This window comes from Bufo gargarizans, chromosome 8 (assembly GCF_014858855.1).
Source record: "Bufo gargarizans isolate SCDJY-AF-19 chromosome 8, ASM1485885v1, whole genome shotgun sequence".
Lineage (NCBI taxonomy): Eukaryota > Metazoa > Chordata > Amphibia > Anura > Bufonidae > Bufo > Bufo gargarizans.
This window is the reverse complement of record NC_058087.1, coordinates 89,809,808-89,947,937: the sequence shown is the minus strand read 5'-3', so window position 1 is coordinate 89,947,937 and position 138,130 is coordinate 89,809,808. Positions and strand designations below refer to the sequence as shown.

Genomic DNA, 138,130 nt, shown 5'->3' with positions numbered 1-138,130 from the left:
CCTAATAGAACAGCACTATCCTTGTCTGTGATGCGGACAGTAATAGGACATGTTCTATTATTTTGTGGAACTAAGATACGGAATGCACACAGAGTAACTTCCATTTTTATTTTTTGCGGCCCCATTGTGCAAAAAAAAATGGAACGGACATGGAAAGAATATGCGTTCGTGTGCACGAGGCCTTAATCCTGATAGCATCCATCCTTACTAGAAAATATCCTTCATCTGGAAATCTCGTACAGAATGACAACTGACTCAACCGGTAGATATGGTAACTGCACCTCTTGTCTATTGGGGGAGCAGCACTTAGTATGTAACCACGCCGCTGTCTAGCCAATGAACTATACACATCTGCCGTATTCAGGCAACGCCCTCCACTAGATCGTCCTGTAAAGTGGTGGCCATTTCCTTAGTTCACTGTCGTTTTTTTACTTTCCATGTGTTTTTTTTTTTCTTGAAAACTGAAAAAAAAAAAAAAAAGAAACCTAAAAAGAAAAATCCCAACACAACGGCATGATGTGAACAGGGCCTACAAGAGTTTCTAAGAGTCTCCAATGTGATTTTATGTCGTACCTGAAGTATTGCAGCTCCAGTCATTTGAAGTGTCTGTAGATACAGTGTATGTTGTCTGCTAGATCTTACTGTGACCAGGACTTGTACATCATCATCATCATCATCTCTTGCGGTAACTGTACTGTCCATTATATCATGTTTAATGTGGTGACATTTGGCCATCCCACGGACCAGGTATCATGCTGGGGCAGATGTCATGGCCGTGTATCATAGGGGTCTGTCTGGTGACAAGTGCCCTATAAACCTTGGACCTCTATACATTGTAGTGTATTTTCACATTGAAAGAAAGCTACAATCCCAGACAGTAATCTCTGGTTCTGGTATATTACTGGTAGAATCAGATTTCTTTTTTCTTACCTCCCACCAAAGCAAGCTCAGACCCAAGCACTTATTATGAAATAACTTCAGAGGGCACCGTCATCCTCCTCAATCGCAAAAGGGAACCGACAACCTGGGCACAACTTGTGTCCCCTTGTTTCATTTATGGAAAATTCTATGTATATTTTGTGCAAAGCTAAAGTTTGAAATCTATTCAAAGAAAATTGTATTAAAGACTAGTTATTTATGACGGGAGGCAGAGAATTGTCTATTTTTGTTCCACTGTTCTTAATTATTGTAGGAAAATAAACTTTTAATAAAATAATTTCATTCTGTAGCTTCTCGTCATTCTGTGATATTCTGCCACATATACTATACTATCTGAATCCGGATGTCCCAGAAATCATGGACAGATATGGTTTCTGCAGTCAGTAAAGAACACAGCCTGTCACCACAAAGAGTTACATATGACTGCGTCTGATCCTGGCAGATCCAGGCAGTCTGACCTGATTCATTTGTGACCCATCAAGAATGGGGCTTAAAGGGGTTCTCTCACTTCAGTAAATAGCATTTATTATGTAGTGTAAGTTAATACAAGGCACTTAGTAATGTATTGTGATTGTCCATATTGCCTCCTTTGCTGGCTGGATTCATTTTTCCATCACATTATACACTGCTAGTTTCCATGGTTACAGACCACCCTGCAATCCAGCAGCGGTAGCCGTGATTGCACAATATAGTAAAAAGCGCTGCTGTTATTTCTGTCGTAACCATGGAAACGAGCAGTGTATAATGTGACGTAAAAATGAATCCAGCCATCAAAGGAGACAACATGGACAATCACAATACATTAGTAAGTTCCTTGTATTAACTTTCTCTGCATAATAAATGCTGTTTGCTGAAGTGACACAACCCCTTTACCAGCAAATTACTTAACATTGGCCTCATGGGTTCTGTTTTAAAGGGACATTTCCATAAAAAAATTATGACATTAAAAGGGTTTTCAAAGATTTAATACTAATGGCCTATCCTCAGGATAGGTCATCAGTACCTGCTGAGTGGGGGTCCGACGCCCAGGACCCCCTCTGATCAGCTGTTTGAGAAGGCATCGGTGCTCCTGTGAGTGCTGCGGCCTTCTCCCTGCTTACCAAGCACAGCTATGGCGGTACAGGAGCACCGATGTCTTCTCAAACAGCTGATCGGTGGGGGTCCTGGGTGTCAGACCCCACCGATCAGATACTGATGACCTATCCTGAAGATACTGTAGGTCATCAGTATTAAAGTCTCGGAAAAAAAACCTTTAACAGTCTAATTGTTAGGGCTGTATTACACCAACAGATTACCTGACGGATTTTCTCATTGGTCAGATGGCAGTTTACACACAGAGATCTTTTGTGATACACACCAACCAGGGCCGTTTCTTGGGGCGGGTTGGCCAGACAGCCGCCCGGGGCGCTGTCAGAAGAGGGGCGCCGGCAGGGCACAGCAGGAGATGAGCGCTGCGCTTCCATTGTGGAATCGCTCACTCATCTCCAAAGTCATCTCGGGACAGCGATACAAATGTCTGTAATGCGGCAAGGCAGGGAGAGGTGTGTCCCCTCCCTGTTCCTCTGATAGGCTGCCAGCACTAGGCCAGCAGCCTATCAGAGGCCGCTGCAGGCTGCGCGATGATGTCATCGCGCCGTCTGAGCCAGCGAGGGACACAGGCCGGAAGAGGCCTGCATCGCATCCTGGAGGAGGTAAGTATAAGTTTATTTTTTATTTTTTTATATGTAAAAATGACAAGGCTGGCACAGACATAAGGGGGGCTGCTGGGCTGGCACAGACATAAGGGGGCTGCTGAGCTGGCACAGACATAAGGGGGCCTGCTGGCACATAAGGCGGGATACTGGCTACTGACACATAAGGGGGGCTGCTGGCACAGACATAAGGGGGGCTGCTGGCACAGACATAAGGGGGCTACTGGCACAGACCTAAGGGGGGCTTCTGGCAAAGACATAAGGGGGCTGATGGCACATAAGGGGGGCTTTTGGCACAGACATAAGGGGGGCTACTGGCACATGATAGGGGGGCACTCAGGCTACTGGCACATGATGGTGGGGGGCTCTTATTACTGGCACATGATTGGGGGGCACATAAGGCGGGATACTGGCTGCTGGCACAGACATAAGGGGGGCTGCTGGCACATAAGAGGGGCTACTGGCACATAAGGGGGGCTGCTGGCACAGACATAAGGGGGGCTACTGGCACAGACATAAGGGGGGCTACTGGCACAGACATAAGGGGGGCTGATGGCACATAAGGGGGGCTTTTGGCACAGACATAAGGGGGCTGCTGGCACATAAGGGGGGCTACTGGCACATGATAGGGGGGCACTCAGGCTACTGTCACATGAAGGTGGGGGCCTCTTATTACTGGCACATGATTGGGGGGCATCTATGGGGCACATCTTACTGGTACATGATTGGGGGCATCTATTGGGGCACTTATTACTGGCACATTATTGGGTGGCACTATAGGGACATCTACAGAGGCTAAAAAGAAGGGGTATTTTATATGGGTGCTCTGTATAGGGGCATTTTATACTGAGACACATTATGGTGGGTACTATGGGGAAAGGGGGAGAGGAGAACTATGGGGTCATCTACGTGGGCACTAAGAAGGGGTATTTTATATTGGCACATTATGGGAACATTAGCTCAACTGGGGGCATTACAAGGGGGTATGTTTTGCACATTATAAGGAGAATTATTACTACTGGGGGGCATTATGATGGGCTTTATTACTCCCCCATGGTATGAGCCCCCTAGTCGCAGCACCAGCCTCTCTCTGCTCTGCTATCCCTTATTATGAAATCTTACTCATTAGAATAAAACACAGCAGCTCCGCCGAGCCCCCGGACAAAGTGTTGAAGTGGTGTCCGAGATCCCCAAGGGCCAAGCCAAGTAACTGTAAGTTTTCATGTGAAATATGTTTGTTATACACATATAGCATACACTGTGCCCCACAATGTACAGTATACCTCTACACTGTGTAGGGGTTAGGCTCCATTCACACGTCCACAAAATGGGTCCGCATGCGTTCCGCAATTTTGGGCCTAATATAGGGGCTGTGGGGGGGAGTTTTTTTGACACTTGCCCTGAGAGAAATTTTACCTGGAGACTGCACTGATACCAACTATTGGCAAAGTCCAGTAGGGTGGTGATGGCATTAAAAAAATGGAGTAGGATTTCTACACCAAAATGTTAGGTTTAAAAATGAGCAAAATATAAAGGGGTTGGCCCATCTCGCATTTTGGTGGCATATCGCTAGGATATGCCACCAGTGTCTGAAAGGTGTGGCTCCCACCTTTTGAGACCTGCTCCTATCTCTAGAATAGCGCCCCCAAAAGGTAAGGAGAGCGCATCGCACTTGACCAGTTCGCTCACCATTCACACTTATGGGAGGTCCAAAAAGAGCCGAGCGAATGCACTTGCCAATTTCTGGAACTTATAGCTATGTACGGAAAAAAGAATTACATATTGTTAATAATTGAAAAATAGCTCAAAATAAGTACAATGCAATAATAATTTAAAAAAAAATGCCCCAAAGGTGAACATAGCCTTTAAAGGGGTTATCCCATAAATTAATATAAAAAAATGAAAATCAGACATGGCAATCTCTTTCTAGAACCTTACATGAATCCAGACATTCCACAATTCATTGCTCTGCTAGATTTATATCAAGCGGTAGCTCACGGGGAGTGTCCTTTCTGCTTCAACTCTATCATGACTCAAAAGTATTCAGATCCAGGTGCTGGTTTGCAAACTACAATATTTTTTTGTGGGACAACCCCTCTAAGAGGCCTTGTGCCAGGGTTAATTTGCCGCATGAGGAAGGGAACATTTTTGTATGTGCTTTTCTCCTTTTAAATAAAAGTGACAGAAAATGTTAAAAATCAAAAGAAGTATTACCTGCACCAAACCTCTTCCACTGCTGTTTGGAAGTTACTATATCTCCCTGCCAAACCTCTTTAACCCCGGGCTGTTTTTTTTTTTTTTTGTGAGGCAAGGTAACAAAAAAATGGCTGTTGTGGCATCGTTTTTATTTTTGTTTTTTTTCACGGTGTTCATCTGACATGACAGATTAGGTAGTATTTTAAAAGAGCAGGTATTTACGGCTAGATACCTAATATGTCTATTTTTTTTGTTTTGTTCAGTTTTACACAATAAAAAGATTTTTTTTTTTATCTGGTTTTCATGTCTCCATTTTCTGAAAGTCATATTTTTTTTTTCTGCCGATCGTCTTGTGCAGGGGCTCGTTTTTTGCGGGAAGAGTTGACATTTTCTATTGGTAACATTTTTGGGTACATAAGGTTTTTCGATTGTTCAATATTACACTTTTTTTGAGCAAGGCACAGTTTTTATTTTTTTATTATTTATACACACAGAGGGTAACGGCCATGGCGATATCTAATATGTATAATTTTTTTGTAAATTTTTATTTTAATTTAAAAATAACTAGATGAAGGGAAAGGGGCATTTTTTCATTTATATTTTTATTTTTTCTAAAACACTTTTTTTTCTCAGCAATGAGAGCACATATGAACATGAGACCAACACAGATGCCTTCAGCTGCCAAGTGCACATGCCACGAACGGATCCGTACAGCCCCAATGCATTCTGAGTGGATCCGCTCAGAATGCCTCAGTTTGGTACCGTTTGGCCTCCTTTCCGCTCAGCAGGCGGACACCCGAACGCAGCTTGCAGCGTTTTGGTGTCCTCCTGGCCGGACAATGCAAGTCATTGGGGACGGATCCGTTTGACGTTGACACAATATGGTGCAATTGCAAACGGATCCGCCCCCCATTGACTTTCAATGTAAAGTCAGGAGTCCCTATTAATATACCATCGGATCAGAGTTTTCTCCAATCCGATGGTATATTTTAACTTGAAGCGTCCCCATCACCATGGGAACACCTCTATGTTAGAATATACCATCGGATTTGAGTTAGATCGTGAAAACTCAGATCCGACAGTATATTCTAACACATGGTGATGGAGACGCTTCAAGTTAGAATATACTAAGAACTGTGTACATGACTGCCCCCTGCTGCCTGGCAGCACCCGATCTCTTACAGGGGGCTCTGATCAGCACAATTAACCCCTCAGGTGCCATTAATTGTGCATATCATAGCCCCTATAAGAGATCAGGTGCTGTCAGGCAGCAGGGGCAAGACCTCCCCTCCCTCCCCAGTTTTAAATTCATTGGTGGTCAGTGCGGCCCCCCCTCCCCAGTATTAAATTAATTGGTGGCCAGTGCGGCCCCCCTCCCTTCCCTGTATTAAATTCATTGGTGGTCAGTGCGGCCTCCCCTCTCCCCCCCCCCCAATTAAAATCACCCCCATCATTGGTGGCAGCTCAGAGTTCCGATCGGAGTCCCAGTTTAATTGCTGGGGCTCCGATCGGTTACCATGGCAGCCAGGACGCTACTGCAGTTCTGGCTGCCATGGTTACTTAGCAATTTTAGAAGCATTATACTTACCTGCGCTGTCTGTGGCCGGCCGGTAAGTGACAGGTCTGTGCTATAAGCAATGTGCCGCACAGACCTTTCACTTACCAGTAGGAGGAGCTCCCGGCCGGCCACAGACAGCGCAGGTAAGTATAATGCTTCTAAAATTGCTAAGTAACCATGGCAGCCAGAACTGCAGTAGCGTCCTTGCTGCCATGGTAACCGATCGAAGCCCCAGCGATTAAACTGGGACTCCGATCGGAACTCTCTGCTGCCACCAATGATGGGGGGGAGGGGTGATTTTAATTAGGGGGGAGAGACGGGAGGCCGCACTGGCCACCAATGAATTTAATACTGGGGAGGGAGGGGGGCCGCACTGGCCACCAATGAATTTAATACAGGGGAGGGAGGGGGCCGCACTGGCCACCAATGAATTTAATACCGGGGAGGGAGGGGGGGGCCCGCACTGGCCACCAATAAATTTAATACAGGGGAGGGAGGGAGGGGGGCCGCACTGGCCACCAATGAATTTAATACAGGGGAGGGAGGGAGGGGGTCCGCACTGGCCACCAATGAATTCAAAACTGGGGAGGGAGGGGGGGGGGTCTGGCCCCTGCTGCCTGGCAGCACCTGATCTCTTACAGGGGGCTATGATACGCACAATTAACCGCTCAGGTGCGGCACCTGAGGAGTTAATTGTGCGGATCACAGCCCCCTGTAAGAGATCGGGTGATGCCAGGCAGCAGGGGGCAGTCATGTACACAGTTCTTAGTATATTCTAACTTGAAGTGTCCCCATCACCATGGGAACGCCTCTGTGTTAGAATACACTGTCGGATCTGAGTTTTCACGATGTGAAAACTCAGATCTGAAAAAGCTGTTATGCAGATGGATCCGTTCTGAACGGATGCAAGCGTTTGCATTATAGGTGCGCATCCGTCTGTGCAGATACCAGACGGATCCGCACCGAACACAAGTGTGAAAGTAGCCTAAATCAATGTAATGCCAAGCACTCGTCCTGTGTAACAAAGTTCTGCCTGTGCTCCAGTACACCGCACACTGCCACCGTTTCCAGGGCCATCACCAGGAAAGTGTTTCGCTTCGTCTGGGGATCCAAGATGGACAGAGTGAAGCGAGCCACCACGTACAAAGAGCCCCGCAAGGGCGAAAAGGGCATTCCAGACCTGCCCACTTTACTGCGGATCGTCTTTGTGACAGCGTTCGCCGGACTCTGAGAACAGCCAACGGCTCTGCGGGCAAGGCTTTGTCTCACTTTTTGCTCTTGCCCCTCTGGAGGGGCCTGGGCTGGGATAAGTGGGACAGCTCCATCCCTTACAACTGGCACACTCCCTGGTATTACGGAGATGTCGTCAAGTTTGTGAGGGAACATCAGCTGCAGGGCTTCAAGTCCGACTTGTGGAAACCAACGACTATCCACAAGCTCATCAGAGAAAAGATGCGGTGGAGTCAATTCCAGGGATCCATGACGACACCGTACAGACAGTTTGGACTAATGTGTCGTCAGACAGGTTAACCAACGAGCACAAGGACTTGTCGTGGATGGCCATACAGGGAGGACTACCAATTCGGTCATTCATGCACTCCCGCAACCTGTGCAAAACCCGGTACTGCCCTAGGTGCCCCTTCGTGGAGGAAACATCGTACCACCTGTTTTGGGAGTGCCCCTTTGCGCAGGGCCTGTTTGATGCCCTGGAACATTAACTCAAAAACTCTGTGCCCAGGAACAGCCTGCAATGCACTTCGGTGCTGTATGGACTATTTCCTGGGACTCATACTGTTGGAGCCATCCAGGAGGCCTGGCACCTTATAAACTGCTTTAAGGATGCCTTATGGTTTGCCAGGAATCGGCTCATTCTGTTTTAAAATTATTTTTATTGATTTTACAACAGTAGTAAGTATAATGCTTCTAAAATTGCTAAGTAACCATGGCAGCCAGTACACTCGTTGGAATCGGCTCATTCTCAGGAGGGAGAACAAGTCCGTCCTGGACTGCCGCAGACTTATCCACAGTCTGCTGTGGAATTATAACATCTTGGACGTCGACGATGAAGAAGAGAACCCCTTCTGGAAGAAGTCCCTTGTTCTGCGGGCATTGTGTACTGTAGCGTTGTCCTGTCATGAGGAATGCTCTCTACAACATCTGGACATAGCCAGCTGCCGTTTGACGCCCCTGCACTTCCTGAAGGAAAAAGCACCCCAGACCATTATGGCGCCCCCTCCACTGTGGCGCGTAGAAAACATCTCAGGTGGGATCTGCTTGTCATGCCAGTAACGTTGGAAACCTTCAGGACCATCAAGGTTAAATTTTTTCTCATCAGAGAAGAAAACTTTCTTCCACCTTTGAATGTCCCATGTTTGGTGCTCTCTTGCAAAGTCCAAACGAGCAGTTCTGTGACGTTCAGTCTCAGATGCCGTCTGATGGTTATGGGCAGTGGCGTAGCGTGGGTTGCCAGCACCCGGGGCAGGCCAAAAATTGTGCCCCCCCCCCCCTACCCCAAGCACACCCCTTTTAACAGATACTGTAGTAACACCACAGATAACACAGTGATAACTCTAAGTACAGATAATGTAGTAGATGGGTGTAAGCCCCCAGAATTCAGAACACACACAGTGTGACCTGAAGTCTGGGGCCGGATGCGGCAGGGTGGGCCATATTCTCAATCTCCTCCCCCAACCCTACTGTGAAACAGATATGTGGATGGACATTATTATTACAGTATAATACCGCCCCATACCTGTTACATCCAGTGACGTCTCCTGTGATGTAGACTCTCCTCGACGTCTTCATTCAGAGATAAGACCGCCATGATACTTTCTTTCAGCCGCTTCTCGTCTCTGCAGAGTTTCACAGATTTTTTTTTAGGTTCCTCACTTTACTATCATCCTCTTCTTCCTGGTGTCTCAACAACTCATCCTGCTGCCCCCCAATACTGTGCTAGAGCCAGACAGATAGTCCCCCATTCCTCATAATATTATTTCCCCTGTATATTATAATGGCCCCCTCTTTGTTAATAATATAATAGCCCCCTCTTTGTTATTAATATAATGACCCCCTCTTTATTATTAATATAATGACCCCCTCTTTATTATTAATATAATGGCCCCCTCTTTATTATTAATATAATGGCCCCCCTCTTTATTATTAATATAATGACCCCCTCTTTATTATTAATATAATGACCCCCTCTTTATTATTAATATAATGGCCCCCCTCTTTATTATTAATATAATGACCCCCTCTTTGTTATTAATATAATGGCCCCCTCTTTATTATTAATGTATTGGCCCCCTCTTTATTATTAATATAATGGCCCCCTCTTTGTTATTAATATAATGACCCCCTCTTTGTTATTAATATAATGGCCCCCTCTTTGTTATTAATATAATGGCCCCCTCTTTATTATTAATATAATGGCCCCCTCTTTGTTATTATTATAATGGCCCCCTCTTTGTTATTATTATAATGGCCCCCTCTTTGTTATTAATATAATGGCCCCCCTCTTTATTATTAATATAATGACCCCCTCTTTGTTATTAATATAATAGCCCCCTCTTTGTTATTAATATAATGACCCCCTCTTTGTTATTAATATAATGGCCCCCTCTTTGTTATTAATATAATGGCCCCCTCTTTGTTATTAATATAATGGCCCCCTCTTTATTATTAATATAATGGCCCCCTCTTTATTATTAATATAATGGCCCCTCTTTGTTATTATTATAATGACCCCCTCTTTATTATTAATATAATGGCCCCCTCTTTGTTATTATTATAATGGCCCCCTCTTTGTTATTAATATAATTGCCCCCTCTTTATTATTAATATAATGGCCCCCTCTTTGTTATTAATATAATGACCCCCTCTTTGTTATTAATATAATGGCCCCCTCTTTGTTATTAATATAATGGCCCCCTCTTTATTATTAATATAATGGCCCCCTCTTTGTTATTAATATAATGGCCCCCTCTTTGTTATTAATATAATGGCCCCCTCTTTGTTATTAATATAATGACCCCCTCTTTGTTATTAATATAATGACCCCCTCTTTGTTATTAATATAATGGCCCCCTCTTTATTATTAATATAATGGCCCCTCTTTGTTATTATTATAATGACCCCCTCTTTATTATTAATATAATGGCCCCCTCTTTGTTATTATTATAATGGCCCCCTCTTTGTTATTAATATAATAGCCCCCTCTTTATTATTAATATAATGGCCCCCTCTTTGTTATTAATATAATGACCCCCTCTTTGTTATTAATATAATGGCCCCCTCTTTGTTATTAATATAATGGCCCCCTCTTTATTATTAATATAATGGCCCCCTCTTTGTTATTAATATAATGGCCCCCTCTTTGTTATTAATATAATGGCCCCCTCTTTGTTATTAATATAATGGCCCCTCTTTGTTATTATTATAATGACCCCCTCTTTATTATTAATATAATGGCCCCCTCTTTGTTATTATTATAATGGCCCCCTCTTTGTTATTAATATAATAGCCCCCTCTTTATTATTAATATAATGGCCCCCTCTTTGTTATTAAAGAGGGGGCCATTATATTAATAATAAAGAGGGGGCCAGTACATTAATAATAAAGAGGGGGCCATTACATTAATAATAAAGAGGGGCCATTACATTAATAATAAAGAGGGGGTCATTACATTAATAATAAAGAGGGGCCAGTACATTAATAATAATAAACCCGCCGGACTAAAAAGTTGGACATGCAGGACTTTTTAGTCCGGCGGCTCTCGCCGTGCACCGCCGTGCTGCGCCGGAGCTCCGCCCCGTCCCCATTATAGTTAACTTCTGTTGAAACATCATCACTAGGGATGAGTGAATCCACTTCGGATGAAACATCCGAAGTCGATTCGCATAAAACTTTGTTTCAATGTTGTACAGAGCGAGTGCTCTGTGCAGTATTAGAATGTATTGGCTCTGATGAGCCGAAGTTATTACTTCGCTAAATCTTGCAAGACTTCGCATAATAACTTCAGAAATTGATTTATACTGCAAAAAAACATCTCCAGAACTCGGGTTCGGTTCAAGTGGTACCTTGGAACCGAACCTGAGTTCGGGAAATGTTTTTTTTTACAGTAGAAATGGATTTATTGAAGTTATTATGTGAAACATCCGAAGTCGATTTACTCATCACTAATCATCACAATCAAGTATCAAAGGATAAAGAACACTTGTGGTCATGGCTACGGCCAAGAGGTATCCGAAGAACCCTAGGGAGAAAACAACAGGAACAACCTAACCCAGCTAGGCGTGTCTTAGCTGACCTGACTAAATGGCTTGTTGTGTGCCCTAAGCCATGATCGTGGGTAGGCCTATAAGTGGGCATACCCTGTGGAAATGAGAAGATAAGGGAGGGAGGGTGGGGCACCTGAAAACACACACCTGTGAGTGAGGGTGTGGCTCGTATATGAAGAGCCTCCGCCCCTCCCACAAATGCAGGCTGACTAATCAGCCTTACCAACTTACGCTACATCATCACAATGGAATACGGGGGACAAAAACTATTGTGATAGCATCATAATAGATCTCTGCTTAGGAATAATGATAAGCACTATTGTGACATCACCACAATATAATAGAGATTTAATGCGATAACTATTGTGATATCTTGATTCAATCCACATGAGGAATAAAAAGGCAAACATTATTGTGACAACAACACAACAGAATGAGTCAACAAATATGGACGTATTCTATTGTGACAACACAGCCAAAGAATAAAAAAAAAACACTATTGTGACATAATCACGACTGTACACAGCTGATGATAGGCCGTATAGCTACTAGATATAAAGCATTTCTTTGGCTGTACATGACAGCTTTCTTTTTTCTCTACTGGTCATAGGCTTCGGCCTGGTAGTAGTAATAGAACAACAGTGCTGAAATACACACTTCCCGTGTTTGTTGTTTGTTTTTTCAACCCTATAATTGGATGTGACTGCTAGTGGATCACCACGTTGTGGCCCCCAAAATAATCTTGGAGTGGAGGCAGTTGCTATGAACGATGTGGTCAGGGGTCGAGTTGGGGGTTCATCACCAGAAAGTCAGCAGGATACAACAAACAAAAGGAGAATAAAAAAATGTAATTAGAAGCAGGCTGTGGTCGGAGACCCAGGAGCAGGACTTCAAATACCAGAATGTACATCCAAGGGGCTAGACAAGAGCAAGGTCAAATACAAAACTGAGGTTGAGATCATGATCAAAGTAGAAATCAGCAATTAATCAGAGCCAGGAAAGGTTGATATCTGAACCACCAGGCAGTATCCAGCGGCAGGAATCCACTTCAGATTTGCCATCTGCTCTGGTGTTCACCCGAGATGCTGGTCACCACTGCAGCTTAACGTGGACGGCAAAGTGAACAGGTGATCTGCAGCATGGAACCATAGAGCTGCTGCAGAGAGAGAAGAGGAAGGAAAATCAGGTGCAACCAATGTGACCACAGCTGAGGAACAGGAACCTGGCTTCGGAGCAACCGTCTCGTCTCCTACTCACTTCTTAGGTCTATTTTCTGATATTTTCAGTTCTTCTGCTTAAAGGTTTTTTTTCTCAATTTATGGGAATGTATCACCAAATTGTTGCGCAAATTAAAGCCAGATACTGAAATATATGTTTTTTTCTTATACCTGCTTTTATTTTCATTATACTTTTACATTTTTTTTTAATGTAAAACGGAATACCTGTTCAGCCAGATGTTTCAGTTGTAGCGCTGCCGTATTACATGGAGACTGTTTAGATATATGTAGAAAAGTGCAGACGGTATCAGCAGCATCTCACAACGTCGACTTTATTCGGACTTCAAAGCAATAATACAAATGGCAACGTTTCGGCTGATACACAGCCTTTGTCAAGCCTACTCACATTGTGTTACATACATCAATTTATAGTAAAAACAAGTGCGCCACCCCCATCCGGATTATCCAATTGCAGGCAATGGCACAGACTGACCAAAGAGAATGCATATTTACTTAGCCTAATTCACCTATATGTCTCACCTGAATGTCTACCAATCCTCCTAGAAGTTAACCCCATCATCGCATAATGTCTGTGATTGCTAAGTATCAGATATAAAGCAAAACATCAATTGCCATGTTCGGCGTTCCTTACCGCTCAGTGCGCACTTGTTTTTACTATAAATTGATGTATGTAACACAATGTGAGTAGGCTTGACAAAGGTTGTGTATCAGCCGAAACGTTGCCACGTGTATTATTGCTTTGAAGTCCGAATAAAGCCGATAATGTGAGATGCTGCTGATACCGTCTGCACTTTTCTATATATTCTGGCCGTTGGATCCAAGGCCATCGGTGAGGCTGTTGCATCTATTTGGATACATTAACAAGGACCGAGTGGTGCTGCTTCTACACTTTGTTTATTGTTTAGATATATGTGCAGTATGCCAGTCCGGCAGGGTGAGCGATTGTGAGGTCACAGGGGCAGTTAACAGACTAAGGGTTGCTATTGGTACTCACAGTTTTTACATGTTCTGGGCAGACGTACAGCAGTGATGGATAGGCTGGCACATAGATCCTCTGGGGCACTCTCTGGGTATAGGGACCAGGCCTGGTGGTAGGTGAGGTGCCCTGGGTGTTGTAGACTTAGTTCGCTGGTGGCAAGATCCCTTATAGTTCGTGACGCCAGTGCCGGTAACGGTGGCACACCGATTTGTTGTAGGAATAATTGAGGTATACAAGGTTGTAGTGAACCAGAACTCCTTTTTACTTAAACAGTTCAACTATATACAGGCTTCAGTTAGTTCCATATGCAGGGACTTGGTAACAGGCAGGCTTCACATAAATGGTAGGCAAAGTTCTTGCAAGATACTTAGAGGGAATAACACTCACAGATCAGGCTGTACTTTCTTCAGATCCTGTCTGGCTTTCTCCAAGGCCCGTATGCCCTATTGCTGGCTTTATCCTTGGGTAGGGAAACCTTCCTCTGGCATAACTCCTCTTGCTGTAAATATCCTTCTGCCCTTCAGCTTTCTACTTGGCTGGATAAAAGTGGCTCTGCTCTGTACTTTTCAAGGTGCTAGATATCTTCAGGAGGCAACTTCTTCTCCTGGGCTAACTTCTGAGCTTCACTTGGTCAGCACTTCAGGCAGGCTAGACTGCACTACTTAGCCTCCTGGACTAGCTGTTTCCTGTCTGGGCCTAACTATATATACTAGGGGGTTCCCTAGCTCCCTCTACAGCCTAGGGGGAGGAACTACACCCCTAACAGGCCTGGTACACAGGAGATAACATGACAACATACATTAAAATGCAATACAAAATACCATGACCATGTTCCACAGGAGGTGGAGAACACTGTGACCCATTTGACCCTTGAGTAGTGCCCACATTTACATAGTGGGACACTACATATGGTTATCTCCTGTATGTCATGCCTGGACAGCTTTCCACCAGAGTGCTCTGCCTCACAGAAGGAAGTCTAAGCAGGGCATATGGACAACCTCTTAAAGGGGTTGTTTCATCGTGGACAATGGGGGCATATCGCTAGGATATGCCCCCATCGTCTTATAGGTGCGGGTCCCACCGCTGGATTAAATTAAATATTTGTTTTAAATTACTATTTGTCTTTCTGTGATAGAGAAACCGCTTTATCAGAGATACTGCAAGGACAGGTTTCCATATAGGGACGCCCCATTTAGGGAGATTACCTTATTTGTCAAGGTGGGACCAAATAGTTTGAATGATAAAGAAATCTCTCTACTGATAGCACCTCCCTCTGGTAAAGTATCCTCTGTGGAGAAACCTGTCAGACCCACAATAGGGGGGTTCAGTTCTTGCGTTTGGTTTAAAGGGTACCTAAACCTTTACTCAAAACACAGGATGTGCAGCGGCACTTCTTAGAACCCTATATACCTTCAGCTCTGCTTCTGCAGCATGTGGTGTACAGGGCCATAGAAAGTGCATAGGATTCGTACTCTGTAAACTCTGAAGGCAGAGCAGAGCCGATGTAACCCAAAAGGACAGAGCACTCAGAGATGCCACTGCTCCTTCCAAGCGTTGAGCGAAGGTTTAAGTAACCTGTAAGAAAACTTCAAACTTGCTATTTATATATTTGTCTGTGAGATTGCTGGTTGAAGAGTGCTATTGCATTTGTGCTTTTGTATATATGTATATATATATATATATATATATATATATATATATATACACACACACACACAGTATCTCACAAAAGTGAGTACACCCCTCACATTTTTGTAAATATTTTATTATATTTTTTCATGGGACAATATTGAAGATATGACACTTTGATACAATGTAAAGTAGTCTGTGTACAGTTTGTATAACAGTGTAAATTTGGTGTGCCCTCAAAATAACTCAACACAGCCATTCATGTCTAAACTGCTAGCAACAAAAGTGAGTAAACCCCTAAGTGAAAATGGACAAATTGTACCCAAAGTGTCAATATTTTGTGTGGCCACCATTATTTTCCAGGACTGCCTTAACTTTCTTGGGCATGTACACTAGAGCTTCACAGGTTGCCACTGGAATCCTCTTCCACGCCTCCATGACGACATCACTTAGGTGGTGGATGTTAGAGACCTTGGGCTCCTCCACCTTCTGTTTGAGGATGCCCCACAGATGCTCAATAAGGTTTAGGTCTGGAGACATGCTTAGCCAGTGTAGCACCTTTATCCTCAGTTTCTTTAGCAAGGCAGTGGTCATCTTGGAGGTGTGTTTGTGGTCATTATCATGTTGGAATACTGCCCTGCGGCCCAGTTGCAGAAGGGAGGTGATCATGTTCTGCTTCAGTATGTCATAGTACATGTTGGCAGGGTATTCTTTATGGTAAGAACAGTGAGACTATGGACCTCTCAGCCTAAGGAGGTGGTGATGGTGAATTCACAAAAAAAAAGAGTTCACGAGGGGCCTGGATGTATGTCTGGAGTCTAATAATATTACAGGTTATAGTTAGTAGATTTCTGGAGAAGGTTGTTGATCCAAAGAGTTATTCTGATGATAAATTGATAAAGAAAATTGGCTTCCACCTCACAGGTTTTTTTTGCCTTCACTGTATCAACTTGCAGGATAACAGGCTGAACTGGATGGATGTACAGTATGTCTTTTTTTAGCCTTATAAACTATGTTACTAGGTTAGTGTATAGAAAAATTGGCTTGTGACCTGTGCAGAGGTCATTGTACAAAGGAGAAGTAGATATGCTGTGATATCACTTGTTGTGAATGGTGGATCCTGTGTTGTCTCTACACAGAAGTGTCACGTCATTGTATTCCGGCCTGCAATGAAAGTGAGAGGACTTCTGAAAAGTGATCTGTACAGACCAAGGAGAGGCACCTATTATTAGGCTTAGCGACTGTTCTTAAACTGCAGGATTTATAATATATATATATATATATACAGTGACACGGAAAATAAAAAATAGTTTTGCCAAAAATTCTTTAAAATATGTTTAACATAAAAATGTTACGACATATTTCTGTTATCTGACCGCTGCCTGCACTGCCCTGTCCCATGAAATGTAATGCTGGCTTCAAAGAACACACTAAATAAAAGTGCCGTGTGGACAAAGATTGACTTTTCAGTGGTGGCAACAGGCATCCAATTGGGGAAATGGTCTGATGAATGTTCAGAAATGGGGCAGAGTGGTCATCAAGTATGTTAGGAAAACATTGATGCTGTGAATTTAAAGTGGACATCCCATCTCAGATATTGGGGGCATATCACTAGATATGCCTCCAAAGTCCTGGCCACCCTCCATTCATTCCTATACTTAGAATGGAGCCAGCAAAGTCCAGAAGGGCACACCGCGCATGCCAGGCCACCCTCCATTAATTCCTATAGGAGCGCCGAAAATAGCCGAGCAGCATTTTTGGAAGTCCTATTGAAATGAATGAGAAGTGCACTACGCAAGTGGAGTCACCGCTCCATTCACTTCTATGGGCCTGTTGTGGAATGGATGCGGACCCAGAAATACGGTCGTCTGAATGCACCCTTTGTGTGCACGCTGCCCTAAACATTCAGAAAAGACAGTGAGTGCTGCATTGAAACATGTAGAACGTATTCCAGTACAGCTGTATGGAGATAACATTGTGTACACTGCCCAAGTATTCGCCATCACAATGACTCATTGTGTTATCCAACATCTGTTTTCGTAGCCAGCTATCATCTGGTTCATTTCATATAACAAACTAGGCTTATTTCCCTACAGCGAAGGTGTTGGATGACTGTCAGTGTCTGGGCGTGCACAGAATAAAGGTACTGTCAAGCGAGAAAAACACGCATGATTTTGTTTGCATGATGCATTGCAGGTAAAAGCCTGCCACACTTATCAAGACATGTGGAAGACTTCTGAGGATATACTTTCTGCCTTCTATTTAAAATGAGGGAGTGGCACATTTTTTCAGGTTAAACTAGATCCTACAAGAGCAGAGGAGGACAAGCCAATCCATTAATATTTGGAGGCCAACAGAAGCTTGGAATGTATGTGCCAGAGGGAAATGACCTTGATCAGCATCTGTACACAGTTTAGGCTACTTTCACACATCAGTTTTTGCAGATCCATGACGGATCCACCCAAAACGCATCCGTTACAATAATACAACCGCATGCATCCGTCATCAACGGATCCATTTGTATTATCTGTAACATAGCCAAGACGGATCTGTCATGAACTCCATTGAAAGTCAATGGGAGACGGATCTGTTTTCTATAGTGCCAGAGAAAACTGATCCATCCCCTTTAGGGTCCATTCACACGTCCGTTTTTTCTTTCCTGATCTGTTCCGTTTTTTTGCGGAACAGATCAGGACCAGATCTGGACCCATTCATTTTCAATGGGTCCTGGAAAAAAAAAAAAAAAAATCGGACAGCACAGTTTCCGTTGTTCCGTTCCGCATGTCCGTTTAAATATAAAACATGTCCTATTCTTGTCCGCAAAATTCAGATCCTGGTACAATACAAAGTCAATAGATCCGCAAAAAACGGAAGACATTCGGATGTCATTCCGTATGTCATACGTTTTATGCGGAATCCATTCCTGGAAACACATACATTTTTTTTATTTTATTTTATTCATTTTTTTTCAAAGAAATCCAAACAACTTTATTTGATTATTGAACTTTATACATGTTTCCGTTTTTTGCGGATCCGCAAAAAACGGATGACATACGAAACATTTTCAGGAACAACGGATCCGCAAAAAACGGACCGAAAATCGGGATATAGGAAAATACTGACGTGTGAATGTAGCCTTACATTGTGTGCCAGGACAGATTGGCTCAGTTTCGCCAAGTGGACAGCAAAGCGATGCATGCAGCATTTTGGTGTCCGCCTCCAGAGCGAAATGGAGACTGATCAGAGGCAAACTGATGCATTCTGAGCGGATACTTTCCCATTCAGAATGCATTAGGGAAAAATTGATCTGTTTTGGACCGCTTTTGAGAGTGCATGACGGATCTCACAAACGGAAACCAAAACATGAGTGTGAAAGTAGCCTTACACAGACATATCTGACATTAGCCATGTGCTTTTGGAGCTGGATGCTAGTTATCAGCTCATCTCCTAATTATTGTGTTCCACTGACCGCGAATGCACATAGACATCTTGCCTGGGGGGCATCCAAATGGTGAAAGCTTAGAATCTGAAACCTCACTCTACTGCAAAATCATAGCAGAGAGAATCAGTGGAATACGTGTATAAAAAATGCTACACAACAGCAAAAAGATTTTTTTTTGCGGACCCATTTACTTTAAGGCCCATCGCAGACTCGCTGCCGGCCCGAACTCCCAGCACTGCCGGGGTCACATAGCATTATATTGATTTATGATGCTATATAACCCTTACAGTTCTGTAATGCATTAGATGACACTGACATAATGCTGTCAGTGTCATCTAATACATTCCAGAACTGTAAGGGTTACATGGCATTATAAATCAATATAATGCTATGTGACCCCGACACTCGCTCGTCTGAAAGGGGCCTAATGGGTCCATGAACCGCATTTTGCAGCTAAGTATAGGACATGTTCTATCTTTTTTTGGAATGGACATACGGATGCAGAAAGCATGTAGAAGACATCCGGGCTTTCCGCAAAGGCTAGAACATGTCCTATTCTTGTCTCCAAATGCAGACCACAGACTTATTGAAATTAATGTGTCTACAATGCAACATGTTGTGGACGTCATCCTTGTTTTGTGGACTGCAAAACACATGCGGTCGTGTAAATTCCTAGAAAGTGGATAAACCTCCTCCAGTTTTAGTAGACAACAGAGAGAACTAGTGTTGAGCGAATCGAGCTTTAGATCATAGATCTCAAGTCAATTCGGTCAAACACTTCAATTTTAATGCCGTCTCCGTACAACATTGAAATGTGTTGGCTCCGTTGAGCTAAACTTCGTTTTACCTGAAGTCGCGCGAGACTTTGGTGAATTAATTTGGTATTTATTTCTGCAGCTATAAAAACATTTAAAATTAGGAATCCGAAGTCTGGTTTGGTACCTCGGTACCAAACCCGACTTCGGATTCCTAATTTTAAGTGTTTTTAAAGATGCAGAAATTAATACCAAATCCAATCAATGAAGTCTCACGTGACTTCGGAAGAATACATTTTATTGCTGGACGGAGACTGGTCTCTGACAGCAACAAAACAAAGTGTTTGAACAAATCTACATCAGATCTCTGATACGAAGCTCGATTCGCTCAAGCCTTGATCCATATTTTCTGTGCCGGATTTCTACATGGGCTTCTAGTATTGCAGCTTCGCAGACAGTGTTACTTTTCACTAGGAAAAGCAGAGAGAAGGCTGCAGGGCCGCTGCCTTCTCAGCTTAATCGGTGGGGGGTTCCGGGTGTCGGACCCCACAGATCAGATACTGATGACCTTTTCAGAAGAAAGGTCACCAGTAAAAAAAATAAAAATAAAAATCAATCTCCGAAAACCCCTTGAATTTCTAGCACAATTCATTAATATCATAAAATCACAGACAGTTTGTTGTTTAATTAAAATATAGTTTATTATTAGCTTTTCTTTTTAATATAAACACAAGAAAGCAGAACTGCCTACAAATTTTGCATTAGTTTCAGGGGAAAAATGCCAATTTCCTGCAGGGTTCCCTGTGGTGCAGCAAGAGGGACTACGGAAAAGCTGGTTTGGGATTATACCTTTAGAGCTACTAGTATGGTCTGATCCCACTATATAAGGCTTCGTTCACGTCACTATTCAGCCTTTCCGTTCTCCTGCTCCGTTTAGGGGCAGGAAAACGGAAAGGACGGAGAAGACACATAACTGAGCGAAACGGAGCCTAAGGATCCCATAAACTAAAATGGAGTCCGTTATGTTTCCGCTCAGAAGATGATTTTGGAGTGGAGACAAAAGATGTGCACGCAGGACTTTTCTCTCCGTTTCAAAATCATCTTCTGAGTGGAAACATAACAGACTCCATTATAGTCTATGGGGTCCTAAGGGCTCCGTTATGTGCCTTCTCCGTCCTTTCCGTTCTCCTGCTCCTAAACGGAGCAGAACGGAAAGGCTGAACGGTGATGTGAACGAAGCCTAATAAAAACTATTGTTCTTTAGAACAGTTGTTCTAAAGAAAAAACGATGAAGTATTTTTAACCTAACTTAAGGGCATGTTCACACAGCGAAAATTTCATGCACACTCCGTGCCAAGATTCATGTGAAATTGGCTTGTATTCTTCATCCCATTGTTTTCAATGGGAACTTAAGCTGCTTCTGTATGATATTAGTTAGTGACAAGGAATTTGCACAAATCGGATGTGAACAGTAAGATGGGTAGTGGGTGCAAATCCGTGGCAGAAATCAGAGGATCAGTCTTGGATGGCAGAAAAATGAGCATACCCAAGTAGTCTGATGTGCTCATGACTGGTAAACCGTTGTTTAATACAATCTTAAACAGTAACACGATTTTGTTATATCGGTTTAGGGCAGATTCCCGTGCTCATTCTGGGCAAAAGAGCCAAACTGACTGCATCATAGTGTTTCACAATACAGTCAGTTCCTGTCTGATCACGGGTCTATTGTACTGCACTGATATCATGTGAGTACAGTACAAAACACCCATCAGATAGGAACGGACTATCAGAAAACACTAAGATGTAGTCAGCTTGGATCCAGGAGGTGTGGCCAACACAGGGATTGTGTTTCCCGGATCAAGTGCGATTGCCCAAATCAGCCCTTAGGGCAGAAAGTTTAAGGATTGGAGTGGAATATACTGGGTCAGTGGGATTATACAATGATGGGACATGAACTCATTAAAGTTAGGAGCATCTCTGCTTTAGGCTACATGCACACGACAGTTCTCTGCATCTGTTCTGTTTTTTTGGGCTGATCGGATGGTTACCCATGCATTTCTATGGAGCAGTTAAAATTGCGGTGGTGTAGTCAACCATTTCATTTCCGCGTCCGCTGTCCGTGTTTCCCGTCTGCAAAAAAAGTATGTCCTATTCTTGTCCGCAATAAAGGCTTTGCAGACCCATTGAAGTCAATAGGTCAGCAAAAAAAGGCGGCTGACCAATGGAAGCCATTCGTATGTCATCCGCATCAGTTTTTTTTTGCGGATGGTTGCTGGGAAAATTTCAAGAATGACAACCTTCAGGTTTTTTTTGCGGACCCAAAAAAAAAAAAAAAAATGAAGACACACGGAAACACAACCTACAAAATTTGCGTACAAATGGAACGGATGTCGATATAAAAAAAAAAAAAAAAAAAAAACACACAAAAACATGGACCCGCTATTTGCGGACCACAAAAAACAACCATCATGTGCATGTAGCCTTAGTCACATATTGCTACCATTTTATCATTGGCTAACACCCTGAAGCTGGTTAAAAATATACCTTTCCTTCTGAAAAAAAAATACCAAATTAGGACATAACACAAATAATATTACATTTCAGTAAACCTTCCTTACCAATTTAATGGGAAAGCATATTCCTCTGCAATAACCTCCAAGAGTCTCGAAATTCTACCAGTACAGCACTTAATGGTAAAATAATCTAGAAATGCACATTAACAGAAGGAAACTGCTTAGTGTGAACTTGGCATCAGAGCAGCGCTCCCTAACCAGGGTTTCCTGGGGTTTCTCATCTTAAGGGTCCATTCACACGTCCGTTTTTTCTTTCCTGATCTGTTCCGTTTTTTCAGGAACAGATCAGGACCAGATCTGGACCCATTCATTTTCAATGGGTCCTGGAAAAAATCGGACAGCACAATGTGTGCTGTCCGTTTCCGTTGTTCAGTTCCGCATGTCCGTTTAAATATAAAACATGTCCTATTCTTGTCCTGAAAAATCGGATCCTGGTACAATACAAAGTCAATGGATCCGCAAAAAACGGATGACATTCGGATGTCATTCCGTATGTCATCCGTTTTTTGCGGATTCCGTTCCTGGAAACACATAACAAATTTTTTATTTTTTTTTTTATTTTTTTTTTTCAATTTTTTTTCAAAGAAATCCAAACAACTTTATTTGATTATTGAAATGTATACATGTTTCCGTTTTTTTCGGATCCGCAAAAAACGGATGACATACGGAAACATTTTCAGGAACAACGGATCCGCAAAAAACGGACCGTTTTTCAGGATGAAAAAAAACAGGACGTGTGAATGGACCCTAATAAAAAATATTACACTTACATGTAATCGGTTTTCTTTGAACCTATGATAGCACCCCTGGAGAGACCGCCTCCACCTCCTCAGGACAGGAAACAAGAATCAGAACCGCCTTTTAAAAGGAGGATTTATCCCCTCTATCTCCAGTCCTTTTCTCAAGAACTAAGAAATACAACCTAATACACTCCTTTTCTTTTTAAATAGTGTAAATATATATATATATTTTTTTTTTACACATACATACACACACACATACATACATATAGTTGCAAGAAAAAGTATGTGAACCATTTGTAATGATATGGATTTCTGCACAAATTGGTCATAAAATGTGATCTGATCTTCATCTAAGTCGCAACAATAGACAATCACAGATCAGATGTGCACCACAGTCAGGAGTAATTCTTGACCATTCCTCTTTACAGAACTGTTTTAATTCAGCAATATTCTTGGGATGTCTGGTGTGAATCGTTTTCTTGAGGTCATGCCACAGCATCTCAATCGGGTTGAGGTCAGGACTCTGACTGGGCCAATCCAGAAGGCATATTTTCTTCTGTTTAAGCCATTCTGTTGTTGATTTACTTCTATGCTTTGGGTCGTTGTCCTGTTGCAACAACCATCTTCTGTTGAGCTTCAGCTGGTGGACAGATGGCCTTAAGTTCTCCTGCAAAATGTCTTGATAAACTTGGGAATTCATTTTTTTCTTCGATGATAGCAATCTATCCAGGCCCTGACGCAGCAAAGCAGCCCCAAACCATGATGCCCCCACCACCATACTTCACAGTTGGGATGAGGTTTTGATGTTGGTGTGTTGTGCCCATTTTTTCTCCACACATAGTGTTGTGTGTTTCTTCCAAACAACTCAACTTTGGTTTCATCTGTCCACAGAATATTTTGCCAGGACTGCTGTGGAACATCCAGGTGCTCTTGTGCAAACTGTAAACGTGCAGCAATGTTTTTTTTGAACACTGCTTCCTCTGTGGTATCCTACCATGAAATCCATTCTTGTTTAGTGTTTTACGTATCATAGATTCGCTAACAGGGATGTTAGGATATGTCAGAGACTTTTGTAAGTTGTCAGCTGACACTGTAGGATTCTTCTTCACCTCACTGAGCAGTCTGCGCTGTGCTCTTGCAGTCATCTTTACAGGACAGCCACTCCTAGGGAGAGTAGCAGCAGTGCTGAACTTTTTCCATTTATAGACAATTTGTCTTACCATGGACTGATGAACAGCAATGCTTTTGGACATACTTTTATAACCCTTTCCAGATTTATGCAAGTCAACAATTCTTAAATGGTATGTCTTCTGAGAGCTCTTTTGTATGAGGCATCATTCACATCAGGCAATGGTTCTTGTGAAAAGCAAACCCTGAACTGGTGTGTTTTTTTTATAGGGCAGAGCAGCTGTAACCAAAACCTCCAATCTCATCTCATTTATAGGACTCCAGTTGGCTGACACCTCACTCCAATTAGCTCTTAGAGATGTCATTAGTCTAGGGGTTCACATACTTTTTCCACCTGCACTGTGAATGTTTACATGGTGTGTTCAATAAAAACATGGCAACATTTAATTCTTTCTGTTATTAGTATAAGCAGACTGCGATTGTCTATTGTCTTAGCTGAAGCTCAGATCACATCTTATGACCAAATTTGTGCAAAAATCCATATCATTCCAAAGAGTTCACATGCTTTCTTGCAACTGTATATCTCTATACAAATTTTACATAGGGTTGGGAATTAACCAGGTGCTGTTATAGTTTCAAAGAAAACAGATTACCGGTAACTGTAATCCAATATTTCTTTATCACCTATGACAGCACCCCTGGAGAATAGGCAAGAATTTGTTTAGGGTGGGACCACAGCCTGAAGTACCTTACGACCAAAGGCAAGACCATTAGAAGGTAACTGTAGTCTATAGTGCCTAAAAAAATATGTATGTGGAGAGCTCCAGGTAGCTGCCTCACACATCTGCTCTATAGAGACAGAAGCTCTCTCTGCCAAAGACGTGGAAACTGATCTCGTAGAGTCGGCTCCAAACCCTGAGGGTGGATCAATCCCCTTAGAAGAGTAGGCTAAGGAAATAGCCTGTCTAATCCACCTAGCAATAGTGTGAGAAGAGGCTGCCGATCCCTTCTTCACTCCCTGGAACAAAGCCAGCGGACGTGAAGAAGATCTCCAAGGCTGGGTGACCTGCAGAAATTGCAAAATACATCTCTTAATGTCTAATGTCTAGACAGTGGTACTCCGATTCCTTTTTATTTTTAGGGGAAGCACAAAATGAAGGTAACACTATCTCCTGAGAACGGTGAAACCGTGAAAAGATCAGGAGTAATCACTACCTGATCTTCAAGAATCACCAAATAGGGAGGGTCAATAGAAAGAGCAGAAATCTCGCTAACTCTTCTAGCCAGAAGGAAAGCAAGTTTTAGGGAGAGCAACTTTGGGGAGATTTCATCAATAGGCTCGAAAGGGTCTGAAGTGAGAGGGAAGAGGACCAAAATTCTATTTTTACAGACCGGGGACAATTTAGACACTGCTGTTATTAACCTTATAATCCAAGGATGTTCCGCTAACCTAAACTCAGATAAGGCACTTAATGCAGAAATCTGGACTTTTAAAGACTTTTTGTTCCATCCTTCCTGTAGGAAATCTAAAACTAGTGGGATGTCAGGAGCTTCTAGCACATCCACATGTTTCTTGGCAAATCTGAAAAAAGCCCTCCAAACCCTAAGGTAGATCTTAGAAGTGACCTGTTTCCGACTGGCCAAGAGAGTACTAACTACATCCTCGGAGAGACCTCTTTTCTTTAAAATCTCCCTCAATAATCAGGCAGTCAGGTGCAGATTCTTCATCTCTGGGTGAAAAACTGGACCCTGGGACAGAAGCTCTTGAAACTCTGGAAGCACGCATGTTGTTGCGATCGACGTCTTGCGGAGCCAGGAAAACCACTCTTCTCAGCCAAAAGGGAGCTATAACTATTACCATGGCCTCCTCCTCTCTGATTTTCTTGAGGACTCTTGGTAGCATTTTTTTTGTGGGGGAAAGGCATACAGAAGGCCCTGCCTCCAAGATTGAGCAAGCACATCCACAGCTCTCGGATGCTCCACTGGAGAAAGGGAAAATACTTCAACCTTCCTGTTTGCCGTAGGGGCAAAAAGATCTCTCTCTGGAATACCCCATAATGCGGTCACCTGATTGAAAACCTCCTGATCTAAGGACCACTCTCCCTGGAATAGTTGATGACGACTGAGGAAGTCAGATTTCACCTTGTCCGAACCCTTTAGATGTACTGCAGAAAGAGATAATAGAGAAACTTCTGCCAGGCTGAAAATCTGATGGGAGAGAGACATTAGGACCTGAGCTCTTGTACCTCCCTGCCGGTTGATAGAGACCACTGCTGTTGTGTTGTATGAATAGACCCTTACATTCCTGCCTGTGATGGTCGGGAGACTCTGTACTAAGGCTATCCTGATTGCATCCAATTCCCTGAAATTGTACGAATGGGACAGAGATTTGCTGTCCCCAAATCCCCTGCAATAGCAGGGACCCCACATGGGCTCCCCAACCGGATGGGCTGGCATCCATGGTTAAGGGGAGAACCGCCTCCCTGGTCCAAGGAACTCCTCACTAGATTTTTTAGATCCATCCACCACCCCAAGGAATCTAAGGTCTGAGTCCAGAGAGGGGAGACATCTGTCCCAATCTCGCAGGATTTGAAGAAGCCTTGAATGGTACTGGGCCCATTCCACCCCTGGAATAGTGGCAGTCATTAGACCCAGTGCCGACATGGCCCCTCTTATAGTGACTGACGGAGGCGAGAGAAGAAGCCGAACTCTTGATCTGATTAGTAAAGCTTTTTGCAGAGGTAGCAGGCACTTCTAGGAACTGGAGTCCAAAATCATTCCTAGGAAACTGCATCTCTAGCCTAGGCATAAGCTAGATTTTTCTAGTTTTATCTCCGATCCCAGCTTCTCTCAACCAGGCTATCTGACCCGGAAGAATTTGACTTCACCGGGCCACCAGCAGAAAATAGTCTAGGTAAAATGGTGAGCTCCTTCTCCCTCACGTGGGCCATCATTTCCGAAACGATCTTTGTGAAAACCCTCGGAGCTTGAGCTACCCTTAGGAACCTCTGGTGGCTGGGATGAATGGGGACATGATAGTACGAATCCCTCAGGTCTACTGTGGCCATAAAGCAAAACAGGAAGATACTGTTCACTGCTGAGTCTATGGACTCCATATGAAATCTCTCGTACTGCAGAAATTGGTACAAAAACTTCAATTTTATTATAGTACGAAATTTGCCATTTGGTTTTTTGACCAGAAAAAGTTTAATAAAACCCCTCCGTCAATTCCTGCTCTGAGGCTCTTGCCAGCACCCTTTTTTCTATCAGGGAAAAAACTTCTGCGACAATGGCAGATTGTTTTGCGGGATTTGAACGGTAATCTGTGCAATTACAAATCTCCCTACCGAAAAACTCTGAAATTGTAATTTTAGGCCCTCCCCCATCACAGAATGTATCCAAGAGCTGTTGGAGATCTTCTGCCATTGAGATGCAAAAAGACAGACGACCTCCGACAGGTGCTCTGGCATCATTGGGACTGCTTTTTTGTGGTGTCTGACCCGGAAAAAAGAAACCCCTTACTTTTTTTTTTTTTTTTGGGACCTGCAAATTTTTTTGCTCTCTCTTTGCCCCTAAAGCTCCTCTTATTAAATCTGGGACGGAAAGACTTCCTGGGTGCCTGACAAACAGAGGGAAAGCCCTTCTTTCTGTCCGGGGCCTTCTCTAGCAATTCATCCAGGACGGGCCCAAAAACAAAAACTCTACTCGACAAGGGATAGCACAAAATTTGCCTTGGAACTAGCATCCCCATTCCAGCTTTTCAACCACATAGCCTGCCGGGCAGAGTTGGATAAGGCGGAAGCCCTAGCGGAAAATCTTAAGGTATCCACAGAAGCGTCAGCTAAGAAATCCAAGTCATTACTTATAACAGGAAAGGAATAACTGCTCCCTAGGGGTACCCCTTTAATGTGAGCCTCTAACTCCATCCACACTTTTAGTGATCTGGCAACAGACGTAGCGGCAATAGCAGGTTTAAAAGCTGCCGCAGAGGCTTCCAAATTTTACTTTAAATAAACCTCTGCTCTCCTATCCATCAGGTCATTGAGCGAACCCATGTCCTTAAAGGGGAGTGCAGCTTTATTTTTTAGACACTTTTTATACTAGGGCATCAAGCTTTGGGGCCCTATCCCAGGGGGCAGACAACTCCTCATCAAACGGATACTTCCGGTTCACTGAAGGGACAAAAAACTTCCTATCCGGCCTTTTCCATTCTCTGGCAATCACATCCTGAATGTTCTTATGCATATCAAACACCTTCCTCTTTCCTGGGAGCTAACCCTTTAAACAGAGTCCTGGACTGAATGCTATGGCCTCTGATTGTCTAACCCCTAGGTCGCCCGAACTGCCTTTAAAAGGGAATTAGTATTTTCCACATGAAAAAGTGGACTCCCTGCAGCCTCATCCTCAGAAGACTCGTCTGTTGATCCCCACTCTCCTTCTTCCAGACCAGAAAGTATCTCACTATCACTGGAGGGGTAGTCTTTTGCAGCAGCTGTGGAAGTATTGGGACGGTGCTTTCCCAGACCACTAACCGACTCCCTGACCTCTTCACGTATGATCTGTTTTATGCGTCTCATAAAAGATGGAGCTTTCCCTTCCATTAATTTGCTGATACACCCCTGACACAGGCGTTTGGCCCAGGCGGCAGGAAGCTTCTTACACACACCACATCTTCTCCTTTACTCTGAAAGTCTTCCTACAAGACTCCTTTGAAACCTAGGCAACAGAAAATGACCCCATAAGCATTAAGATAAATAATATATGCTGGGGTATAACCCCTCTTACCCCACCGTGGTACCGATGTATCATTGGTGGTCTCAGTGGGATCAACGCGCTGAGCCTGCTCCATGTTTCATACAGCAAACAGCCAGAATGGAGGAACTTCCACACTTCTTCACCCAGCATGACAATGAGCCAGCTGGGCTTTTCTCCTCAGCGCACGCTAGCTGGCATTCCTCCCCTGCCAGTCCGCAGCGTCCTCCCACCGCCACAACTCGGGAATACCCGCAGATCATCGTGCGGCCGAACATGTGAACACAGAGGTTCACAGGAGCCCAGATCCTCCCAGGAAGGAGGACGGATGGGGTAAAGACAGAGAAGGGAGCCCAGACTTATGCAGCGGCTCAAAGAGGAGACTTTCATCGCACGGGGTAACCCTCCACACACTATTTTTATAGCCGGGCCCCTGCAGCTCTTTTCTTGATATCCAGCAGATCAGATTCCCTCCTGCCCCTTAGGACAGGAAACAGAACTGGAGATAGAGGGGATGATCCCTCCTTTAAAAAGCTGTTCTGGTTCCTGTTTCCTGTCCTGAGGAGGTGGAGGCGGTCTCTCCAGTGGGGCTGTCATAGGTAATAAAACAGGGATGATGACACACATGCAGGCCCAATCCAACAACCAATAAAGTAAAGGGGTTGTCAGAGTTAAACAGAAATTCGGGCAATGGTCTAAAGCAGGCATGCTCAACCTGCAGCCCTCCAGCTGTTGCAAAACTACAACTCCCATCATTCCCAGACAGCCTACAGCAGGGCATGGTGGGAGTTGTAGTTTTACAACAGCTGGAGGGCCGCAGGTTGACCATCCCTGGTCTAAAGTAACAAGAGAACTGATACTCACCCTTTTCTCCCCTGCTTCTTCCAGTGCTGTGCTCCAGTCCTTCGCACTGCTCTTTGTTTTACAGGAAGATGACATCAGCAGAGGAGCGAACCTCCCGGCAGCAATGGAAAGCGTGGAGAACAGAGCTGGATATAGATTATTTTGTTAATTTAGTCCATTTACAGAGGTTAGCATTTTTTTTTTTTTTTTATTGAACGTGGACAATCCCTTTAACAATGGGACACTAATTAACACCCTCACTATATTGCTTTGGTCTCACAGATTGGTGGAAGTTAATGACAGTTCAATTGATTATGACTTCATTAGTAGGTTGTTAAATAGCTACACATTACACGCTCTATTCACGCTCGACAAAGATCCCTGCGTTAGTCAAAACGGTGCATGTTGGCGCTTGGGATGTGCTAATAGACATGTATCAATTTTGCTGGCAAAGATGTCAAAAACAAAACATGAAATTGGGAATTTTTGGGACAGTAAGACATTTGCATCCAAAATTGAATACTTATCTATTGAAATGCGTTACTAGCAACCACTGTTTACTTGGGGTTTCTCATCTGTCAATTTCACAGGACATATGGAAAATGAATTCAACCTGTTCAAAGATGACGGGCAAAACAATCAACACATCTTAGCCAGAATCAACTGCTAGGAACAAGTCATGTAATGCTTTACCTGCCCCTTCACTGAACAGAGGCCATATGGAAGTTGAAAAATTGTTCAGGGTTTCCCTCCTGGTAATAAGAGGTCAACTTGTGGTGCAGACTGTGCAATGTAAAATTCCACCGGCATTTATCACCATAGATCACAGAAGGTCCAATATGTGGAATCTCTCGGGTCATTGTTATGGGATCAATGGACACATCATGCAAGTATCCTCCACAGTCATTATGGTTGACCCATCACTATTATGGCCAGCCCTTTCACATGACCTTGATCATGTAGGTGTGTATAGCAATGTGGCAGTGAACCCAAACAGCAAGTGATGTTAGTGTGAGAGGTTTGTCCTGTTACCCATTATTGTGGCTCTATGAGCATTGCTGGTCTGATAGAGTTAGAACTAATTAAAAAAATATATTTAAAAAGTTTCTTTTTGCAAACAAGAGTTAGAGCATAGAGAAAGACGTATACTCAGACTTCATTAGCACAGGAATAGTATATCACGGTGGAAGGAGCTGAACCTTGAAAGTTGCTCAGTTTCTACAAAAATATACGGCTACTTGTAAGAATATGGCAGAACGGAGGACAGACGCAACCAAAGCAAGCTGATGAGTTATTCTGTAGACTTTGCATAAAAATGTATCTACAGTAGATGTTAATCCACAAAAGAGGAGTTCAATAGTAGTAGGAAATGCATGGAATACATTTTACATCACTATAAGCTGTAGTGTAGAATAGAAAAATCCCAGATTTATTTAATTTTGCAGTTCCTTATAATTCATAATTTCTGGAGGAGCACCAAGAATTACAGTAGTACAGGCCAGAACCAGATAAACTTCAAAATGCACATTCTTCTTTGGACAGTCCACATCCTAACCATCTGTAGTTGCTGTGCTGGTAGGCAATAGACTAACGAAACATTGCACTGTTCTTTCGGACCAGAGGGCATCATACAAACCCTTCTGCTCAAGCCTAGTCATTGCTCTGCTGTGGCTAGTGTGGTTAGGAAAGAACTGCTTTAACACTTGATAACCGTAGCAAACAATAAAAAAAATGGGTAAGGGGATCAAGAAGGCAATAAAATAGTAACTATAATCACGATTAGTGTTTTATATTCTAAAATGTCAAACTATATAGTGTTAAAAAGTCTGCATTCACAGCTATAGGCCTACATAGTAAGCATACAAATGTAGGTGGTAGAGGGATATCTGAGAGAAGGACTTCACTTTTGATGCACCACATTATTCTGTGTAATCCGACGGTGCTGCTCTATCACTAGAGCCTCTTCTCCGTTGTCACGATGTATGCCCCTTACTCTTCAAGATGGGCTTTTAGCGTCCCTGGATTGATAATCCCTTGCCTCCCACAGTCCTCTCATGCTGGAAGACACTGCTGGCTTGAAATAGTGTGAGAGAGTGTGTGGGAGGCTCGGTAGTGCCTGGGTATCGGTGTTGCACACTGTTCATGTTGAAGTGCCTTCTGCCGGTCTTGCCTCAGGAAATGATGGCATTAGAGCGCCTAATGCCCACTAGGTTATCCGCACTGATGGACCGGCGCATAGCAGCTTTAGAAAGGTCCTTGTACTTATCTTCACAAAGCCTGGAAATAGCCTGGGCAAAATAATACCATCATATTAAAGCAAACCACTTTTTTTTCCCAAGCATGACATAGACCAATACAAGTACACAACAGATTGTAAGCAAAGGAAAAACGTCACAACAAAACCCACCAGTGCTGCCCCCCTCTCTACTTTGTAACCATTTAGTATTCAGCAGGTATTTCAGACTCACCTCTAGTTTTTGTGCTCTTTCTTTACTAAGTGGTTCTAGCAGGAAACTCAGATTGTTGTCATCTGCTAAAGAACGAAGATCAAAGTAGTATTTGGCATATACACTGGCGGGCACATTTATGTTGAACTGCAGCAGCTCCAGGAAGTGTCTCTCCATTTCATTCCTAAAATGAGAATTAAACCTGTTAGTAATAGTATGTAAATGTATAAGACACACTAAAGCGGACCATACACACTGCTGACATCTCCACTCTCCTGACACTGGGCAAAAAGAAGATTTTTGGCTGATAATTTTGTTCTCCCAGGAGATAAACAGCTGCAAGAAGGGTTTGGTAGCAGCTTTCTCCGAGCCGAGTGTGTATGTATATGGGGTAGTCGGGAAAGATAACTGTCAGCTCAATGATTGCTAAAGACACAGCAGAGCTGAAGCGGGTTCAGAGGAGGGCAACTAAAGTAATAAAACTGGAATGGGAGGACTACAGTACCCAGAAAGATTATCAAAATTAGGGTTATTCAGTTTGGAAAAAAATACAAGAGATGATAACTATGTATAAATACATAACACTGGAATTCTAAAACACACAAAGTCATTTTTTGGTCAACTCTGAAAAATAAATTTTTTATTAACTACTAATCAATTTACCTGATGTCAGCAACTATATGTTTTATTTTTTTATTTTTAGATTATTCTAAAAATGTCCCTAACACCTTATTCACAGTCAGTGAAGGCGTTTGTATGGTTTCCTCCCACACTCCAAAGGCATACTGATAGGAAAGTAGACTTGATCGTGAGCCCCACTGTGCTGCGGAATATGTCGGTGCTATATAAAGGAGTAAAATGAATAAAAAAAACTGTCAAACTGCATGTGTGATTTCAGCCTAAAAGGTAATCTTGCTATGGGTAGAGATGAGGAAGCATTGGTGCTTAGTTCAATGTGCGGTCTGTGTTTTCCATCAGTGATTTTTGGCTCACAATCACTGACCAAAACACTGATGTGTGAATAAGGGCTCATGCACACAAAAGTGTGTACCCTGTGCCCGTATTGCGGACTAACGGGTCCACATTGCACAAGATATGGAGCGGTGTGGAGGCACGGATCGGAAGCCCATGGAAGCATTACAGGGCACTTCTGTGGGATTTCAGTCTGTGCCTCCACAACGCAAAATAAATAGGACATTTCCTATTTTTCTGCGGTGCATGAGCCCTAAGGCTTAAAGGGTACTAACAGCAGCATAAAGTAGAGACAGGCGAGTTGATTTCAGCAGTCTGTCATTTATAAAATAGCCTACTTTCACACTCGCTTTTGGTGCGGATCCGTCATGGTAATACAAACGTCTGCATCCGTTAAGAACGGATCCGTTTGTATTATCTTTAATATAGCCAAGACGGATACGTCTTCAACACCATTGAAAGTCCATGGAGGACGAATCAGTTTTCTATTGTGTCATAGAAAACGGATCCATCCCCATTGACTTACATTGTGTGTCAGAACGGACCAGGACACCTGGAAGCAGGGTTTTGGTGTTCACCTCCAAAGCGAAATGGAGACGGAACGGGGGCAAACTGATGCATTCTGAGCGGATCCTTTTCTACTCAGAATGCATTAGGGCAAAACTGATCCGTTTTGGACCGCTTGCGAAGGCCCGGAACGGATCTCACAAATGGAAAGCCAAAATGCGAGTGTGAAAGTAGTCTTAAAAGTAGTTGGTTGCCGAGAACCAAAATCATAATGATTGCAGACTGGGCCTGGAACAGAGTCCCGGCCACCTGAGAAGAGCCCTGGTTATTCATGAATTCCTGCTCTCCTGCCCACCTGCTGATGACTGACCGGCTTCTACCTAGTTTTCTCCCTTTCTCTCTAGGAGAGAACTGCCAATCATCAGCAGGTGAGTGAGAGCAGGAGATTACGAGTAACCATGACTCTTCTCAGGTAGATGTAACTCTTTACCAGGCCTGGGCTGTAATGATTATGATGCTGGTTCTCGGCAACCACTTACTTTTAGCTCATGAGTGACACACCGCTGGAATCAGCATTGCTGTCACTAATTTATTCTGCGCCCTCAGTGAGGTCAGTATAAAGTTGATGACAGGTTCCCTTTAACTCAGACAACCCCCTTTAAGGCACACCGAAGTGTCCTACCCTTTTTGTGTCATTTGTCTCAATAGATATCAGCTATCCTATTGACTCTTCCCTCTGAACCCAACTATGGGGTCTCCACACCTTTAATTTGTAATAAAGTACTAACAACTTTCCAATCAATTTCCAGGAACCACTTTTCATGATCTGTTTCCTTAATGCGAATGGCATCAGTAATGGCAGTGTCTCCAGATATGTACCCATCTGATGGCAGTGTTGTCAGGTTCAGATCACTACTCCTACAACGCCATGTCACACATTGCTGCCTGTCCCTATCCAGTGTTTGATCTCCTGACTACTAGTTAACATGAGAAGGTGTGTAGTTAATGGGACACCGATAGTTAATTCAGTCCAGCAATCTACTGCCCTCTCTGATTACAAATACATAGGTTACCATGAAAGGCATAAAACTTTCTAGGCTAGTAACAGGATAAATCAGAGTTTCAGGGACTACAGAGACACCCTTTGCAGAAACAACCCCACTTTCCTGATTTCATATATATTTTTAAAAGGTTTTTCCAGGAATACAATATCAATGACCTGTCCCGAGTACCCTGGCACCACCACAGACCAGTTGTTTGAGTGTGGTACGGTGATCGCTGCAGCCTCTTCCTAGGTCAGTGACATCACGTACATTCGTCACAAGGCCGATGTGCAGCTCAGTCCCGTTCAAGTCAATAAGCTGGGGCTGCAATTCCAAGCGATGCCACTATACAATATATGGTGCTGTGCTTGGTATGCTGTGAGGAGACCAGAGAGCTGATCAGTGGCAGCGGAGGGGCCCCACCGATTAGGTATTGATAACCTATCCCAAGGACAGATCATCAATATTTAACGCCATTCCCCCCCCGCTGATCAGCTGGTTGAAGAGAAGGCTGCTCTCCGTGCGAGCCCAGCCTTCCCTTCATTGTTTACCTGTCAATTGACATTGCAGCGGTGAGCAGGTGTCATTACAAGCTGTCCCATTCACTTCTATGGGACGGCTCTGTATTATACACTTGAATAGGAACGAGCAGTCCCATAGAAGCGAATGGGATGGCTTCTTGTAATTACACTGCTCACCGCTGCAATGTCCATAGTAAGCAGGTAAACAATGAAGGGAAGGCTGCACTTGCACAGAGAACAGCCTTTGATCAGCGGGGGTGCTGTAAGTTAGACCCCCGCTGATCTGATATTGATGACCTATCCTTAGGATAGGTCATCAATATTAAAATCCCAGAAAACCCCTTTAAGCTCTATATTGTCTGCCTCCCAGAGACCTTGCCGAGTCCTATAAATGTATTACTTGTAGCATACTGGGCAGTAATATTGATCTTGGCATCATACGTCCTAGGATTGTAATATTTGAACAGGCTTCCGGCACTGGGGCAGGCAACCTTTGGCACCCCAGCTGTTGGAAAACTACAACTCCCTGCATGCATACTTGTTCTGCTCTTCTAGGAACTCTAATTGCAGTTCTACAACAGCTGGAGTGCCAGAGGTTGCCGACCCCTGTTCTAGCATATTGGAATGGTTTCCAGTCTTCCAATACTTCCTCATATCCACCCATAACAAGATTATGAATGGAGTGAAGATACTATACCTTTAGGCTGAAATCACACAAGCAGTTTGACAGTTTTTATTCATTTTACTCACTTACATAGCACCGACATACTCCGCAGCACTGCTGTCCCCAGTGGGGCTCACAATCAAGTCTACTTTCCTATCAGTATGCCTTTGGAGTGTGGGAGGAAACCTACGCAGGGAGAACATACAAACTCCATGCAGATGTTGTCCTTGGTCGGATTCGAGCCTAGGACCCAAGCGTTGAAAGGTACCAGTGCCAACCACTGAGCCACCATGTTTTTAATGCACCCTGTCCTTGATGGAGTCCGATACCTCTGGATGTCACTTTTGTTCAGTGGTGCAGTGACCACGGTCAATCTTTAGCTATCCAAAATTGCAATTCTCCAAGTGCAGAGATTTTATACACTGCCTCTTACAGAGTAGTGTAAATGAAATCAATACGTCTGGCTGTGCGAGTTTAGTCAGAAGAAAGGAATATACAAGTGTCTGCAAACGGCCGCCCCCCTTCATCCAGTATTGCTCCTGCCCGGCTAGGAAATGTAATTTCTTACGGGACTGAGACGTGGCCCCCAGTAGCGGAGCCTTTCCTTCCTCGGCTCTCATGCAGACGCTCTACACTGGAGCAGATGAAAGGAAGAATACTTGCTGTTTATTAGCTCCGATGAACTCGACAACATTTTCACCAGATTGATAACAGGAAAGGGCTCCTTTTTATTACGACTAAAGTACAGACGTATCCACAAGAGTGGTGGGCACATCACCAAGGCAACAAATGGATCCGCGCAGAGCCGAGGTTATTATCTCAGTGAAAAAGGGCTCTTGAAGCAATGTAGACTCTTGGCATAATAAATAAATAAATGACACCATGGAACAAGGAATCCCCCTGCCCCCTCCGCAGGCTCCTCAAAGAACCGGATCAGTAAACAGCAAACATCCATGGACAATACCGCCAACATAAATAACACACCTGTCAATGACCGTTCTGGGCTCCACATTATCCATATGAGGTGTAAAAAGGTATGGAAATCTCACCTAAAATATAATGGGGTCAGACCTTACAGAACAGATCTATTCGACCCTGAGTGGTACGCATGGCTCCCCGGGGTGGCAGAAAGAATCGGGCAGGAACAGTACACGTGATCTATAGGGATTCGGCCCTTGATAAATAGCCAGCAGTGCACATAACCAAATACATTTTACACCACTAACTTAAAGGGGCGTCACAAGGTGTTCATGTGGGTCCTGCTGCTGGGATCGGAGCAATCTGCCAACACTGCAATGGGAACGGCTTCCCTGGCATTTGTCTCCCTGTAGTGGAAAACACAGCATAAGGCCTCATGAACACGACTGTATATGATTTGCAGTCTGCAAACCGTGGATCTGCAAAAAACGGATAACAGCTCATAACTGATCACTTGTATATGGATGACAAGTACTCTATAAGTGAAATGTACCATTACATTCAGCTGTGCTAGCCCTACAGGACATTGTGTCTGGTTTAACAGGGAACATTATGGCAACTTATTCCCTTTAACCTTTCTGCACCCTGGGACGTAATAGTATGTCAGCAGGGCGCAAAAGAGTGTATGGAGCGGGGTCACCAGCAAATCCTTCTCCATACACAGCAGCACCCAGCCAAAATGACCAGGATCAGGATAACTCCTATCTCGGTCATTTAACCCTGCAGATACCACCGTCTATAGTGACAGTGGCATCTCAGTGGTTAAACAGAGGGAGGAAGCTCTCCCTGCCCCAATCAGTTGCTATGACAACACGAGGCCCCAGGACTTTCAGAGTGAGCTGCCCACAGAGCTGTGCCTGAGGCACCGCCTTCACAGGCAGCCAGTGAAAATCTCATAGACTGCAATAGTATTCTATTGCAGTCCTATGGTACAAGCCATCAGAAGATCACAAGTACATCCTGCCCCTCCCCAAAAATTGGATCAGTAATCAAAAAAGTGAGCATAGCAGAATGTAACCCAAAATTGTACCAATAAAATCTAGAGCTCATCCTGGAAAAAAGAAAAGAAGAAAAAAAACTCTCTCACACAGGTCTGCAAAGTTCCAGACAGCTGAATATGGTGATGCAAAGAATCATTTAAACTTTTTTTTTTTTTAACAGTAGTACCCTGGAAATTGATTTATCATTTCGCGAAGTAACAACTTTGGTTCATCAGAGCCAATACATTCTAATACTGTACAGAGCGCTTGCTCAGTGTGGTATTCAAACGAAGTATTATGTGAATCGACTTCGGATGGGTCATCCAAAGTGGATTCGCTCATCCCTAATAATGTGCATGTATAAATGTGCGTGCAGGAGATGGGGAGGAGCAATCGCTAATGCCATCGCTCTTGCCCATACTGACTCGTCATTTGCTGGCAGGAGATTGTGTTTATACAGCATGATCTGCCGCTGGTAAACAATCATTCTTGCATAAAAACGATTGTGGTACCCAATGAGAGAGCGTTTTGCTCGTTCATCAGCGGTACATTTACACCGCCTGATCATAGATAACGAGTGTTACTATGAATGCTCATTATCGATAATCTGTGTGATTTTCGGCCCTTATGTGTGTTGTGTCATGCTTATGGAGAGTAAAAGAAAAACCTACAAAAATGATCTAGCAGAACAATCATGGCGGGACACTACAGAGCCATGGGTACATTTAATGAGGTGACCATATGCACCATTGCAGGTTGTTATAAATGGTCAGCAGATGACACACTAAGGTTAACAGGAGCTGACAAAACGTATTAACCCCCAATACCCTAGACGCCAAAGATACTCACCTTGACCCCTACACTTCATTAAACCACCAGGGAAGACTTAGCCAATCCAACCATGAATGGTTATGGGGTAAAGCTGGGATGAATATTTATGGGCTGTTGGCTGAGCACACCTAAGCCATATGTATAGCTTGCTTAAAAATTAACTGTATACATAGAAATCTACTTAGACTGTTAGAGCTGCAAGCACTGATACAACTATATAGAGCTTGCAATTTAGAAAGCAGTGTCTGATATTAGCTTTCAAGGTCTACATACTGGATATAAAGCACGCCTTATGTGCAAGAGGACGATCAGACTACCCCAACTCATGTGCAAGAGGACGATCAGACTACCCCAACTCATGTGCAAGAGGACAATCAGACTACCCCAACTCATGTGCAAGAGGACAATCAGACTACCCCAACTCATGTGCAAGAGGACAATCAGACTACCCCAACTCATGAGCAAGAGGACAATCAGACTACCCCAACTCATGAGCAAGAGGACAATCAGACTACCCCAACTCATGAGCAAGAGGACAATCAGACTACCCCAACTCATGAGCAAGAGGACGATCAGACTACCCCAACTCATGAGCAAGAGGAATATCAGACTACCCCAACTCATGAGCAAGAGGACTATCAACTACCCCAACTCATGAGCAAGAGGACGATCAGACTACCCCAACTCATGAGCAAGAGGACGATCAGACTACCCCAACTCATCAAAGAGTACAGACAACTCCCCACTGATGCAGAGGACGATCGACTACCCCAACTCATGAGCAAGAGGACGATCAGACTACCCCAAACTCATGAGCAAGAGGGACGATCAGACTACCCCAACTCATGACAGAGAGGAAGATCAGACTACCGCCAAACTATGAGCAAGAGGACGATCAGACTACCCCAACTCAATGGAGCAGAGGACCAATCAGACTACCTCCAACTCAGAGCAAAGTACTATCAGCTAACCCCAACTCATGAGCAAGAGGACGATCGAAAAAACAAGAGGACGATCAGACTACCCCAACTCATGAGCAAGAGGACGATCAGACTACCCCAACTCATGAAATTGTTTGCGGTCCATAGACATTATATTAGATGAATGGCCAAACCTGCAGATTTTGACAGGATAGGCAGAGGAGCAGCATATTGTCAGGAAGGAAGCGTTCCTTCCCAACAGTCAGCTGCTTGTTCAGTGCAGGTGAAGCACTACATTTACATGCAGCGATGACCTCCACAGTATGAGAACGAGCGGTCACTATTGCCACCCCTCGTCCTCATACAACTGCATTGTTTCTGGGCAGCAGATCGCTGTTTAGACAGCACGGTCTGTTGCCCAGTAATAATAATTTAGGTGTCTACACTAACGACAGGATCACCCGATGAATGAGTGTTTCACTCGTTTATTGGATAATTGGCTGCACCTTTACAAGAGAAGATTTTCGGGAACAAGAGTTCACAGGAACATTTATTCCCAATAATCTACCCGATTGTCTGGCTAAATCCACCTCAACTCTCCCCACCATAGCAATCCTTTTGGTTATGGGGAGAAAAGCTGCTGCCAGAGGACTACGTCAGCATATTAAACTGGCTATGCAGGTGGGCTAACTGCTGACAGTGTATGCTTGGCCGAGAATGCATATTTAGTGAATGAGGAGAAATCCACTGCCAGACAATTCTGGCAGCAGCTTTTCTCCCCGTAAACAAAAGGACTGCGGTCGGGAGAAAGTAAGGAGGCCCCATACACATTAGATGGCCTGCTGAAGCTGGTGAAACCAGAGGGTTCGGTTTACACAAAGTGTATGGCCAGCTTCATTCACTTTTTTCCATTTAAAAACACAAGGACTATTATACTGGGGGTGGGGGTTAGTAAAGACAACTATCTCTACTTCTTAAAGGGGTTGTCTGGGTTCAGAGTTGAACCTGGACATACCCAGAATTTCACCAAGGCAGCCGCCCTGACAAGAGCATGCTCTGACGCTCTACTTTGTCCTGCGCTGAATCGCTGGGTGGAAGCTTCTGCCCAGCAGTGTATTATTGTAAATAAAAATGCCCTTGCCCTGCACGATACAACAGTATTGATGTCCTCATGATATCAATACAGTTGAGTACTGGGGCAGAGCAAGCGAGCCGATAGCTCCTTGCCTCACCGTTCACCCCTCATAAGCCACTAGGCCTGAAGCCTGAGAGAGGCTGGTGCAGGGTGTGCTATGATGTACTCTCACCCATATGAGCCAGCTCAGGATACAGGCAGGAAGAGCCCTGCACCCTGCACTAATTCACCAACAGTGGTATGGAATGGGTGCGAGAGATTTTTTTCCTTTGCCAGTTTACTAGGGGCATTAATACTACAGGGCAATATGGTGACTATTACTACTGGGGGAGCACTGGGGGCATTGTTAGGCTACTTTCACACTTGCGTTCGGGGCTCCGCTTGCGAGTTCCGTTTGAAGGCTCTCACAAGCGGCCCCGAACGGATCCGTCCAGCCCTAATGCATTCTGAGTGGATGCGGATCCGCTCAGAATGCATCAGTCTGGCAGCGTTCAGCCTCCGCTCCGCTCAGCAGGTGGACACTCGAACACTGCTTGCAGCGTTCGGGTGTCCGCCTGGCCGTGTGGAGGCAAACGGATCCGTCTAGACTTACAATGTAAGTCAATGGGGACGGATCCGTTTGAAGTTGACACAGTATGGCTCAATTTTCAAACGGATCCGTCCCCCATTGACTTTCAATGTAAAGTCAAAACGGATCCGTTTGCACTATCATGAACAAAAAAAATAAAATGCATGGTAATGCAAACGGATCCGTTCTGAACGGATCTAAGCGTTTGCATTATAGGTGCGGATCCGTCTGTGCAGTCACCAGACGGATCCGCTCCGAACGCAAGTGTGAAAGTAGCCTTACTACTGCAGGGCAATATGGTGACTTACTTCTGGGGGGGCAGTACAGGGGGGTCATTAATACTACTTGGGGCAATACTGGAGGTAATAAGAACTAGTGGGAAATACTATGGGGATTTACTACTACTGGGGACACTTGGTGCACTCTATTACTATTAGTACTATAACTAGCGAGAACACTCAGGGAGCAAATTTTTAACTACCGATGGGATTATTGGGAGCACTATTACTATAAAGGATACACTGGCAATACATCAGCTTGGCACAATTATTATTGGAGGACACTGTTTGTGGAACTATTACTGTCAGTGGCAAAATTATTTTAGTTGGCACTGTATGCCAATAATTATTGAAGAGGGCACTATATTTTTTGGTACTGGTATTTTCAGGCACACTGTTTCTGCAGTAAAGTATTTGGGAGCATTAGGGAGTATAGCAGGCTCAGCACTGGGAGTAGCAGCAGGACACACTGTGGTGGGACCAGGATGGAGAGTTTGTGTGTAGAAGATGATTGAAAAGTGGGCAAGATAAGAAGTCTGTGGTAGCACCGAATGTAATTTAAAAAGTAACAGCAATCCATTATGTGTCCAAATGTGGGGTCTGTCATTTTTATAGGAAGATGCATGCTGCGCTACTCTTTACATCTAAAAAACAGAGCCACCGACACTGGAGTGACAAAAGCCGTATTTTGTTAACATTTATCATTGTTCGCTTCCTTAAGGACATGGAAAGGTTGAGAAAAAAAAAATGCTATAGGGCATTAAAAATATCATGTGTTAAATTAAATTGTGTCACAAACGGCCTCCTGTAATACCACACAATAAAATACCTGCCAGAGTAAGGTTCTTTTCTAATGTGCAGTTGGCCACAGCACATGAGAATCTCTCCTTTCTGTGTGCAGCGCACAGGCCTATAGAAGTGCAAATCAGACTTGGAACCAGGGCACTAATGAAATCACTTTTCTGCTTTTGTTCCTACCCCCCTAATACTTTTTAAATGCATAGAAACACAATGTTTCAAGGACCAACACCAAATCACTACGATGCTAAAAATGTTGCCAACATAATGCAGGTACAAACCGGCGAGTGTGGATGTCACTGGGCAAACAGAATAGAGGCAGAGAATAAAGGGAGAAGACCTGGAAAAGACCCCTTTTCTCAAGGATACAATGGCTTAGGGTTAAAATAAGTGATTTATTAAGGCGACCATTGATTTCACTGAACTTTGTAGTCCTCACAATAAACACCACCAATATATTTAGGGCTTGTTCACAACTGCGTCAGAGAAGCAGAAAAAAAAAAAAATATCTGTTAAAATAATTGTCATTTTTTTACTGAATTCAATTTAAAAAAAATTAATTACAAAAAACACACCAGGGAATTCCTGTCATGCTTCTCTGATATTTCACAGAAAAAAGAAAAAAAAAGTTCCTGCAGACAGGAATTTTTCTCTCGTCATAAAATACCTAAAACTTGACATAATGGGCACAAACTGGCAAAACGAATGCTCAAAATAACTCAACCAAATGTGGATCACTAAAAAAAAAAAAAAAAAAAAAAAAAAAAAAAAGTTCAAGAGGGGCCTGGAAGTATTTCTGGAGTGCAATAATATCACAGGCTATAGCTACTAGAGAGGGGTCGCTGATCCAGGGAGTTAGTCTGATTGGACTCGGGAAGGAATCGGAAGGTGGGAGGCAGTCGCAACCCCTTTAAACACTTCTTAGGCTACTTTCACACTAGCGTTCGGCTGTCCGCTCGTGAGCTCCGTTTGAAGGGGCTCACGAGCGGACCCGAACGCTTCCGTCCAGCCCTGATGCAGTCTGAATGGATGCGGATCCGCTCAGACTGCATCAGTCTGGCGGCGTTCAGCCTCCGCTCCGCTCAGCAGGCGGACACCTGAACACTGCTTGCAGCGTTCGGGTGTCCGCCTGGCCGTGCGGATCCGTCCAGACTTACAATGTAAGTCAATGGGGACGGATCCGTTTGAAGATGCCACAATATGGCTCAATCTTCAAGCGGATCCGTCCCCCATTGACTTTCAATGTAAAAGTCTGGACAGATCCGCTCAGGCTAATTTCACACTTAGCTTTTTTTTGCCAATTTAATGCAGACGGATCCGTTCTGAACGGAGCCTCCGTCTGCATTAATATGATCGGATCCGTTCAGAACGGATCCGATCGAACGCTAGTGTGAAAGTAGCCTTAAACATTTAATACAATAATGTCCGTGTATTCAGATTGTAAATTACAACTCTCAGGCAACTGTAAAATGCAGGTACCAAGGGAAAAATCTGTCTCTCTTCAGTGTTTCATTAGGATTCCTCACCTATAGGCCCCCATCCTGACCACCATTTTATGTTATGTTTTTAAGGAATACATTTGTTACGTTGAAAAAAAAAAACAAAACACTTTTCTTTAGGCTCTGGCAAATAATGTTGCTGTGTTAAGTGGCTATAAAACATAAGTGAGAATCACACAACTTACATGTCTTCTACGGTAATGTCCTTCAAAATCTGGCAGTAGTCCACATTCCACACAGCCTGATCATCCCATACCTTAGAGGCCAGCAGGATTGCTCCCAATACAATTCTCTTCCAGTTACTGGGGCAAATATCAATTTCAGCATAAGTCAAAAGCCTTTCGAGGTAAACCTACAAGTGTAGAAAACAAACAGCACTTAACTATGGCAAACGAGAAGAAACTAAGTAAAGAGAATGACTACAGGAACGATACAACACTGACATCTAGTGGCTACAACGTAGTAATGCCTCATTCACACGTCAGTGATTTTCAGCCAAAAACTGGGACGGCTCTAAACACAGAACAGATGCATATATTTCCCTTAGGGCTTGTTCACACGAACGTGTGAAGCCCGTTGCCGTACTGCGGATCCGCAATACACGGGCACTGGTCCATGGCCATTCTGCATCACGGATGCAGACCCATTCATTTCAACAGGTCCGCAAATCCGGAACGGAGGTGAACACTACGGAGTGCTTTCTGGGGTTCCGTTCCTTGCTTCCGCACCGCAAAAAAAAATATAGAACTTGCTGTATCTTTTTGCAGAATGGAAGGATTGCGGACCCATTCAAGTGAATTGCCTCTGCGATCCCCATGCGCCTGCCCCACAAACAGTGCCCGTGCATTGCGGACCTCAATTTGCGGTCCACAGCACGGGCTTCACAAGTTTGTGTGAACGAGCCCTTATACTTTAGTTCTGCGGAGGCTCCAATCCTGTGAGGCTTAATACGGAAATCGAAGTTTTTCTTTTTTTTTTTAGGAACGGCCAGGTATTTTAGTTTAAAACCCATACCCATAAGTTTTTTAAAGGCTTGTCAGTCAACTACCATGTTATATCTGGATGTTTCTGGATTGTACTACTTTTGAATAACCTGTGAGGCCAGTGTTGGCCATTATGTATTCCCTTGTATGGGTATTTGGACGTGCTTATTATATCACTTACTTATATGCTTCAATAAAATACTGATTGAACCGTAAAACCCATACCCATATACAACTTTAATGAAGTGGGAATACATTAGTCCTGTGTTGCTATTTCATGAAGCTACAAAAACATTAAAGGGAACGTGTCACTCATTTTGTTTTCTGCCAGTTAAAACCAGATAGCTACACATATCCTTTTTTCAAATCTGTTTTTAATTTCTGCTTACAGATATATTCCATTTCATGAATTTGGGGATGGCCATCTTGCCTGAGCTGTTCTTGGGCCATAGACACAATGGTCTGGAGCCGACTCAGACTTCTATGGAATTGTCTTGTAGACATGCTGTGCGACTTTTTCAGAAGTCGGGAGGGAGTAGATAAGCTGTGATATCACCTATTGTGAATGGTGGACCGTGTGTGTGTGTGTGTGTGTGTGTGTGTGTGTGTGTGTGTGTGTGTGTGTGTGTGTGTGTGTGTGTGTGTGTGTGTGTGTGTGTGTGTGTGTGTGTGTGTGTGTGTGTGTGTGTGTGTAAACGGACCACCATCACCAAAAATTCTTCTAAAATATGTTTAACATAAAATCATGATTTAAAGGGCATCTGTCAGCAGGTTTGTAGCTATGAAACTGGCTGACCTGCTACATTTGCACTTGGAAGCTGAAGGCGTCTGTGCTGGTCCCATGTGCCCGCATTACTGAGAAAAATTCAGCGAAAACATCACCATGCCTGGCCCTGTCAGAGGAGAGAGGATGGTAGAGAGAGCAAAGCCACTAAGTGCAAAGGCAACGCCCCAATTGCTCCTAGAGGCTCATTTGCATATATTAAAACAATTATTTTCAGCAATACGGGCACATATGAGCACGAGAACAACACAGATGCCTTCAGAGCACATGTAACAACAGGTCAGCCAGTTTCATAGGTACAAATCTGCTGACAGACCACAAAATACATATGATGGTGTGCGTGCACCCTTAAACCACATTCAACAGACTATCACAGACCTTGTGGATCTGCAGCACAAGGAATTGACTAAAAGATGCAATCAGCAAGGGCATTGCTCTGGTAAAAACCTGTATTACTGGAGTGCATGTATGGGTTAGGCTACTTTCACACTGGCGTTTAGGCTTTCCGTTTGTCAGATCCGTTTAGGGCTCTCACAAATAGTCCAAAACTGATCAGTTTTGCCCTAATGCATTCTGAATGGAAAAGGATCCGCTCAGAATTAATCAGTTTGGCTCCGTTCAGTCACCATTCCGCTTTGAAGGCGGACACCATAACGCTGCCTGCAGCGTTTTGTTGTCTGTCTGACGAAACGGAGCCAAACGGATCAGTTCTGACACACAATGTAAGTCAATGGGGACGGATCTGTATTCTATGACATAATCTGGCACAATAGAAAACGGATTCGTCCTCTATTGACTTTTAATGGTGTTGAAGACGGATCTGTCTGGCTATGTTAAAGATAATACAAACGGATCCGTTCTGAACGGACGCATGCGGTTGTATTATCGGTGGAGATCGGCGACGGATCCGCACCAAACGCGAGTGTGAAAGTAGCCTTAGCTGTCAGTCTCTACACGAAGAACAGTGCAGTAATACTGGCTCAGCACTTCTATTTGCTGCCTATTTATATGTTCGTATAGGAAAAAAAAAATTTACACTGATTGACATCGGTCCATGTAGGACAAGGTGGTGGTGTGAACAAAGCTTTTCAGCTTCCAGCAGATATTTGCATGCAGGCCTGAGAGGAAACCTAATGGACCTCATACTCTATGGCAGGGTTTCTCAACTTCGGTCCTCAGGACCCACCTACCGGTCAGGATTTGAGATTATCCCACAGAATGAATACCTGTGGTAAGTCCTGATGCATGGACACTAATTAGATCACCAGCTCAATACGAAGGAAATTCTGAAAACATGACTGGTAGGTGGGTCCAGAGGACCGGAGAAACCCTGCTCTGTGGGGTCCGTAGGCTTCGTTCGGCTCAGTTATGTGCCAAATCAGTCCTTTCCGTTCCTCTGCTTCTATAACGGAGCCGCAGAACCAAAAGGCTGAATGCTGATGTGAACTTAGCTGTCTGTTTATTTGACTTCATTAATTTTTGTCATATTTTGGGTGACATTTTGGTGCTCCGGAACAAATTACTAGTTTACTAGACTTCTGATCTCAAGTTACAATGGACATCCCAGAATGAATTACGGTAATATTATAAGTGGACAGAACAGTAAAAGTGATGTTTTACATGTCATTGGCTTTTTTTTTTTTTTTTTTAACAAGAAAATGACAGCGTGGCAGAAGCTAAATGCATAAATGCATACTTTAAGAAGTGACAATATATCTACATATCTGGAGGGGAGAAGGGCGAGGGCACCTTGGGAAGCATATACTACCACCACCTTCGCTTGTCAGAAGGTATGCACCATCAACAGTATACAGAGCTATATACTGTAGAGCAGACAAGATATTTGGCATTTCCCTGCACACTTATATTGTGGGGTTGGTAGCACTTTGCTTCCACTTTTGTGGTGCACACTAAAGGGAACAGAAAACACCTTCCCAATTGATATGGACACTAGAACCAGTAGATGGTGCCTGTGATGGACGTTCAGAGGAAATGTACTCAAATGAATCTGTCATCTACAGTACTCCATGATGTTTTCTGAGAACATAACTGATAACAGGTCAGTGAGCTGAGGTGCCGTAATTAACTACCGTATGTGAAGAGGTTAGCTTCAGTAAACTTAAACTAAACTAGTTACAGTGCAGACCATATGCCGTGACTGCTGTCAGCCCACAATCCAGTGTATTCCCCTTCCCCACAGCTCAAGAATACACCGTACGTCAGGCTCACAGCATGCACAGAAACACTAAGTGTGTGTGTCGGGGGAAGGGGGGGTGTATTATCAAAACTGGTGCAAAGGAAAACCAACTTAGCTGCACATAGCATCCAATCAGATACTTTCATTTTCCAAAAGGAGCTCTGAATAATTATAAGTGAAATCCGACTGGTTACTATGGACAGTTTTCCTTTGCACTAGTTTTGATAAATCTCCCTCCGTGTCTCATGAAAAATAAGGTTACTAAAAAAGTCATACTTGTCACGTACACACCACTACTTCTAATATACTTTGGTCAATATTTCACAATTTTCTAGATCCTTTCTTGGATATAACCAGACATTCCCATCTTGTACTTCTCAGACTTCAGGGTGTATGAAGCTCTACTCATACTTGTGCAAAGGCTTCTATTTTACAGGATTGTAATGGACACACGGACAGATCCATCAAGATCATTTTTCTTGCTTGTTCAGGTGCATAGTAAAATGTGAACAGCTTCCATGTTGGCTTCTGAAGATAAATGTCCCCCCACTTCAATACTTACTAAGGTGACAATTGCACACTCAGCTGTCAGTTGAGCTGCACTGAAAAGAGTCCGCACAAACCGGTAGATGTGCTTGTGATCTGGGTCATGTTTGCAGTAATCTTCTGTCACCTCTTCACGCTGCAAAATACAACAGGGGGTCAGGTTTCCTGAGAGACTGACCCAAGAAATGTTCTCCAAGGTTAAGAGTCTAGTAATGACATTTGCTGATGTCCAGTCATGGCATTTGTTGGCGTTTAAAAATTAGCTAAATAGTAATTGCAAGAAAATAAAAATGCAACCAATACTCTGCTGTCAATTGCTTCAGTGGTCACTGACAGTCACTGTTTACTTTGCTGGAGTACTTACCTGCAGTACAACCACATGACCTCTGTAGGCTATCACCAGCCTCAGCAGTGAAGCTTTTTACCTATGACAAGACTGCTGAGGTCAGTGACTGGCTGCAGAGGTTACATGGACCAATAACTGAGGTCATCACTGCAGGACAAGTAAAGAGCGACAGACGAAGACCAACAGAGGGCTGGCACTAGAGCTGAAGGGGATTTACCAGGTGAGGCTTTAATTTTTAAATATAACATAACAGAAGAACAATTTTCACATGAATATGAGTAAAGTACAGTTTTCGGCAGCTTTACAGGCTATACTTGGCTCTGGAATTAATAAATCTCCAACATCAGAAGAGAACTTTTAAGGCTACTTTCACACTAGCGTTCGATCGGATCCTTCTGCATTATATTTGCAAAAAAAAGCTAAGTGTGAAATTAGCCTGAGCGGATCCGTCCAGACTTTTACATTGAAAGTCAATGGGGGACGGATCCGCTTGAAGATTGAGCCATATTGTGGCATCTTCAAACGGATCCGTCCCCATTGACTTACATTGTAAGTCTGGACGGATCCGCACGCCTCCGCACGGCCAGGCGGACACCCGAACGCTGCAAGCAGCGTTCAGTTGTCCGCCTGCTGAGCGGAGGCTGAACGCCGCCAGACTGATGCAGTCTGAGCGGATCCGCATCCATTCAGACTGCATCAGGGCTGGACGGAAGCGTTCAGGTCCGCTCGTGAGCCCCTTCAAATGGAGCTCACGAGCGGACAGCCGAACGCTAGTGTGAAACTAGCCTAAGAGAGATTCAGTCTGTGCTAGAAGAACAATTTACAGCACGTTTATCCAGTGGCTGAAGTATTAAAGGGAGCTGGTCACCAGGAAAACCAGTGTTAAACCAAGCACAATGCCTGGTAGGGCTTCATCGCAGATCAAAAAATTATTTTGCTCCTTATACAAATGAGCTGTTAAAGGGGTTAAAATGGCTGCCAGTAACCTGGCAGGGCCTCACTACACTCCGGCACTTGCATATACTACATATAGTTGAGTATTCCTGTCAGGCTGCTCAGCCATAATGGCAGGCGGGATCACATCATTACTGTGACTGCTCTGCAAGGGATGGCAACCAGTCCTTCTCAGACACTAGGACAGGTGGCTGGCAGCCATTTTAAATCATTCCAGGAAAACCCCTTTAAGCTCAATGAGGGTGTGACCTGTGCACCGCTCCTTTGGTTCATTGCCCCCCTCTCAAGTCTGATTGACAGGACCAGGCTGTAGAACAGTCATTTTTCCTGGTCCTGTAAGTGCACCATTATTCCAGGCACAGTACAGTTATTTTCAGCCTGGAAGCGACTATTTGATGTAATGCACATGCTACAAGTTTATTCTCCTGTCTACTAGAGATCAGACACCATAGTGAATTTCACCCTGTTTTCTCTCTTCTGTGTTATACGATCAATACTATGATACCCCAGCACAGCATTACACGCTTTATAAATATGGTATCATCATAACCAACCCACAGAATCAAGTTAAGGTCACCAGTATCTGATCAGTGGGGGTCCGACATTGCCTTCTTGCAGCTTACCAAGCACAGTGCCATACATTGCATAGCGGCTGTGTGTGGTATCGTGCTCAGCCCATTCATTGATCGGACCCCCACCGATCAGATACTGGTCATCAGTATCAAAATATCGGAGACCCCCTTTAAAGTAGTTAAACAATATGGCAAAACAGCAAAATGAGAACCACAATTAAAAGCAGTGCCTACAAAACACAGAAACCGCTCAGAAATGTAGCTAGCTCATCTCCGTTCCATATGCGCAGTGAGGCACGTGTAGGTAATCAAGAAAAACTATCTGAGCATCCAATAGACCAAACACTAAATACAACGCGTCTCAGGCACATATACATGCCATGACTGTGGGCACCATGTGTGCCTGAAACACACAACCAATAGTTGTATTTAGTGTTGGATTTTAATAGTGACCTAGCAAAGCCTATGAACTTTTAACCCCTTAAGGACTAAGCCCATTTTCATTTTTGATTTCACATCCCCACATTCTAGTAGCCATAACGTTTATTTTTCTGTTCACATAGCTTATTTTTAGCGAGACTAGATGCATTTTTAATGGCCTCATTTAATTTACCAAGACTTGCATAGAAAAAACAAATAAAAAATTACAGGGAAATTCTTTACTGGGTAAAATTAAAAAAAAACTGCACACTTCCGCAAAGGTTTTTCGGATTTTTACATTATTGCATTCAACAAATGCTGAAAATGACATGCAGTCCTTATTCTGAAGCTCATTAGGATTACGGCGATACTAACCTTGTATAGCTTTTATTTTAAAATAAAAAAATATTTTAAAAATAAAAACCTTACAAAATGGCAATGCAAAGAATTTTTTTTTTTTTTTTTTATATATTTCAGTCTACAAAGTTGTATGAGGGCTTTTAGCAGGTCAAACTTGTTTTTATTGGTACCATTTTTGTGATACGTATGACTGATTACCGTTAGATGTATTTATTTTTTTGGGTGGGGGGGGGGGAATTAGCAGAGTGACTGAATAAATGGCAAATCGCATATTTTCCATTTTTTCTGTTACGACGTTCATCATGTAAGAATTTTTTTTAAATAGTTTTTATTTCTATACATTTAAATGTACATTTAGAAAAAGAGGGTGATCCAAAGTTATTTTTTTGTTCTATGTTCCTAACTGGGCAAATATAACAGCTTTCCAATTAACTCACTATCTCCAGTGGCTGGCTTCTCAGATTTCACTGAGGGTCACATGACCTGTGATGTCAGCTGCTCTCCCTGCTCTGATAAACTTTGTTTACAAGCCTGTAAACTAAATGTCACTGTGCTGGTCTCGCCCCCCTTCACTGCCGTCTGCTCTCTCCCCTAGGATCCTTAACCCATTCAGCTGCACACACTGGGTATCTGCAGCAGTGACAATTCTGGGCACAGGAGCTAATGGACTAGAGAGAGCATTGCACAAGAAGGTAGGGGGAAGATCCTGTGTGTATTAGCAGTGTCATTATACAGGTAGGACTTGTAGTTTTACACATACAACATGCTGCAGAGTCTCCCAGCAGGCAGACATGTCACTCAGGGCAGCTCTTGTATCCACTCCCTTAGCAGAGCAGGGGGAGGGGTAGAATGTGTTTTTATTGCATGTAAACAAAGGGCCAGAAAAGAACCAGGGAAATATATATTTTTTTTTTTCATAAAACTTGCTTAGCTTAGTTATATATTGCTGCCCATCAGATTTTCAGTGCTATATATTTTTTTTTTCATAACTCGGACAACCCCTTTAAACAATGTGTGTGTTTTTTTAAACTTTTTTTTTTTTTTTTTTTAACTAAATACCTATTAGCCCTCTTAGGGGACTAGAACCTGTGATCTTTTCATCCCTTGTACCATTCACCCTAATAGAGGTCTATTATGGTGAATGGGATTCTGACACACCCACACAGGCCTGAAAAGATTCAGCAGTTCCCAGGCTGTCATGATAACCAATAGGAGCCTTAAAGATGCCGCAATTGCTTTTGAACGCAGCATGAGGGGTTAAATAACAGGTGTTTGCGTGATCGCCATTCCCAGTCATTGCAGCTGGGTGCCTGCTGTATTATACAGCTGGCAGTCGCTGTGCATGGAGCAGGCTTCACCGCAGCAGCCCGCTCCATAGAATTCCTAGTACATAATGCCGTATATGTACGGCATTATGTGTTAAAGCGTTAATCTCCTAGATGCTGAAGTTATCGTTTTCGTAAAAACAAGAGTACTTGAAACATGATATTACAACCTTAATACACTGTGGAAAAGTAATGCAAAGATCTTACTGTCAGAGGATGCAACTTTTCATCAAATATATCCAAGGATCTGTCTGAATCTCTAGAAAACAAAGTAAGCCCATCATAAGCGATTCTGAAAAGCTTCCAGGTTTAGATTTCAATATTATTATTTTTTTAAGTTTAAGGAAAATCAGACAATTATACTTCGTAAATAAAATGGGTTACCCATACGGCACGGTTGTAAGAAGACTTGGATGAATAAGGGACACCTTTTCTTCACTATAATACTGCCCCTTTATACACCCACATTATGTACCTACTAGCAGCTACTTTGGCAAGTATCACCGCTTGTAAACCATTTTTGTAGGCAGCCAGGAGTCTTTCAGTTCTTGTTTGCGGGATTTTCATCCATTTTTCCTTGCAAAAGTCTTCCAGTTCTGAGAGATTCCTGGGCAGTCTTGCATGCACTGCTCTTTTGAGGTCTATCCACAGATATTCAATTATTACCCATTTGTACAAGCCATTCTCCTTTCAACATTTTTTATTTTTTCAATTGGTGTCACGTTTTCTTCCAGAATTTTGCTGGAATTTCATCGAATCCATTCTTGCCGCTACCTGTAAAATGTTCCTGTGCCATTGGCTGTTTCACAACACTGAAACAGGATCAATCCATCCCCACGTTCTTCTCAAGAAATTCTGTGCCTTTTATCAAAGCATACCTTTGTTCATTTTGGCCAAATAGTTCTATTTTAACCTCATCTGACTTGTTTCCAAAATGAGTCAGGCTAGTTAAAATGTTCTTTTGAAAACTTCTGGACACAAATTTTGTCGTGAGGAAGCAGGAGAGGTTTTCTTCTGATGACTCTTCCATGAAGGCCATTTATGTGCAGGTGTCGCTGAACAGTAGACCAATGACCCACAACTCCAGAGTTTGCTAAATCTTCCCGAAGGTCTTTTGCAGTCCAGCAGGCGTTCCGATTTGCCTTTCTAGCAATCCTACAAGCATCTGTCTGACATTTTTCTTGGTCTTTAAGACCTTCTCTTGACCTCCACTGTTCCTGTTAACTGCCATGTCTTAATTCCGTTTTGAACAGAGGAAAAGGCTTTGCTATCTTATAGTCTTCTCCTGCTTTGCAGACCTCAACCTTTTACATTTTAAAAGTGTCAGGTAGCTGCTTAGAGGAACTCTTGGCTGCTGTTCTTTGGGACAATGTTAGGGGAGTCTGGGAATTTATAAATCCTTTCAATTTGCATTACCTGGCCTTTCCTAACGATGATTGTGAATAAGCCCTCACCCTAATAGCTATTTAAGGTCTGAAACCTCAGTCAAAGTTTCACAATTCTATGAAGGTGCGTTTTTTTTTTGCCAATGAGCGTATACACACATATATAGACACAGATACATAATAATACTTTGATGCAGATACTTTATAGTGCATCAGAATCTATCCTGCTACATCTTTCTGCAATCAAATCATCAGTGAACACCAGTGGACCTGTCCCATGAGCAGCCATACATGCCCAAGACATAACACTGTGTCCACCATGATTCACAGATAATTTAGTACAATTGGGATTATAAGCACCTCTTTTCCGCCTTCTTAGTCCTTGTTGCCCAATGTACAGTCGTGGCCAAAAGTTTTGAGAATTACACAAATATTAGTTTTCACAAAGTTTGCTGCTAAACTGCTTTTAGATCTTTGTTTCAGTTGTTTCTGTGATGTAGTGAAATATAATTACACGCACTTCATACGTTTCAAAGGCTTTTATCGACAATTACATGACATTTATGCAAAGAGTCAGTATTTGCAGTGTTGGCCCTTCTTTTTGAGGACCTCTGCAATTCGACTGGGCATGCTCTCAATCAACTTCTGGGACAATTCCTGACTGATAGCAACCCATTCTTTCATAATCACTTCTTGGAGTTTGTCAGAATTAGTGGGTTTTTGTTTGTCCACCCACCTCTTGATGATTGACCACACGTTCTCAATGGAATTAAGATCTGGAGAGTGTCCAGGCCATGGGCCCAAAATGTCAACGTTTTGGTCCCTGAGCCACTTAGTTATCACTTTTGCCTTATGGCACGGTGCTCCATCGTGCTGGAAAATGCATTGTTCTTCACCAAACTGTTGTTGGATTGTTGGAAGAAGTTGCTGTTGGAGGGTGTTTTGGTACCATTCTTTATTCATGGCTGTGTTTTTGGGCAAAATTATGATTGAGCCCACTCCCTTGGATGAGAAACAACCCCACACATGAATGGTCTCAGGATGCTTTACTGTTGGCATGACACAGGACTGATGGTAACGCTCACCTTTTCTTCTCCGGACAAGCCTTTTTCCTGATGCCCCAAACAATCAGAAAGAGGCTTCATCGGAGAATATGACTTTGCCCCAGTCCTCAGCAGTCCATTCACCATATTTTCTGCAGAAGATCAATCTGTCCCTGATGTTTTTTTGGGAGAGAAGTGGCTTCTTTGCTGCTCTTCTTGACACCAGGCCATCTTCCAAAAGTCTTCGCCTCACTGTGCGTGCAGATGCGCTCACACCTGCCTGCTGCCATTCCTGAGCAAGCTCTGCACTGGTGGCACTCCGGCCCCGCAGCGGAATCCTCTTTAGGAGACGATCCTGGCGCTTGCTGGACTTTCTTGGACGCCCTGAAGCCTTCTTAACAAGAATTGAACCTCTTTCCTTGAAGTTCTTGATGATCCTATAAATTGTTGATTGAGGTGCAATCTTAGTAGCCACAATATCCTTGACTGTGAAGCCATTTTTATGCAACACAATGATGGCTGCACGCGTTCCTTTGCAGGTCACAATGGAGGAACAATGATTTCAAGCATCACCCTCCTTTTAACAGGTCAAGTCTGCCATTTTAACCCAATCAGCCTGACATAATGATCTCCAGCCTTGTGCTCGTCAACATTCGCACCTGAGTTAACAAGAGGATTACTGAAATGATCTCAGCAGGTCCTTTAATGACAGCAATGAAATGCAGTGGAAAGTTTTTTTTGAGATTAAGTTAATTTTCATGGCAAAGAAGGACTATGCAATTCATAGCATTCTGGAGTATATGCAAATTGCTATTATAAAAACTTAAGCATCAACTTTTCCAATATTTATGTAATTCTCAAAACTTTTGGCCACAACTGTAGTATATGTGATCCAGACAGTTTTCCATTAACCCAAGGTAATCAGTGTTATTCACTTCAGTGAAGAGAATGTTATGACTAAATCACTGTGTGTCACAGGGTGAAAAGGTAGCCCACTTCCAGCGACAGTATGACAAGATGAATGAGCAACACCACGTCTATGCATCTGTGGGAACGTCGGCTGATACTGCTAGCAGCTCTTCAGCAGTGATGCTGCAGATAGTGATTGTGATATTTTCCTTGAGTTCATCCAGGGGATGTGGATTGCTAGCATACACTTTCCGGTTTTAAATTTACCCACAAATTAAAATTGCATGTGTCTGAGGAACGTGTTGGCCATAACGCCTTGCTCACAGTTCGCTCCTCCATAAACAGTTCATAAACCAGTCTTCTGCAGCATCGCTCTTAAAGAGCTGCAAAAAGTATCAGCCAACATAATCCGATGTGCCTAAAGATGCAAAGACTCGAACGGGGACCACTTTCAGCATCTATTGTGACTTATTGTTGGCAATTAAAAAAAAATTTTTTTAAATCCCCTACAATCTACTTGCTCGTTCACCTTTTCATACTATCGCTGGAGACGGGTTACTTTTTCGTAGGCCCCCCTGTATATAGTTTTATCTTTACGTTATTGAGATGTTTATTTACAGATGTTTTGTATGTTTCTTTATTATATATTATTTATATTATTATTATTATATATTATTTCATTTAATTTCTTAGAACAGTCAAAAGGGCAACTTACGTTCTATATAACTGTATTTTAAACCATTCTAGATAGCCTACAATTCATTTTTTGAATAGAAGTTATTTATTCATTTTACTGACAAAATAGGCAACTGGGTGTCCAGTACACCGGCTGACGTGTATGCAGCGTACATGTAACCAGATTCTACTGTACTGGGGCAATAGGGGCCATAGTGAGTTCAGCACTGGCAGGAGCACACATCGCAGCTTACAACATAAACTGACCTGTACTGAAATCCGCCCATGTCAGTTTATTTAATTTGGTTTTTACTGCAGATTCATAGCAAAATCTATAGTGGACTTTTCAGGGTTCTTTTATGTCATGTGTAGACATACCCATGGGGTTCAGCCACACGTACTGGAATTTCCAGTACAGATTTAGCTGGCTTTCCGGGTAGAATTGTTGCTGCTTCTTTCTGTGGATTTCACTAAGCACTGTAAAAGTTTGAAAAAAAATAATATAAAAATCATTTTTTTTTTTCCATAACGTGGATGTGATAATTTTTGCTGAAACTGCATAACATCATGGACATGCAATGTGCATCATAACCAGTCCATGTGGACATGCCCTTATGGTGCTTAGAGACAGTGCAGCCTGGCGGAGGGACTCCTACAGATTACCACTAATTGCTGGGCTGCACCTGTACTTGCTCTAATAAGTGCAATGTAATTGTATGTTCAGGGGTAGAAAGGGGTTAATGGAGTTAATCCGTATCTATACATCTGCTAGATGAAACCAAATCAGTCCAGCTACCACACACGATGGCCTGCGGTAACATCGTGTGGACAACGGTCGCTGCGGACGACCTTTCATTTCACTGCACACGAGTGCACATGCGAGTTTTTAGGGTTTCTCACAAACCACAACATTTGGTGCACGAGACGGCTGCGAAGAAACCCCCTTCATCTGTTTTCCATGGGAGTCCATGCACATGCAAGACTGCACCTAGTTTTTCACCATGCTCATTCTTGGAGGGGTCTCTGTCGTGGAATAGGTGGCCAACATTGCCATAGGCAAAATCAACCAAGTGAACAAGCCCTTTCGGACCCCTGCACACGGTGTGGAATGTGTGTGTTTTCTGTGAGGAAAAACCACAGCGTATTACAGTACCAGCAAAGTGTAGGAGATTGCACTAATCTCATGTACACTTGGCAGATTTTTTCTGTGCAGAAATTGACCTGCATTGTGTTTTTCAAATTTCACATGTCAATTATGCTTTAACCATTTTCAATGGAAGGGTGAGATTTTTGGCAAAACTGCATCAAATCCGCATTGAATATTTTGGTGCGAATGTGCTGCAGAAACGCACATAAAAATCAAAAAACACAGATTTGTTTGGCTATTATGTGCGTTCACCCGCACCTGTTTGCAGGTGGCCTTCAGATGATTTTGATGCTTTTTACACACAAAAAAATAAATAAAAAAATCAGCATTAGTATCAGCTCTAAAAAATCTCTAAGAAAAGGGTGTAATACAGAAACTGTGTTGGATAACAGATTCTGAAGGCATATTCAGCGTCTGATTTTCCTGCCTCTATTCCTTGTAGTCAGATGATTAATCCACAGATGAGCGTTTTCCATACCTGTTCTTTATGTGGTAATATATTGCTAGGGTAACACTGAAAAACAAAAAAAAAAGAACAAAAAGGTAAAGGGAATAGTGGTAAAAGGGAGCAAAAATACCATGAATGACACAGATGGGGAGATTTACTCAAACTGCAGGAGTTCTGGAGTAATCTGCACACACAAAATGGCGTACATAAGCGGCAACACATTTATGAAGCACTATAGGAAGTTTCTTTCAGCACATCCAACAAGGGAGCTTCTGGAAAAGCAGTAATGTCATGGCCAATCAACAGTGGTCAAAATGATATGTCACTAGCAGGATATTAAAATGGCACAATTCAGAATTTTGACCAAATACTGAAGTGTGATCGAGGCATATGGCAGCTTTCAGACGGCCGTAATATGGGGCAATTTTAACTTCCACATTACTGATGGGGTGGATGGACCTCCGGCAGTGCTGCTGAACTAGGACCGCTATAGGATACATAGACAGGAGGTAAGGGCACAGGCCAAGATTAGGAGGTCTCAGGAGAGGTTCTCCCGCTCTTTCACTCACCACTTTATTGTACTTCTGAGATTAGGCTGGCTGACTGTGCTGTCATCTAAAAAGATTGTGGAGCATGAACTGTACTTCTTTGTAAGTTGCCCGGGAGAGACCTGGATAAGAAAAAAAAAATCTATTACAAAAACCTTCCCTTTGAAGCTAATTTCACACATGTGATGTTTCTGTCCGGATGCGGTCGGTTTTGGCAATGGACAGCATCTGGACCCATTCATTTCAATGGGTAGATCCACATTGTTTACCCTGACCATCTGTCCGGTTAATAAATATCTCAGCATATTCTACCTTAATCAGTCTTAAAGGGAATCTGTCACCCTGATTTTTGGCATTATCTACAGTAATACATGAGTAGTACTGCAGATAGAGTCTGGATCACTATTTTTTTTTATACTGCCCCCCCCCCAAGTATTCCAGTGCAGCTTTGAGTGCTGACAGCGGGGGAAGTAGGAAGATAAGAAATAGAGATCTGAACTCCTTATCTGCACTACTACTCATGAATTATTGTAGATAATAGTACAAAATCAGGGTGACTGATTCCCTTTAATGCAGGACTGGGCCATTAAAGTCAAGGGGACAGTGGAAAAGAAAATCCACAGCATACGGATGGCATGTGTGTGCAGTCCACTTTTTCTACTGATAGTTGCTAGCAGGTGCGGTGTGTAAAGCTTGGGGTACACGACAACAACATCCGAGAGACTTGACTGCAGCCTGCTGTCACAGCTGTAATGCTGACAAAATTCATTCAACTTGCACCTAAAGTCCTCCATTTTTCATTCAACAGACTGACACATTCTATATCGCTTGTGTGAAAGATGACATACACAAAGAATACTGGATAAAGATTCAATTTCCACAATTTAAAATATTAAAGGAATAAAATACTGGAAATCAAGTCCATGCTACAGTTTGCTGACAGATGGCGCTAGAGTACAGTACAAAGACTGGAGAAGGATCTTTCATGGCAGGATATCTTCATATAATGTGGATTCATCTCTGGATGCTGCTGGATCAGAAGCACAGGAGCCATTGAAATAAAGAAACATGGACTGAAAAAATGTAAAGATGTATCTGGCCTGCCGGATACACAGAGGCGAAAACCTCTGCTCAAGGGTGAGCGATAGAGGTCACCAGCCTACTCGGTATAGACAAATTCTAATTAACCATTATTAAAAGTGGTAAAACAAGTATCAGGCCATGAATAGGCGCTTGTACTAATTCACAGCTAATGAGAACTCCCTGGCCAAGACCCCAGCAGCTGATTTACAGCATAGTAATCCTGTAGACATAAGTACCCAATAACGCCAGAGGAAGACCACAAGCAGGCAGTTTAATGCGCAATAAATCAGCAGGCGAGGCTTACTTACATGATTTATGTGGTTACTCTTCCTCTTTTCTCTCACTATAAAAAAGAAATACATATATTACTACAGGGGAAGTTCAGCGTCCAGGACATTTATAAACTTCCAATCATTTCCTGAAATGATAAACCATAGTACAAGACAAGTAAAAGAGTGCCTTCACAGGTGGGAAGGCCTCATGCACGTGACCATGTCAGTATTACAGTCCACAAACCACATTTTTCTCCCTCCCATCACTAGAAATAACTACTCGGACAAGAATAGGACATGTTTTACAATTTACAGAAAGGACACGGATGCAGATCGCATCAGACATGGATGGGTGTGTGTGCAATCCGCCAAAAATGTGGATCAGTCGCGGATGAGGCCTAATAGGAAGCCATGGTCCAGCAATATCAGCATATCACAGGGTCCATGTGTGCAAAAATCCTGTAGTAGATATACAGAACTACAGACCTATGCAGAAGGGAAAACAAAATGTCAGCATACCATGACATAGTACACAGTGCTGTCTTAGACATTTTAAAGGGGTTGTCCAGCTGGCATAACTAAAGAAGCAATACTGACCACGACGATTCCCAGTTGCTCCTGTTCCGATGCTTCCTGGGTCACCGCTGTGGCCTGTAAATGGATCATTTTCTGTGTGTCTAGAAGGACCAGCAGGGAAGCCTCAGAACGGGGCAGTGGTTCCTTTAAAAGCTCTAAGTAGTACAATACTCAAAAACCGGTTTAGAGGTTGTATGCCCTTTAGGACTCATGAATGCGTGCAACCTGCACTGTGCAATGGGGACCACAAATTGCGGTCCCCAATGCACAGGCACCGTTAGTGTGGCCTGCGCTGACGGAAGCAGACCCATTTGACTTAAATGGGTCCAGAATCCGTCTGCACCACAAAACAAAATATTTGTTACATGTTCTATTTTTTTGTGGTGTGGAGGCACGGACCAAAATGCAATGGAAGCGCTCTACAGTACTTGTGTGGCCTTTCACTCCATATGATTGCAGACACACATGTGATACGTTGCGCACATGGCCGGTGCCCATATATTGCAGACCCACTGTTTGCAGGCCTTAATAAGGGAATGACCAGTACACATGTTCATATGCATGAGCCCTTTGAAAATTCTGCAGTAGAGACCCTATTAGCTATGCCATTTTGATCCATTATAACCAATGTATGTAATACCTGCCAGCAGGGGTGGGCTGGCCATAGACTGATGTACAGGGGGCCGCCTAAGCCCTTCTCACTGCTGCTGGCTGGGTACATAATGATCTGATGCTTTCAGTATTAACCAACGCTCTGAGCATCAGGTAGAGAGGCACCTGGCCAGCAGCTGTCCTCCTGAATTCAACGGAGTTACCATCCTCAGGATGCAGATAGGGCCGTATTTTATGCTGCAATGTGGTATTTGGTTCCGATGGCTGATATTTTGCGCTGCACTATTGTATTGCTGGCCCCGCCAACTTCTTTAGCCCCTGCCTACTTGTGTTGCCGACTCGCCTACAACATGGGCCACTTTTAGTTTTTTGCAGGGCCACTTTAAGGTCCCAGTCTGCTCTGCCTGCCAGCATTTCCATAATCACACCCAATAACGTGCAGGGCTAGCAGAACTACCCTCCTCCACCTATAGCTTCTTCCAAGCATGCCAAGAAAGTAGTCCTGGCAGGAAATGTAGTCACATTCCAACTTTGAACCAGATGACTTCCCTTGTTAGGGACTTCAGTAAGTGCAGAGTCTCTGCTACAGAATATTTCCTTCATCGACAGAGGGAAAGCCTCCAATAATGCAGTTCCCCACAATTCCACTGAAGAGGACCCTTCCCTAAACTGAGCAGGATCATCGGGCATGTTCACAGGAGTTGTGCTTCCACTTCCAGGTATCTGACATCTTCTTATATGTCAGAAGATGTGTCAAGCTACATGTTCCTTATGATGAATGTTCTGGAGAGAAAAGTACACTTTAAAATATAACAGAAAAAAGTCACGAATCCTACAGTGAACAAAGGTGTTAAAGGGGAATTCCCATCAAGGATATTTATGGAATACCCACAGGATACGCCAGATGAGGAGATGGCAGCGTTTTTTTTTATATGGGGCGTCTCCCTATCCCTAGCTGTGAGCTGTCCAATCACAGCGGACCGCGTCACAGCCAGGGAGAAGGAGACTCCCCTAAGAAAAAGATGCCATCTCCTTCTCCCTGTAATGATGCCACTGATTAGCATACAGGGCGCCAAAACAGAAAGCGGAGCACAGTGGCGCAACGGAGCAGTGGATCAGAAAAAATATATAATTTGCAATATCACATCTAGTAAACATGCCCTATAGTGTGAGGCATTGTAATGTCAGAACAGGTGAAAGGTCCTCTTTAAAAAATATTATCTGTTAATATTGTGTAATTCATTTCATATAAAGTTAGAAAAGTTTAGAAATGTTAATAATAAATATATTTTTGTTCCATCAATCTGGGGCTCTTATTAATAAAAACTGTGATAAGCAGGGTGTTCTAGTGCCGATAGATAATCAGTTTCCCCCCTCTCCTGTGTTCTTTACTTTTCCTTATACCATAACCAATGATAAGCAGGGTGTTCTAGTGGTGATAATCAGTTCTCACCTCTACTGTGTTCTTCCCTGTTCTTTTACTAGTGATAATAAGGGTGCTCTAGTGATAGGTAATGCGTTCTCGCCTCGCCTGTCCTTATACTATAACCAGTGATAAGCAGGATACGCTAGTGGTGATAGGCAATCAGTTCTCACCTCCCCTGTGTTCTTTACTGTTCCTTATACCATAACCAGTGAAAAGCAGGATGTTCTAGTGGCAACAGAAAATCAGTTCTCACCTCTCCTGTGTTCTTTACTGTTCCTTATACCATAACCAGTGAAAAGCAGGATGTTCTAGTGGCAACAGAAAATCAGTTCTCACCTCTCCTGTGTTCTTTACTGTTCCTTATACCATAACCAGTGAAAAGCAGGATGTTCTAGTGGCGACAGAAAATCAGTTCTCACCTCTCCTGTCCTTATACTATAAACCGTGATAAGTAGAGTGTTCTAGTGGCGATAGATAATCAGTTCTCACCTCTACTGTGTTCTTCCCCGTTCTTATACTAGTTATAATAAGGGTGCTCTAGTAATAGGCAATCAGTTCCCCCCTCTCATGTGTTCTTTACTGTCCCTTATACTAGGTATCTTCATGCTGCTCAAAATCCCTTAGTTACAATGCCTGAAACTGTTCTGCACATGTTTAGTAGTAAGTTCTTCCTTTAAAGACTAGAGGAGGGAGATCACTACTGGGCATGTCTGCATTAGGCTGCTTTCACACTAGCGTTCGCTGGTCCGCTCGTGAGCTCCGTTTGAAGGAGCTCACGAGCGGACCCGAACGCAGCCGTCCAGCCCTGATGCAGTCTGAATGGAGCGGATCCGCTCAGACTGCATCAGTCTGGCGGCGTTCAGCCTCCGCTCCGCTCGCCTCCGCACGGACAGGCGGACAGCTGAACGCTGCTTGCAGCGTTCGGGTGTCCGCCTGGCCGTGCGGAGGCGTGCGGATCCGTCCAGACTTTCAATGTAAGTCAATGGGGACGGATCCGTTTGAAGATGCCACAATGTGGCTCAATCTTCAGGCGGATCCGTCCCCCATTGACTTTACATTGAAAGTCTGGACGGATCCGTACTAGGCTATTTTCACACTTAGTTGTTCTATGCTAAAAATAATGCAGACGGATCCGTTCTGAACGGAGCCTCCGTCTGCATTATTATGAGCGGATCCGTTCAGAACGGATCCGCCCGAACGCTAGTGTGAAAGTAGCCTTAAAGGGGTTTCCCAGGAATAATTAACTTTTTAAACATGCCTGCAGCCTGCCTCTGCTATGGAAAGAATCATACTTGTCTACTGCCCACTTCTCTGGTCCTGAATGCCAGCTCCCGTGTGTCAATCTTCAAGATGTGTCCATTTTCAACGGCAAAAGCATAGTCCTCTTCTCTGTCTCTTGTGGACACGTCACTGCTGAATCCAGTGATTGGATGCAGAGGATCAGATAATCACACCCATGCCTGAAAGGAAACAGACCAGCTGTGGACCGGTTGGTGGACACACAGGAGCCAGTGTGAAGGACTGGAACTGCGGATAGCAAGTAAGTATGATTCTTTCTATAACCGGGGGAGGCTGCAGGCACCTGTGAAAAGTTACTTATTTCCAGACAACACATTTTAAGACAAGCACTGAATATAGCAAGTACACTTTTTACATGTTTCTTTTATTCTCATTTAGACTTGTACTCTGCATTCATTAAATTTGTCATCACTAAATTATTGGCCATTTATGAAGTTGAATGTGATAAAATGCAGGAGTCACAGCTTTGGCTTACCAACTCCACAGTGCAGACTTGACTACATCATTCCTACTCTGAGGCTGACAGCACCAATCAAGATGTCATTCCCTTCACGATTTACCTGCATTTTCCAACACCTGTAACTTTTTAATATCTCCATTTACAGAGCTGTACAAGGGCTCTTTTTGGCAGGAGAGCTGGTAATTTATCCAATTTTCTTTGGTAGGTAAAGTGACCACAGGGATTTTTCTTGTTACGGCGTTCACCATACGGGATTAATTCACTTTTTCATAGCGTGGGCATTTTCAGGTGCAGCAATACCAATTATGGTAATGTTATTTTTATTTGTAAAATGAGAAAAGGGGGCGAGTTAAATTTTGTATTTGTTTTTAAAGACCAACCATTCATCCATAGTGTATCTGAGGCAGAGCTTAAAGGGGTATTCTCATCTCAGACAATGGGGGCATATTGCTAGTACACTGAAGTGAATGAAAGCAGGGGCAGCGCAAGTGCCCTCCGATTAATTTCTTTGGGGCTGACAGAAATAGCCGACCCAGCACTTGGCTATTTTTGGTGGTCCCATAGAAATTAATGGGAGCGCACCGCACCGCACACGCGCTGCTACCACTTTCATGGAGGGCGGCTACGCATATGTGGTGCGTCCTCCTTCCCTTTCACCGGCTCAGTTTTCGAGATAGGTCCGGGTTCCACAAGGACTATCAGACAATGGGGGCATATCCTAGCCATATGCCTCCATTGTCTGAAATGGTAATACCCCTTTAAAAGGAACTTTACTATTGAAGGCCTGGGAGCTTTCACAAGGCTCCAGGCTGCCATAGCAACTGCTCATATTATGTCGCTGGTGGGGTGGCTTTGGCTGGTTGCCAGAAGCAGCCTGCTCCTGATAAATGACCTCTTAGATAACATGGCTATAACTAACCATGGAATCTGAGGAGCTAAAAGTCTGATCAGAGTTGTGTCTGATCATGGACACTGTTAGAAAATGGAGGGCTGCTGTGTAAAATGCACATAGCCTCATCTCTTTACTTCTGCTTTTTCCTCTTTGCCATGCAAAATTTTTCCCACTTTATGTCTTGCATTCTGGTTCTACATCTTTTCCCCGCCACTGCTAACAATCCTACTTTGCGCAGTTTAATAGTTATTGTAACCAATATGTTAATTTTTAGAGAGCAGTAATAAAAAAATAAAAAAAATAAAACGGATGGGGAAACAGATTCCTAAAACCCAAGCACAAGCTTACCCTAAGCAACGCAAATATGTGACACAATATAGGTTACAAAAGCAGTGCTATACGCATAACTCACCGTCGGTCTGGGATTTACTGAGGAATATTGTGCTTGCTCTTGCATGATCAGAAGGGTTAGATTCAGGGGCCAGGTCTAAAAATTAAAAATATATATATATAATTAAATGGTTGTAAACAGAAAAAGACCTTTTAGAAGTGCAAATCGGGCATCTATAACGTAACAATACACTATTACTACATGTTGCAGGCCTCTCACACCACTCAGTTCTGGGACACTAGTCCGCCATCATATTTACTTTGTGATAACATTGAACAAACTTGCACATATCAGCTGACACTGCAAACATGGCATTAAGTACATACATGCCTATGGAAAAAAACACATTGATGCATAGACCATACTGAAGAAAGACGGCAGGGGTCACGCATGATTGGAACTGGTCCTAAAATCTCTGTGCAGCCTAATCCCCTGTATTTATTCCCACTGTCAAAAACATAGCAAAAAAATAAGCTTTTAGGGAAGATCTTCCAGAATTTTCATGACCTTAATCTGAAACAGTAGGGTATTGTTCAGACATGGCAGATGGGTTATAAAATTTCAAACCAAAAAGCTCTTCCATTCAACTGTGGTTGTTTCGGAAGCAAACACATGGCTTTGTGTGTGCTCCATTCAGAAGAAAGAGACTCCTCTGTCACATGCGGATTCACATGGGCACCAGCTGTGTGCCCTCCGCATTGTGATGCGGACCCACTGACGTCAATGTGGGAAAAGATAGCCTTCTGTGTGCCCTGTTCCGGGTCCCTGCTGCAAAATATGTCCCATCTTTCGCCACATCTTGCAGATCGCGGACCCATTGAAGTCAATGGGTCTGCATCTTGATGAGGAGTGCACACAGACGGTGCCCATGTTTTGGTGGTTATGACTCCAGAATCCTTTATGATTGCCAGTGGTTGCAACTGGAGGGTGGACTTCTGACGGCGGTGATAAACACTCATGGCTGCAGACAAGTACTCTCTTGTGACTGCCATACCCTCAGTAGGTGAAGGTCCCCACCTTTTGGACATGTAGATTTGCCATTATAGCCCTTGCATGATGTCATCTATAAAAGAGGCCTGAATATGCTAGTGGGTGACTCTGCAGCTTTATGCCAGCGAGTTGGGGTTTCTGAACACCATGTTATATTCCTAGGCAATAGGAGATAGGAATAGAAACCGTCCCTTTTGCCACTTTTACTCGTCCTTCACAACAGTCATGGTGACCTTTTATTTGCTCAGAGAGGGTGGGGTGTAGGCAAGAATAGAATACATGGAATATGGATCCTGATAAGCAGATTGTTGAGAACGGCTACAGCATTCAGTGCAGTACCAGGTTATCAGATGTAGAGAACTACAAGTGGCAGCTTTGTTTCAGCAATTGCTGCAACGCTCCCCCTCATCTTAATGGCAATGGCAGAAATCCACATGCCGCTGCCAAAGCCACCACATTCAGATGAATGGAATGGATTTACAGTCCCAGCAGAAACCACTGCAACAAATCCGCCTCATGTGAATATACCCACAGTGCTGCCACAGTTATTGGGTCGGTGTGAAATCCAAAACACCTGACTTCTACATCGCTTTTTTTATTTATTTTATTTGCTAAGCATTTTTGCCCTAATTCAGGTGTTTGAGAACATGCATTTTTTCCCTATATTATTATTTTTATCTGGGAAAGTAGGTACGCCCAGAACAAAAATTGCAGAAAACTAAGGAAAGTGGGGCGGGAGGGGGGGGGTCTGATGCCCAAAACCTGGGACCAAACCCAGAAAATGCGGTATTAAAAAATAAATAAAATGTATATATACAGTACAGACCAAAAGTTTGGACACACCTTCTCATTCAAAGAGTTTTCTTTATTTTCATGACTATAAAAATTGTAGATTCACACTGAAGGCATCAAAATTATGAATTAACACGTGGAATTATATACATAACAAAAAAGTGTGAAACAACTGAAAAGGTGTCATATTTTAGGTTCTTCAAAGTAGCCACCTTTTGCTTTGATTACTGCTTTGCACACTCTTGATGAGCTTCACGAGGTAGTCAACTGAAATGGTTTTCACTTCACAGGTGTGCCCTGTAGGGCTGCAGCTAACGATTATTTGAATAATCGATTAGTTGCCGATTAATTTCTACGATTAATCGATTAATCGGGAAAAACGACAAAATTACAAAACAGAGGTTTATATGATCTTACTTGAAAAATTATGTTCAAAGGCCATATTAAAACAAATTGTGGACGACACTTATGGGGGATCTGTGGACGACACTTATGGGGGATCTGTGGACGACACTTATGGGGGATCTGTGGACGACACTTATGGGGGATCTGTGGACGACACTTATGGGGGATCTGTGGACGACACTTATGGGGGATCTGTGGACGACACTATTATGGGGGATCTGTGGACGACACTTATGGGGGATCTGTGGACGACACTTATGGGGGATCTGTGGACGACACTTATGGGGGATCTGTGGACGACATTTATGGGGGATCTGTGGACGACATTTATGGGGGGATCTGTGGACGACACTTATGGGGGGATCTGTGGACGACACTTATGGGGGGATCTGTGGACGACACTTATGGGGGGATCTGTGGACGACACTTATGGGGGGGATCTGTGGACGACACTTATGGGGGGGGGATCTGTGGACGACACTTATGGGGGGGGATCTGTGGACGACACTTATGGGGGGATCTGTGGACGACACTTATGGGGGGGATCTGTGGACGACACTTATGGGGGGATCTGTGGACGACACTTATGGGGGATCTGTGGACGACACTTATGGGGGATCTGTGGACGACACTTATGGGGGATCTGTGGACGACACTTATGGGGGATCTGTGGACGACACTTATGGGGGATCTGTGGACGACACTTATGGGGGGATCTGTGGACGACACTTATGGGGGGATCTGTGGACGGCGTTTATGGGGGATCTGTGGACGACACTATTATGGGGGATCTGTGGACGGCGTTTATGGGGGATCTGTGGACGGCGTTTATGGGGGATCTGTGGACGGCGTTTATGGGGGATCTGTGGACGGCGTTTATGGGGGATCTGTGGACGGCGTTTATGGGGGATCTGTGGACGACACTTATGGGGGATCTGTGGACGACACTATTATGGGGGATCTGTGGACGGCGTAGTTATGGAGAGGGGGATATGTGCACTGTTATGGGCATAACAGTGCACAGATCCCTTTCCTCATAACAGTGCACAGACCCCCCTTCCCATAGCAGTGCCATACACAGACCCCCCCTCCTCCCCATAGCAGTGCTATACACAGATCCTCCCCCCTCCCCATAGCAGTGCTATACACAGACCCCCCTTCCCCCTAACAGCCCCGGCGCTTGCATCTTTATTTTACCTTTTTACAATGACGCTCCCGCTCCTGTAACAGCCAGGCAGAGCGGACGGCGGCGTAACGTCACTCAATCACGTGACGCGCCTGCTCCGCCCACTTCATGAATGAAGGAGGCGGAGCAGGCGCGTCACGTGATTGAGTGACGTTACGCCGCCGTCCGCTCTGCCTGGCTGTTACAGGAGCGGGAGCGTCATTGTAAAAAGGTAAAATAAAGATGCAGCGCCCGCCCGCCCGCCCGCCCGCCCGAATAGCAACGAATCGGCGATTATTCGATAACTGGATTCGTCGACAACGAATCCAGTTATCGAATATAATCGATTACATCGATTAATCGTTGCAGCCCTAGTGCCCTGTCAGGTTTAATAAGTGGGATTTCTTGCCTTATAAATGGGGTTGGGACCATCAGTTGTGTTGTGGAGAAGTCAGGTGGATACACAGCTTATAGTCCTACTGAATAGACTGTTAGAATTTATATTATGGCAAGACAAAAGCAACTAAGTAAAGAAAAACGAGTGGCCATCATTACTTTAAGAAATGAAGGTCAGTCAGTCCGAAAAATTGGGAAAACTTTGAAAGTGTCCCCAAGTGCAGTCAAAAAAAACCATCAAGCGCTACAAAGAAACTGGCTCACATGCGGACCGCCCCAGGAAAGGAAGACCAAGAGTCACCTCTGCTGCGGAGGATAAGTTCATCCGAGTCACCAGCCTCAGAAATCGCAGGTTAACAGCAGCTCAGATTAGAGACTAGGTCAATGCCACACAGAGTTCTAGCAGCAGACACATCTCTAGAACAACTGTTAAGAGGAGACTGTGTGAATCAGGCCTTCATGGTAGAATATCTGCTAGGAAACCACTGCTAAGGACAGGCAACAAGCAGAAGAGACTTGTTTGGGCTAAAGAACACAAGGAATGGACATTAGACCAGTGGAAATCTGTGCTTTGCTCTGATGAGTCCAAATTTGAGATCTTTGGTTCCAACCACCGTGTCTTTGTGCGACGCAGAAAAGGTGAACGGACGGACTCTACATGCCTGGTTCCCACCGTAAAGCATGGAGGAGGAGGTGTGATGGTGTGGGGGTGCTTTGCTGGTGACACTGTTGGGGATTTATTCAAAATTGAAGGCATACTGAACCAGCATGGCTACCACAGCATCTTGCAGCGGCATGCTATTCCATCCGGTTTGCGTTTAGTTGGACTATCATTTATTTTTCAACAGGACAATGACCCCAAACACACCTCCAGGCTGTGTAAGGGCTATTTGACCATGAAGGAGAGTGATAGGGTGCTGCGCCAGATGACCTGGCCTCCACAGTCACCGGATCTGAACCCAATTGAGATGGTTTGGGGTGAGCTGGACCGCAGAGTGAAGGCAAAAGGGCCAACAAGTGCTAAGCATCTCTGGGAACTCCTTCAAGACTGTTGGAAGACCATTTCAGGTGACTACCTATTGAAGCTCATCAAGAGAATGCCAAGAGTGTGCAAATCAGTAATCAAAGCAAAAGGTGGCTACTTTGAAGAACCTAGAATATGACATATTTTCAGTTGTTTCACACTTTTTTGTTATGTATATAATTCCACATGTGTTAATTCATAGTTTTGATGCCTTCAGTGTGAATCTACAATTTTCATAGTCATGAAAATAAAGAAAACTCTTTGAATGAGAAGGTGTGTCCAAACTTTTGGTCTGTACTGTATATATATATATATATATATATATATATATATATATTAAAATGCTTGCGTGCCCTTTTGTCATGAATTTAATAATTCCAAAAGACACAAAATTCAATGCAACATCAGAGGGATAGCAAGCACGCATATTAAATGCAATTTCTTCTCAATTGTCCATTTTTAAATCTCAAAGACTGAAACCCCCCCAAGACACAAGTGTCCCCGGTGCAGACACTCAGTGAGGTAGGGCAGCTATCCTCTAGCATCGATACACAGAGGAGGAAATCCTGAAGATTCCAGTCTGTACACAAACATTCAGGGCCTGGGACTGCATCGGTAAGATGACTTCTACTTTCCAGAGGTTCAGGGCTGCATTAATCCAAGGTGGTTCCAAGCCTCCTCGCCCTGCTGGTGCTTCAGGCCAGTAGTTAATAGGATTAAGGCATTCCTGTAGGGATCCTGTCCTTTTCATTTCTCCCAGCACAAGCAGAAAATCAGACCATAACACTTACATTTCAGGAACTTGAACTGAAAAAAAAAAAGTAGTTTACGAATGAACTGCCAGCAGTCTACAATAAAAGGTATAACTGGGTGTCCCTGCAGTCTGCCACTGTACAAGTTAGTAACACCCAGTTGTACCTTTATTGCAGCTATCGATTATTTTTGTAATGAAGTATTCTCCAACGATTAAATCGAGTACTCTAATAAGATAAATCATGAAATAAAGATTAGTTTTTTGTTTTTTTATTATGTAGAATAAGGCTGTACGTGGACTCCCATATTGTTGAATGGATTAGGCAGTGGCTGAGGGACAGACACCAGAGGGTTGTAGTCAATGGAGTATATTCAGACCATGGTCTTGTTACCAGTGGGGTACCTCAGGGAACTGTTCTGGGACCCATATTGTTTAATATCTTTATCAGCGAAGTTGCAGAAGGCCTCAATGGTAAGGTGTGTCTTTTTTGCTGATGACACAAAGATTTGTAACAGGGTTGATGTTCCTGGAGGGATACCCCAAATGGAAAAGGACTTAGGAAAACTAGAGGAATGGTCAAAAATCTGGCAACTAATATTTAATGTTGATAAGTGCATATCTGAGGAAAGGGATTTAGGAATCATTATTTCAGAAGACTTAAAGGTAGGCAGACAATGTCATAGAGCAGCAGGAAATGCTAGCAGAATGCTTGGGTGTATAGGGAGAGGCATTACCAGTAGAAAGAGGGAGGTGCTCATGCCGCTCTACAGAGCACTAGTGAGACCTCATTTGGAGTATTGTGCTCAGTACTGGAGACCATATCTCCAGAAGGATATTGATACTTTGGAGAGAGTTCAGAGAAGAGCTACTAAACTAGTACATGGATTGCAGGATAAAACTTACCAGGAAAGATTAAAGGACCTTAATATGTATAGCTTGGAAGAAAGACGAGACAGAGGGGATATGATAGAAACTTTTAAATACATAAAAGGAATCAACAAGGTAAAAGAGAAGAGATTTAATAGAAGAAAAACTGCTACAAGAGGACATAGTTTTAAATTAGAGGGGCAAAGGTTTAAAAGTATTACTTTACTGAGAGAGTAGTGGATGCATGGAATAGCCTTCCTGCAGAAGTGGTAGCTGCAAATACAGTGGAGGAGTTTAAGCATGCATGGGATAGGCATAAGGCCAACCTTCATATAAGATAGGGCCAGGGGCTATTCATAGTATTCAGTATATTGGGCAGACTAGATGGGCCAAATGGTTCTCATCAGCCGACACATTCTATGTTTCTATATGTGTCATGTTTTGGGTAAATAAATTCCATGCATCCATTCACAATGTCATGCTCTTCCAGAGGATTATTGGGCAGTTTCTCTGCCTACAAGATCATATCACAGATGCTTGGTTTACTTTTGCAGTTCTCAAAACGGAATTTGACTCAGCAGAGATCACATGCCCAAAAATGTTATAACATGAACAGAGTTGAGAAAAAACCCTTAATCCTAACTTCTACAAACCTACGAATGCAGAATCAACCTAATCAAACTAATATGAAAAGTTGCTATTCTAAAAATCTTCATCTACTTCAGGGGTGTGGAATTCCTATCGCCCGAAGCCCGGGACATGCAGTTCCGGGCGCCGGGCAGGTAGTTTGTGCAGGCAGCTTAGCCCTGCGGGCAAGTAGCAGGGCTAGGGTTGCGCCGTGTTTTCCTCTAATACACAGCCCGTTGCAGCAAGTCCGGGCTGCTTACCGCAGTGTTATCAGCGCTCCTGTGCAGGCCGGAAGTCGGGCGCCACGAGCCGGAAGTCAGCTCCCAGCGAAGACACACACGTTAGTCAGCGGCTGTAGTAGGAGCTCCTGACATGGTGGCAGCCCGTGCCGTGATAGATAGCGTAGTAGGTAGTGTGTGTGGTGACTGCTCTGGGTCAGCTATGCTCTGCTGTCAGGCTGCCGCTCTGCTTCTTCTCCCTGGCATTGAAGTGTCAATAGGAGTGCTGCCAGGTTCCAACTTGTCATGAGGGACAAGTAGATTGAGACCCCGCTTTAGTCCTTCGACAAGTAGTTTTTTTTAAAACTTCCACACCCCTGTACTTGCATAATATAAGTTATACCAGCAAGAATTAGTCTTTATGTAGAAAACTATGATTTAAATCAAATCCACCCAAACTGTCTGTCGGATCGCCTAAACAGAGATGTGAATGCAGCCTTAAATCAATAAGTCCAGCAAAACCGCAGTATCAGCTTTTTACAAGGCAGGAGCTCGGTATTGAGCAGGAGATGACAGGTAGAACAACGCTAGTCAGTGCCAAAATACACTGCAGTCCCTTTCTTCCAAAGTACACAGGCCAGCCGATTTCTTCCTATAGTTTGCCATCTTTGTTTCCACAGGCTGGCTAAGTAAGGCTACTTTCACACTGGTGTTTTAGCTTTCCGTTTGCGAGATCCGTTCAGGGCTCTCAAATGCGGTCCAAAACGGATCAGTTTTGCCCTTACGCATCCTGAACGGAAAAGGATCCACTCAGAATGCATCAGTTTGCCTCCGATCCATCTCGATTCCACTCTGGAGGCGGACACGAAAACGCTGTGTTCTGAGCCATCACAAAATTCAGATTAACAAAACATTGAACTTAAGGCTGAAATGTAACAAAACACGGAAAAATCAAGGGGAGGGGGGTGAATACTTTTGCAAGGCACTGAATATTTGCGCCCCGGCCTCTTGGCAAAGTCTGTAACACAGGGTCTCTAATATTGCTATTGCCTTTCTCCGACACCGTTCTCAGACCCGCCGGCCTGATCCATATCCCACTTTTTACAGACTAGAAAGGTAACATGAAGGTGTGTGTCATGTGAGAGCTGCAGCCAATAACTGAGCACTAGAGACGGAGGACAGCGAATGGCTGCGGCGGTCATTTGTCATATACAGCGATCGCATAGATGCCTGTACAGGAATGTTATGCTTTAGACTTTTCCCTGCCATTCACGAGCGCAGAGCAGTGTGCATGAACAGCACAGGCGGCAAAGCGATACTGCAGGTGCCTGAAGCATCCAATAACAACGCTCCATACAACTGTCTATGGAAGATGCCCATTTGCTAGTTTCGGGCAGGCTGCTGGTCCATTTGGAGCACCGCTATGAAGCTGTGGAGGGAGACTTGTGCAGAGGCGCCATGATCTTCACCAATGCTGCTAGCGGAGTGGTGTGGCCAGCAGCCTCCTCGTGGGCAGTGGCTATTAGTGAATGTTGGTCAGGGAAGTGCCTGCCTGTGGTTTCTAAGCCCCTGGGAGGGGTGTGAAGTGAATGCGGGGAAGTATGTTGGACTGTACTTTATCACTTGGCAATAATTTTCTGCTTTGCATTCACTCCAGATACTTCCCAGCAGCTTATAAACCCCATCCTTTTATATATATATATATATATAAAAAAAAAAAGTGCTGGTATTTACATAGGACTGTATGTTAGAGGGGGGCTGAACGGAGGAGGGAGCCATTATTTAGTCCTGAACAGACTTCACTGACTATAATGGTATCTGGTCAGTTTCAGTTCTTGATCCTTCAGTGAAAATAGTTCTGCTTGCAAGGTTTCTTGTCCGATCTTTTTGACAGAATCTGCGACTGAGATCCCGAACGGAGCAATCAATGCACATGTGACCAAGCCCTTAATATTATTTCTGCCTACATATTATTTCTTTCAATTACTGCAAGTTTTGAACTCCTCCGCAACTAAAAATACGGAGTATGCTTCCTTTTCCAGAAAGAAATGTAGCGAGATCTGTGTTCGCCTGCTTGTCACTGCCGCAGTCTGTAAAACAATGCTAGAGAGCAGCAGGAGCCGGGCAGATTCATATAGATTGTTTTGTGGTGAGAAACGTCACACGGATTTCATTCATTTAAATCTCTGCTCTTTCTATGCTTAGGAGTCCGGTGGGCGGTTCTACTTAGAAAATGACAGCTATCGCTACATGTACATAGGACCACCCACTGGACTCCAAATTAAACAGCAGGGCTTTAAATCAATCAATGAAATGCAAGAATTTTGAATTAATCTTTTAAGCTATACATTAGTCTCCTCGGCTACTTCCACCACATTTCAGGCTGCCTGCAAATTGACCCAATTTTCAATATGTCAAGTGCCCTAGAAAGGGAAGCTGTCGGGAGATAGGCATCGCCCAAACCCGAGCCGGCATAAAATCCCAACAGGCGCCTTCATCGGAGACAGCCGTGCTTTATTCTACAATAAAATGTCTCTGTGAAGTTCTTGCCTCTTACGAGGCAAATGTGAACTATTCCCAGGATTGATAGAGAAGACATGACAAGCCAACATACAACTCCAGCTATAAAGTATATGACTGATAGAAACGCTTTGTGGACGTCACCCTGCAGCTGTCTGTGAGAATGAATAGCAGGGGAAGTAGCACATTCTTCATCCTCAGGACTACCTTCCTGTTTAACGCTGTTCCTGGGAAAATCTAACAAAGGGCGTGTGCTGGACACGCAGAAGCATACTGCGGCACCAAATCGGCTCCTGAACTGCAGCCTTGAAGGACAAATGAATGCGGCAATTGATAATTCAGCAGTGCACAGGGCAACACAAGGCACTAGAGTCTGATCAGATTACCTCTATTATAATGAGTCTGAACGTGATCCTGCCACCTCACTCCCAGACTCACCTACAAAGGCACATTAATGCTTGACCAGGCCGACCGTGCATCTGCTCTACTAACTTACAGAATAGTGTCAAAAACAAGAAAAATCTACCAACGTACAAGCCAGAATATAGAAGAGTATCACAACTTCCTAAATAGAGATTGGTCATAAGGGTCCACCGACATATGGCAGAACCTCTCCGAATTCGATGCAGAGGAATATGCACATAAATTGACATATGGTATGGATTTTAAATCCACTGCATATCAATTTATGCTGCAAATTGTCTGCTTTGCAATGTAGAGCGAGATGCATATCAAAATCCACATCTAACTTGTTGAGGACTTTCTGAGCCACAATATGTCCCACATAGATGTACACTGAGGGGTAAAAGCATACAAGACGACATCAAATGTTTACAAATAACTTCTACCTACCTAGGCCTATAATACCATATGTGATAGTACACACAGTAGCTGGACCAAAGTATTGGGACACCTACACATTATCCCATCGTGAATACTTCATGGACATTGTATTATCGGGTCTACAAAAACTGCACGTAAGGCCGAAAAAATCGTGAGTTCTCTACGAACTTTGCTCTATTGTGCCTATACTAAATCTTTGGCATTAGAAAGACCGCATGAATAATATATATGAACTTATGCATCATAAAATCGCGAGCACCTCATAAATACTGTCCCACTGTGTCTATATTGAAGGTTCACATAAACGCAATACGCGAACATACAATATACTTATGAATATATAAGACTGGCCGTTTAAATAAATGTGTACACTAAACTTTTGATTCAGCAAGTTTTCAAGCCACTACAACAGAATTGTGTAGCCTTTTGCAAGTTATCCAGCTACCTCCGCTTGCCTTTAAGTTCAATGGATGCAAGACTTCTGAAGCTGCTATCAAATAAGGGGTCCTATGTTAAAATGTAACGTGACCTGTTAAAATGTTTAAAAAGTTAAAATGTTGTTAAAAGTTTGATTGAAATTGCTTTTGATTTCAGTAAATCTGCTGCAAACACAACAAACGACAATGTTCAGTTCTTTACAACCTGTAAAGTGCTTTGAAACTTAGGGCTCTTTCACACCTGCGTTATGGTTTTCCGGCATAGAGTTCCGTCGTCGGGGCTCTATGCCGGAAGAATCCTGATCAGGATTATCCTAATGCATTCTGAATGGAGAGAAATCCGTTCAGGATGCATAAAGGATGTCTTCAGTTCCGGAAAGGAACGTTTTTTGGCCGGAGAAAATACCGCAGCATGCTGCGCTTTTTGCTCCAGCCAAAAAAACTGAAGACTTGCCGCAAGGCCGGATCCGGAATGAATGCCCATTGAAAGGCATTGATCCGGATCCGCCTTAAGCTAAACGTCGTTTCGGCGCATTGCCGGATACGACGTTTAGCTTTTTTAGAGTGGTTACCATGGCTGCCGGGACGCTAAAGTCCCGGCAGCCATGGTAAAGTGGAGCGGGGAGCAGTATACTTACTGTCCGTGCGGCTCCCGGGGCGCTTCAGAGTGACGTCAGGGTGCCCCAGGCGCATGGATGACGTGATCGCATGGCACGTCATCCATGCGCATGGGGCGCTCTGACGTCACTCTGGAGCGCCCCGGGAGCCGCACGGATGGTAAGTATACCGCTCCCCCGCTCCTACTATGGCAACCAGGCCTTTAATAGCGTCCTGGCTGCCATAGTAACACTGAAAGCATTTTGAAGACGGATCAGTCTTCAAATGCTTTCAGTACACTTGCGTTTTTCCGGATCCGGCGTGTAATTCCGGCAAGTGGAGTACACGCCGGATCCGGACAACGCAAGTGTGAAAGAGGCCTTACTGTGCGTAATCATTTGGAACAGTGCATTGTAAGCTTATGTTTAAAAAATACTGTTATTAGGTTTGTTCAATAAAATGTGAATTGTCCTCTTAGTTGATAACATGAGAATTATGCTGACTGTTATTTACATCAATTATTTAGGTAAATGAGAAAAATGAAGGTAAATGATGCATAATAATTTGGAACAGGGTGTAGTGTGACACTTTGAGCCTAGAATATTAAACCTTTTAACAATATACTAATTTTAAAGTTGAAAGCTGAAATAAATGAACATGATATTCTAATTTTTCGAGTTTCACCTGTATAGCAAAGTGTGGGACCTGTGGAGAGCACATGGCTGGTATCCACGTTATGCCTGGGGCCTTGTGCATAAAGCCATTGAAATTAAAGGGTCAGCATACAGTCTGGACGCTGTCCGTCCCCAAAATGGATGCATCCAGATGGGGAAACTCACTCGTGTGAAATTAGACTATGACAGATGAGTATTTTATCATTCGCACGCAATGGTTTACATAACTGTTACTTCGCCGTTCACACGATGTACATTACCACAATTCAATAACGACTTATAATTTAAATGATTTTACAAGTGCTAACATGAGTCATTAGCATTTTTAACGGTTATCTACTCATCTAAATGAGTCTTAGGCCTAGTTCACACGACCGTATGGCTTTTATTGTTTTTTGAGGTCCGTTTTTCACGGATCCGTTGTTCCGTTTTTGAGTTCCATTGTGTTTCCGTTTCCTTTCCGTTTTTCCGTATGCCATGTACAGTATACAGTAATTACATAGAAAAAATTGGGCTGGCCATAGCATTTTCAATAGATGGTTCAGAAAAAACGGAACGGAATCTAAAGACATACGGATGCATTTCCGAATGTGTTCCTTTTTTTTGCGGACCCATTGACTTTAATGGAGCCACGACCCGTGATTTACAGCCAAATATAGGACAAGCTCTATCTTTCAAAGGAAAAACGGAAATACGGAAACGGAATGCATACGGAACACATTCCGTTTTTTTGCGGAACCATTGAAATGAATAGTTCCGTATACGGAACACAAAAAACGGCCCGTACACTCGCCAAAAAAACGTTTGTGTGAACTAGGCCTAAGAAAGAGACCTCTATTTCAACCTGACATATTCAAGGGTATTTAAATCGAAACTGTCACTGTGGAAATGTCGTGTAATCTGCAGGCAGCATGTTATAGAGCAGGAGGAGCTGAGCAGAGTGATGTATACATTTAGGGGAAAATATTCAGTATAACATGTATTTTATTCATTTATATCCCTGCTCGTTCTGGGCTTTGTAGTCAAGAAGGTGGTGCTATCAGTGACTGACAGCCGTCTGTGCATACACAGTCATAGAGGGAAGGCTGTCAATCACTGATAGGACCGAGTCCTCGACTTCAAATCCCAGAATGAGAAGGGATTTAAATAAATCTTTTCCCATGAAGCTATACAGGGAGTGCAGAATTATTAGGCAAATGAGTATTTTGACCACATCATCCTCTTTATGCATGTTGTCTTACTCCAAGCTGTATAGGCTCGAAAGTCTACTACCAATTTAGCATATTAGGTGATGTGCATCTCTGTAATGAGAAGGGGTGTGGTCTAATGACATCAACACCCTATATCAGGTGTGCATAATTATTAGGCAACTTCCTTTCCTTTGGCAAAATGGGTCAAAAGGACTTGACAGGCTCAGAAAAGGCAAAAATAGTGAGATATCTTGCAGAGGGATGCAGCACTCTTAAAATTGCAAAGCTTCTGAAGCGTGATCATTGAACAATCAAGCATTTCATTCAAAATAGTCAACAGGGTCGCAAGAAGCGTGTGGAAAAACCAAGGCGCAAAATAACTGCCCATGAACTGAGAAAAGTCAAGCGTGCAGCTGCCAAGATGCCACTTGCCACCAGTTTGGCCATATTTCAGAGCTGCAACATCACTGGAGTGCCCAAAAGCACAAGGTGTGCAATACTCAGAGACATGGCCAAGGTAAGAAAGGCTGAAAGACGACCACCACTGAACAAGACACACAAGCTGAAACGTCAAGACTGGGCCAAGAAATATCTCAAGACTGATTTTTCTAAGGTTTTATGGACTGATGAAATGAGAGTGAGTCTTGATGGGCCAGATGGATGGGCCCGTGGCTGGATTGGTAAAGGGCAGAGAGCTCCAGTCCGACTCAGACGCCAGCAAGGTGGAGGTGGAGTACTGGTTTGGGCTGGTATCATCAAAGATGAGCTTGTGGGGCCTTTTCGGGTTGAGGATGGAGTCAAGCTCAACTCCCAGTCCTACTGCCAGTTTCTGGAAGACACCTTCTTCAAGCAGTGGTACAGGAAGGAGTCTGCATCCTTCAAGAAAAACATGATTTTCATGCAGGACAATGCTCCATCACACGCGTCCAAGTACTCCACAGCATGGCTGGCAAGAAAGGGTACAAAAGAAGAAAATCTAATGACATGGCTTCCTTGTTCACCTGATCTGAACCCCATTGAGAACCTGTGGTCCATAATCAAATGTGAGATTTACAAGGAGGGAAAACAGTACACCTCTCTGAACAGTGTCTGGGAGGCTGTAGTTGCTGCTGCACGCAATGTTGATGGTGAACAGATCAAAACACTGACAGAATCCATGGATGGCAGGCTTTTGAGTGTCCTTGCAAAGAAAGGTGGCTATATTGGTCACTGATTTGTTTTTGAATGTCAGAAATGTATATTTGTGAATGTTGAGATGTTATATTGGTTTCACTGGTAAAAATAAATTGAAATGGGTATATATTTGTTTTTTGTTAAGTTGCCTAATAATTATGCACAGTAATAGTCACCTGCACACACAGATATCCCCCTAAAATAGCTAAAACTAAAAACAAACTAAAAACTACTTCCAAAAATATTCAGCTTTGATATTAATGAGTTTTTTGGGTTCATTGAGAACATGGTTGTTGTTCAATAATAAAATTAATCCTCAAAAATACAACTTGCCTAATAATTCTGCACTCCCTGTATATCAAACTGCTCAGCTCCTCCCGCTCTATAACATGATGCCTGCAGATTGCACTGCATTTTCATGGCGACAGGTTCTCTTTACATCTTGCAGTCACAGTGCCCTCATGGTAAGGTCAGATTTTAGACCAGAGAGGATTATCCTTTCCCAAGTATTGTATATGGCACCGCATTCCCCGATCACACCACTGAAACGCTGCTTCTCATACAGCAGGATCCAATTACAATGCAGAATTTGGGAGCCAAGCAACACTGCTCCAGAATATGTGCATTGGCGTGAGGCCTGGAAACCGCCAAATATAAAGCCTTCAGCTATTTCCTCAACATACAACAGAGCATACTGGGAGGAGGCAGGAGGCACGATGGCGATGAGTACCGCATGGCCTCTGATTTAACTAATGAAGAGCGCACCGTTTAGTCGGTCCGTTTTATTAATGGGTGTGCAGCACCTTCAATACTGCACTCCCAATAACACTGCAGACTGTTCAGTCTTCATACACGTTCACCGTGTGCAGTCTGACATTCAGCATAAACCATTCCTGTCTTCCAAATAAGAGGACTGTTCTCTGTAGTCCAACTTGTTTATTGACAAAACAGGAGTATTGATGTGCGATCAATAGATTGGTAAAACAGATATACTAGCACAAAGATGGTGGAGTTTAAGAAGGAAAGCTGCATGGAACAGCTCTGCCGACGTCCTGTAAAATGGAGACTGGGATTCTCTTTCCCAGAATTCCTTGCACTACCCACATCGCTTAGCACTTCCCAACAATACAATAAACTTTATTAACAAGAAAACAAGGTGCAATACTTTTTTTTACCACCGCTAGATGGTGCTGTTACCTAATAACAGGAATAGCAAACTGAAAGCAGAATTAATCTGTAATGATACTGAAATGAATCTTCCTATGCTGGAGGCAGGACACTCCCCATCTGGTGTCAGACGCCACCTCAGAATCCTTCTTCTTAGCAACCTATTTTGGTCAATAGTGGGACCAAGCTTTTCCAAAATGTTGTCATTGGAGACTGTTTGGCTTTTGCTGAGGTAGTCTATTTCTTTTGCATGATATTCACGTTGTATCGTGCAAATTATTATGTTCTTGGACCTTTTCAGATTAGGAGCGGTAAAGGCATGTTCGCAGCGATGCCAACCTTGGCAGGGCTTCTGGCTCATAGGTAATGTCTGAGCTGTATGGACTACACAGGCTATAGCACAAAAGAGCAACATCCAGATGTAGAACCTGTTAAAAAGACAGGATTTGCGTTGGTGGTTCGAAGTTTGTGCGTAGAACAGATACTTCAGGTTGGATTTCTTAATCTGCATCTGGGTCTACAATTCAAAATGTGTCGGATCCGATGTTGCCACACGTTGAACGGTACAGTAACGCAGGACCCATAAACTATGTTGTATCCTTAAGGTGGCTTGGTGCGACGGATCTAGTCGCATGGTCCGCAGTATTATGCTGTGTGGGCACATAGTGCCACTGTTTAGGACAAGTGGATCTCCTGATGCTTGGCATCCGATTGCAGACTTAAACGTAAAAGCTTCTGGTTTCGTTGCAGATATATCCTAGGGACTACCTTGCTGTCCGTATAAAACTCGACTTCTTTAATTTCTAGGTTTATTCCTGTAGTTATAAGTTCAACCAACTCCACTGCAAGCACAGCAGCACAGAGCTCCAGTCTTGGATTCGTGTATTCGCGGAGTGGCTCCAGTTTGGTCCGGATCATGACAAATCCTATATGGCATTGTTCTTTGACATCAATGGTCTTTAGGTATCCTATGGCAGCAATTGCCTTGACTGAAGCATTGCAGAAGATATATAGAGCCAGATTTATCATGACTGACAGCTCACTCCACTTTAACATATGGCTAAAGTCAGTTTTAGCCAAGTCAGATTTATGATCGGCCCTTTAAGACTGTAATAAATGTGGTTTGAGGGTAGCAGTTTATCCGTCAGTAAGCAGCTTTACAAAAGCCGCACATCTTTACGAAAAAGTCGCATGTTCTATTAAAAAGTCTCATAAGATAAGCATGGTCCTCACTGGAGTGAAATTGCAACTTTTTAAATAGTACCAATAGTAAATCTGTCTAGAGATTTATTTACATAAGAAAACCCGCCCACCTTCAGAAAACTGGCGAGCATAGTGCAGAGCAGAAAAATTTGTGCGCAGTTTCAGCATTTGGGACTTTTTCACTCCATTATTCTGACCTGAGCAAATGATAAATCTGGCCCATAGTCTTTGCATCTTGGTTTCAGTAGATGGCATGGAAGCATATGGTCGTGCCACATGAAGGCTGGTCAAAGCTTTGAGAGACCTCTTCCAACCTGTTTACAGGTCCTTTTTCCCAAGGGAAGTGGATCATCCCAATCAGACGTCTCTGTGGTTAAGTCCCTTAGCATCATTATACCTTGGATGGTAACATGCGCTACAAATCCCAGAGGATCATATAAGCCGTTTATGGTGGACAGAACTCCTCTATGTGTGAAGGGCGTTTTTCTTCCTTGCTGATTTGGAAGGGGAATGTGTCTGGCTTTAAATCCCAGAGCAAACCGAGGCTCCGTTGCATGGGAAGGGAGTCAGTGCTAAGATCCAAGTCCTTTAGATCACTTGAATGGTCTTGGGGTGAGAAGGCTTCCATTAACTAACGGCTCATGGAGGCGATTTTGTGCAACCTCAAATTTGATAGAGCAAGCATTTCTTGAGCCCTTTTTAGAAGACAGATTGCGGTCTCGTTCATGGGTGTGGATTTCAAGCAGTCATATACGTAGAATATTCCACAAAGGATCTGACATCTGACCCATACTTATCTTCACCCTCCCAGGCTGAATGTCTGAGACCGTAGATAGCGACTGCAGGGGAAGGACTGTTTCCGAAGATGTGCACCCTCATTCGGTACTCTATAATGTCTCCATTGGGGTCGTTGTTGCTGCACCAGAAAAACCTCAAGTAGTTTCTGTGATCTTCATTGACGAGGAAGCAGTGGAACATCTGTTGTATGTCGGCCATAAATGCTACAGAATCTCTGCGGCAGCGTAGAAGTACCTCCAGAAGTCTGTTGTTGAGGTCTGGACCAGACAGTAAAACATCATTTAGTGAAACGCCTTCGAACCTGGCGCTCAAGTCGAATACTACTCTTATCAGCCCTGGCTTTTTAGGATGATTCACGCCAAATATGGGTAAGTACCAAGACTCCTCTGAGTTTTGGAGCATGGGTGCCATTTTTGCATGGTTGTTCTGCAATATTCTTTACATGAAGGTGAAGAAATGTTCTTTTGTCTCTAGTGTCCTCTAAAGTTTGTGTTTGAGGGAGATAAATTAGTTGTAGACAAGTTCTTTGTTAGGTAAGGGTTCCCTCCCAGTTTTTTTACTTGTCTTACTATTCCTTGATCCATGATCTCCAAGAACAGCCTGTCTTCTATGCACATTGAGACCCTGTGGCCTTCTCTTGTCCTGTGGAAGACTGTGCACCCTAATTGATCTTAATCACTGTTGCAGACGTGATCTTCACAGGAGGGATCCACGAAAGGACAAGGCACAGGAGCTGTGTGGCAACTCTTCTTATCAGGAAACCGCTGTGACATGGCTGGAATAGGGAAGGACGTCCATTTTCAAGTGTACTGGTGAGCATACCGTTGACTGAGGTCGACTTGTGTGCTCCTCCCAGACAGAAGTCTCCTATGATGACCCAGGTCAAGTCTCTGGGCCTATGGAGCATTTTGGGGACCGTTAATCTGTCCTCTAGCCTTTTGAACTCATAGTATATATCTTCCAAGGAGTAAGACTATCGGAGCTTCTGGGTCCAGTTCCGGTATCTATATAGGTGAGCTATACGCCTCAGGTGGGGGTGGTATGCTACTACCTCTGGTGCAGACATCCCTGAACGGTTGTCAGGACTGTGGTTGCACTCCAGTATGGTTGTCAGGGACAAGCAGGTTTGACCATCTATAGACTCCACCTTGTACCCAGTTGCTTTCCTCTCCGCCGTCTCAACAGTACCTGCACATGTCCTTAAGGAGTAGGGAGAACTGGGCCCTACGATGGTAAAGGTGTCAAAGGTGGATTCAGCTAAAGACCAATTGCTTTTATTATCCAAGATTGCCTATACCTTGATCGCCTTCTCTCGGTGACCGGCCGGGTAAACTCTGACCAGGCAGATTTTTGAGCAGGCCTTCCCTCCTGCGAGTCCTTTACAGATCTCAGTACAGTGAGAAGTGGCTACTGCGGTGTCTACGTCAGTGTCTATCTGCTTCCTGCCATGCTCCTCTGCTTGGGGTGATACCCGAGACGGTGGTCAAGGGTGTAAAGCCGTATTTTGTTCTGTGCATGTCACACTGACCTTACAGTTCCTGGCGAAGTGCGATGTTGTAGCGCAGCACCTGAAGCAGATGTTTTCTTTGAGAAATTCTTTGTTGTCCTCTAAATACTTCTCCCTGAAGGCATTCTTTGGTAAGAAGACTTAAATGGCCTGTAAGGGGAACCTGTGGAGGCAACGTTAGTTTTGTGGACTGCCACTGGTGTTTTAGGAGGTTTGATACCAGGGGTAGTGGGACATGACATTGTAAAGTCAGAACTGGGATCGTTTTTGATCCTCGCCTGTTCAGCGACAGAGTCTACAAACACCACGAAGGGGGGAATGGTACATTATGAACCAGTTTATAGTGGTAACCATGCGTGGTCCACTTCTCTTGTAGATTATAAGGGAGTTTTTGGACAATCGGGTTGACACCTCTGGCGGTGTCCAGGAATGCTAGCCCTGACAGATCTCCTTCTGCTTGAGAAACCTGTACCTCTATTAACAAGTCGCTGAGTTCCCTGAGCTTCTAGTGACCCCTACCCACTATTCTGGGAAAATGATCAATTCTCTTAAATAAGGAATTTTCTATAGCTTCTATTGACCCATAAGACTCATCAAGTATTTCCCACACCATCTTTAGGCCTTTGTCTGGATAGTTTATGTGAATGTCTCGGATTCTTTTGGCGTGTTTAGCAGACTCGCTTCCAAGCCACTTTACCACGAGATCTAACTGCTCACTATAGGAAAGATCTTAGTCTCTTATGGAGTTCTGGGAGGAGGCTCGCCATGCCCTGTAGTTCTCTGGGGAAATCGGTGAACTTTATGTCCCTTGGTAACCAGCTCCCATTTAGCAAAGAACTTAGCGAAGTCCATGGCGGCCTGGTTAACGCCAATACTACCTGTGTGTTGTTGTTATGCTGCGTGTGTGGTGTATCACAGTACCTTTTAGGGGTTTCTGGCTTAGGGAAGTCCGCATAATACCGTTCTGACGCAAAGGGTGTCCCTTTTAAGTCAAAGCGAAGGTTGTAGCTTTCATTCTGCAGGACGGCAGTTGTGGTCAGCATCGTGATGTCGCATACCGTCCTGCTGGAAATACTGTGGTTAAAAGTAGGATCTTTGACACTTTGTTTGTAAAAGCTGGCTTATATACTGGATCAGTTGTTATCTGTCTTGAGATGCTGATGGACATATTCTGATATGCGCTGTGCTGGATCTTGTTGATCTAGGTCTGGCCCAAGAAATTGGCTGCGTTTTTCAGATTCGGGGAACTCCAAGGCTTCTAGGTACTCTGCTTTGGCTATTGCGGCTGCCGCTTCTTTCTCTGCGGCGAGTTTTTCCAATGACGCTGTGGTTCTCTTTTTCCTTAGACGCTCTTTCTTTAGTTGCATGTCTTGTGCAGCAAAGGAAGACCTTACTTTCACAGCCTCAGCTTCTGTACGGGCGAGAGCAGCCATTTCTTTTATTGAGGACTTGTTAGAGTGGCTTGCTTGTGACCTGGTCCTGCATGATGATGCCCAGCTAGTGGTCATTGTGTGCCTTTTGCTGGCTGTTTAATATCTCTGTGCGGACTCAGTCTACATAGGAACAGACTTTGGCTGCATGGAACAGCTCTGCCGATGTCCTATACAATGGAGACTGGGATTCTCTTTCCCAGCATGCCTTGCACTATGCACAATGCTTAGCACAAGCCCAGCCGCTATATAATGTATGGCAGTCTGCTTGGCGAGTACGGAGAATGCCACGGTGCTCACAGGGGGGCCAGTGCCTTCTCAAACAACTGATCAGTAGTGCTCCCGGGTGTCAGCCCCCCCAATCAGATACTGATGACCTATCCAGAGGATAGGTTATCAGTATTAAAATCTTGGAAATCCTCTTTAATTAGTTTCACTCCATATTGATCAATCTGACCTTTTTAAAAAGTGGCAACCTCACTTCAGTAGGGAGTGGTGTAAAAAAACTGGAGTACCCTCACTTGGCCACAATTTAACAAACAAGGTGCAACGTTTGATACATTCAGCACAAAGTACTCCAATCTCCAATGCAGACAACCAAAACCGACTTCAAACATTTACCCTCTTGATAAATTCATCACCAAGTCATTCATGTCCTGACACACGTCCAGCACTATGTAAGCCACGGACAAATGGGACACCTAGTTATCAGTTTACTCATACAATTCGAATAACAAAGGAGCAGCACAACTAAGATAAAGACGCTCCAAAATTGGGATTTCCTGGTGAATGTAAGAGTTTCCTACAGCAGTCGGGAGAGCAGACCGGTCGTCTTCATCAGAACTGGATTTTTAGATGTCGGAACATGTTTATCACATGTTCCGAGGTAATGGACTGTGAGCCAAATGTGTGAAGATGGTGCCCAGCACTGGTAGAATTTAGCACATTCTCTCAGGAGAGGAGAGAGGCCAAGAGACTTTCCCTCTGATACATAAGGGCAAAAACCAACGTACCCCACAGCAACACCAACTGATGGATTTCTGAAACGGACTTAAAGAGGACCCGTCACCTCCCTTGACGTCTGTCGTAGTAACTACTTACATCCCCACGTAATAACATTTCTCGAGCATCTATTCTTATGACTATGTTGTGGCATCCCTCATTTATTTCTACTAGAAGTTATGAATGAGTTGCCAGCAGCTTGCAGTAACAGTACAGATGGGTGCTGCCAGTTGGGGGTGTGCCCTGTACAGTGACACCAACAGAACTGATTGGACAGAGTTAGACACACCATCTAGTGGTAACACCCATCAGTACCTTTACTGAAGGCAATTTATTTACTTATTTGTAAACTTCTAGCAGGAATAATAGAGGAATGGCACAACACAGACAAGAATAGATGCTCTGGAAGTATTACATGGGGAATGCAAGTAGTTACTAAAATCTATGCTTGGAAATATTAACAGGCACTCAATCATCTAGAACTGCCATGAAAATTCATACTTTAATATATTCTATACATAAAACAATAGGAATATAAAAATTTAAAATTCCAGTTAGACTACAATATAAGCAGCAATCATAGCCAAAAACCTATGCGTATTGTGTGCATCAATACATGATCACATAGGCTGCTAATTACAGATAAAAAAAAAAAAAAAAAACACGTATTTACCAAAGGAAAACCTTGATGGTGGTTAGTCCAAATATTTGCTTTGGGAAATACGTGTTTTTTTTAATATTTTTTTATCTGTAATTAGCAGCTCATACAATCATGTATTGATGCACACAATATGCATAGGTTTTTGGCTATGACTGCTGCTTACATTGTACTCTAACTGGAATTTTTATATTCCTATTTGTTTTATGCATGGGGTATATTAAAGTATGAATTTTCATGGCAGTTCCAGATGATTGAGTGCCTGTAAATATTCCCAAGCATAGAACACAGTACGTAAAGGCTGTGGGGTAGGCCTATAACAGGGCACCTATACCCATAAATTGAGACGGGTGAGCAACTATACCAATCAGGAGAGGTGACAGGTGCTCTTTACCCTATGCAAAAAATAAGTCAACTGTTGCAGAATACTGAGAATTTATCTTACAAGTAAAACAACAAAAAGAGGCACAATTTACTTTAAAATAAATGACAAAACCGGCTGGATGAATCAGGGCCTGTGAGTGTCGTGTAAAAACAGGTTTAATCCTAAACCACACAATGATGACTACATCTGCCTCCTTGGGGAGTAGTATTACACAGACCCGCCAGCCAGTGTGGACGGTCACAGATATGCTGTGGATCTCACCATTGGGAAGGGTGAAGTCTGTGGCGGATATCGGCACCATTAGCTAAAGAAGTCATTATCAGTGTTTTTTAACCGTGTCCTCTAGACCAGGGGTGAGCACTCTAACGCACTCCAGCTGTTGTGAAACTACAACTCCCAGCAAGCCCCACTTAGTCCTGTAGGAGAACATTTCAGCAGGTTTGCATGCTGGGAGTTGTTGACCCCTGCTCTAGACTCTATATAGGTTGTGTTACTCCTACTTTATCCTCTTCTGACGCGTTTCAGTAAATACTTATATTCTCCATGAAATAACAATTCTGGAGCATCTTTTCTTATAACGGTGTATTGTGTCATTCCTCTAATATTCCTACTGCGTACATTGACCACTGGGTGCTACAGGGGTGTGCCCCTGCACAGCCTGCCACTGCCAGCACGGACTGTCCTACACTGCTATAGGAAGAACAGAGAAACAGCACAAAAGCCAGACTAGGATGTGCCAGAGCTCCGATAGGCAGTGGTGAGGGCACCGGGTAAAACACATTGTACTGACCCTAAGGCAGACATGTCAGGCCCCTCCAAGCATCATGGGCTGTCATTAGTAGAAATCTGCACGGCGGCACTACGGTAAAGTGGCACCCCAACCCCACTGCACAGATATAGCCCAGCTGTGCAGACACTTGTGTGATGGTGGCACCAGGGTGAATCTGCCCACTAACAGCTGCCAAAGTTAAGAGGCTCTTTACCTTGAATGCCCTGAATGCCCTGTATGCCACATCTATGGTACTTAAAGGTGGCTCCTGACCTACAACCCTACTGTAATGTTTAATGCATGGCAGTACACTGGGCACCACTCCCCAAGTACAAGCAGATACCCTATAGACATTCTGTAAAGAATGCTGCCCCGGGCCATGTGTAGCGGTGCTGCCAGCTGCCCCTATGAGAGTCCCCCGGGTCTTACCATCCGGGAACTCCCGGTCGCTGATGTGCTGTAAGTTGTGCCCGAGCTCGGGCTTCTCCAGCTCCACTTCCACCCGGTACGGATCCGGCCGCTCGACCACTCCCCGGGCACGGCCTGGCTTCGGGCTGGCGTCGGGGGACACACAACAAGTCACCGTATTGCCCATGCTGGCTTCCCCCAGAGGCGGCAGTGAGGGACACCTCGAAGGGCCAGACTCTCCTCCTTCTGCGCGGAGGCCTCCCCCTGTCCGTCACGGGCAGTCACGACACAGGCATGGGCACACTGCTACAAAAACAATGGACACGGGGCTGCTCCTAGGACGGCCCGGCCGGATACCGCATCCTCCTCTCCCAGCCGGTCCCACGGGAGCTGAGGGCGGGAGTGAATCCGTGACGCAACACACACCCCTCCGCCGACGTCACGCCTTCCTCCCTTTACCGCTCGGAGGTATTTTCCGCTATCTCCACAGTCCACCAATGGGAACTATGGTGGGCGGAGACAATACGCGGGACTTGGATTTCATTGCAGCCAATCACAGATCAGCTTTTCGCTAAGATGGGCGTGTGGCTGCGTGTAGCGTAATAAGAGCGTCGGTCGCTCCGTCACGTGTCCGCACGTCTCCGCCGACCCAATGCATCCAACAAATCAGTGCGTTCCTGGGCGGAGTTTCTTCAAAGTGAGGTTTGGCACGCACGACTTCCTGACATTCCATGCTCTGTGATTGTAGCACGTATTTTGAATGAGCGAGACTTAGCATCTGCTGTTACCCGGTAACTATGCTGGGGAACCTTTGTGGGTGGTCGTGAATACTGGTGTGAATGACGCTGCGTCACATGTAGTGACTGAACCTTCTGTCTCTTCAGTGGTTTATGGTAGAAAATAGCAGCTGTTATGTGGGCGCTGTGGCAACAGCTTTAGTAATCTCCCCGCTAGGTTTTGTGAAGGGTGTCGAGGCACCGGTCATGTTTTCACACTCATTCCCGTTTTTCTGTGGTGCCATAGTGCCATGCGGACCAGTTCTAAATGCTGTGGCATACTAGGATGGGCACCTTGCCCCAGAATTCCCCGAGGGCGTGCCCATGCCTGGGGTGTTATGTGACAACAATGTTTTAATAATATTTTCAGTCTTAAGCCTTTAAAAAATATATATATATTTTTTTTCCCCTGTGTTCTCTAATATAAAGTGCAGCCAAAGTGATGGAGCGGCCTCGGGTCCGAACCGGTGTAATGAATGAGCTACAAAGAGAGGAAAAGTGCACCCCCTCCACCTCTGTCAGTTCTGCCCCTGAACTGCGCCGCCCTATGCAGGAGCCCAGTTTGCCCTGGTTCGTCATACTGGTTATTTTGCAATACTATATGAAAATAATGTTTTAAGGGGACGGTCCCGGTGGCACCATCTACTGTATCTGCGTTGAGAACTAGACCCAGGCATCTGCATGTGTGCACAGAGATCCCGGGGTGTAGCTGGGGAAGGAGGAGCGCAGTAGGTTAGCACCCGCCTAGTTTCCTCTACTAAACGCTGCTGTCTATTGAACACAGGAGCCGTGGCCCCTCAGCACCTTAAAGGGGTTGTCCGATCCCTGAAGGTACCCCTGGTCACCTTCAGAGACATTTTATATATTTTGCTCATTTTGGGCTAAAAATCATTTTTTTTTAAATTGGTCTTTATTAAAAATATTGAGCCGCTCTGTAACAAAAGGTTAGCAGTTTTTCTAGCTGTGAATCGTACTTTTTAATTTCACTTTGTGCCTTTCATCTTATAACTCATCTCATAAACACTTATTTAACCCCTTCAGGACCCTGCCAGTTTTCACCTTAAGGACCAGGCCATATAGGTGTCACTTTATGTGGTGATAACTTTAAAACAATTTTACTTATCCAGGCCATTCTGATATTGTTTTCTCGTCACATATTGTACTTCATGACAGTGGTAAATTTGAGTCAAAATATTTCATTTTTATTTATAAAAACCCCCCACCAAATTTACCCCAGTCGGTGAGCTGGCAATTGTAAGAGCTGCTGCAGCGATGACAGACCGTCGGAAGCTGTCGATGACTTGCGGAAATGGGCACATCTTCACCAGTTGCTCAGGCAATTTAGGGCAAGTTTTGATAAACCGCTGAACCACTAAGTTGAAGACATGGGCTAGGCATGAGATGTGTCTGAGCTTGCCAGCTCCAAAGCCGCCACCAAGTTACGGCCATTATCAGACACAACCATGCCTGGTTCTAGGTTGAGTGGCGAGAGCCACAGCTCAGCCTGGTCTCTTATCCCCTGCCACAGCTCTGCAGCGGTGTGCTGTTTGTCACCTAAGCAGATCAGCTTAAGCACGGCCTGACGCTTCCCCACTGCAGTGCTACACTGCTTCCAGCTACCAACTGATGGATTACTGGTGCCGGAAGTGGCTAATTCTAATGTAGAAGTGGGGGTTGGAGCCACTAACGTAGGTGGTGGCGGAAACCCTGATAGAATTAGGGCCCGCAATCCTTGGCGTCGGTAGCACCTGTACCGTCCCAGGGTATGACTCGCTCCCAGCCTCCATAACGTTCACCCAGTGTGTGCTGTTCCAGCCTTTATTCTTCTATTCCTAATTGCTGTGTTCACATTATCTTATCATTTGCTATGTTGTGTAACGCTGCCACCCTGTGGTTATTCTTATAATTCATTTTATAGTGTGTTATGTAAATTTCTATTGCAATGCCCTCCTCCCTCTTTTGTGACATCACATCCTCTGCAAGGTCCTTCGTCCTTCCTCTTTGTTGCAGACTTCAAGATGGTGAGAGCAATTCTTTTTGACCTCTAATATCCTCTAGCACACCCTGATTCTCTGCATTTGTTTCCAAGCAAAGCAAATCAATAAATTATCAAAGCTTCACCATTGTATTCTCCTCACTGGATTATCACATGCAACTGGTGCCTACGTCTGGAGATATTAGTGAGTTCAGCTATCTACCATTGCTTGTACAGGGGCTATCACTCACAACCAATCAGGGGATTTTCTCTAACATACATCTGTGGCAGAATAGTCAAAAAGAAGCTTAAATCTACTGTCTTGCATGTCTACACACAGTCTGTCAGCGAGCTTAGAGCTGTCCGCCATCTTACACGCACGTGGCTTCATAAGCACTGTGCACAAGCTGGAATACCCTCTTAAAGAGACAGTACCGCGTAAACAGGAATAACATGTCCACAAGAGGCTTAGTGGATCTCTCAGTAAGGCTGGGATCAGACCTGAGCGTTTTATAGCGCGCTCCTACACACTGTAAAACGCTCAACAGGCAAGAACCAATGATTCCTTATGCGAATGGTTCTCCCCTGGGCGTTTTACAGCGCGTACGATCGCACTGTAAAACGCCCGGCGCCCCAAGAAGTACATCAGCTTCTTTGGGGCGTCTTGTCGCGCGTTCCCGTACATAGACTTAGCGGGAACGCGCGACAATAGGCGTTCACTCGTTCCGGAGCCGAGTATGTCAGACGCCCGTAGAATCGCGCATACAGAGCGCGACATCCCAAACGCTCAGGTCTGAACCCAGCGTAACTGAACATACAGAAAGTCACCCTGCTCCCAAAAACTCAGATATGCAGGAAGCAGAGTCCACATTAACTGAAGAACAAGCAGTATGATCTAAACGTGTTATCAAGCTAACACAAAAGATTAGAGAGAACTTTGAGGCAACCAAAGAAGAGTTCAGTGACAATTTAAACGATTTATGGCAGAGACCTGAACACTATATAGCAGCTCTTTTACAATATAACAACGACCCAACAAAGTTAACCACAACGTTGAATCGCTTAACTAACTCCTATGTCCGCTATCAGCGACTCTCTGCTAAGTACATCACTTTCCTGGGAGACTCTGATTTTGACGAAGCCTCAGAGGAGCTGAGTGAGAGAGAATCTCCTTGAAGAGAAGGATGCCATAGTACAAGATGCTAAGAGCAAGGCAGAACTCCGCATCGCACACTTACAGGAGGCGAGATCCCATTGATCAACTTCAAGTAAACATACAAAATATACCCTTTCATCTTCCAAAACCTCTCATTCCGGAAGGTCAGCCTTGCATGACAAGCTTATAGAAGTCCGGGCAGAAGCAGAGGAAGCTAGCGTAAGAAGTTCCTTTGCTAAGAAGGAGGCGGAGATTACGAAGAAGAAAGCAGTAATGGAGGCTAAGATGGCAGAAATGGAGGCTGAGCTAAAGATCCTCCAGACAGAAAGGAAAGAAGCAGCTACCTTAGTTAAACTAAAGATCCTCGAGCAAGCATTAGGCCAAGGTACCGACCCAGATTGTTTTGTCCCAGGAGAAGAGTAAGACCCAGCCGACCGCACTGCCAGGTATGTGCTAAGGCAATCATCGCCTACTCCTGTTAAATCGCATGCACCAACACCACTTCTAACTTACCAACTGGGCGAACCCACAGAGTACCAGAAATCGTCACACCCCAGAAATAAGGTAATATCTAGCACCAAGCGGGCTGACCATCCAGAGACTAAACCGCAGCTTAATCCTTATGCCACATCATTCCATCCTGATCAATCTCAACCTTATCTGCCAGAGCCCCTACATGCTCTAGAGACACCACAATGCAATACAGCAATATGGAATGGGAGATCAGACATGTCAGACTTTGCCAGATACATGATGCGCAGGGAGCTGATTAACATTAGTCTATCAAGGTATGATGACCGTGCCAAAAACTACAGGGCCTGGAAATCGATCTTTTAAAGCAGTAATCGGTGATCTAAACCTCACTGCCATGGAGGAACTTGACTTGCTCATCAAATGGTTAGGCCCAGAATCTGCAGAACGCATACAGACATTAAGAGTGGTTCATGCTGGCCACTCAGAGGAAGGTCTCGCTGCAGCATGGGAGAGACTTGAACAGACCTATGGCAGTCCAGAAGCTATAGAAAGTGCCTTATTCAGGAGACTTCAAGCCTTCCCAAGGATAACTGGCAAAGACAATCGCAAACTCCAGGATCTCAGCGACCTACTAAAAGAACTTGAATTGGCAAAAATGGACCCACGTCTGCCAGGACTGAGTTACCTTGTTACCGCCCATGGAGTCAGTCCAATAGTGTCGAAACTACCACATGGCATGCAAGAGAAATGGGCAGACCAGGGCTCCAGATACAAGAGAGAACACAATATGTCTTTTCCCTCTTCCTCTTATTTTACCAGATTCATCAGTGACCAAGCTCAGAAGAAGAATGACCCCAGCTTTGACTTCACTGAATCCACTCTACCTGCTTCATCTTCATGTTCAAGGTATGACAACACCACAAATAAACGTAGAGACTTAAGGGGGACAGTATCCATTAGGAAAACCAATGTTCCACTCATTTCAACCTGCACTACTAGGAAGGAATACCCTGTCTTCAAAGAAAAGGACTCTAACCGCATGTGCCCCATCCATAAAAGACTTCATCCTTTAAAGGAGTGTCGTGGGCTCAGGGCAAAGATCTTGCAAGAACGCAGAGAGATGCTCAAAGAGTTTGGAGTGTGTTATAAGTGTTGTGCCTTATCAAATCATATGGCAAAAGACTGTAAGGTTATTATCAAGTGTGCAGAATGCAGCAGTGACAAGCGCGTTACAGCAATGCATCCTACCTTGCCTTCAGACACGCACCACCTCAAGCTGCGACCAATGCCGTCGCACTTCATGGCGGGGAGCCACCGGCTCAAGAATTAGCTACAACTACTGTTTCCTCTTCCTGTATGGCAATATGTGGCAAGGAGGCTGATTCTAAGTGCTGTGCAAAGGTGTGTTTGGTCAACGTCTACCAAGAAGGGCAATCTGAAAGGGCCATCAAAATGTACGCAATTATTGATGAACAAAGCAATAGGTCTCTGGCAAAACCTAAATTCTTTGAGATTTTCGGCATAGCAGGAGAAGCAACACCATATACCCTCAACACTTGTTCTGGTCGTGTAGAGACTTATGGCAGAAGAGCCACTGGATACCTTATCTCCTCCATTAAAGGGAACATTCATATACCCTTGCCAACGTAAATTGAATGCGACCAAATACCAGATGAAAGAGATGAAATTCCTACTCCAGAAGCTGCATACCATCATTCCCACTTGAAGCATCTAGCTAGTGAGATTCCCCCTATGGACATGAATGCTGACATCCTACTTCTGCTTGGGAGAGACGTTCTCAGGGTCCACAAGGTGCGTCAACAATGCAACGGTCCTGATAATAATAACAGATTTAGACTCGATTTAGGCTGGGTAATCGTGGGCTATGTATGTATAAATAAGAGCCACAAACCATCTCAAGTGAACTCCTTCAAAACCTTTGTGCTCAACAATGGTCGCACATCTCATTTTAAGCCATGTGTTCATTATTATGAGGTGAAGGAAAGGCTTTCTAACCTCTTAAAGACACCAGACATCATTCCTACCAGTTATGACAACTTAGGAAAAACAGTTTTGTACAACACCAGACGACAAAGAATTGGCCTTGTCCATGGATGACAAAGAGTTTATTAAAATAATGGACTATGAATTCTTCAAAGATGCATCTAACCACTGGGTTGCACCTTTTACCTTTCCGTGCTGTAAGAGGCGAGCCAGACGCCCTGACAACCGGGAACAAGCACTCTCCAGATTCATCTACTTGCAACGTACATTAAAAAATAAACCAGAAATGAAGTCATTTTGTGGCCTTCATGGAAAAGATATTTCGCAATGATCATGCAGAGCCGGCTTCACCCTTACAAGAGCATGAAGAATGCTGGTACCTTCCATCCTTTGGGGTATATCACCCACGGAAACCAAACCAAATAAGAGTGGTATTCGACTCAAGTGCCAAACATAACGGCGTATCTCTGAACGACGTCCTTCTCACCGGTCCGAACCTGACCAATAATATGGTGGGAGTGCTCATGAGATTCAGCAAGGAGCCAGTAGTCATTACTGCTGACATTGAACAAATGTTCCATTGCTTTATCGTGCGGCAAGATCATAGAGACTACCTCAGGTTTCTTTGGCACAGAGACAATGACACCAGCAAAGAAATGGTTGAATGCTGCATGAAGGTGCACGTGTTTGGTAACAGTCCTTCACCTGCTGTTGCTACATATGGCCTACGTAGGGCTGCCTTAGATGGTGAGTCAGAATTTGGGGAACATGCCAGAAACTTTGTTGTGAACGACGCACTCAAATCCTTCCCTCCAGCGGAGGAGGCCATAGATCTGCTCAAAAGGACACAAGGTATGCTTTCAAAGTTTTGTCTAGGGTTACATAAGAGAGCCTCTAACTGTGCTGCCGTAATGAAAGCCTTCCAGCCCAGTGATCATGCCACAGAATTCAGAGATTTGAATCTAGGGATAGACAATCCACCAGTACAGAGAAGTCTGGGCCTGAGGTGGGACTTGGCAAATGACTCCCTTGGATTTCAAGTTAACTGTGCAGATAAACCTTTTACTAAACGGGGAGTTCTCTCAGTGGCGAACAGCCTGTATGATCCCCTGGTATTTGTGGCACCTTTGACTGTACAAGGCAAATTCCTGTTAAGACAGTTCTCAGTCTGTATCTGACTGGGATGCTCCACTGCCCTCTGACAAACAACAAAAGTGGGAGTTCTGGAAGGAATGCTTGCATGCATTAGACAGGATTCACATACCAAGGTGCTACACTCCAACATCCCTTACAGCCACTCGGAGGAGAGAAATCCACATCTTCTCAGATGTGTCTACTGAAGCCATCGCAGCTGTTGCTTATTTAAAGGTAATAGACTATTCCAGTCAAGCACATGTTGGATTTCTGTTTGGAAAGGCAAAATTAGCTCCAAAACCTGAGCACACCATTCCTAGACTCGAACTTTGTGGGACTGTGCTAGCCGTAGAGATTGCAGACTTTATACAACAACGTGAGCTGGATGACATTCAATTTTACACAGACAGTAAGGTTGTCCTGGGTTACATCTACAACCAGTCAAAACGCGTCTATGTTTGTCAGTAACCGCATTGAAAGGGTTAGAAGATCCTCTAAACCTGAACAGTGGCACTGTGTTCCATCTCATCTCAATCCCGCAGATTGTGCCACCAGACTGGCATCTGGTAGAGTCTCTTTAACTTCTTCTTGGTTAACAGGTCCAGCGTTTCTGCTGAACCAGAATGAAGAAACTCCTACTCAAGACGTCTTCAGTCTCCAGGACCCTCATGAAGATCCAGAGATTCAGCCTGAAGTTAGTACCTTCGTCACCAAGTCTGAAAGGAGGGCTGGCTTGGGCTGTCAACACTTTGAACGCTTCTCTAGATGGTCAAGACTCAGTCACATCATTGCAAGGTTAGTCCACATTGTTCATTGTTTTCATACTGAGAAGCATAACGCTGACTGTCGCAATTGGCACCTGTGCCATAAACCTCTCACGGCAGAAGACATTATTCTAAGTGAATTGCTTGTGATATGTAACGTACAGCAGAGTGCCTTTAAAATGGAACTGAAATGTATACATGACAAGCAAGATATACCAAAAGGCAGCCCCATTGTCAACTTGAAACCAGTAATTGATGATCGTGGCATGCTGAGAGTTGGTGGTCGCCTAAACAAGGCTAACTGTATGCTTATGAACTCAAACTTCTCAAGGCTCACCCATGAGACTTTGACTACCTTCCTGGCTGAGGTATCTGCTATTGTCAACTCTAGACCTCTTGTACCTGTATCTATGGATCCAGAATCCCCGGCCATTCTCACTCCAGCAACTCTTCTCACTCAGAAGTTTGGATCTGTTCCTAATCCACCTGTAGAGTTTTCTTCTAGTAACATATATCTGAAACAGTGGAAGCATGTTCAACATCTGGCCAACTGTTTCTGGAGCAGGTGGAAAAAGGAGTACTTAACGCTTCTGCAAGCACGTAGAACGTGGCAACAGGTCAAGCCAAACTTACAAATAGGAGATCTTGTACTCATGAAGGACCAGAAGGTAGAGAGAAACTCCTGGCCCATGGGACTCATCTCAAAAGTCTTCACCAGTTTAGATGGCAAAGTTCGCAAGGTGGGAATGACCATCGCAAAACAAGGCCATCCCAAATCCTTTATCAGGCCTGCATCTGAGATTGTTCTCCTCTTACCCGTAGAGGAATGATTCTTTACCTGAGGAACTTTATTCCTGGGAACCAGAAGACTCAAGGCGTTGGACTGTTCCAGTCCACCATTTCGTGTGTTTTTTTTTTTTTTTTTTTTTTCAGGTTCCAACATTTCATGGCCATTTTGTAGTTGCATATATAGTGAAATCCAAGGATTTCAGACGGGGAGTGTGCTGTTCCTGCCTTTATTCTTCTATTTTACTAATTGCTGTGTTCGCATTATCTTATAATTTGCTATGTTGTGTAACGCTGCCTCCCTGTGGTTATTCTTATAATTCATTTTATAGTGTGTTATGTAAATTTCCATTGCAATGCTCTCCTCCCTCTTTTGTGACATCACATCCTATGCAAGGTCCTTCGTCCTTCCTCTTTGTTGCAGACTTCAAGATGGTGAGAGCAATTTTTTTTTACCTCTGTCTCTAATACCCTCTAGCATACCCTGATTCTCTGCATTTGTTTCCAAGCAAAGCAAATCAATAAATTATCAAAGCTTCACCATTGTATTCTCCTCACTGGATTATCACATGCAACTGGTGCCTACATCTGGAGATATTAGTGAAATTCAGCTATCTACCATTTCTTATACAGGGGCTATCACTCACAACCAATCAGGGGATTTTCTCTAACGTACATCTGTGGCAGAATACAGTGTGCCGCCAGGGAAATGTTTACCTGCCCGAAAGCACTTGTCCATGTGTCAGTCGTTAAGTGGACCTTCCCAGTAACTGCGTTGGTCAGGGCACGGTTGATGTTACGAGACACATGCTGGTCTAAGGTGGGCACGGCACACCGTGAAAAATAGTGATGGCTGGGGACTGCATAACGAGGGACGGCCGCCGACATCAGGCTACGGAAGGCCTCAGTGTCCATAAGCATAAATGGCAACATTTCCAGGGCCAGCAATTCGGAAAGTTGAGCATTTAGTGCTATGGCCTGTGGGTGGGTGGCTGGATATTTGCATTTGCCTTCAAATTCCTGGGGTAAGGACATTTGGACGCTGCTCTGGGACACTGAAGTGGATGTGGTCGCTGATGGTGCTTGCGAAGGTGCAGGGCGGTAGGCATCCGGGCCTGGGCCTTCAACAGGGGATTGGCCAGCACGTAACAGGGGAAGACTCGCAGACACAGATTGTGGACCCAGGCGTTCGGCCCACTTATTTCGGTCTTTGATGCCATGTGTTGGATCATGCTGGTGGTGGTGAGGTTTCTAATGTTCATGCCCCTGCTCATTTTTGTATGGCACAGGTTGCAAATTATAATTCTTTTGTCGTCTGCACTTTCCTCAAAAAAGCGCCAGACTGCGCAATACCTACCTCTTGGCAAGGGAGATTTCCGCAAGGGTGTGCTCCAGGGAACAGTTGCGGGCCTGTTTGGTGTGGCCTGCCTTCTCCCTTTTGCCACCCCACTGCCTCTTCCAGCCAGTTGCGGTGCTGCGGATGCCTCCCCCCTCTGTACTGCTGTCCTTGTTCGGCTTTCCACCTTCCCAGGTTGGGTCAGTGATTTTATCGTCCACCACCTCCTCTTACACTTCCTCACTCTGCTTATCCTTCTGCCTTGTTGACATAACAACAACCTCAGTTATTGACAACTGTGTCTCATTCTCATCAACGTCTTGAGACACTAATTGTCATTGACTTATTGGCAACTGTGTCTCATCATCCATCTCGTGAAACACTAATTGCCGTTCCCCACACACCTCTTCTTGTGACTGTGGATGCTTAAGAGTTTGGGAATAGGAGCACAAGATCTCATGTCCCTCTTCAAGCAGGCTTGTCGAGAGGCCCAAATGAAGGAATGGCACTGAAAAGAGCTCATCGGAATATCCGAGTGTAGGATCACTTGTTTGGCAAGAGTCTCCATAGTGGGAGGAAGGAGGATAAGGGTAAGGATTGTGTTGACTCCTGACTACTGAGACTGGACTTGGTGGAAGACAGGGTGGTGCTTAACCGACTGGAAGCATTATCTGTTGCAATCCAACTGACCTTCTGGTTGCATTGGTCTGACTTCAAGAGCATTGTCTTGCGCCACCCTGCAAACTGGGACATGAAGCTAGATATCGTGGATGATTGTTTTTCTTGTGCTCTGGCAGAAGGTAGAGTTTCAACGCACCCAGGGCCACGGCCTTTGCGTGCACAATCGGCATTGGGGGCACTTCCCTGTCCCTTACTGCTCGCCTTCTTCATATTAAATGTTATATATGCTTGAAAGTATGTCACATGTACAGTAGCGTAGGATTTGCAAGTGTATGCGCAAAAAAAATTAAAACGGTATTTGGGATGTGGAAACATCACACAGGAGATATACCGCAGATAATGTCGCTGATGTCACCAGTGGCTGCGGCTAATAAAAAATTACAGGGAATGTCACAGGTATTTGGGATGTGGTAACGTTACACAGGAGATGTAGCTCAGCTAATGTCACTGTCCGCAGCGGACACTGTCTATAGAAGAAGTACACTGGATGTCACTGATTTTTGGGATGCACACACGTTACACAGAAGATGTAGTGCAGATAATGTCGCTGTCTTCAGCCGCCTAACTATTGCACGCTATTTAGCGCAGGATGCGCTAAAAATAGATAAGCTGCCACACATAATAGTACTTTAAAAGGACTTTTGAGTCTCTGACAAGTTTTTCAACTTAATTTAATAATTCAATTTCACTCCCTACACTATCTTTCCCTTCAGCACAGCTCTCCCTGACTAACACTGAGCCGAACACTTGTCATCAGGTGCTATATAGCACCCGATGACGCCTTTTGGCCTGACAATCGCTGTAATGCCAGTAACCAACATGGCTACAGCATTACAGTGGAGGACAGTACTTACCTGCACGTTTATTGGCTGCGTTTATTGCTCGATCAACATTAGGCGCAACCCCATATGAGTCGGCGTGTATTAAACGGAACTGCGCAAGATGGCGTCAAAACCGGCAGTAGAACCACAATGCGTTCCACTAGGAAATTAATCTAGATTTCATTACAAATGAATACGCGCGTGCGCTATCTGTACAATAACGCGTTCAATACTGTGTTCCAAATACAGGAAGTATCTTACGGATGAGTGTGCACATGCACGATCTCTACAATAGTGTGTTCCATGCTGCATTCCAAATACAGGAAGTGTAAATACAGACATTAAATAATATATAGAAACGATCAATGTCCAGAAGCGCATGGAAACCTGTACAGAACAGGTAATAAAGAAAGCACTTACGGGGGAGAAAATTAGTACAAACAAGATATTCAATTATATGGCATACACTATCCTATCCAAATTATTATATAATACTATAATCAAGGACTAGAATTATAATTGCACCATAAAAACATACTGTACCATAATTCTAATAGTATAATAATATACCATGATCGAATCTCCTAATAGTGTACATAAAAATAAATCAAATTTTCAACATTATTAAATAATCAAATGGTAACATGATTAAACAGATTCAAAACGTGATCAATCAATATAAAACATAATTGAAAAAATTATAAATATATATAATATATTACACCCTATTCCGTGATTATGATAACCAATTAATCAAGTGAGATAGATAGAGATATATATATATATATATATATATATATATATATATATATATATATATATATATATCTCTATTTGTGATTATATAGACCAGTGATGGCGAACCTTTTACAGACCGAGTGCCCAAACGGCAACATAAACCCACTTATTTATCGCAAAGTGCCAACACAGCAATTTACCTTGAATACTACAGTCCAATATAGAATATCTTCCATGTACTTTATCATTTATTTGCAATATCCTGCTTACATTCTGTATGCTGCCTGTGCTGTTCATAGTGCGCCCTGCGCTGCTGAATGGCAGGAAAAGTCTAAGGCATATTGGTACACCATAGACTTTTTTTCCAGGGTGTGGGTGCCCACAGAGAGGGCTCTGAGTGCCGCCTCTGGCACCCGTGCAATAGGTTCGCCATCACTGATATAGACCAATAATTCATATCAATATCAATAAAATAATAAAAATTTAAGCATATAAAATATCAACCAAGAATTGATTGAAACTTGTGGATCTGCACCAGGCAAAAAATGAAAGTTATAAAATTACACAATGAAGAAAAATAAAAAATATACACAAACTATAACACAAAAAGAAAAATACATCAATGATGTATCCAAGACATGTTAGGCTACTTTCACACTTGCGTTCAGGGCAGATCCGTCTGGTGTCTGCACAGACGGATCCGCACCTATAATGCAAACGCTTAGATCCGTTCAGAACGGATCCGTTTGCATTACCACTATCATTGTTCATGATAGTGCAAACGGATCCGTTTTGACTTTACATTGAAAGTCAATAGGGGACGGATCCGTTTGAAAATTGAGCCATACTGTGTCAACTTCAAACGGATCCGTCCCCATTGACTTACATTGTAAGTCTGGACGGATCCGTTTGCCTCTGCACGGCCAGGCGGACACCCGAACGCTGCAAGCAGCGTTCAGGTGTCCGCCTGCTGAGCGGAGGACAGACGGAGCCATACTGATGCATTCTGAGCAGATCCGCATCCACTCAGAATGCATTAGGGCTGGACGTATCCGTTCGGGGCCGCTTGTGAGAGCCTTCAAACGGAACTCGCAAGCGGAGCCCCGAACGCAAGTGTGAAAGTAGCCTAAAATGGTGTAAAGGCCCATAGTCGAAGAAAAGTAGCTTCCGAAGGATCCTTAAAGATATCCATGACTACTATTCCATGATGTCGAAGTACAAGAATCCAATCCGAAATGTGTATACTCTCAAAAGTGCTTCTGTCTCCAATCCCAAACACAAATCCAATGTCCCGCTAAATAATGAGAATAAACTTTAAAACAAAATCAACAAATTAGTAGAAAGCGACAAGGAAATTTTTATTTTATCATATACTAGCTGAAGGAACTGGCTTCGCACGGGTATATTTCATCTATTTCATTTAAAGTTTGTGTGTCGTAAAAAGATATCAAAAGTTCCCCCATAACAGTGACCTCTACAGTACCCACCCCTTTAACAATGACCTCCACAGTGCCCGCCCCTTTAAACAGTAAATATAAATGGCTGGGAACTGTACGTCCTAGAGAGCTGAGACCCAATCTAAAACCTTCCCGGACTCCTGATGTACTGTACCTGTGTGGCAATTTTGGTGAAGAGTAGAACACTTTGCAATGATTGGGTGCTCTACAGAGCACCCAACCACAATGGAAGTTAGTGGAAGAAACCAAGCATTAAACCAGGCACCCCCTGCTCTGAAGAGGGGAGGGGGTCTGGTCCCATTGAGGTCTATGCAGAAGATCGCCGTACAGGGAGGGAATCCCAGTGTATTGAAATCTAATTTGGCCTCTATTTCTGAAAAGTTTCTGCCGGTATTTGAACTCTCAACATTCTACATTAGAGGCAAGGACTTTAACCACTCGGCTATAAAGCTGAATGATAAACTGTCAGGAAAACCTCATAGTAGTTTGTTATGTAGTAAGTATTCCTATATAGCAGAGGTGTCATTTTATATTTCAGTGCAGGTTAACATGTAGCTGTAGAGCGTAGTGGTTAAAGTTCTTGACTCTAATGTAGAAGGTTGTGAGTTCACCTCTTGGGCAGAAACGTTTCAGAAATAGAGGCTAAATTAAATTTATATATTTTATTGTAAAAACTGTTTGGCATAAAATAAGTGTAATAACACATATATTCATACTTCTGATTTATATATGAATGCATAATGTGTGCAACTACTACTGATGTTTTTAGCCATAATATATTATAATATATTAAAAATGTATAATACATGTAAATATAAATGTCACGAAGGTGTACAGGAAACAAGACAATGCAAAATGAATATATGACTCACTGGATCCAAAACTAAGGAACAAAAAAGGAGACCCCTGCATCAGACCTGGCACTCTCCCTTACTGCTCAGCCTATGCGATAATCCCAATGGTGGATGATCGCATATCCTCGTACCTCGACTATATAACACCTGAACACCCTACAATAGTGAAGGGACACGACCACGGCTCCCTACACTAGACACGGAGGGAGTCAGGGTCACCTGGGATCCAGCAAACAGAAAATCACAAATGAATGTACAACACTTAACTTGTAGAAGACTGGGAAATGGGATCAGCATGCACACACACTCCAGGAAGCTGTATAAACCGCACACTAATGCATTATAGGGAGGAATTTAAAGGGATGCAATCAGTCCAACTATATGACAGCTGAGAGAGGCTAACGAGATGAGGAACTGAAAACCAAAACAAAAAACTCAAGGAGGAGGATCTGAAAGGCTTCTGTCAGAGCTTCTCAGCTGTCTGGTTGTGACAATATTATGGCTAAAACGTGTGTGTGTGTGTGTGTGTGTGTGTGTGTAAAATATATATAATTTTTTTAAAAATAAATTTAGCCTCTATTTCTGAAAAGTTTTTGCCGAGACCTACATTTGTGAATAAGGCACTGTGAACACCAGTGCCCATGAACCCAGGACATCTGCTACACGCTTCTCCGGGAGTATTGTGAGTACTATCCTTCATCCATTAGTGTAGGATGTGTGGGATCATTTTTCTAACTGGTTGCCCGTATGTTTATATACTTCTTGCAGGTGATATTGTGAAACAACGCCATACGCCTCACTGTAGTAGTATTCTATCTTGCCATATACTGTGGGGTTGTGTCATAAGTGTGCCCCCCCCCCACACACACACACTTTAGCAGATAGACAATTAGGATTTGCTTTCTGCCGGAATTTGCACTCGCAACCTTCTACATTAGAGCCAAGAATCTTAACCACTATGCTATTTAGCTACATGTTAACCTGCAGTGAAATATAAAATTATACTTCTGCTGTATAGGAATACTTACTACAGGAAAAACTACTATGAGATTTTTCTGACAGTTTATCATTCAGCTTTATAACTGAGTGGTTAAAGTCCTTACTTCTAATGTAGAAGGTTCTGAGTTCAAATCCCAGCAGAAACTTTTCAGAAATAGAGGCTAAATTGGATTTAAATACACTGACTCAAGCATCGCGCTCGAGCACATGAGGTATTCGGCCGATTTCTGCCATGTACCGAGCATAGTGATGCTCAAGCAGAACTGGTGTTCGGCCGAGCATGCTCGCTCAACACTAGTTGATACTTTTTCATGGCTAACTGAAAAATAACAAAATTGCAAGTTTTTGCTATCACTAGCATGGTATAACACGGTATCAAGAGTCCCAGACACTGAAATAATGAGGTAGTTGAGAAAGGTGTAGAGGAAGTTATCAGACTGGTTTAACAGTAAATTTTTCTAGCAGTTACAGATGAGGAATGTGAAAGTTTTGTTGTCCCCTGATATATCTAGTCCATGAATTTAAAGAACCCAGGAGGGGTTCCTAAAGATGTAAAATGACATCAATCCATGCAACACATTCATTCCTGATCTGAGTGTGTCAAATTATATCATAAGCTTGTATTCCCAGACTCTCCTGTCCTTCTTAGATTTGGAATTCCCTTTTAATATCAATACTTTCATGTCTGTGATGTTGTGGTCCTGTACATGCAGATCTTTCCTTTTTTCATTTATTGTGTGGCCATGTGGTCTTTCTCTCTTTTTTTTTTTTTTTTTTTTTTCTTTTTCTTTTTCTCTCTTTTTCTCTTTCTTTCTTTTCTCTCTCATTATAGTCAGCATGGTCTCTTCAGTGGTGTTCATTTCATTTGATGGAAATGCCACTTCCATTATTTTAAAGGTTCCCTTAGGCTGAGTTAACACTTCAGTTATTTGATCAGTTATTGTAAACCAAAACCAGGAGTGAAGCCTAATCATATGAAAAGTTAGTGAACCTTTAATTGTTCTTCTTCTATAGTGAATGGTTTTGTTTATTGTAATTTATTTTGTCATATAAATTTATACTTCTGGTTTTATCCAAAACAACCATACAATTCAGGTTATACCAGTACATTGTATCTCTAAATACTTCTACATCATGTATGGGAATACTGAGGATTTTGCCCAAAGATCTTTATGCTGCCTATACTAACAGCAGTATAAAGTAGAGACAGGTGAGTTGATTTCAGCGGTCTGTCAATTATTAGTTAACAATAGTTGGTTGCCGAGAACCAACATCACAATCACTGCAGACTGGGCCTGGAAAAGTCACAGCCACCTGAGAAGAGTCATGGTTATTCATAAATTCCTGCCCACCTGCTGATGACTGATGCTTCTACCTAGTTTTCTCCCTTTCTCTCTAGGAGAGAACTGCCAATCATCAGCAGATGGGTGGGAGAACAGGAGATTACGAGTAACCATGACTCTTCTCAGGTAGATTTGACTCTTTTCAAGGCCTGGGCTGTAATGATTATGATGCTGGTTCTCTGCAACCACTTACTTTTAGCTCATGAGTGACACACCGCTGGAATCAGCATTGCTGTCACTAATTTATGCTGACCTCACAGAGGGCAGCATAAATTAAAGTTGATGACAGGTTCCTTTTTAAGGCTTGGAGCCTCAGACCCTGTGTACAAGTTGTGCTTAGAGGGGAGTCAGGGAAAACTACTGTGTATTAGGAAGTGCCTAGAAGGCAGGTGTTTGTTTTGATGTTTGTGTTTGTGTGGATGCTGAAGTGCCCAAATAAAGCACCAGTTTGGACATTAAATCCTGTTGTCTGTGAAGAAGTCTGACTGCAACCAGTGGTGTAAATAGAGAAGTAAGGACCACATAGCAAGGATATAACCAGGCCCCCGACACATGGCAGAAGGGTTTCTGCCTTAACCCTTTTCAATGACCCTTGGGCCATTTTTCCACTGCTTCATTTGCTAAAAGTTGTTCCTTTTTAGAGGGTAGAGTCCTGACAAAGTTTTCACCTCCAGTAGAAGAGGCGATAATCCCAACTAAGACTGGGCCCCCTCTTGCCCTGGGCCCCAAAGCAGTTGCATGGTCTGCGTTTACCCCCCTGACTGTAACCACCTGAGAGAGTGCGATCCCTTACAGTATATTACAAAAATTATCAGTATCACTGCCCCTACACATTACAAAAATCAAAGAATGACTGTTACACTTTAAGGATCTATTCACACGTCCAGAATTGCGGACCCATTCATTTCTATGCAGCCGCACGATGTGCTGCATGGATCCGGAATTGCGGATCCGCACTTCCGGGTCCGCAATTCCGTTCCCGAAAAAAATAAACACACGCGGACGTGTGAATGGACTGGTCAAGCTCCGTCTGTTGTATTGGACTCATTTTTATTATTATTTTTTTTATTATTTTTTGTTTTTGTAGGAGGCGTGTCCCTTGCTGCAGTGCTGGCCAATCGCAGCACACAGCTCATAGACTGGCTATGAGCTGTGCGCTGCGATTGGCCAGTGCTGCAGCAAGGGACATGCCTCCTACAAAAAATCAGTCCAGTACAACAGACGGAGCTGAGACACCGGAGCCTATACCGGGCGAACGGAGCAGCGCCCAGGCATACTAGTAAGTGCAGGGGGACCCCTGGGCGCCGCACTGCCCACAGATAGTTAGTTTTTAGTTTGTATACGAGTGAAAGGTCCTCTTTAACTCCCTACGCCATAAAGTCTGGAGTACACAGGGAACAGATGTTAGACGAGTTCAACTGTTAGAGATTTTGTGCTCCTCAGGCTCGGAATCGGAAGAAGATTTTTCTGTCCTTTGAAAACCCCTGTTTTGAGGTCTCATCTTCTTCTTTTGGAGAAGATGAAAAAGAAATGAGAAGACCCTTTTTTTTCCAGTAGAGGATGTTGATCGTTTATTGAAAATGGTAAAATCGGTAATGGGGTTTCGAGGATTCAAAAGAGCCGAAATCTGTGCAGGATATGATGTTTGGTGGTCTTGAAATTAGCCATCAGATGTTTTCCAGTCCATAAAAATGTAACAACGTTAATTAAGGGGGAGTGGAATAGGCCCAATAAGAGGGTTTATATTTCTAAAAATTTTAAAAGGAAATACCCCTTTTCGGAAGAGGATTGTGCCTCTTGGAATAAAGTGCCTAAAATAGACGTAGCTTTTTCTAAAGTGACTAAAAGGTTGTCTTCCCTTTTTGAAGGCATGGATTCTATTAGAGTCCCCTTGGTTAAAAAAGCGGATTGATTCTTAAAAGGTTCCTGGGAAGCTACATTCCTTTAGACCAGGGATCAGCAGCCTTTGGCCCTCCAGCTGTTGTGAAACTACAATTCCCAGCATGCTCCATTCATTTCTATGTGAGCAAGTTTGCATGCTAGGAGTTGTAGTTTCACAACAGCTGCAGTGCCAGAGGTTGCCTACCCCTCCACATGTACTGCCCGTTCCTTAATTGTTTGGCTTTCAGAACTAGAGCACCAGAATAAAAACAAATACCCTAGGGAAGAAAGCTTGGCAGGGCTTCCTACCATTTAAAAAAAAGCAGCAGGTTTTTTGAGTGGATGCTTCGGCAGATTCTATTAGGCTAGTGGCTAGATTTTTTATTTTTTTTTGCCCTTGCTAATTCTGCTCGTAGGACTTTATGGCTAAAGGGCTGGAGTGGAGATTTACTTTCAGAGAAGAGGTTATGTGCCGTTCCCTGTGAGGAAGAGTATCTTTTCGGTTCTGCGTTAGATACGCTTTTAGAGAAAGCAGCAGATAAAAAATAAATTTCCAGTTCAAGCTTTTTCTTCTAGAGGTAGATTTGACCATTCCTTTTGTCCCTTTCGTTCCTTACGAGGTAGTAGAGAAGGAGATAAAAAAAGACAAGGAATTTTAAGTTTAGGTCACAAAGGAGAGGCGGAAAAGGTATTTTCTTCAGTCAATCCTTGGGTGAAACAAAGAAGTTGGCAAAAAATGTTTTTCCTGCATGGCAACAGGTTTCCAGGAGTTCTTGGATATTAGACACCATAGGTCAGGGGTTAAATCTAGAGTTTTGTTCTCCTCCTCCAGTTAGGTTTGTGGTGGCAAAGACTACTGGAGGGGGAAGTGACTCTATAGAATGGCAGGTTCTAGAGTTTTTAAGAAAGAAAGTTCTGATACCTGTTCCAAGTGGACAGGAGGGAGAAGGTTTTTATTCCGTTCTTTCTGGTGAGAAAACCAGATGGTTATTTCAGAGCAATTATAAATTTAAAAAGGCTAAATAGTTTCTTGCTCGTAAATTTTTTAAAAAAATGGAGACTATTGGATCAGCTATAAAATCTGCTCTTCCCCCAATTGCTTCATAGCAGTACTGGACTTAAAAGATGCCTATTTTCATCTCCCTATTTATCTGGCTTATCAGAGTAGTGGTAATGTTAGGGGGAGTCATCAGACATCTACAGTTTCAGGCCCTTCCTCTTAGACTTTCAATGGCACCGAGGGTGTTCACAAAGTTGATATCAGAAATGGGGGCTCCTATCCGAGAGAACATTCTTTTTATCCCTTATCTAGACAATATTTTGATAGTAGGAGAAACATGAGTCCTGCAGAAAAGCAGTACAGATTCTGGAGAGGATGGGATGGATTTTGAACAGTGAAAAATCAAGACCAGAACCCACAGTCAACATTTTTTGTGGTTACGCCTGGATTCAGAAGTACAGAAGTGTTTTTTTTGATTGAGAAGAAGATTGTGAAATTAAGAGGAAAGATACAGGACTTGGCCAAAAACCCAAAGATATCTTTAAGGAGAGGTATGTCGATTCTGGTAAGCCTGACATCTTGTATCCCTGCTGTTGGATGGGCCCAGTTTCATTCCAGGGTTCTGCAGTGGGACTTGCTGACAGCATGGAAAGTGTGTGTGTGTTCCAGGGAGGTACCAGGAACAGGAGTTTGATGTTAATGGCGAGTAAGATTCTCCAGTTAGCCAAACAGACTTGCAGATCCATTTTGGCGGTTCACATCAAGGGGACAGAAAATGTTCAGGCAGATTTTCTAAGTCGTCATTTGACTGCCCAAGGAGAGTGGAGTCTAAGCCCAAAGGTTTTCAAGAAGATTAGACAGTTGGGGGACCCCTTCAATAGACCTTTTTGCCACAAATTAGAACAAGAAGGTGAAGAAATTCTGTTCCCTTTCTCCAGAGGGATTCCCCTGTGGACAGGATGCCTTCCTCCAGTGTTGGAATTTCCCTCTGGCTTATGCGTTCCCTCCTTTTCCCTTTTAATTTCCAGAGTTTTGCAAAACATAAGGGAGGATCGTGCGAGAGATATTTTGATGGCTCCCTTTTGGCTCAGAAGGACGTGGTTCACCTGGTTAAGAAAGTTGTCTGTAACGGACCAGTGGTTCCTTCCGGAATCTGCGACCTTCTGTCTCGGGACGTTTTTTCATCCCCAGATAAAGGGCCTCCATCTGACTGCGTGGAATTTGAAAGGGTCCTGCTGACCAATAGGGTTTTTTCTTCAGATCTAGTTAATGCCCTTTTAAAATGTAGAAAGAAAGTTACAATTTCTATTTATGCCAGGGTCTGGAAAAGGTTCCTGAGTTTTGCAGGTTTAGATTTTGGGAACATCCCTTCCCCCAGCTCTGGTTTGCCAAATTTTGGAATTTCTTCAGAAGGGTTTGCAGTTAGGTATGTCACCTAGTACCTTGAAAGTTCAGGTTTTGGCGCTCTCATCTCTGTTTGATGAGAATGTGTCTTCAAATCCATGGGTTTCTAGATTTTCCAGATCTTCCCTGAATTTTTCTCCCAGGGTAGCTCCCTGGGATTTAAATTTGGTTCTAAAGGCTTTAACGAAACCTCCCTTTGAACCTATTGAAGAGATTTCTATCAGATGTTTGTCATTTAAGCTATGCCTCTTAGTAGCTTTAACGTTGGCTCGTAGGATTAGTGAACTCTAGTGCATTTCTATCAATCCTCCTTATACTAGCATATTAGAGGATAAGGTAATCATCCAACCTGATCCTGCATTCCTTAAGGTAGCTTCTAGGTTTTACAGGTCTGAGGAGATTATCCTACCAACCTTTTTTATGAGACACCAGCTACAGAGGAGGAAGAGTCTTTTCATTGTCTTGATGTTAGGATATGTTTGATACAGTACTTGTCCAAAACTAAAGACTGGAGGAAATCTTCCCCGATGTTTGTCTTTCAGGGAAGGAGTAAAGGTCATGCCGCATCTAAGAATACTTCAGCTAGATGGATTACGTCAGCAGTGTCTTTTGGCTTATTCATCTTCAGGGAAGTCTCCTCCAGAAGGCCTTAAGGACCATTCTACAAGTGCATTGTCTACCTCTTGGGCAAAGAGAGCTTCTGTCTCTATTGAGGATATCTGTAAGGTGGCAGTCTAGTCTTCTCCGACTACTTTCTTTAAACATTACCGGTTACAGTTAGACTCTTCTTCTGATTTGACCTTTTGCTACCAAGGTGCTTTCTGCTGTCAACCCACGTGCCTCCTTTGTTATTCACTCTCGTGGTGCTGTTGTGGGTGAGTGGAAAAATCAGGATTACTCTTACCGGTATTTGGATTTTCCTGAACCCATGACAGCACCCTTATTTCCCTTCCTTGTTTGTGTTTGGTGGTTGGTTCCCATTTTTCATTGTTGTCGCATATAAAAAAAATAATAATACATCTTGATTTGAGTTATTGATGATGATTATGGGGGGGGGGGGGTCCTCTCATCCTTGGAAAGACATGCTGAAGTGGGTGGAGAGTCTCTGCCTTTTTGTACTTCAGGTTTCCTGTCTATGGGGGTGGATGCCCTCTCATGGTGCTGTCGTGGGTTCAGGAAAATCTAATTACCGGTAAGAGCAATCTTCATTTTTGGGCTGAATTGAGAAATATAATTTGTTTTCTTGATTCTTTTGAAAGAAGTTAGACACCACAAATAGGAAACTTCTTGCCTCTGACATCATGAAATGTAGACAGGGACTTTTTGCAGCGTTCTAAGTCATGTTTATTTGTGTACATGTATTTTCCCATACCATTATGCTTCTGATTGCTTTAAGTGCTTGTGACTGGACATATTAAAATTCATGGCTAAATGGGGGTGGTTAGATCCCGGCAGAGAATCCTTTAACCAGCAAAGTGTCTGAGTCTTTGATTCTTAAGTCGACTGCATCCCCTTGCACATGGGGGGAAAAACGTATTGATCAATTTGAATCTTACAGACAAGCGAGGTGTAGTCCCCTAGTTTGGGACTTGTTCTAAATTGCAGCGACAAAGCCTAACACATTGTAGCATGCAAAAAATGCAACCAGACATTTGTGTTGCTAATGTATTAAAGGGGTTGTCTGGCCTTGAAGCCTAACCTGTGCCCATGAACATAAAAAAAAAAAAAAAAAACACTAGTCTGCTCCTTCATTCACAGCCGATTCCAGTCTCCACAGGACCAGGAAATGGCTTGGACCTGTGACCACCACAGCTTGTCACATGAGTCAGCAGTTACAGCTGCTGTGAACGCTAAGGTCTGTATTGGCCACAGAGGTCATGGGACCAAGCCTCTTTCTGGTCCAGTGGGGACGGAGCAGGACTGCAGATATTTGAGTTGGGTTTGCTATGTTCAGGGGCACAGGTTAGGACCCCAGGTTGTGCCACCTCCAAGGCCAAACTGCTGGGACTACATGGAGACTTAGACCATGACACATGTTGGATAGCTAAAGATTCCTGTGTAGCTCTACAGCATCACCACTATATTTACCTAGTTATTACAGTTGACAAGAGATATGTTCAACTAAGGGCTTGTTCACATGACCGTTTTTTGCGTTCCGTATATGGAACCATTAATTTCAATGGTTCCACAAGAAAAAACAGAATGTACTCCATATGCATTCCGTTTCCGTTCCATTGAAAGATCGAACATGTCCTATTATTGGCCGCAAATCACTTTCCGTGGCTCCATTTAAGTCAATGGGTCCGCCAAAAAACTGAACCCATACGGAATGTACTATGTATGTCTTCCGTATCCGTTCCGTTTTTGCGGCACCATCTATTGAAAATGTTATGCCTAGCCCAATTTTTTTTCTATGTAATTACTGTATAACAGTAACTGAACCGAAACACTACTGAAAAAGACATATACGGTCGTGTGAACGAGCCCTAAGGGATAGCAGAGCATGTGGAGTCTTAGTAGACCCTGATCAGCTCTTCCTGGGTCCCGTGACCCCCCCCCCCCCCCCGTATGGGCGATCACCGCAAGGGGGCTGGATCTCAAAGGCTCGTCACCGGAAGGCATCGCGTTGCCCTGTGTCCTTAAGAGGTTAATGACCTATTTTGGGGGCCTAACATTGGGAGTCTGATCTGAGATCTGATTGAGGATCTTAACATTGGGGGTCTGATTAAAGGGCTTGTCCACGTTTTTAGAGCTGAACCAGGACATATCCCCTTCTTCACCCAGGCAGCCCCTCTGAGATGAGCATCGGAGCATTTCATGGTCCGATGCTCTCCCTTGCTCTGCGCGGAATCGCACGGGGCAAGGGCTTTTTCATTAGATTCGGTGATATACTAGGTCTCTTCTAGGCAGAGGCTTCTGCCCATTAGTGCCAGTGATGTTGCCGGCAACACTGCTAAGCAGAAGCCTCCACCTAACAGTGTAAAAATGTAAATAAAAAAGCGCTTGCCCTGCGCGATACAGTGCAGGCCAAGGGAGAGCATTGGAGCATGAAATGCTCTGATGCTCATCTCAGAGGGGCTGCCTGGGTGAAGAGGCTATGTCCGGGTTCAGCTCTGAACCTGGGCAACCCCTTTAACATTGGGGGTCTGATTGGGGCTCTAAGCTTAGATCTGATTAACATTGGGCGCCTGATTAAAAAAAAAAAAAAAAAAAAAAAGTTTTTATTTTCCTCCTCTAAAACCTACATAATGGTTTATGTTGGTGTCAGTTTGCATATTTAAAAAATACAAAGCTACAGTTTGAAAACAAAATGACTTAAAGGGGTTGTCTCATCATGGACAATGGGGGCATATCGCTCAGATATGCCCCCATTGTCTTATAGGTGTGGGTTCCACCGCTGGGACCTGCACCTATATCGAGAACGGAGCCCCGCAAGGTGGTGGCTGGAGGACTCCTGTCTGGCCAGCTCCCCATGAAAGTGAATGGGAGCATACTGCGCATGTGCGGCCCCTGCTCCTATTCATTTCTATGGGGCCAATGGAAATAGTCGAGCAAGCGGTGGGACCCACACCTATAAGACAATGGGGGCATACCCTAGTAATATGCCCCCATGATAAAGACAACCTCTTTAAAAAAAGAAAATCTCTTAAAAACATTTTAATAAGAAAAACCCTAGATGTCACGTAAACGAGTTGCAAAAATGTATTTTGGTAGTCCAACAAGTAAGAGTTAGAACCTCCATATATGCTAAATCACTATGGTGTCTGGTCATTAAGACTTTTTCAGACCTGGTCATTAAAAAGTTTAATGCAATTTATTTATTTTTTCCCCCAGAGACATCTCGGTCTCCTCTTTTGTCCTTTATTTACACATTGGCTGTGACAGAGTGACAATAGTGCGATAGTTCACGCTGGTGAATCGGTCCTTTTCTATTCCCAGCAGGATGGTACTCGGTACATCTCTATTCAGAGCAGCATGAGACTTTGCCAATTCTGGTAAATATGTTAACAATGCAAACGTCCTCACCTACAACAAACTGCTTTTACTGTTTCCTTTAACACACTGATTTTGTTTTAGCCACTTGCTATTGTCTAAATAAAATATGATCTCCTTAATATACTCCTACTGCTACCCAGGGGCTTAGCTAAAAGCTCATGGGCCCTGGTGCAAGAGTTCAGCTTGGGCCCCCGTCCCTCAGTGCTTGTTGGCAAGGGACAGGGGAGCACATAGCCTTCCTGCTGCCTAAGGCAAACATTGAAAGGGCACCCCCTCATGCCAAATTCTTAACCTAACCCCTTCCCTCCAGCCAGAGGTGTAAATTGACTAGTATGCACTTTCTATAATGCCAGTGTCTTATGTGGCATTTGGGCCCCCTCAGGCTCCTGGGCACGGTAGTGACTGCTACCTCTGCACCCCCTATAGCTACACCCCTGCTGCTACCTTAAAGGGGTTGTCCACCTTTTATTAAAGGGATTCTGTCACCACCATTGAGCTTATATAACTGCTTATATGGTGCTGTAGGTCTCCTAGAGGGCTTTCTAACTATACATGTACAGTATATGCAATATAAATGTATTTGTATAAATATGGTAATGAGCTTGGAAAAGAGCCCAAGGGGTGGTTCATGGGGCCCAGCTGAGCCCATTCTTGGTGAGCCCCGCTCTTCCTCTCATCTTGTATTCTTCTTGATTGACAGGGCTAGGCAGTGAAAACATCATCACGTCTGGTCCTGACTTGTAAAATCATAGTGCAGAAGGAGCACCTAGAGGTCCATTTGCGTAGATCAAAACATAATTTTTATCTGCAATGCAGGCACATATGAACAGATGCCTTCAGCTGCCAAGCGCACATACAACAGCTCAGCCAGTTTCATAGGTACAAATCTGCTGAAAGATGCCCTTGACGGGTTTTGAGATCCTCTTTAAGCGAACCTGAGTAGTTAAATATTGAGGACCTCTCCTCAGAATAGGTTGGTAGTAGTCTGGCACCCCCACCAACTGGCGGGCACCTGCTCGCACTGGAAAATATACAGTAGATGGAAGGCTCTGTCTGCTGTGTAGTTTCCAGCATGGGTGTACTGCTGCTCATCTCCCATACAGAAAGAAGCAGTAATCATTACATCAATTCCAACTGTAGATGGCCATAATCAGTTTCAATAGTGCAGTCATAGAATAGTTATTTTTCCTCTTCTTTTCCCCCTGTTTAGAACCTGTTATTTTTATGCTTTCTGCCCCTCCCTTCTGTGTTAGAGATAGCAGCAGGGAGGTTGTACACTGCAGATGAGTGTGGAGAGGAAGGCAAGCATCTATGCAGGGCAGCTCACACAGGCTATTGATAAGGAGGAAAACTCACACAAGGAAATTTACAGAAGTAGGAAAGGGAATGATGTAGGCTGTGTACAAGTGTAGATAAAAATCTGAGTATCCACGGCTAAGTGCAGGTTGTAAATGGAATATCAGGGGATGTGAAAATGAAGGAAGATTGAAACTAAAAGCTACTTGTAAGTAACGTTCGGCTGTTGTAAAAATGGAAGGCTACAGGTTCTCCTTCATTTTTTGTGCTGCAGTTCTTTTCTAAGACCAGTTTCACACGAACTTGTGCAGTCTGAGAAATATAGTCCATGTGACGGAAGCATTTCCCAGACTGACCACAGCTCTGCTGACCCCAACCCTTTACATTATAGTAATCTGTGACATGTAAACCCACACATACACACCTTTTCTGATGACTTTCTGTCATGCTTATTAGGGCACAGAAAGACATAACTGCTCCAGAAAACAGCGATTTGACCGGACTATTTGCAATGGTGTCTGACATCTGCTGGTGAGAGGTGGACAACTCCCATGTAATGTTCACTATTCACCTGCAGATGGAAGGCAACATTAATTACACACAATACAGACTGTGCAAATGTCTGGAGGAGCCCTGGGGAGGACCTAGGAGCAGTAAGGTCACAACTGGGAGGTTTTAATCCCCCTTGTGTTCATCCCTGTGCACTAGCCCATTCACAAGAAGGGTAGTACGGAGAAATCGGGCAACTATAGGCCAGTAAGCCTGACAACAATAGTGGGGAAATTAATGGAAACCATTCTTAAGGAGAGGTTTGGGTTGCATAATAGACAAAATATATAGTGTATTCATATAATTGACTTAAACTAATGTATATACTATGTTGTAGGTTACTTGCATGTAATGTGGATTTGCAGAAATGGCTTTGGTACCTTATGATGACCATATACTGAGTGGCCTGAAGAAGTTTCACAATTCCAGCGCCACCTACACCTTCTGCAACCACACTATACGGATCAAGCAGGACTGGAAAGAGCTGGGAGTGGCAGCAGTTGTCTGGGATGCAGTATGTATTAATGCATGAACCACAAGTTTCAAGAATATTCAGTACTCCTTTTGCCTAAGGGTATACAGTGCGGTTGTGAGCTGTTCAGGTCCCCTCCAGCTTTGATCGAGAACTGCACAGCCAATTAGGCCGCAGCTGCCTTGTACTTAACTAATGAAGACCACCGCACTGTATAGCTGGTCTTCATTGTTAATGGCCAGTGTGGCACCTTCAATTCTGCGTGACCATTAACAATGAAGACCGGCTATACAGTGTGGTCTTCATCTGTTAAATAAAAAGCAGCTGCGGCCTAACTGGCCATGTGGTTTTCGACTGCAGCAGCTGCAACCCTAATGGTTAATGTCCGCGCTGTGTGGTCGTACCCTTGACCAGCTTTTCTTTGTCTGTCTGCCTTTTAGCAGGGATCTGTAAAAAGCAAGCGTAGTCACCTTTTTTGGTGGCCATTGCATCTGGAAGTTATTTTAATTTAGTGTATTTGGAACTGGCTTCCATTATAGTAAGGATATAATTGCCATATCCTATCATTTGTCCCCAGTCATTGCCCAGTGAATTTTTAACCGCCGCCTAATGCAGGGATGCGTCCTGCGGGAGGTCAAGTTGTTCCTCGTTGACGCGCCGGCGCGTCATCTTGCGAGAGGCGAGATGTCGCATGAACGCGCGCATTCACAGCGACGCGCTCTGAAGTTATACTACAGCCTGCCAGCGATGATCATTCGCTGGCAGGCTGTAGATGTTAAAATAATCGCATCAGAAAGGTATATTAGACGCTGTTACCACATCTAATATACCTGCTACCTGGTCCTCTGGTGGTCCCTTTTGCTTGGATCGACCACCAGAGGACACAGGCAGCTCTGTAAGTAGCACCAAACACCACACACACACACATTACGCCCCCCCCCCTGTAACTTATTAACCCCTGATCACCCTATATAGACTCACTGATCACCCCCTGTCATTGATCACCCCCCTGTAAGGCTCCATTCAGACGTCCGTATGTGTTTTGCGGATCCGCAAAACACAGACACCGGCAATGTGCTTTCCGCATTTTGCGGATCCGCACATTGCCAGAACTATAAAGAAAATGCCCTGGACATTTTCTATAGGCTCTACAAAAAACAGTGTTCCCCCGATTAGGCCTAAACTTGTGCGCACACTTGCGTTCAGTCCGCCCCACCGCAGTGACAGAATATTATTTTTTTTCTGATCACTGCAAAAACACCGTAAAATCGCTGCGGCGCTATAAAGATCACTTTTGAGGGGCATGGCGAGTTCATAGAAGATTTTTATTTATTTTGTTAGTTTTTTGGCACGAGTTAGCGAAAAATCTTTTCTTCTTACAAAGTCTCATATTCCACTAACTTGTGACAAAAAATAAAATCTTACATGAACTCACCATACCCCTCACGGAATCCAAATGCGTTAAAATGCCCTGTGAAATCCTAAAGGTACTCATTGGAATTTGGGCCCCTTTGCGCATTTTGGCTGCAAAAGTGTCACTCATGTGATATCGCCGTACTCAGGAGAAGTAGGGCAATGTGTTTTGGGGTGTATTTTTACATATACCCCTGCTGGGTGAGAGAAATATCTCAGTAAATTGACAACTTTGTACAAAAAAAATGTAAAAAGTTGTCATTTACAGAGATATTTATCTCACCCAGCATGGGTATATGTAAAAATACACCCCAAAACACATTGCGCTACTTCTCCTGAGTACAGCGATACCACACGTGACACTTTTTTGCAGACTAGGTGCACAAAGGGGCCCAAATTCCAATGAGTACCTTTTTAGGAGGGCATTTTTAGACATTTGGATTCCAGACTTCTTTCACGCTTTAGTGCTCCTAAAGTGCCAGGGCAGTATAAATACCCCACATGTGACCATTTTGGAAAGACGACACCCCAAGGTATTCCGTAAGGGGCATGGCGAGTTCATGTAAAATTTTAATTTTTTGTCACAAGTTGGTTGAATATGAGACTTTGTAAGAAAAATAAAAAAAAAACTTCTATGAACTCGCCATGCCTCTCACATAATACCTTGGGGTGTCTTCTTTCCAAAATGGGGTCACATGTGGGGTATTTATACTGCCCTGGCATTTAGGGGCCCTAAAGCGTGAGAAGTAGTTCGGTAACCAAATGCCTAAAAATGCCCTCCTAAAAGGTACTCATTGGAATTTGGGCCCCTTTGCGCACCTAGTCTGCAAAAAAGTGTCACACGTGGTATCGCCGTACTCAGGAGTAGTAGGGCAATGTGGTTTGGGGTGTATTTTTACATATACCCATGCTGGGTGAGAGAAATATCTCTGTAAAATGACAACTTTGCATTAAAAAAATGGGAAAAGTTGTCTTTTAGGCCTCATGCACACGACAGTGTATTTTCACTGTCAGTGATTTGGCTTCAGTGGTCCGTGGCCGATTTTGCTTCAGTTGTGTTTCCTTGTGTCTCTCGCGCTTTAGGTCCCCTAAAATGCCAGGTCAGTATAAATACCCCACAAGTGACCCCATTTTGGAAAGAAGACACCCCAAGGTATTTCGTGAGGGGCATGGTGAGTTCATGTAAAATTTTATTTTTTGTCACAAGTTAGTGGAATATGAGACTTTGTAAGAAAAAAAATAATAATTCAGTTTCCGCTAACTTGTGACAAAAAATAAAACCTTCCATGAACTCGCTATGCCCATCCGCGAATACCTTAGGGTGTCTACTTTACGAAATGGGGTCATTTGTGGGGTGTTTCTACTGTCTGGGCATTGTAGAACCTCACTTTTACCCAAACCAATAAATATATGCACTTATTGCATTTTTTTTTTTTTTTTTTTTAATCAAAGACATGTAGAACAATAAATTTTGAGAATTTATATAGAAATGTAGTTTTATTAGAAAGTGAAAAATGTCGGTCAATTTTGATTAATATAAAAAAAAAAAAAAAAAGTTAAAATGTCAGCAGCAATGAAATGAAATACCACCAAATGAAAGCTCTATTAGTGAGGAGAAAAGGAGGTAAAATTAATTTTAAGTTGTATGACCGAGCAATAAACAGTGAAAGTAGTATAGTGCAGAATTGTAAAAAGTGGTCTGGTCATTAAGGGGGTTTAAGCTAGCGGGGCTGAGGTGGTTAACCTGCCTAGCAAGCGAACAACAAATAACATGTTTCTTTGCTGTTTCACCTTTTAAGTGGGCATGATAAAAATTGTCTGCAGCATATCTGCTTGTGTAAACGGCATGGCATAATGTTATCTGAATGAGAGGAGTGGTAAACTAAATACCTGCAGTATAAAAGGGAAGTGCCACACATTGCGGCTCCGCTGCGTTTTTGGATACGGCAAAAAATGTAAAAAAAAAAAAACTGGTTTTGGCTTCAAAAACTGCATTAAAAAACCTGAAGGTGTGGCAGTAGCCTTGGACCTCATGCACGTGACCATATTTATGGTCCGCATCTGAGCTGCATTTTTTGCATATCGAATGTGGACCCATTCATTTCTGTGGGGCACAAAAAATGCAGAACGGACACAGATGTCATCTGTGTGCTTTTCGCAGCTGTGCCGCAAATGATAGAACTCGGGCCTGCGAAAAGGGCGGGATGCACACGGACATCAATATTTTGAGAGTCCATGACTTGCAGACGGCAAAACTGATCCGGTCGTCTGCAGGAGTCCTTACTCTCAGCTGAGAAGTGGATACAGTTGTATCCTGATCAGGTGCTTAGTAATGAGGTGGTAATCCCTTTTATACAACAAATTTCACACAAATGTAGTGTTTCTGATTACATTTTTATTATTGATGAATTTTTGTAATATTCAATGAATACCACTTTAAATATTAAACATGAATGTTCCACCCTCTGATTCCAGGCCGTGGTTCTCTGTATGTACCTAGAAGCTGGAGGAGTTCACTTGCAGGGACGTTCTGTAGTTGAATTGGGAGCAGGGACTGGATTGGTTGGAATTGTGGCAGCGTTACTAGGTAAGCATTACATCACCAGGCTTCTGATATATGCAAGCAGAGCCTCACCTAGTGTAGAATGCTAGAAGTAGAACATGAATGGTGGCGGACGTTTCTTAGGCAGGGTTAATATACAATGGAGCACCATAAGGAATCTTATCAATGTAGTCTTCTGATCCCCTCCCGCACAGCATATAGCTGGATGAGCAGGCTACTATTGCAGTCTGTCATGTCCCAACATCCTTAATGCAGAAGATAAGGAGAGGGATACAAGGTCTAAGGCTACTTTCACATCTGCGTTTTTGCTGGATCCGTCATGGATCAGCAAAAAACGCTTCAGTCGTGATAATACAACCGTCTGCATCCGTTATGAGCAGATCCGGTTGTATTATCTCTAAAATAGCCATGATGGATCTGGCACTAAAACCATTGTAGGTCAGTGGGGGACTGATCCATTGTCTTTTGTGTAAGGGATAACGGATCCGTCATGACAGATTTGTCTTGCCCCGCTTTCCAGGACGCACTGCTTGAGTCACGGAATGCAATGAAACTGAACGGAATACATTCTGGTGCACCCCGTTCCCTTCAGTTTTGTTATAGCAGACATATTTGCCATTTGTGTCAGTAAAGGTAGGCATGGCTTTCCAATTGCATCAAGAAGTTTCTGAACGTTCTCTGCCACTTTTCTGTTCTCTTTAGTCATTTGTGCTTGGTTCAATCTGGTCTTGTTCAGTAAAATGATCCATATTCCCAAGCCAGGTGCACAGCTGTATATGGTACTTGCCATAACAACCTGGTCCTATACTAGACATACTATGCACACAAACCTACACTATCCGGCCCTGCAAATATTTTCCACATATAAAGTCAAATGGCAAATAAACAATATACAACCGAGACACTAAAATTAATCTGCTCTGCAGACACCAAAGGAAATGTGAAGTCGAAGGGAGCCTGTCACCCCGAAATGCAGTACAATCTGCAGGCAGCGTTTTATAGAGCACGAGGAGCTGAGCAGATTGATGTATAAAGAGAACCTGTCACCGTGTAATCTGCAGGCAGCATGTTATAGAGCAGGAGGAGCAGAGCAGACTGATGTATAAAGAGAACCTGTCACCGTGTAATCTGCAGGCAGCGTTTTATAGAGCAGGAGGAGCTGAGCAGAGTGATGTACAGGGAGTGCAGAATTATTAGGCAAGTTGTATTTTTGAGGATTAATTTTATTATTGAACAACAACCATGTTCTCAATGAACCCCAAAAACTCATTAATATCAAAGCTGAATATTTTTGGAAGTAGTTTTTAGTTTGTTTTTAGTTTTAGCTATTTTAGGGGGATATCTGTGTGTGCAGGTGACTATTACTGTACATAATTATTAGGCAACTTAACAAAAAACAAATATATACCCATTTCAATTATTTATTTTTACCAGTGAAACCAATATAACATCTCAACATTCACAAATATACATTTCTGACATTCAAAAACAAAACAAAAACAAATCTGTGACCAATATAGCCACCTTTCTTTGCAAGGACACTCAAAAGCCTGCCATCCATGGATTCTGTCAGTGTTTTGATCTGTTCACCATCAACATTGCGTGCAGCAGCAACCACAGCCTCCCAGACACTGTTCAGAGAGGTGTACTGTTTTCCCTCCTTGTAAATCTCACATTTGATGATGGACCACAGGATCTCAATGGGGTTCAGATCAGGTGAACAAGGAGGCCATGTCATTAGATTTTCTTCTTTTATACCCTTTCTTGCCAGCCACGTTGTGGAGTACTTGGACGAGTGTGATGGAGCATTGTCCTGCATGAAAATCATGTTTTTCTTACCTTGCAGACTTCTTCCTGTACCACTGCTTGAAGAAGGTGTCTTCCAGAAACTGGCAGTAGGACTGGGAGTTGAGCTTGACTCCATCCTCAACCCAAAAAGGCCCCACAAGCTCATCTTTGATGATACCAGCCCAAACCAGTACTCCACCTCCACCTTGCTGGCGTCTGAGTCAGACTGGAGCTCTCTGCCCTTTACCAATCCAGCCATCTGGCCCATCAAGACTCACTCTCATTTCATCTGTCCATAAAACCTTAGAAAAATCAGTCTTGAGATATTTCTTGGCCCAGTCTTGACGTTTCAGCTTGTGTGTCTTGTTCAGTGGTGGTCGTCTTTCAGCCTTTCTTACCTTGGCCATGTCTCTGAGTATTGCACACCTTGGGTTTGGGCACTCCAGTGATGTTGCAGCTCTGAAATATGGCCAAACTGGTGGCAAGTGGCATCTTGGCAGCTGCACGCTTGACTTTTCTCAGTTCATGGGCAGTTATTTTGCGCCTTGGTTTTTCCACACGCTTCTTGCGACCCTGTTGACTATTTTGAATGAAACGCTTGATTGTTTGATGATCACGCTTCAGAAGCTTTGCAATTTTAAGAGTGCTGCATCCCTCTGCAAGATATCTCACTATTTTTGACTTTTCTGAGCCTGTCAAGTCCTTCTTTTGACCCATTTTGCCAAAGGAAAGGAAGTTGCCTAATAATTATGCACACCTGATATAGGGTGTTGATGTCATTAGACCACACCCCTTCTCATTACAGAGATGCACATCACCTAATATGCTTAATTGGTAGTAGGCTTTCGAGCCTATACAGCTTGGAGTAAGACAACATGCATAAAGAGGATGATGTGGTCAAAATACTCATTTGCCTAATAATTCTGCACGTAGTGTATAAAGAGAACCTGTCACCGTGTAATCTGCAGGCAGCATGTTATAGAGCAGGAGGAGCTGAGCAGAGTGATGTATAAAGAGAACCTGTCACCGTGTAATCTGCAGGCAGCATGTTATAGAGCAGGAGGAGCTGAGCAGACTGATGTATAAAGAGAACCTGTCACAGTGTAATCTGCAGGCAGCATGTTATAGAGCAGGAGGAGCAGAGCGATGTATAAAGTGAACCTGTCACCGTGTAATCTGCAGGCAGCATGTTATAGAGCAGGAGGAGCAGAGCAGACTGATGTATAAAGAGAACCTGTCACCGTGTAATCTGCAGGCAGCATGTTATAGAGCAGGAGGAGCTGAGCAGAGTGATGTATAGTTTTGTGTGGAAAGATTCTGGAATGTTTGTAGTTTCTGCATTTAAACCTCATGCAGCTAACTCTGCATGACTGAGCAAATAGCTGTCAATCACTGAGTGGTACCACCCACATGACACCTATGCATAAAAAGAGCAGAGGTTTTAGAGGCATAAATTATAAACTTTCCTGAATCTTTCCCCACAAAACTATAGATCAGTCTGCTCAGCTCCTCCTGCTCTATAACATGCTGCCTGCAGATTGTACTGCATTTTGTCGTGACCGGTTCCCTTTAAATATTATTAAAAATGTTATAAAAAAAATCACAGGTCTTTGATTACATCAGTAGCTGATGTTAATGATTAGCTATTAGGCGTTTTGTAATGATGATGATTTAACAATTGCAAGCCTTTTGTTGCATTGTAATATAATATACTCATGGCAAGCGCCCATTCCATGAGTAAGACTCGTCTGACTCAATCTCACCATGCCAGCCGGCCTGTGTTTTTTTTAAAGTGTATATGTCTCCATGATCAACCCTATTAAACCAGGCATACTGCCTGGTAAGGTTGGTCATGGTGATTAAAATGAGCCATCTCTTTCTGCTATATGCACATGCACCAGATTTCTGGGCATCGGAGTAGTGAGGATGCCTGGCCCTGTCAATCTCGCTGGGAAAGAGTAGCAACTGGCAGCGGTGGAGGTTGAGCAGCGCGCTCCTTTGCATATAGATAAAAATTTTAGTTTCTCTGCGACGGTAATACCAATTTCAGCAAGGAAGGTCTCATTTTCATCATAATGATCAACCCTAACAGTCAATATGCCTGGTTTAATAGGGTTAATCATGGTGACAGGTACACTTGCTGTCAGCCCATACTTTTAGTTCTTCACCGTTCTGTGTATTTTAAACAAAGGATATAAAATCTCCCCTACAGTCACTTATCCTGATCTATCCATTGCCTATGCTGTGCCAGGTATCAAATGTTCTTTGGTTTTGTCGCCACATATGGATCTTTGGGTACCAGTATGTTCAGAGGTGCCTCCTAAGGAGATTAGGAGGCTTTGGGATCAGTCTTCAGCCACAATCCCTTGGAAGTCTTTCACATGAGCGATACGGACTGATGGTTTTACACGCAAGTTCAGTGGTGTTGTCTGCGATTGTGTTTAGTGTTTAATTATTTTCTTCTGCATCTGAATGAAGTGTGTTCACGCAAGCCCCATTCATTCCTTTGGAACCAGAGCTGCATGAAAAACACAGAATATAGAACTTGCTGCAATTTTTCCTGAATGCAGAAATTACGTGTGAAAAACAACGCTCATATACACAGACCATTGAAATGAATAGCTCACACGTCACACCTGGACTAAAAATGTACTTGTGTTATCCTGGTTCAGTCACTAAGGAGAAGGCCGACCAGTGTGCGGTCATTGGTTGCTGTGAGTGGGCATGGCGAGGCTTGCTCTGTAGGCCAGACCCTGAATGTTGCATATGCGGCACCTATTTTGGAAAATCATAGTTTCAGAGTTTGAGTTTCTAGCTGTTATGATGAGATTAAAATTGTTAAAATTGCATCAAAACTGCAATGCAGTTTTCAACGCGGTTGTCATTTTTACAGGTAAAGCACTTTTTTTATGTTTCCCCTGTAAAAACTGCAACTGCATAAAAGTTGCATAAAAACAATTTTGTTTGCTGCACCTTTAACCGTTCCTTAATTGCTACTGCATGTGTGAATGTACCCGCCGCATCAATAACAGTGCAATGATTCTCAAATGTTTGTCTTCCCTAGGTGCTAATGTTACTGTGACTGATAGAGAATTGGCAGTGGAATTTCTCAAATCAAATGTTCAAGATAATCTGCCCAAAGAGTTAGAGCACAAAATGTCTGTGAAACCACTGAACTGGGGAACCGGACTTGAGCGTTTTTCTCATTTTGATGTGATACTAGGAGCAGATCTAATCTATCTTGAAGAAACATTCCAAGACCTTTTAAAGACTATAATCCACCTGAGTACAGAGCACACTGTGATATTGCTGTCTTGTAGACTCCGATACCAGCGTGACCACAACTTTCTAGATATGATGAGAAAACATTTTACTGTGGTTCAAGTACATTATGACAAAAATTTAGATGTTTACATCTATAAGGCTCAGAAGGCTCAAAGAGAAGAGTTTTGAAAGACCTCAGGGATGCTTAAAGGAAAAGTGTTACCAAAAAGGTTTTCTGCCAGTTAAACCCAGATAGCAACACATTTTTATCTAATCTGTTTTTATTTTCTGATTGTAGATTTATTTATTTTATTTACTGAACATGACCATCGGCCATCTTGCCTGAGCTGTTCTTAACGCGGCATAAAAAAATGGCTTTATGGCAGCTCCATTGTCCATAGACACAATGGTCAGGAGGGGAGTTTTGGGAGTTGTGGGAGAGTTTTCTAGGCATACTCTGACCTGTGCAGAGGTCATTGTACAAGGAAGGAATAGACAAGCTCTGACAATCACCTATTGTGAATGGTGGATCCTGTCTTAGCTGTCATTCTAATCCTGCCTGTAATGATATCACCTCTGTCTACAGATGAGCAGGTAACTGCTGTAAAGTGATCTGCACAGACCAAGAAGTGGTGCCTTTTTTAGGCTCAGTGGCCAGTGCGAAAACAGCAGGATTTTATGGTTTTTGTTGAAATATAGCTATTGACATAAAACATTCTTTAAAAATATTTTAAACAATAGGTAATTTTTTGATGACACATTTCCTTTAAGGACCTCAAAGACATGCTGACATTTTTCTGATTAAGATTTAGACTATTCTTTATTTATTTTTTCTCTTATGTTTGCCTCACAAAATCTTGTCATTTCCACGTGCACAAAACAAGATCTAATCTATATGGCTTTTATTTTATTTTTTTGAAGTAATGTATACAAAAAAGTTTTCAATTTACTTTAGTGGTAATTGGTAAATTTAAAGAATAAAGAACTATATGGGGCTACTATAGTGCTGATTGGTACTGGGGTGTTTTTTTATATCCAATATCGATATAATGCAATTAAGCAGAGATTGACAAAGCGTAAACTGCAACTAGTGCTTGGCCAATGATCACACAACATAGGTGGTGACCCTTTATTTTGGGTTATACGTTGTGGCAGGGTCACATTAATACTGGGTGGCATCTGTCCCTTGCTACGATACAAGCTGCCACCTTGGCATGGTAATGGTCATAGAAATGCTGGATATCATCATGTGTTATATTATAGTGTTATCGGCAATAACCCTGAATATAGACATTTAACCCCTCCCATGCTATGGTTAACACAGGGACAGGTAGACAAAGGTAGTCGCCTCATCGCTACCTGCAATGATATGTGGGGTGCACTTTTATATCGTAAAAAAAAAACTACTTTTGAATTGTAACTAATGAGCACTTCTATTTTGGAAGCTGTGGCGAAACCAACCTCACCACAGTGTTTTGGAGGGGGCTGTTTGCCAGCCTCCTGCCCCAGGATTACGGCCCTTTAAGATACTTTTACTAACTTTTAAACCCCTGAACCTATTCAAGTGAATTTTGGATAGGTTTGTCCCCATGTTATACTGGTTAAATTGATATGTTATATGTATGTACAATGTAAACTCACAAAGTTGTAACAATTTATAAGAAGTTTAACTTTTCAGCTTAGGAGATAGTTGAGTAGATGCAGAAATTGACTCTATTATCTCCTAGACAGAGGGGAGGAATATGCTGGGTGTGTTTCTATTGTTCCATTGTGCCATTGTCCCATTATGTGTTTAAATGGTGATTTCTGTCCTGCTCCTCGGGTGTCTCTAGGGCAGAGAGGAGGAAACCATGATGCATTGTGGGGATGTGTTGTCTGTGTATCCTGAATTGCTACATATCTGTCCTGTGTCCGATTGGTGGCTGTACTTACATTGTATGTGTTGTAATATATTGATTGGTTGTATGTCAAAGCCCTGTGGGCAGTACTATGTTTGTGGATTGTGAATAAAAGAGGCTGTACGTGCAAGTACAGTCAGAGGCTGCTTTTATAACTTCATGAAGTTTTGGCTCATGTTTGGGGAATGTGATAACTACACTCTTGGGGATTGCTATATCACAATACTTCCCTGAGTATAAGCTCTTGTAAGAGCTTGTTCAAGGTTCCTGCTCTCTGGATGTAGGAGAGGTTCCCCCACTGGAAGCTGAAGCCCAGTCTTGGGTCCAGCGTGGGTGGAGGACGGTGAGACCCCAACGAAGCTGCGGCGGTTCGTGGGATCTGCAGTGTGTCAGGTGGAGTGCTTGGAGTCCTCGGAAAGCACTAGGAGCATCTATCGACGGAGGTACCCGGTCGGGGTGCCAGGCGTTCCGTTACAGAAGCGTTCATTAGGACAGGAGGCCTGTGGAGCAGTGAGTCTAGTGCTGCACTGGCATTACTCACTGCTCCTCAGTCCTCTTCTCGAGAGCCTGGCACTGCATTGCACTGTGACCTCAGGCTCTGTGGTATCAGGTCACAGTGTAGCGTGGGAGCCTGAAGGAAGCGTGCAGTGGATCAGGGGTCCCCAGAGCACAGGACGAGAGGTAAGTATTTATTTTTCCCCTCACCCATGATGGCACCCATGCGACTAGGACCTCCCATCCAGAGCAGAAAACCTGAAGGGATGAAATGGTTAGACATGCTGAGGGCAGAGTCCTGTCCTACAGCTGTGCGCTACCAATATCCTATCACCATTTACTATAGCTTCACCACAATGAGATCTGCTCAGAAAGCTAATCTACATATCACTGCTTCATTCACAAGTGCAATGAATGATAATGACATCATTGCGCCACCTGTTCTGACCTTTTGATAGGTCACTTGTGCCACTAGTAGCCTATTAGAGGAACAGGGAAGGGAGACTCCTCTCCCCTACCCCGCTGCAGCATCCATCTGTATAGCTGTATGGACGGCGATACAGATGAATCTAGAAATAAGCACTTCTTATAGGGGGGGGGTCCAGACCCGTTGGATCCCCCATCGGTGTGTCCCTGCATGTAACTTGGTAGCTAATTTATCCTCCAGCAGTTTTTTTATTGGTACCACTTTTCCAGTCTTTTGTTGACCCATCCTCATTTTTAGAGATCCTTTGCTCCCATCAAGTTTTAAGTTGCTTATTTCCCCTCCCCCACGACAGCACAACAGAGATGGCTCCGCCTCCATAGACAGGAAACCTGTCGCATAAAAAAAGGTGGAGCCACTCTCCCACCTCAGTGAGGTTTCCTGTCCCTGGAGCAGGAGACGTGTAGCTGTATTTTTTTCTTATAGGGACCCATGGCTTGGAAAGCCTAGAGAGCCATGGGTCACGCCAGCCTTGCCAGGTATGTTACCTGAGGGACGGTGGTTGGTCCGGGGCCAGCTTCCGGTCCTAGGGCTGAGGACACCAGTCCCTCAAAGGAGAGGCCTGCGTGTTGCCGCGACGCAGGGCGGCAGAGGGGCGGCCATCCCAGACGCGCACCCGGTGAGGACTGCGGGCGGATGCTGGTGCAGTGGAGCGCGTCGGAGCGCCAAACCGGAAGTCGCAGGAATAACGTCGGTTAAGACGTGCGTTCCACTGACGACTTCCGGTCCAGGCCGGAAATAAAAAGGTAGTTTATGCGTTCCAGCGCCGGAACACAGTTGGAGAAGGACGCGGAGGTGGCTGTGCTCCCTTCTGGGTCTCTGTGCGGCCAGGTTTTCCTACGTTCCTTTTTTCCCAGAAGACGGTGAGAGAAGGTCGCTTCATCTAGATGGCGCTCCCAGGGAACATGTGGAACTCTCAGAAGAGAGGTGCTGTTCCCTGCGGCAGATTGATCTTTTATCCTCTATGCTTCCAGGGATATCATGGAGGAGGAGAAAAGACCAGAGGAAACGGAATCGGAAAAGCAACCGGTATAGAAGATGCTTCTGAAGGGATAAGACACAGAGCTTTTATGAAATCACTGATGTGTCCCTTCGTTTCTATTTATTGGTTTTTAGATGGCAGCTAAGAAAGCCACATCAAAAAAGAACAAGGGGTGTGCATTGTGTAGATACCCCTTGCCCACTTCCTATAACAAAAAGTTGTGTCAAGATTGTATTGAGAGGACCCTGGCGGAGGAATCCCCTAGTTTTGAGGGACATTAGAAATCTAATTAAAACGGAGGTTGAGTCCCTTAAAGCATCAAAGAAATCAAAAAAATCTGTAGACAGAACAGATTCGGAACCAGAGTCTATTAGCGGGGATGATGGGGACGACAGGTCAGAAGATTCATCCTTCGCGGAGGAAGAACAAGAGAAAAAATTCTTGTTCCCTGTGTCCGACACAGAAAATTTGCTTAAGACAATTAGAGCTACGTTAGAGCTGGAGGACGTCAGGGAGGATAGGTCTGAGGCGGACGCAGTCTTTGAGGGACTACGTGAAAAGAGAAGATGTTTTCCCTTACATAAGAGCATATCGGCCTTGATAGAAAGGGAACGGAAGAAGCCTGACAAGAAAGCCTTCGTTAGTAGAAATTTTAAAGGGATTCTGTCACCTCCCCTAACCCAAAATCCGATTTTAAAGCAGCCATGCAGCACAGCTTACCTTGATTAGGCTGTGCGCTTTTATCTTGTAATCCGTCCAGTAGTTTCTGTAAAAAACGACTCTTATGGATATGCAAATGAGCCCTGAATGTGCCCAGAGGGGCGTTTTTGTTCCTCTTAGAGAGCCCAGTACTGCCCCTCTTACAGTGCCCAGCCCGCCTTCCTTGCACTGTCTAACCGCCCCCAGCCTCCCACAGCCTCTCCTCCCTCTCCTCCCCCTCCCTCACGGCCAAACGAACTCTTGCACAGGCGCAGTACCCACTGAGGGCTGCGCCTGTGCAATCAGCAGGAGACTGAGGGCAGGAGCTTCATCCTCGTCACTGGGCATGCGCCGAGCCCAGTGACATCAGTTTCTCGCTCTTCCCTCAGTCAGCCTGGTAGGAAGCGCAGAGGATAGCCGATCGCTGCTGCACCCTGCGCTTTCTCCAGCCTGCCTGCCTGCCACAGTGAAGCCAGCCAGCGATTTCTTTCCCCACAGTCTCCTGCTGATCGCACAGGCGCAGCCCTCAGTGGGTACTGCGCCTGTGTGAGAGTTCGTTCGGCCGTGAGGGAGGGGGAGGAGAGGGAGGAGAGGCTGGGGGCGGTTACAGTGCAAGGAAGGCGGGCTGGGCACTGTAAGAGGGGCGGTACTGGGCTCTCTAAGAGGAACAAAACGTTTTTTACAGAAACTACTGGACGAATTACAAGATAAAAGAGCACAGCCTAATCAAGGTAAGCTGTGCTGCATGACTGCTTTAAAATCGGATTTTGGGTTAGGGGAGGTGACAGAATCCCCTTTGAGGAAGAGGCTACTACTTTGTGGGATAAGGCACCAAAATTGAATGTGGCCATTTCTAAGGTTTCTAGAAGATCTTCATTACCATTCGACGATATGGGATTTCTGAAGGACCCTCTAGACAAAAAGATAGACTCTTGCCTCAAGAATACTTGGGAAGCATCTACTGCCTCCTTTAGGCCCAATATAGCAGCAACCTTCACAGCTAGATCCTTAGCCTTATGGCTAGAAAGGTTAGAAGGTCAGTTAAAGGATAAGTGCGCTAGGGATCAGATCTTAAATTCTCTGCCGACCCTACAGAAAGCCGTGGATTTTCTGTCAGATGTGTCAGTGGAGGCTGTTCGACTAGCAGCCAGATCCGCTTCCACCTCCAATTCCGCCCGTAGAGCCCTTTGGCTTAAGAACTGGAAGGGGGGAGACATAGCCTCTAAACAACGATTTGTGTAGCATCCCCTGTCGGGGACAGTTTTTGTTCGGACCAGAATTAGATGCCCTGTTAGAGAAGGCAGCAGATAGGAAAAAGAGAATGCCCCAGGAATCTTCCTTTTCTCAGTTCAGACCTTACAGACGTCCCTTTCAGAATGTCCCCAGATCTCAGGGAAGGAGACAGCCGGGAGATAGAGATCAGTTTCCCAGGCCCAGGGGGTCAGTAGGTAGAGTTTTCATGTTTTGGAAGTTCCTCCTCCTCTCAGAAGGACAAACTATCTAAGAAATGATGCCAGACTACAGGTAGGAGGGAGACTAAGGTTCTTCCCCTCTGCCTGGAGAGAGGTCGCAGGAAAATGGGTAACCGATATTGTAACAGAGGGATTAAGGCTGCAGTTCAGGAGTCATTGCCCTCAGAGGTTCGTGGTGACAAGAGAATCCAGAAGGTTGTCAGTGGAGGTAGATCAGCTGTTAGAAAAAAGAGTGTTAGTTCCGGTGCCAGGGGCAGAACAGGGGGCGAGCTTCTACTCTACTCTGTTCTTGGTCAAAAAGCCGGACGGATCCTACCGAACGATTATAAATTTGAAACATTTGAACAAATATCTAGTGATAAAGAAGTTCAAGATGGAGACCATACAATCTGCGACTCATTTAGTTTTTCAGGGTTGTTTCATGGCGGTAGTGGATTTAAAAGATGCATATCTTCATATCCCGATGCATCCCCTTTTTCAGAAATTCCTAAGGGTAGCGGTTGAAGAGGGCAATGGTACCAGACACCTTCAGTTTCAGGCTATGCCCTTCGGCCTATCTACAGCACCAAGAACCTTTACCAAGGTGATGGCGGAGGTAGCGTCCTTCATTCGAAAGGAGGATATCTTGTTCCTACCATATCTGGACGACTTCTTGATTATTGCAAAGACGCAAGAAACATGTCAGAATTCGGTCCAAACGGTGATTCGGATCCTGGAGCATCTGGGTTGGATGATCAATCTGAAAAAATCCAAGTTGGAACCCAGCACAAGCCAGATTTTTCTGGGACTTCAGTTGGACTCTGTGCGACAACGGACTTTTCTTCCAGCAGAGAAGATGGTAAAAATCCAGAACGAAGCCCGGAGGGCCCAGGAAAACCCGAGGATGTCAGTCCGAAAGGCAATGTCCTTGCTAGGATTAATAACTGCCTGCATTCCAGTAGTCTGCTGGGCTCATTTTTCATTCGAGAATATTGCAGTGGGAAATTTTTGAATTTGACAAAACAAAGGGAGATAACCTTAGACTCTCAGATATATCTCAGCCAAAAAACTCTGATCTCCCTCAATTGGTGGTTAGAGGTAGAAAACCTGGACCAGGGTATCCCGTGGAGTTACCCTGATCCAGTAGTGATTACTACAGACGCCAGTCCTTGGGGATGGGGTGCACACTTCCAGGGTCAGTTGAGGCAGGGAGCCTGGTCCCCGTTGCAGAGACAGTTCTCATCCAACAGGAAGGAATTGAGAGCAGTATTGTTGGCTTTACGGACAGCCCTTCCAGATCTCCAGCACCAGCATGTCCGAGTCATGTCTGACAACAGAGCGGTGGTATCATACATAAATCGCCAGGGAGGTACCAAATCCCCATCTTAAATGAGGGAGGCAGAGATGATATTCTCGGAGTTCGAGATACAATTATCCCACATATCCGCTCTACACATAAGGGGGAGGGAGAATGTCCAGGCCGACTTCCTAAGCCGTCGTCGTTTGAAACAGGGGGAGTGGTCCCTAGACCCGTCTATATTTGCAAAAATTGTGGATCTATGGGGTGTACCGGAAATAGATCTATTTGCCACCAGGGAGAACAGGCAGGTAGGGAAATTTTGCTCCCTCAGTCCCTTCGAATCCCCATATGGGGTGGATGCCTTCCTCCTAGAATGGAAATTCCATCTGGGATATGCCTTTCCTCCTCTTCAGCTCCTGCCCAGAGTTCTCAGAAAAATAAGAGAAGAAAGGTCAGAAATGATAGTAATCGCCCCCTTTTGGCCAAGGAGAGCATGGTTCTCCCTTCTCAGGTCTATGTCGATAGCGGAGCCGTGGGTTCTTCCCGAAATTCCGAACCTCCTGAGGCAGGGTCCGGTAATGCACCCAGAAATAGGATCCTTACATCTTACGGCATGGAGATTGAGAGGGTGCACTTGATTAAGAAAGGCTTCTCTGAAGCTCTGACCTCCACCATTCTTAGTAGTAGAAAGAAGGTGACTAATACTATTTATGCAAGAATATGGAAGAAATTCCTTTCCTTTTCAGGTCTGGACACCGAGGTTTGGCCAGAGAGTATTTCCACCAGACAGGTCTTAGAATTTTTACAAAGAGGTTTGTCCTTAGGATTGGCCAAAAGCACTCTGAAAGTTCAGGTTTCGGCCCTCTCAGGTTTAAGTGGTAGAAGCTTGGCCATGGATCCCTGGATAGTAAGGTTCTTCAGGGCAGTTGATAGGGTTGCACCTGTTGGGGGTCCCAGATTTCCCCCCTAGGACTTAAACCTAGTCTTAAAAGCTTTGACCAGTCTCCCCTTTGAGCCCATTGAAGAGTGTTCTATTAAAAATCTTACATTAAAGTTGGTTATGTTGATAGCATTAACTTCAGCACGTAGAGTTAGCGAGCTTCAGGCACTGTCTATTAACTCCCCGTTTATGTCCATACGTGAGGATAGAGTAATTCTTAGACCAGATCCAAAGTTCATCCCCAAGGTACCTTCTAGGACTAACAGGTTGCAGGAAATCGTCTTGCCAGTCTTTTTTCCAGACCCAAAATCTGAGGAAGAAGATAGATGGCACTTATTGGATGTAAGAAGGTGCCTGATCCGGTACCTAGAGAGATCAAAGGATTGGAGAAAATCCTCTTCCTTGTTAGTGTTATACGCTGGGGCTCGAAAAGGTAATGCTGCCTCCAAAAGTACCATCGCTAGGTGGATATGAGAGCTTATTTCCTTAGCCTACTCCTGTTCTGGTCTTTCTCCTCCACTGTCCTTGAAGGCTCACTCTACTAGGGCAATGTCTACCTCCTGGGCAGATAGGTCTAACGTCTCTATTGACCAGATCTGCAGGGCGGCCACGTGGGCTTCTCCCTCTACCTTCTATAGGCACTATAGACTTCAGCTCGACTCTGTTTCTGACCTCCTTTTTGGTACTAAGGTGTTAGAAGTGGTCACCCTCCCTTGAATTCTACGTAATCTCTCAGTGGTGCTGTCGTGGGGGAGGGGAAAAATTATGATTACGCTTACCGGTAATCGGATTTTCCTGACCCCACGACAACACCCGTCTAATTCCCTCCCTAAGGTGGTGGTTGGTGCAAAAATTCACGTGGTGTGATGCAAAAAAAAAAAAAAAGGATGTATATATTGTGTTAACCTAAAGGGGAGTCCCTCTCATGCTCTGTAAACCCACTGAGGTGGGAGAGTGGCTCCACCTTTTTTTATGCTACAGGTTTCCTGTCCATGGAGGCGGAGCCATCTCTCAGTGGTGTTGTCGTGGGGTCAGGAAAATCCGATTACCGGTAAGTGTAATCATTTTTCTTAAAATTATAAAATGTCTCACTTTCAACATCTGTTTTGTGTTCTATTGTGAATAAAATATGGGTCTATGAGTTTGTAACGTAACATGAATTCAAAAGATATGAGAATGAATAAGCTTATGTATGCTAAGTGAATAAATATTTTTTATAAGTGATTAAATATAACATAAACAAATCACATACTGAATAATAAAAAGTAAATAAATCACTAGCCTGCATAAACAGCATGAAATATGGGGTTAGACTATGGAGTGACACTCTGTCAGTCATGCTATAACACATGACCAACACCCCAGGGTGAACCAGAGATGGGGCAAATCAATACTTGCATCCTACCTAGGATCAAGTTCAAGTTGGAGTTTCCTGAATGTATGTGTCACAGGCGTTCCTGCGACAGGTGGCAGGAGATCGGTGAGACTGGCAACACGTGGTTTGATCTGACATGTTTTCTGTTTCGATCAAATGATGTCTGTGTTGTTTCTTGTGCTCGTCACACCTTCTTTCCCCAGGTGTGCCTATTATGGTTATTTAAAGGGATTCTGGCAGTCCAATTTTTGAAACTGAGATTTTGGTATCATATTAGTCTCAATTATCCAATTAAAAATATACTAGTTTTATCCCCTCATTTCATTTTTGATAAAAATAGTTTTTCTGTATATGGTAACTTCTTAACATTTCCGGAGAGGAATGAACCAATTAACAGCGGGGCTCAGAGATCAGGGGCACGGCTGGGCACAAACTGCCAGAGGGACAGCCCCTTGGGCACGTTAAGAAGGTAATTACTAGGGGTGCACCGAAATTTCGGCGGCCGAAAATATCGGCCGAAAATGCACCTAATCCATTTCTGCCGATATTTGTACATATCAGCCGAAAATAGCGGGGAGGGACTGGGAGGAGGAGCTGGGGGCCGGTGTGTTCACTGTGCTCCGGCCCCCAGCTCCAGTAATGTGTGCAATTAATAAGGATTCTATTCATGAGGCCCCCTCTGCAGTAGAACATTCAATATAGCCACATCCTACTCACAGGGCTGTCATCTTAATGCTGGCCGGCCGGGCAGACTAGCGGCAGCGTCACGACTGACGTCACATCCCTGCGCAGCCTCCTTCATTCAGAAAGTAGGCCGGGCACATGGCGTCAGTTGTGACGCTGCCGCTCGTCTGCCCGGCCGGCCAGCATTAAGATAACAGCTCTGTGAGTAGGATGTGGCTATATTGAATGTTCTACTGCAGAGGGGGCCTCATGAATAGAATCCTTATTAATTGTACAACATTTTATAACTACTGGAGCTGGGGGCCGGAGAACAGTGAACGCACCGGCCCCCAGCTCCTCCTCCCAGTCCCTCCCCGCTATTTTCTATTAATTGTACACATTTTATAATAACTAGTCTGTACTGGAGCGGCAATTGGGGGGGGGGGTTCTGTGGATGGCACTGTTATGGGGTGGGTGGGGGTCTGTGGATGGCACTGTTATGGGGTGGGTGGGGGTCTGTGGATGGCACTGTTATGAGGTGGGGGGGGTCTGTGGATGGTACTGTTATGGGGTGGGTGGGGGTCTGTGGATGGCACTGTTATGAGGTGGGGGGGGGTCTGTGGATGGCACTGTTATGGGGTGGGGGGTCTGCTCTGTACCGCGGACCGAACAGAGCTCGGCCACGCTACACAGGCTACACTAGAGGTGACAAGGGAGGGGGGGTGTAAAATGAGAGTGACAAGGGGGGGGGGGTGTAAAATGAGAGTGACAAGGGAGGGGGGGAAATGAGAGTGACAAGGGAGGGAGGGGGGTGGAGAGTGACAAGGGAGGGAGGGGGAGAGTGACATTTTTTTTTAAAATAACCACTTTGGGTGGCATTGTGTGTGTAATATCTATGTATCTGTAACTTTATATTTTAATTCACTTTCCTTTTTTTTTAATCTATAGCTGAGGCATAGTCCTCTTTCAGTGACTTTACAATGTCAGCGGTTTGGAAATATTTCAAAGTTTCTGATAAAGACACCAAATTTGCAGTCTGCAGCCTTTGTTCAGCTAAAATTTCAAGAGGGGGTACAGTGCAGAGGCAATTTTCCACAACCGGGTTGATATACCACCTAAAAACACGACATTCAATTCAGCATGAAGCAACAATGCTTAAAAGTACCCCAACTACTAACACACAAACACCTTCTGTCGCCACAGTCTTTGAAAAAATTAAGAAATTTGCAAATGATAGTGCCAAAGCAGAAGGCATTACAGAGAAAATAATGGAATTTATTGCCTTAGATGACCAGCCATTCTCTGTTGTGGAAGACATTGGATTTCGTAAGCTCATACAACACATTGAGCCTCATTACACACTGCCAAGCAGACGTTATTT

General features: G+C 43.9%; 2 protein-coding genes across 6 annotated transcripts; one reads left to right on the top strand and one right to left on the bottom strand.

Annotated features, from left to right (window-relative positions):
- Positions 1-29,505: 29,505 nt before the first annotated feature.
- On the bottom strand, positions 29,506-90,013 carry CCNYL1 (cyclin Y like 1). Its single transcript, XM_044303263.1, has 10 exons — positions 89,560-90,013; positions 65,561-65,635; positions 59,920-59,954; positions 58,550-58,650; positions 58,011-58,046; positions 52,581-52,632; positions 48,413-48,532; positions 44,072-44,238; positions 32,214-32,376; positions 29,506-32,033 (listed from the first exon to the last, which is right to left on the bottom strand). Exons 1-10 carry the CDS (start codon positions 89,723-89,725, stop codon positions 31,917-31,919), a joined length of 1,032 nt encoding a protein of 343 aa, XP_044159198.1. The 5' UTR covers positions 89,726-90,013; the 3' UTR covers positions 29,506-31,916.
- A 211-nt stretch (positions 90,014-90,224) lies between these two features.
- On the top strand, positions 90,225-126,818 carry METTL21A (methyltransferase 21A, HSPA lysine). 5 transcript variants are annotated; one of them, XM_044304034.1, is made up of 5 exons: positions 90,279-90,329; positions 114,956-115,116; positions 117,300-117,476; positions 121,323-121,434; positions 126,263-126,818. In XM_044304034.1, the coding sequence occupies exons 3-5, from the start codon at positions 117,330-117,332 to the stop codon at positions 126,649-126,651; spliced, it is 648 nt and encodes a 215-aa protein (XP_044159969.1). In that variant the 5' UTR covers positions 90,279-90,329; positions 114,956-115,116; positions 117,300-117,329; the 3' UTR covers positions 126,652-126,818. The 5 variants fall into 5 exon arrangements, with proteins under 5 accessions (XP_044159968.1, XP_044159969.1, XP_044159972.1 ...); XM_044304035.1 differs by lacking the exon at positions 90,279-90,329 and adding an exon at positions 97,657-97,852; XM_044304033.1 differs by lacking the exon at positions 114,956-115,116 and having other exon boundaries at positions 90,225-90,329.
- The last annotated feature ends 11,312 nt before the right edge of the window (positions 126,819-138,130 follow it).

Coding starts and splice junctions, on each gene's coding strand:
- METTL21A (XM_044304033.1), top strand. CDS start 117,330: ATGGCTTTGGTACCTTATGATGACCATATACTGAGTGGCCTGAAGAAG. Junction 117,477..121,322: donor CAGCAGTTGTCTGGGATGCA/GTATGTATTAAT, acceptor CTCTGATTCCAG/GCCGTGGTTCTCTGTATGTA. Junction 121,435..126,262: donor AATTGTGGCAGCGTTACTAG/GTAAGCATTACA, acceptor TGTCTTCCCTAG/GTGCTAATGTTACTGTGACT.
- CCNYL1 (XM_044303263.1), bottom strand. CDS start 89,725: ATGGGCAATACGGTGACTTGTTGTGTGTCCCCCGACGCCAGCCCGAAG. Junction 59,955..65,560: donor CAGTAAATCCCAGACCGACG/GTGAGTTATGCG, acceptor TCTTTTTTATAG/TGAGAGAAAAGAGGAAGAGT. Junction 58,047..58,549: donor CTCAGAAGTACAATAAAGTG/GTGAGTGAAAGA, acceptor TTTGTTTTTCAG/TGTTACCCTAGCAATATATT.